Source organism: Centroberyx affinis, unplaced genomic scaffold (genome assembly GCF_046629955.1).
Source record: "Centroberyx affinis isolate AG114_WGS23_722 - 3 ecotype Tasmania unplaced genomic scaffold, CSIRO-AGI_Caff_v1 ptg007379l_1, whole genome shotgun sequence".
Lineage (NCBI taxonomy): Eukaryota > Metazoa > Chordata > Actinopteri > Beryciformes > Berycidae > Centroberyx > Centroberyx affinis.
The window spans coordinates 363292-502275 of record NW_027283722.1 but is presented as its reverse complement, the minus strand read 5'-3'; the positions used below and the strand labels follow the sequence as shown (position 1 = coordinate 502275).

At 41.2% G+C, this 138984-nt stretch overlaps 14 protein-coding genes and 1 non-coding gene across 29 annotated transcripts in view; 8 read left to right on the top strand and 7 right to left on the bottom strand.

Moving 5' to 3' along the window:
• Positions 1–3274, bottom strand: part of svopa (SV2 related protein a) — a 6160-nt gene extending 2886 nt beyond the window's left edge. Inside the window, exons 1-7 of the mRNA XM_071513651.1 lie at positions 3240–3274; positions 1850–2010; positions 1624–1709; positions 1408–1506; positions 839–910; positions 192–316; positions 50–113 (exon numbers count right to left, since the gene is read on the bottom strand). Coding sequence (XP_071369752.1) covers positions 50–113; positions 192–316; positions 839–910; positions 1408–1506; positions 1624–1709; positions 1850–2010; positions 3240–3274 — 642 coding nt within the window. The remainder of the gene's footprint in view (positions 1–49; positions 114–191; positions 317–838; positions 911–1407; positions 1507–1623; positions 1710–1849; positions 2011–3239) is intronic.
• A 1861-nt stretch (positions 3275–5135) lies between these two features.
• Positions 5136–12107, top strand: usp30 (ubiquitin specific peptidase 30). 2 transcript variants are annotated; one of them, XM_071513623.1, is made up of 13 exons: positions 5136–5221; positions 6762–6871; positions 6963–7136; positions 7242–7345; positions 7459–7557; positions 8387–8432; positions 8518–8612; positions 8694–8753; positions 8930–9016; positions 9223–9303; positions 9540–9762; positions 10536–10644; positions 10744–12107. In XM_071513623.1, exons 1-13 carry the CDS (start codon positions 5151–5153, stop codon positions 10994–10996), a joined length of 1512 nt encoding a protein of 503 aa, XP_071369724.1. In that variant the 5' UTR covers positions 5136–5150; the 3' UTR covers positions 10997–12107. The 2 variants fall into 2 exon arrangements, with proteins under 2 accessions (XP_071369724.1, XP_071369725.1); XM_071513624.1 differs by lacking the exon at positions 5136–5221 and adding an exon at positions 5455–5526.
• A 123-nt stretch (positions 12108–12230) lies between these two features.
• On the bottom strand, positions 12231–14658 carry alkbh2 (alkB homolog 2, alpha-ketoglutarate dependent dioxygenase). Its single transcript, XM_071513629.1, has 4 exons — positions 14497–14658; positions 13428–13729; positions 13150–13348; positions 12231–13067 (listed from the first exon to the last, which is right to left on the bottom strand). The coding sequence occupies exons 2-4, from the start codon at positions 13711–13713 to the stop codon at positions 12758–12760; spliced, it is 795 nt and encodes a 264-aa protein (XP_071369730.1). The 5' UTR covers positions 13714–13729; positions 14497–14658; the 3' UTR covers positions 12231–12757.
• Positions 14195–18145, top strand: unga (uracil DNA glycosylase a). Of its 4 annotated transcripts, none has more exons than XM_071513627.1 (7): positions 14195–14408; positions 14764–14968; positions 15058–15153; positions 15898–15995; positions 16219–16307; positions 16399–16577; positions 16659–18145. In XM_071513627.1, the coding sequence occupies exons 1-7, from the start codon at positions 14311–14313 to the stop codon at positions 16797–16799; spliced, it is 906 nt and encodes a 301-aa protein (XP_071369728.1). In that variant the 5' UTR covers positions 14195–14310; the 3' UTR covers positions 16800–18145. The 4 variants fall into 4 exon arrangements, with proteins under 4 accessions (XP_071369728.1, XP_071369729.1, XP_071369726.1 ...); XM_071513628.1 differs by having other exon boundaries at positions 14195–14412; positions 14768–14968; XM_071513625.1 differs by having other exon boundaries at positions 14195–14412; positions 14756–14968.
• Positions 18146–18410: 265 nt separating this feature from the next.
• pxmp2 (peroxisomal membrane protein 2) lies at positions 18411–22143 on the top strand. The gene is made up of 5 exons (XM_071513620.1): positions 18411–18619; positions 19115–19237; positions 21421–21583; positions 21789–21908; positions 22010–22143. The coding sequence occupies exons 1-5, from the start codon at positions 18510–18512 to the stop codon at positions 22076–22078; spliced, it is 585 nt and encodes a 194-aa protein (XP_071369721.1). The 5' UTR covers positions 18411–18509; the 3' UTR covers positions 22079–22143.
• isg15 (ISG15 ubiquitin like modifier) lies at positions 22129–24187 on the bottom strand. The gene is made up of 2 exons (XM_071513621.1): positions 23528–24187; positions 22129–23361 (listed from the first exon to the last, which is right to left on the bottom strand). Exon 2 carries the CDS (start codon positions 23344–23346, stop codon positions 22870–22872), a length of 477 nt encoding a protein of 158 aa, XP_071369722.1. The 5' UTR covers positions 23347–23361; positions 23528–24187; the 3' UTR covers positions 22129–22869.
• Positions 24188–24596: 409 nt separating this feature from the next.
• Positions 24597–27345, bottom strand: gatc (glutamyl-tRNA amidotransferase subunit C). The gene is made up of 5 exons (XM_071513618.1): positions 26966–27345; positions 26753–26803; positions 26451–26620; positions 25895–25998; positions 24597–24934 (listed from the first exon to the last, which is right to left on the bottom strand). Exons 1-5 carry the CDS (start codon positions 27164–27166, stop codon positions 24873–24875), a joined length of 588 nt encoding a protein of 195 aa, XP_071369719.1. The 5' UTR covers positions 27167–27345; the 3' UTR covers positions 24597–24872.
• A 478-nt stretch (positions 27346–27823) lies between these two features.
• Positions 27824–27896, top strand: trnak-uuu (transfer RNA lysine (anticodon UUU)). The gene has a single exon. It is a non-coding gene; the product is annotated as a tRNA-Lys (tRNA).
• Positions 27897–29887: 1991 nt separating this feature from the next.
• Positions 29888–58435, bottom strand: sgsm1a (small G protein signaling modulator 1a). Its single transcript, XM_071513599.1, has 25 exons — positions 58417–58435; positions 58243–58286; positions 51523–51598; positions 46281–46443; positions 45588–45740; positions 45425–45492; positions 44845–44990; positions 44032–44169; positions 42634–42758; positions 41872–41939; positions 41403–41566; positions 40772–40907; positions 39761–39890; positions 39160–39224; positions 38452–38597; positions 35286–35414; positions 35001–35183; positions 34744–34815; positions 33010–34440; positions 32794–32918; positions 32025–32107; positions 31763–31872; positions 31516–31612; positions 30882–31049; positions 29888–30289 (listed from the first exon to the last, which is right to left on the bottom strand). The coding sequence occupies exons 1-25, from the start codon at positions 58433–58435 to the stop codon at positions 30201–30203; spliced, it is 4128 nt and encodes a 1375-aa protein (XP_071369700.1). The 3' UTR covers positions 29888–30200.
• A 5207-nt stretch (positions 58436–63642) lies between these two features.
• slc6a4b (solute carrier family 6 member 4b) lies at positions 63643–71662 on the top strand. The gene is made up of 13 exons (XM_071513665.1): positions 63643–63865; positions 64851–64985; positions 65594–65813; positions 65954–66092; positions 66272–66406; positions 67164–67267; positions 68930–69057; positions 69162–69274; positions 69725–69856; positions 70176–70275; positions 70430–70530; positions 71216–71383; positions 71535–71662. The coding sequence occupies exons 1-13, from the start codon at positions 63643–63645 to the stop codon at positions 71613–71615; spliced, it is 1779 nt and encodes a 592-aa protein (XP_071369766.1). The 3' UTR covers positions 71616–71662.
• Positions 71663–78696: 7034 nt separating this feature from the next.
• ankrd13a (ankyrin repeat domain 13A) lies at positions 78697–86920 on the bottom strand. Of its 4 annotated transcripts, none has more exons than XM_071513642.1 (16): positions 86534–86920; positions 85832–85967; positions 85367–85491; positions 85220–85265; positions 84741–84884; positions 84460–84649; positions 82929–82995; positions 82737–82818; positions 82551–82612; positions 82328–82458; positions 82030–82187; positions 81808–81882; positions 81577–81618; positions 81293–81453; positions 81073–81134; positions 78697–80813 (listed from the first exon to the last, which is right to left on the bottom strand). In XM_071513642.1, the coding sequence occupies exons 1-16, from the start codon at positions 86633–86635 to the stop codon at positions 80615–80617; spliced, it is 1782 nt and encodes a 593-aa protein (XP_071369743.1). In that variant the 5' UTR covers positions 86636–86920; the 3' UTR covers positions 78697–80614. The 4 variants fall into 4 exon arrangements, with proteins under 4 accessions (XP_071369743.1, XP_071369741.1, XP_071369740.1 ...); XM_071513640.1 differs by having other exon boundaries at positions 81073–81137; positions 81577–81630; positions 86534–86918; XM_071513639.1 differs by having other exon boundaries at positions 81073–81137; positions 81577–81882; positions 86534–86916.
• Positions 86921–87521: 601 nt separating this feature from the next.
• git2a (G protein-coupled receptor kinase interacting ArfGAP 2a) lies at positions 87522–105224 on the top strand. Of its 8 annotated transcripts, none has more exons than XM_071513668.1 (20): positions 87522–88237; positions 91524–91657; positions 92103–92215; positions 92358–92463; positions 92578–92664; positions 92797–92927; positions 93043–93137; positions 93598–93643; positions 94143–94194; positions 94306–94378; positions 94562–94659; positions 94859–94970; positions 95081–95223; positions 95391–95540; positions 98093–98341; positions 101507–101589; positions 101773–101964; positions 102216–102350; positions 103133–103196; positions 103604–105224. In XM_071513668.1, the coding sequence occupies exons 1-20, from the start codon at positions 88186–88188 to the stop codon at positions 103814–103816; spliced, it is 2328 nt and encodes a 775-aa protein (XP_071369769.1). In that variant the 5' UTR covers positions 87522–88185; the 3' UTR covers positions 103817–105224. The 8 variants fall into 8 exon arrangements, with proteins under 8 accessions (XP_071369769.1, XP_071369771.1, XP_071369770.1 ...); XM_071513670.1 differs by lacking the exon at positions 102216–102350 and adding an exon at positions 99454–99543 and having other exon boundaries at positions 101779–101964; XM_071513669.1 differs by lacking the exon at positions 102216–102350 and adding an exon at positions 99454–99543.
• tchp (trichoplein, keratin filament binding) lies at positions 105220–109768 on the bottom strand. Its single transcript, XM_071513678.1, has 13 exons — positions 109635–109768; positions 109062–109258; positions 108390–108600; positions 108233–108289; positions 107812–107880; positions 107212–107385; positions 107013–107125; positions 106855–106921; positions 106582–106754; positions 106412–106493; positions 106115–106300; positions 105662–105805; positions 105220–105482 (listed from the first exon to the last, which is right to left on the bottom strand). The coding sequence occupies exons 2-13, from the start codon at positions 109250–109252 to the stop codon at positions 105450–105452; spliced, it is 1500 nt and encodes a 499-aa protein (XP_071369779.1). The 5' UTR covers positions 109253–109258; positions 109635–109768; the 3' UTR covers positions 105220–105449.
• Positions 109769–110351: 583 nt separating this feature from the next.
• Positions 110352–116362, top strand: gltpa (glycolipid transfer protein a). Its single transcript, XM_071513652.1, has 6 exons — positions 110352–110415; positions 111213–111342; positions 113304–113362; positions 113442–113575; positions 113683–113833; positions 114266–116362. The coding sequence occupies exons 2-6, from the start codon at positions 111240–111242 to the stop codon at positions 114446–114448; spliced, it is 630 nt and encodes a 209-aa protein (XP_071369753.1). The 5' UTR covers positions 110352–110415; positions 111213–111239; the 3' UTR covers positions 114449–116362.
• A 2059-nt stretch (positions 116363–118421) lies between these two features.
• Positions 118422–130487, top strand: trpv4 (transient receptor potential cation channel, subfamily V, member 4). Its single transcript, XM_071513617.1, has 16 exons — positions 118422–118460; positions 119025–119503; positions 120105–120280; positions 121136–121288; positions 122225–122365; positions 123862–124160; positions 124328–124507; positions 124618–124776; positions 125392–125484; positions 125621–125694; positions 126071–126236; positions 127110–127176; positions 127279–127583; positions 127755–127882; positions 128524–128645; positions 128788–130487. Exons 1-16 carry the CDS (start codon positions 118452–118454, stop codon positions 128886–128888), a joined length of 2652 nt encoding a protein of 883 aa, XP_071369718.1. The 5' UTR covers positions 118422–118451; the 3' UTR covers positions 128889–130487.
• Positions 130488–138984: the final 8497 nt, after the last annotated feature.

Here is a 138984-nt window from a genome sequence, read left to right as displayed (position 1 = left end):
GTGGCTGGAAGGATGACAGACAGGTGGCATTGTAAAGGCTCGTCCGTACCTCTATCAGCAAGATGCATGTGGCTCTGGACCTCATCGGCAGAAATTCAGCATACAGAGTCACCCTTGTAAGGAGAGACACGTCACGGTTAGTCCCAACTCACATCATTACATTTTCAGAGGGAGAAAAGGGGGGTGCTTACGACTGCGGGGCTCCTCCGATGCCGAAGCCCACCAGAGCGCGGAGGAAAAGGATCCAGCCGTATACGGGTGCAAAAGCACTCATGAGGCCGTAGAACATGGTCCACAGCACGCTCATCTTCAGGCCCTGCAGGCACAGACCGTCAAAACACAACAAGCTGCTAAATAAATCACTGTGATCGAATATTTCACTTCAGGAGAACATTTTCATTTTTCAGCACTTATAGCCCCTGTATGAGATTATGAACGATCCACCAGTAATGTCTCCCCTCCTGTATCTGTAGTGATCTTACTCACTCGCTTCTATTTTGAAACCCAAAAGCAAAGCTACAAACTACAGAGATATGTTATTTCATTACGTTTTGTGTTCTGAGTCAAAGTTTTCAATTACTTATTATGCCTTTTGCATTTATGTATTTAAAGAGTATGAAAAACAATCCTCAACACTGGAGGTGACTGCACATTACTGGGGCTAATTGTTTTACCAATTAATAAAAGTACTTATGTGTATTCATCATTTTTAATTAATCACTTTCCATAGTATGATCCCTGAGGGGCGTCACAGACAGTCAGTACATCATACCATGTGGTCTACTTCTACCCAATAGAAATCCTCTTCCTGTCAAACAGAAGCATTAGTAGAACTTACTGTCTTCCTGCCGTACTTGTCAGATATGTTTCCCCAAAGGGAAGAGCTGATCATCATTCCAATAAACACTGCCTGCAGTAACAAAAACATCAATGGGAATTAATGCCTGATAGTGTCACTGCAACTTTGCACCATGTTAAAGGTGCAATTCACTAAAAAACAAAGTTGTTATGTACATCATGTCATGCATATTTCCAAACTGTAAACTGTTCTGTACATCTTTTTTCTGAGAGAGTTACTGATAGTCACTGAGGGTGAAATGAGTGATATCTTTTGGCAGACAGTGAATGTTGTAGTTCCCATGTTTACATGTTGTTTATATTATAGTAGTAAAGTAAATATGGTCTTAATAGTCATTAATAGAAAAACATTGCATGAATATCTAATGAACTAAAGACCAGACAAAAGAAGGAATATTGTCAGGAAAAGTCAGGAGCCCCCCACATATTGTTGTCACTGTTCCAGACAAGCACTTATTTCAAAACAATTTCCAAGCACTTCATCAACATCTATCAGAACAACACAGCACTACAAACAGGAGCACTTTATGGACGTGAGGGAGCCATTACCGACGTAAGTAGTGCCACCTCCAGGCTTGGCAGTCTCCATTCACAGTGGAGCTGTGGGGCTAAGATGCTGAGGATCATCATCTCCATGGCATCAGCCATCTGAACAAACCACCATCAGGACAGAAAATGCATTAGTATTCACTGAAAGGAATGCACACACAGACACGGTGTCCCACAAATGGAATTGACATATTTTCACTAAAGAACGGCTCTCACCCAGGACAGACCAGTTAGGACGGAGAGTTTCCACTGAAATGTCCCAAAGCCTATGGCCTCTACAGCATCCTCCACCATGAATGTGTCTGCAGAATGAGAAATTTGAAAAGCTTGAAAGCCATGTGCAAGATATCATTTGATTAAAACTGTCCTGCATCAGGGATGGAGAACTGGGAGTATCGAGCTTGGATAGGGAAACAAAGAAGTTGTGTGAGGAAGAATGTACCATCAGTCGGATTAGCAAACTCCCGGGGAACTGGCGCTCCATCTGCGAGCGCCACAGACTCCAGATCCGTCTGCTCTGCGCCGACCCTGACGTCCCGTTCTCGAGTCTCACCGTCATCCTCAGAGCGTGCGCTCTCACCTGTGCGGCGGAACTTGACAACACTGACAAAAACAAAGACGCCCAGGAGGATTCAAAGGTCCAACCGTCTAACTGGTCAAAGAACTGCCAGAAGGTTCATACCAAGGCAAAGCTGAGTACAAATGAGAATCAGAGGCTGTTGCCTTGGTGATATGAGCTTTTTCTGGCTGTGCTGTATTTTGTGAACGGGTGGTGATATCCTCCTATGGGTGAATCATGTCAGGCCAATTGTTCTGCACACTGATCTTCACCCCTTGGCAAGCTTCTAAGGCTAAACACCCAAAGACATGCATGTTGTCTAAAAATGGAGGATATAATCTCCTCCCACTGGTAGATAATATAAGGATTGTTGAGGATGAACCACAGTGGAGGGAACTTGGAGACTGCCAGTGATGTCTTAATCACTGTAATTAAAGAAAGACTTGCCATGGGAAGTATCAATACTGAAGATCATCTTGTGAGATGTCTAAAAATATCTGTCTTGTACTGTAAGCTAATGTGATTGTCTCTGAAGGGAAATGCATAACTGAATATGTGAATATCCGGAAATATTGTAACAATCCCTTGTTTGTCCGGCCAATTGTTGTTTTTTACTAAATGAAATACATTTGGGAGTGGATTGCTACTTCCACATCTATACTTTCCATTATTTGATCAATACAACATTTAATTGGGAAATTCGATGTGTCATGTTCATGTTTCTTTTCTGTTGGAAAAAAACATTCCATCTGACACCCAGGCTAGACATGTCAGGGACAACCTTTAGCTTAGTGCATGCATGTATAGAGTAGGTTTGAAATAATCACGTTAGCAAGGTACTGGGTCAAAGCAGCCAGAGCAAATCCAAGGAAGATGGTAAACTTCCGCTTAGAAATCACAACAAACACCTACGTATTATAAATAAATAAGCAAAGAAACCCAAACTAGTCACCCCTCATTAAAATGCTACGACTGTAAACAAACTGCACAGTCAGTGCCTCAACGTGATAAGTTTTATTTATTTATTTTAAACTTGGAGCATTTTCAGATATTCTACCTGGATGGATCCTGCATGTTATTACATGAGTCTGCTGCTTTTAAGGAATGACAGGCTGCTCGCGGTCCAACGAGCTAATCAAACAACACAATGCGAAGAGGCTCTGTCTGTCTGTCTGTCTGTCTGTCAGAGGGCGACGCGTCGGGCTCGGCGAAACAAGGCTGTTGTGATGAATAAAAGCAAAAGGCGTGTGTCTGAGCAGCAGAGGTTACTCACGGCAGTTGTCTCAGTTGGAACAGATCATCGTCCATTTTGGTGTTTATCGGCTGACGCTCTGTTTTGCCTCATTGCCATTACATTATCACGAGAAGCAGCGATTTCAGCACCAGGGAGAGCGACCTGCTCCGGGTGTCAGCTGACAGCCAATGGGAGGCTTCGCTGCCCGAGTCACAGCACGGAGCGCGCGGATAGGATCTGGGACTGGGACTGCTGATCAGCCCCACACATGGCTTATTACCACCGACGAATAGCCACTCAAATGTTTTAGGCTTCATAAGTAATAAGATATTATGTGCAATAAGGTGGGCGCCCTTGTATCTAGGCCCAAATAACACAAATTTGGTCTGCTGCTTATTTCTACTCAGTGTTTCTACACCGCCTCCAAACAGGTTGGTAAGTATTCATCCACAGGGATATTCAATGAAATGTGAAGTGAAAATAAAGTTTAGGCATATTTAAAAAAATATATATAAAAATTTAAAGTTTTGGGGGAAAGGGTGTCGAATGTATTTTTCCTGGCATTAAGTCAGATAAGAACCAAATGAATCTGTTTAAAATAATGCAGTATAAATTATTATTTTTATTCTGTAATAACAATTCATATTCAACATTTAGGCTGGAATTTCAACTCTGATATGATTGATGATTTTTTTTCTCAAATTCTTTGCACAATATAGCCTATATACAAAAATATGTATTTTCATTATTTTTCATTATATTTATTTCTATATGAATGACAACAACTTATAACTTTGTGCTGATTTTTCCCAAAATAATTAACATTTTAATGAATAGGCAACTGTGAATCAAAGTGTGCAGTGTTGTTGGTAACCTGTGGTTTGGAATGATCTGAAAATGATCTCTGAACATGTTTTTAATTCCCCCAAAATATGTGAGATTGCAATGATTTTTTTTTTAAACAGTGAAAGGAAATAGGCTTCGTTTTACATTTTTATTTTGACATTTTGTTTTTATTTGTATTAAAATGTTTTTTACTGTTTCCCCCAGTCCATTAAATACTCTATAAAGTAGGACCATAATAAATTAAGCTGAGAACAAATGTTGTCTTTTCTTATGTCATATGTGCTGTGTTATTTCTTGTTTTTCAACTTTGCCTCTGGTTGTGGTAGAGTAAAATGAAATTTCAATTGGTAGTGGCATAAATTGGTGAGACTGTCGGAGGACTTGCATAGGAAGGCGTATTGTAGGCTCACAACTATAAGCAGCAAATCCAAGAGCAAATGTGGCGTCCAGAATGCCCTCAGCCCACAACGCCAGGGCGATATAATTATTTGGCACGGACCTTCTTCACAGCAAGAAGGGCCTGGGTTCGATTCCCGCCTGGGTCGCTGTTGGCACTGGGGGCATGTTCTCCCCATGCCTGTCGGTGCCCAGTGCTCAGGTGGGTTATCTCGTTAGGGGCCTTTCTGTGGGGAGTTTGCATGTTCTCCCCGTGCTCACATGGCAACCCACAAGTTACAAACCATTTGTGCGCACACTGGGTGGTATTAGGTTTGCCTCCAGTGTGTTATCTTTACTGACAATTGTAGATACCCTCAGCCATCCTAATTCCCTTTGTAAAGAACTACAGGTTCCTATTTCCTGAAGCCCCTGCTCCCAGTGCGGTGCAGCATGCAGACCGGCCCTGTACTGTCTCCTGTCTGCTCCAAAACGGAGAAAATACGCACATACTCTCTCTCATGGTGAGCGCATGGTTCCGTGTTAAGAAAAGCAGAGCGACCAGAACCAGAGGGCAGAGGGCAGAGGCGCGTTACTACAAGGGGGTTGATGTGCGTAACACACAAACATTTCGTGGTCGGACTGCAAACTGCGAACACCTCGGTACGCCTTTTTACGGGTCCGGTCTGAAATACAAAACAAAAGACGGAGTTCCGCAAAGACAACAGCATGTTGTGGTCCAGACCAGAAAGCTCTGATAAGCTTGTTGGGGAGTTCCTCGGCACTGGACCAGTAGTCAGGTAAAACCTCCCTCCTGGCAAACAACAAGAAAACGTTATTAAGCTTGTACTTGGAAAGGAGTGAAACGGATCACTACACTGTCGTACATTGAACCCAACGTGCGCAGACAAGAAAGATCCCGATATACACACAGACACGGAGCTCGGTTTACATTAGCAAAACTTGCTAACAACACTCCTTTGTTGAATTGAGAGATTTGAATGCGAGATCAAGATAGCAGCTTGGATACTTATATGTGGAGACAACATAGGGCGTTGGTCAGATTCGTGGGGGAAGCTTAACCTCTCCTGACCGATGTCGTCGGGTAAGTTAGCCATGACGCTAACGCTAGCTACTTTAACGGCAGCTAACACTTAGTTGCTAACGAATATAGACTGAGCTGGTTCATGACCAGGCGTTGGTTAAGTTGTAATAGTGTAACTACGTTGTTGGCTGTTTAATAGAAAATTCAATCTTGCTAACTTGGCCACCAGTAGACTGTAGGTTATGATGCAAGAGGCTTTGCCTGACCAGACGTCGCGTCAGCTCCTGTTTTTACCACAGATCAGTGGATTAATTGGATAATTGGATCATGAATCGTATCACTAATGTACTTAGCCCCGATACGAGCCCTTTTCTCTTTCTGTACTTTTATTGGGGAGGAAGAGAAAAGGTATCGGTTGTATGAGGTTTGCCCAAAGTCTAAAAATCAGTCTTCTAACCATTCCCATAGCATATCTTCCTGAGCCAGACATGACTGTGGAACAGTATTTGTCTCTTGATGAAATCAAAAGAATCTTGCCTTTCCAAGTTTTACCTTTTCGATCATAGAAACTACAGGTGAATGCCATCGTAAAAGGGCATTAACTGGAACCTCACGATAACTTATGTTCTGAGACATGATGAATACACAAAATCATTTTAGGACAGATATAGGCTACTAAATCATCATCAACGGGAATCTCATCTGTGATGTATAAGTGTGTATGTTCACTCAAGTTACCCTCCTTCCTTCCTATCCCTTCTAGCTTTTCTCTCTTTTCCTCCCGTCCATCCCTCTTCTGCTCCAAAGTACATCCTGATAGGAATCAAGTGGTACTAAGTAGTACTTAGTTGTATGGGGAGTCCATTTTAGAACAATCCCGAGTCAGTCTTTGAGTTTACTGAAGCACATGCTAGGAGGTGTAGCACAAATATCATTTCAGAAAATAACATTATGTCTTGATCTCACAGTGCAGCCTGTTTTCAAAGTCTGACCTGAATCGCTGCTGTCATCATGCAGACAGTGAGAGATGGTAAGAGATAGTAAAGTCATAGAACACTATAGGAAGAAAATGTGGCACAAATCCGCAGCCATTTTACTCAGGTGAATCAATCTCTTAACCTGATTTTGTGTTTATGTTACTGATTCACTTGGCTCTCTTGTGCCACAGGGTAGCTCACAGTTTAGGCCGTGTCAGTAGTAGATACGAGGAATTTCACATCTGCCTTGACAAATTGCTCATCTAGACCCACTGAGCTTGTGCCAAATATGCTCATTAACATTAACTGTCTTTTCAGAACCAAGATGATAAAAAACTGGGGTGTGATAGGTGGGATAGCTGCTGCCATTGCAGCTGGAGTTTACGTTCTGTGGGGCCCAATTACAGAGCGAAAGAAGAGGAAGAGAGGTAAGAATTGGTATAGCAAAATAATATCTTGATCATGTACAATACGTTGGCTACAATGCAGTCACTTACAAAGGCTCGTCTTTCCCTGCAGGTATGGTTCCAGGCCTGCTGAACCTGGGCAACACTTGCTTCCTGAACTCTTTGCTTCAGGGCCTGGCAGCATGTCCTTCCTTCATCAGGTGGCTGGAGACGTTTTCAAGTGCGTCTGAGGACCAGCCGGGCAAAGACAACCAGCTGTCCAGGACTCTCCTTCAGCTCCTCAAAGGTGTGTAAACACAGTCTTTTAATATGAGCCAGCAGAACTTAGTAGACAGCCAAAGTTCATCCCAGTTTTTGACATGTACACTACTGATATAAACGCTCTGCACAGCCCTGTCCAGTGACGACCCAGGGGAGGAGGATGTACTTGATGCTGGGTGCCTGCTGGACGTTCTCCGACTCTACCGGTGGCACATCAGCTCGTTTGAAGAGCAGGTAGGTCAATAAGGCTGTAGAATGGTATTTTTGGTCATGTCTTATAATGTGTAGTGCTGCATTTTATTCATGTCTGATCAGCTGTATATTTCTGTCGGTTTGCCCCTTCCAAGGATGCCCATGAACTTTTTCACGTCCTTACATCTTCTTTGGAGGAGGAGCGGGATCGTCAACCCAAAGTCACTCACTTGTTTGACATGCAGTCGCTCGAGGCAAGTTGCCCTCTCACCATTTTCATTATTTCTAAAGACCACGTACAAATCTGTCCTGAATACAGATGATTTAAGTTTGCTCTACACTACAGTTTTCTTGACATAAACATATAATCTGTAGGGAGCACAATACACACAGCAGCAGCCTGCACACAGCTGTACAATGTGTTGCTCAGTAGGTGTTGGATACTACTGTGCGCTTGTGCACTTTGTTCGCTGTAACAATTGGTGCAGGAAACTGACTCAAATTTGACAAATAGCATGTTCCTGATTTAATCTAAACATTCATTAGTCATTAGTAGTCAGTTGCCAAGTAAAACACATACAAAGAATGAGTCATCGGCCATACAGTATGTGCACTAATTAGAAAATGAGAGGGTGTACTTATGAGAAATGATTCATAGCTCATCTTTTATGAATAGACTGCAATGGGACAAAGGTTGAGGTTCGCTAATAGATAGATTCAGTAATATTAGACTTGCTAATCTAATTGGAAAAAAAAATTCAGTCCAATTATTTTTCCTTGCAAAGAAAAACAGTATGGAAATAAGTCATTACTGGATGTAATGTAGTCTCTCCAGTAAACGTTTAAAAGCTGTTTCTCTGAGAAGAGGTGGAGTGCAGAACATATTGGAGTGCACGTGGGTTCTGTAGAGAGATTTGTGCACTTGTTCATTTTCATCCAAATTCTGCTTTATGCTGTTTTGAAAATCTCTCTTCAGCATGTGAACCATGGTCAGTTTCCTACAAGTGTGAGTAATGAATACTATGGCCCTGCACTCGTGTTTATTCTGTGTGTGTGTGTGTGTTTTTTCTTTTTTTATTCCAGAGTCTCCCTGAACTAGATGATAAAACTATGACTTGCAGAAGTCGAGGTAAGGAGACAGAGAAGTAATTGTGCTGTGGAATATCACACCAGAGAGAAATACATTTCAGCAAGATGCATGTTTCTTTTTGCAGCCCCTCTTCATCCAATACCAAGTCCTTGGAAGTTTCAACATCCTTTTCACGGCCGGTTAACAAGCAACATGTCATGCAAGCGCTGTGAGCAACAAGTGAGTTTGTTTTGGCTAAGGAACTGAATAGTAAGTTAGTTTGTGTTGTCTTCTTGCCCTAACCTTTAAACCTTTTTGTAGAGTCCGGTGCGATATGACTCATTTGAGAGCCTCTCCCTGTCCATCCCTTCACCTCAGTGGGTAAGCAAGAACGCCAATACTGAGCAGTACAAATAATTAATAAAAGTAGTAAAGAAAAAGAGTAAAAAACATATTGTGGTGAAGTACAGTTATCATAGTATATCTACTTAATATGAACAGCTTTTAAATGTTTCTGTTGAACTTTATGTCATAGTCTAATGGGTATTTGTCCTTAGGGTCGGCCTGTCTCTCTAGATCAGTGTCTTCAGCATTTCATCTCCTCAGAAACCATTAAAGAAGTGGAGTGTGAAAACTGCACCAAGGTACGTCTCCTGCATTACCAGAATCTTGCCTTATAACAAATCGAGTGATCGCTTTGTAAAAAAAAAAAACCTAGACAAAACTAGTTGTAAGGTAACTTCAATCTCCAATCATATGCATTGGTATACATCAGAAGGGTCTGTGTTTATTTACAGAGATTGATTTTACTCATTTTGTTAAGTTTTTGTTTTGGACAATTTCTCCTCAGCTTCAACAAGGGTCCCTAGTGAGTGGGCCGGTCCTGGAAAGCCAGAGGACAACATTTATCAAACAGCTTAAACTGGGAAAGGTATTTATCTAAAAATGTTGTCCAGACCAAAACCAAAACTTCTCCTTATTCCTCAATAACCAATTTTCTAAAATTCTCAGTACTATTGTGTCCCTTCAATAGAAAAACCTGTTGGAAGTCTGAGGGTCGGACAAACAAACTACACACACCAAGAACTGAACATTTAGTTTGCGCCAGCTGTTGTCGTCATTATTTTTAGTCTGTGTGTCAGTCTGATGTCTGCCTCCCCCTTCTAGCTCCCCCAGTGCCTCTGCATCCATTTGCAGAGACTGACGTGGTCCAGCGAAGGAACCCCCATCAAGAGGCAGGAGCATGTGCAGTTCACAGAGTTCCTGTCCATGGACCGCTACAAGCACAACGCCACCATCCAGAGGATCCAGCGGATCAAGTGTGTTCCCAAGCCGCTGAAGGCAGAGGGCTCCGAGGAGGCCGGGGACAAGCCCACCCCCAACGGCACCGGTATGATGCATCTGCCAACACTGTCATATATCGTTTTGCTTTACAGTTACAGCTATTTTTATGTATTCATATATTTTATCCCTAAGTCTCTAGCCAGACTCTTCTCTTCTGTGGTTCCCCGGTGGTGGAACGAGTTGCCAAACTCCATTCGATCCGCAGAATCCCTCTCTATCCTTAAGAAAAGGCTAAAGACCCAGCTCTTTACCGAATACCTCCTTTCATAAAAAAAAAAATAAAAAAAATTTTGCACTCTATGCATTACCTCATAGCACTGCCTTGTAGCACTGCCTTGTAGCACTCCCTCGTAGCACCTATGTCCTGTTGGACCAGAACTTAGCTTGTTGCACTTCTCGTAGCACCTTTGTCCTGTTGGACCAGAACTTAGCTCTATAGCACTTACTCTCGTTGTTCTCTCCTATCTAGAAACTTGCTTGTGTTGTATGCAAATCTCATGTGTAAGTCGCTTTGGATAAAAGCGTCTGCCAAATGTGAAATTGTGAATTGTGAATTATCCATTTAGTTATTTATTCTGGGGCCTTCTAGTTTTTCTATTTTATTTCAATTTCAATCTATTCGTATCTCTTCTTTTATTCTCTTCTTGCGTGCGTGCGTTTTAATCTTTTATCAATCTCCTTTTCATCAGTGCACTTTTACTTATGATGTAAAGTGCATTGCGTTGTTTTTATGTACGAAATGTGCTATATATATAAAGTTATTATTACAACATGTAGTGTTTTCTACTACAGCATCAACATGTTGTGTTTTGTTGTCAGATGCGGAGCACCATAACAACAACAAACCTCTGTCTAATGGAACCTGCTCATCTGTGTTTCTCCACTCTCCTGGTGTGAGCCCCCAGTTCAGCCTCACATACGACTACAGGTAAACCGCCTTTAAACCAGCAGATCCTGAAGGTAGTACGCATACAGTATCAAGCTATTCAGTGTTTATGGGTTTATGTATGTCTTCTTTCCCCCCCAGTTCCTCAGAATATCTTTTCCAGCTCATGGCGGTGCTGGTCCACCATGGCGACATGCACTCAGGACATTTTGTCACGTACCGCCGCAGCCCTTCCTCGCCTCGCAGTTCCTCACCCTTCAGCTCCCAGTGGCTTTGGGTGTCAGACGACTCGGTGCGCAAAGCCAGCCTGCAGGAGGCACTGTCTTCCAACGCTTACCTGCTCTTCTACGAGAGAGTCCGGAGATTCAGCTCCGCCCGGCGGTCAGAGGAGTAGCCTTTTTCAGCCTAGAGCCTGACTATCCTCCCTCCTTCCCACTCATACTATCACAGTTTGTGTGCCAGTTACCACACGGTTACCAGCAGATGGATGGTGACTTTGTGACAATGAGACTGCCAAGAGGAGAGCCATTATAGAGACAGTCATCATAGAGACAATATTGCATCATGGTTTGTAGCAAGATGTTGAAGGTCAGCGTGTGATCCGTTCTGATGCTAATTTCATGAATGGATACTTTGCCTGTTGCTCAGATGTAGAGTAGGAGGCTCTTGATCCCAAAGATTGTGGACCTGCAGGACTTTAAGTCAAACATCTTTGATCATATAAGCTCATTTTATTTGACTGTTTCTACCATCTAGCATTTTGGATTCTACATTTCAGACAGAGACAGAGGTAGTTGATTGTGACTTCTTGGACTTGAGTTGTTTCAAGTTATTAAAAGTCAAATTAGATAATGGGTATCATTTTCCTCAAATCTTGTCCTCTATAATTTGCCTAATCATTCCCATACTACAGTATGTGTAAATTGTATTTGAAATAATGTCTCAATTGACATTGTTCATAAGCTGCTGAATTTGATATTTTTCTATGTTTCAAATAAATCGTATAATGTCATAACTTGCATAGCTGCACAGTTGAGGTCAAAGTGCCATTTTGTCTTTGATGCTTGAGATTTTTAACACATTACGCCATGTGCTGTAAACCTAATGTGAACATACATCAAGGACTGTTGTTTTACCCCAGAATGAGAATATGGATGCATTACAGCCATTTGGTACAATGACAATATTTACAATTACATTTCAACAAGGCAATTGAACCAGATTGTTAATATTGCCTAACTGCTGTTGTCGAGGACTCTAGCCTCTGAAGTTAAGAAAGCCAGAGTGTGACAGCAGGTGTCTTGGCATTGATGTTATCCTCAATGAGTTCTACTTCTGTGTAACAGATACTGCCATTTCACCTCTCAAGTCAAATTAGAATATGGCCTGGTGCAAACCCTTGTTAATGTTTGCTCATCAATTTGCACTAATGTATATTTATGTGAGATTGTGTGTATTTGTGTGCGACCTGTAAAGAAGGTGATTGTTTTCAGGTATAAAAAAAATAAAACATAAATGTGCACTTGTACTGTTTCATTTTTGTAAATCAAGGAATATTTGCTCAAGATGTGCACTTTATAAACCCATTATGTTGTCTCAGTTATTAGACACTTTATTATACACTTACTCAGAATTGCAGTGATTGCATTTCAGCCATGAATACATTGCATAAAGAGGGCATCAGTAAAGTTCTGTTTGAAAAACACAATATGACTTTATGACAGGGAAAAATCACTTTGAACTCCCACTTTCTGTTGGCACATTGCAACTGTTCCATTTGAGATCTACAGTGTGTCAGTTGTAGCAGCAGGTTGGACTGGTGGTTAGAGAGACCGTCCTTCAGCCGGAGGACTCAGGATCAAGCCTCTGTGTCGGCGAGCATCCACCCTGCTGAAGTGTCCTTGAGCAAGACACTGAGTCCCTCAGGCGTTTTGTTCTGTATCTGACCTTGCACTCTGTCCTCAGTGGAGGGTGGGGAGCAAAAGGAGAATTTCCCTAAAGATTAACAAACATTTCAGGAGCAAGGACAAATACACCAAACAAAAGGCTAAATGCACCCAAAGGAAAAGAATATTTGTTTGACTTTTTGTAATCCCTCTCAGCACCATCAGCATCATCATACTGCCCACCAGTCACATGGTGCCATGGCTAGCTCTCATCTCTTGCAGTCCAGTAGGATGCGTCTAAAGGTGAGGTTGATGCGAGGCAGGAGAACCCTCTTGCGAGCAGGCAGGCTGTGGTACCAGAAGGTGTTGGTGGGAGCGTTCATGAGGAGCAGGCTCCCATGAGCAAGCTCCAGCTTCACTGGTTCAATCTGTCGACAGCTCTGTTTTCCCCGGGCATCCCTGTGCCGGAAGACGAAGTCTCGCGCTGCCCCCAGAGAGAGAGAGGCGATGGGGCAGAGGGGATCCAGCTCCCTCTCATCGTCACGGTGCTCACCCATGTGATCCTGCCCATCTTTGTACCTGGTGGAGCCAAGAACAGGCTCAGCAGGGACGCGAATATCAAATCGTGAACTTTTCAAATTGGCGCTCAGTAATTCCTCACCTGTTAACCAAGACAAAGTTGAACGTCTGTCCTGTAGTCTTCGTAACAGCATCCCGGATATATTCCAAGGTTGGAGTCCATGGGCGGGCTAAATGTTTCACTCCAGAATAAGTGTATGTTAGTCCTGCATCTCCATACGTTGCCTGCTTTCTGGGTATACTGTACACCTTTCCAAATACCTGGACCTTTGCTTCTTCCCCTGGAACAAAAACAACAAAGACCATTCAACTACACAGCTATTTCTGGTCATGACTTTGCGGGAAGGGTCGATACAGTACCTGCTAAGTAAACCACCTCCTCCTCCAGCTGTTTAAAAAGGTGGTCTGCCTCCTCCTTGGAGAAGAGTAAAGCGTAGTCACAGTCCAGGCTTTCCGCCTCTATTTTCTGCCAGGGAACAGGGTCAGAGAACTCTGCAAAAGCTGCATCTTCATCTTCCTCAGCATCCTCCTTCATCCCCTCATCATTACACTGCTCCAGTTTGATTCTCTGACTTCCTCGTAGGTCATCATCGGTGGCCCCATCACTGCAGGAACGCTTCCGTCCCCCAGTTACAAACCTATCCATTACAGCAACCTGCTGTCTGTGATAGTTTCATCAAGTTTAATTTACAATTTAAGACACTGACAATACCAGACAGAATGAAACATATCACCAATTTTGAAACTGAAATAGATAGAAAAACCTTTCCACCTGTCAGAATCTTCTTAAACATAATTTTAAGAAATGATGTGTTGATGACTGAAATGCTAACGTTACTGTATTCAGGACCATTGAATCTATAGGCTATACCTGAAGACGCGCTTCAGGTATAGCCTTCAACAGAAGATCTAGACATGACAAGAAAATCCTCTCATAATAACGACAAAATATCTCATTATTATCAAAAAAGAGCCAACTTGGCGATTTTGTTCAAGATGCATGCAATACGATTCAGTACCACTTACTACCGTAGCCTGCGGAAAATCCCTCCTTGTGCAGCAGTCTGCCCTGAACAGCACCCGTCTCATTATCATAACCCTGCCTACGTCACACTGTTTTGGCGCGGAAGGAGGACGCATGTGAGGAAGTTTTCCAGGGGATTTCCGCACAAATATAGAACCTCCTTGACATTACCCAGCGAACTAGTTAACGTTAACTTAACGTGGTGGCAAGATTAGCAAGATGATTGGACAGAAAACTATCAATTCCTTCTTCTCGTCTGTCTCGAAAAAGAGAACTTCTCAGGACCTGAATGAAACCGAGGAGGATACCAAAGACGAGTCGGTGAGCGTCACTTTTGCCCCAAACTGGGTTTAAGTTTGCTAACTAGTTGCGAACAGTCGCCAGGTGTGTATCTGGTAAACTTACATTATATCCCCGTGGATATTTGGATATCACTCACTCTGATGTTGTTAATCTCCTGTCTGAAGTGTTGTCATCACTTCCCGACATTTTCAGCTCACAAGGCTGTGTTCACAAGCGTCACTGTTCGTGGCTTTTGTCAAAGGTGGTGCGCAGCCACCGCAGCACGACAATGTTTGTACTGTACGGCAGACGGTCTCTACAACTCATTGCACGGCCAGCCGCACAAGTTTCACCAATTTTGTGTTTTGCTCAATATACTAAGATTGGGAGGAAGAAGGGGAAGTCCCCAGCTGCAACCGAGGCAGAGCCGACCTCCCCTCCTCCTGCTCCTCTGACCCAGGAGCAACTGGACCGGATTGCCCAAAACAAGAAAGCAGCTCTTCAGAAACTCGCTTCCACTCAAACGCCAGATGGATTTGGGAAGAGCTGGAGCACGGGACTGTCCAAAGAGTTCGGAAAACCTTATTTTAAACAAGTGAGAGGGAAAACCGCCACGTTATCACGTTGCACATTGTGTCGCTCTGTTATTGTGAACGCTTTTTAACAAGTTCACCTCTCTCACAGTTGACGTCCTTCGTTGCTGAAGAGAGGAAACGCCACACTGTGTACCCACCAGCTGAGCACGTCTTCACCTGGACACAGATGTGTAACATCCGAGATGTAAGGTTAACAATACGGTCATACCTGTGACACCCAAATATAAAGCATAAAATACTAGTTAGCTGTCTGTATAAGCTTAATATGGCTTGGCATAACTTCCAAGGCAATTCGTTGCCTTGGAAGTTCTCTCACCCCCCCCCTCCCCCTTCACCACAAAGGCCATAAGTATCAATTTTCAGACAGTTTTTGCAATTTCCAATTTCGCAAACAGTACTCTTGACCAAAGCAAGCATTTATTGCAGATCTGCAAGGAGACAAATCAAATGAACCATTGAATCCTTGTTGTTTGTCTCAAGGTGTTACCATAAGGTATTCCCTTATATTCAGCGATACACACAACCTCCTCCTCCTTGGTGTAGCTTCCTGCATCTGCACTAAAAAGATAACCTTCCACATCCCAACAGGAGTTCATGAGGAAGATACATTGGAAAAATACAAAGTGCACAAATTTTATATAATGCTACAAAGAATGGAAAATCCATTATCAAATATTAACAGGCTGAAGTTCATTCCTTCAAGGAGTGACTGTAAATCAGTTTCCATAAACTGACAAAATCCAGTTGTGTCAAGCTATTCTCCCTTTTTGTGATACGATTACTGAAAGCCCAGTGCAAATATGTGGCTAGCACATAAATATCTGTTGAGTTCAAAATGGCGGTTAGATGTATTAGGTGAGCTTTGAGTTAGTTTGGCAGTAATTATCACCATTGCCTCATTAATAAGAGTGTCTGCCTCTAACTCCAGGTCAAAGTGGTGATTCTCGGCCAGGATCCGTATCATGGTCCCAACCAAGCCCATGGATTATGCTTCAGTGTGCAAAGACCAGTTCCACCTCCACCCAGGTAAACGTGGTAGCATCGCCTTGTTTAAATCCTTTTTAGCTGTGTTGACAAGATGTTCCAACACACAGTACACACAACTGAAGTTTTGTATTGCAGCATTCCTACATTGCACTGTGAACTGGTCAGTTTGGCTAAATAATTTTTTATTCCATGTTGGTTAGTATTAATAATTCTGTATGTTTTTTGATGTATTGATCAGATGCTTAAACCCTCTCATTCTCAGTTTGGTGAACATGTACAAGGAATTGGCCTCTGACATTGAAGGCTTTGAGCACCCTGGACACGGAGATCTGACTGGATGGGCTAAACAAGGTATTTATTTAAAAAAAAAAAGCAGTGTATTAAATATCTACACACCAAGATAGCTGTCTATCATCACTTGACCCGCCCCCCTCTCCATCAGGTGTGTTGTTGCTGAACGCTGTGCTGACTGTTCGGGCGCACCAGGCCAACTCCCACAAAGACAAAGGCTGGGAAACCTTCACTGACGCTGTGGTGCAGTGGCTCAGCTCCAACTCAGAGGGCCTCGTCTTCATGCTGTGGGGATCGTACGCTCAGAAGAAAGGAGCGGCTATTAATAGGGTAGGTGTACTCTCTGTTGTGTTAATACGCACACTACTGTACTGACGCCGACTAAAGCTTTTTTGTATTCTTGGACTGTAGAAACGTCACCACATCCTGCAGACTGTGCATCCGTCTCCTTTGTCGGCTCATCGTGGATTCTTCGGGTGCCGGCATTTCTCCAAGGCCAACGAGCTGCTGAAGAAATCTGGGAAGAAGCCTATAGACTGGAAAGCACTCTAAAACATCATACATGTGTCTGTACTGAACATGCGTGTTGATCAACTACAGACTAAGACCAATCCATAAGCTGATTTTCTATTTTGTTTCAACAAAACAATTGACAGTTTCCTTCATAAAAACATTGTTCATTTTGTTTGTGCTGTACACTGAAGTTCCAGCCATTTTCCCAAATTAACAGTTGTGATACGTCTTTATAGTATTTCATCGGCAACGCTACAGTTTAACATTGTTAATATGTTTGTGTATTCTGTTTTATAGCACATTAAAGTTTGCTTTTGTACTTTTTACTGAAACACTGGTTCCATAAAGTGAATGTACCTTATGTCTCTGGGTTTTGCCCAGCGCAGCAAATCTTAAAATATGCTTTCTTCTTCAGATGCCATCTTGGTTTTCCCTGCTCATAGAGCAGGAGCAGGTGCTGTCCATGCTCAGGAGCAGCATCTCAGGATCAGTTTGTGAATTGGAGTGTGTCCAACAACCCTGGAAGAATAAATCAAGGCAGTAGAAACTTAGCCTCTAATCTTCATGTGAAATTTGAGGTGATAAAAGGCACAAGGCTGAAGATCATTTAAAGCAAACTAATCAAATGGGGAAGATATCTAGGACTTGATAACAAAATTTGTAATCAATTGTGACCCAATGTTTATTTATGATCTGATCCCTAGTAGAAAATAATTCCTGCTTTTACTAACTCTGTGGTCTAATTGATGACCCTTTCAAACACTGTGTGCATCTTTCAGTGGATGAAAATCCAGTCACAGATGAGTGAAGTGGGACCCGGAGCCCAAAAGGCTATGAAATTGTTTTCACTCACCTGTTTAAGGGGAAAACTACCCAAACAGAATTGCCATTTCACTTTAATGATCTCAAGTCAGTCTAGGTTTCTGAACATGAGCATGTGTCTTTCAAAGCCAAAGACAAGTGTGGCAAGACTGTGATGTTGAGAGACATCACTGACAATAAATGGTAAACCAAATATGAAGAAACATTATCTCGGGTGATTTCTCTAGGCATATGGGCACATTTGCTGGTTTGCATCCGTTAACTCTGCTATGAGGTGAGTTCATTTTGATGTGAAAGCCCAAAACAATCTGATAAAGTAAATCTCCCATTCATTGTCAGTGGAATAGCTCCTGAGTTTTTTTCTCTTAATATCAGGGTAATCACCTAGGCTCTTGGTGATTTGTCTAGTTTTGGGACAGTTGTCATAGAGAGTCCATGGACATAATAGTATTAATTTTGTTACAGGGATTTTTGAGGCACAGACTAAAAAACACCACTGGTACAAGGACTTATGTGTCGCTTAGCAACCACGTTTAACTGTTCAAGAACTGAAAAACGTTTAACTCATTAAATGTCATTGTGATTAAAAATGAAATCTTTATTGAACATTTGCGTTCTCTTTTGTTATTTATTTTTTTAGTGTTGTGTTATGGTGATTTTAGAGCAGCCCAGAAGGTTCTAGTTAATTATGTTGTTATTAGCCAATAGTCCAAGGAGGTTAGTCATGTCTGCATTACTTTTCTAACAGAGCGGTTGGTTTGGACGTGATGAAGGCGTGACTGTAGTGCACGTAGTGACGTCAGGGGTCTGGTGAGCTGAAATAGTCAGGAAGACGTGGAGCTCCTTTGCTTTGCTTAGCTTCAACTTCGCTTCTGGTATTGTGTTAGTGGTAATGTTAGCGTTACTCGTCTAGTTAGAAAACTGACAATGCCTGTGGAGAGTTTGCCGATCCGAGATTCGTCCATCCATGTGCGGTTGCTGCAGCAGTATTTGGTTCTTTTGAAGAAATATCCCATTCTAACCAAGTCTGTAACGAGGTCAGTGTGGTCATTCATTCACTGACATGTTTGGTTTGTTAATGCCTTACAGACAGGTGTTTGTGTCCAACTGCCATGTTTGCTCAGTTTGATAGTTTGTAGAGACAAGTTTACTTGGACCAAAGGACAGGAAAATAGTCAAATCATTGCAATTAGACTATAAGCATCTTTGTCCACAGTTTGCCTTACCACATTTGATTTTATTCCAGTATTGCCATTTGTTGACAATTCCTACTTGCTTGTTGACTTAAAAGTGAAGCCTCTTGACCACTTTATTTGCACTCTGACCTCTTGGCTCATAGTCATCTGGTTTAAACCAATCAGCATCTGGCTTGGGAACCTCCCCTAATTACCTAACAACTTACAATAAACTTACCATGGCTATTTTTGGATAGATGTTGATGTTTATGATACCACTTTATTTCATAAGCATGACTTGTTATGAATCTACCTATTGTATCTTGATATAGATGTGTGTGTCTTTGACATTTTCAGCGCCATCCTCTCAGCTTTAGGAAATCTTCTGTCTCAGATTTTGGAGGCAAAACACAAGGCTAAAAATGGAGCTCCAGTCAAGGAGATTGACACAGCTGGAGCTACACGTTATGCTATTTATGGGTGAGCTGCATGTGCCGATTGTTCCTGAACACCAAATCACAGGAATTTATACAGAATGAAAACTTTGTAGGGGAGTTTGAACTGGCTATGATGCGTGAACCTGGACTCATCTACAAGAAGAAAATTAACGTAAGGGTGACTTCCAGTTAGACTACAATGTTGACCAATGTAAAATATTTCAACCATAGGGCTACATAATTATTATCATCAATTGCAAAGTTAAATATAGCTCCAAGCAGCCATAAGGTGTCCGGGAACGGCCTAGCCATTTAGTCATGAGGAAAATATGAGAAAAAAGGAGACAAATAAAATCTGTTAGGCCTAAATAATGTCTTTAAACTATTAGAGGAACATGCAGATCACACCAATAGGCTGCATTAGCATATCAGAATATGGTAGTCATGGCATGAAAGATTAGCATAGTAGTACGAGTAATCAGCAGGCATCATACAATGAACTATTAGTATATTACACATTAGCAGTAGAAAAAGATCATACTGTGAATACAGCAATCTAGAGCTATCAAATCATTACTAAATCCAATATGTATTGGATGCCTCATTGATGAACACATGCCTCAGTAATGTGTTCATCATAGCTGCATTTTGGCTGGTCCCCAACTGTTGCCACCCACTGGACGGCCCATCGCCCTGCCACTGAATGAAGGCCTGCTTGACAGTAAGGGCAGTGTAAAATATTATGGCTGGAATAATGACTTGAGTGTATCTACTAACTCGCTAGTGACTCCAGGAATAGTGCCCAACTCAGATGTGCACTAGACACAGATGATCCGTTCCACCATTTTATTACAGGTAGAGCATTTTCCTTAGCTTGGATTGGTTGGCTGGTAACAGAACAAAGAAGAACAAAAATCAATAGGATGTTCACAATTTGAATGTATTTTAAACAACATTAAATATTCCTTTTTTTTTTTTTTTTACAATGAATCATTAATTCTGCAGGATCCATATATACAGGCCTACCAATCTGAATGGCATGATCAAACGTTCTAATAAAACAAACAGTAACAATCATCAGAAATATATAGCCATTCTGTACATCAAGAAACAAACCATAAATTTACTAAACAGAAGTAATCATCCTTGAATGAGTAAACTGAACTTACTGATCATTCACAAAATCCAATCTAATAAGGAGGAACAATACACCAGCCTGCAGTCTGCCTCTTTGTCTGAAGAGTTTGCCGCAGGTGGACCTGATTGCATTTGTACATAATGAGGCTCTGCCTACCCAAACAGGAAGTGAAGAAGGCAAAGGCTGGGGTCTAGTGGGGATTTTTCACAGGCAGAGTTCAAGTAACTGTCATGAATTCAAAATTGAAGATAAAATTCTGAAAATCAAGACATTTATATACACAATTATTGCAATTTAAAAAAAATATTTTTTACAATTAGTCAAACTATTAAAGAAATATAGACATTTGACTTCCATTGTGTACATGACAGCCAAATTCAAAACTTTGTCAAAAAATATTTTTTTGAGATAAGATGAAACTGCATACAGGTCATCTACAATGTCTACTGAACATGTCATGTAGTTTTCATGAAGATTGGACTCATATCAAGCAAGAATGTAGCCTACATGTGTACAGTATTGTTTACATTAAGACATTTACATGCTCAGCTCAGCTCAGTGTCAGTTTTGCAGATATCAACAAGCCTTATAGATTGTTTTTCAATGAAAGCATGAAGATGCCTGTGGGCAATTTTGGTGAAATTTTAACATGCAGTTATTTAGTTTTACAGTTTTTGAAAATATCTGAGTGATGGACTTCATAATTTCCACATACTTGCAGTGTACAAAAGTTTCCTCTCCATTGAGCCAACAACCTCATGAGGTTTTAACATTTGAACTGTTGCTGTAGTGCCACCATTAGGCCAGTTTCCCTATTTCAGTATACCTAGTTTTAGACTATACTGTATTTCTCTGCAACCTTCTGCTGGCAGGCCTATGGGCCGCCTAACTACTGATCTTATAACATAGTTTGCCCTATTAAGATCTAGTCCTATATGTTTATCTTAAAGTTGACCCACCTGTGTCACCCTGCTGCTTACATTTGAATGAGTTGTAAATTGATCATTTCCCAATAAATTATCCCAATAATTTACTTGCTAATATTTGATACTTTTTGCTATTATATGAGTCATTGTTGCCTGTTTCAGATTGTTTATTACTGGACCAGTGAGCCACTACTTTTACCAGCTGATGGAGGTGTGGATGCCGAGCACAGACCCGTACTGTATCGTCAAACGTCTGCTGTTGGATCGGCTCGTCTTTGCCCCCGGCTTTCTGCTCATCTTCTACTTTGTTATGAACATTCTGGAGGTGAGTCATCATGGGTAATCATGTAATGTTTTTATATTAACCTATTGGATATTTACCAAATGTCATGGTCCATTGTCGTCATGTGTCATATGCAGTATTGAATATGTTATTCTTTAAGCTACTTCAAATATGGTCCTTCATATATCAGACAAAGGATGCTGTGCAAAGTTGTAAACTGTAAACATTTTCTGACATCTATTCTCAGGCTAAAGGGTGGCAAGACTTTGAAAAGAAAATGAGAAGTAGTTACTGGACTGCTTTGAAGATGAACTGGAAAGTTTGGACTCCCTTCCAGTTCATCAACATCAACTTTGTGCCTGTTCAGGTAAGCAGCGGCAGATTGTCATCAAGCAAAGGATGAGTCAGATCGAAACTATTTGGGAGTTTTCTTTTCCTGTGTCTTTTTCTGTCTGTTCATACTTTCAGTTCAGAGTGCTGTTTGCCAACATGGTTGCCTTGTTTTGGTACGCTTACCTTTCATCTGTGAGGAAATGAAGCTTCTCAAGGTTTCTCCCTGATCATGCATTTGGAGGAAAGACACGGCGGCTGGGGAATGCTTCTGAATGCCAGAGAATCGAGCCGGTACAACTACTCTACTCTTGGTTGTACGGTGGACCACAATTCACACACAGTAGCTCTTCTAATGAACTAACAATGAGTTTAAGTCATTGTAACATGTAATTGGCACTGCTGATGTTGATATTTTGAACACATGACTGTATTTGTAATAACTATTGTAAATGTAGTAGTTTATAATATTATGTAATTCATATTTTTCTTAGAGCAATGCCAAAGTCTTGTAAAATGTAACAGTTAACCTACAATTCTGTGAGTGAAACAGTCTATTTTTAATATCTGAATAGGAAATCCTAAAGGAAGCCTTTTTTGTTACCTCTTGTGGCCTCGCACCACACTGCCCTAATACAGGATATAGCTATGCAGGGCTAAATGTCACTAGTTTCTCAGGTCAAAAGAAAGAAAAGAAAGAGGTACAGAAAATGTTAGTTTTACATGTTTATTGTTTTTTTGTTTTTTTTACATAGCCTCTGTTAACAATGTAATATGACATGTTGTCTTTGATGTCGTTGTCAAAATAAAACTACACAAAACTATAACAAACATTTTCTTAAGATTAATAACAGGATTACAAATTCTGACAGGCTATGCAAACATTGCTTTTTCAAAATAATAATAATAAAATAAAAAAATGAACTAATATTTTGTCGTGATTAATTTAAGATAAATTAAATAATGCTTCATATGATCATGAAGGTTTGTGAGTGTCCTCAGCCTCCTCTCAGGCGGAGAGTCAGGTGGATGGTGCTTCCCGCTTGAACGCCGTAGTCCCACAGCTTGCCGGAGTCCATCTGCCTGCCTTGGTAGATCAGCCTCTGCTGGTCCGCCGGCACGCTGTCCCGCCGCTGAACCTTCAGCTTGAAGTCGTCCACGGTCTCAGCGGGTGTGATCTCGAATGTGCGCATCTGGCCCTTTTCGTTTTTCAGGAACACCTGGACTGTAGCCGGTGTCGCCGGCTCAGTTACCAGCACCATCACTTGAGATCCGTGTTTCAACCCGTAGTAGCTGACAGACCTTGAGTCGTCACTGAGGTCTATCTTCTGGCCGTTACCGTGTTTCAGCCTCTGCTTCTCCGGAGACACTTTGAAGATCTGGTGGACGAGGCTTTTCAGAGACGCCACTGTGGTGTCTGGCTGCACCTTCAGGGAATGGTGCTCCCCGTTCAGCATCGTGATGATTAACTCCATGATGAAAGTTATTGCCTGGAAGAGTATTACAACACAACTTTGTATGATTCAATGATGACTCATGATTAGGCCTACTTGATTTTTAGTAAACTTGCCTTAGACATATTCTATCATTTAAAACAAGTGACGACAGTGTATTTCTGTTGTTACAGCTTTGATACAGAAACTCACGGCCTCTTACCTTGTTCTTGAGAAATACAAAAACAGTTGATTCCTCTGATGAGCTTCAGCGACCCGACTGGAGACCCTTAGTACTCTTCCACCTCCAACAAAAGACGTCTGTAACTCTCTTGCAGCAAGTACAGCTGAAGTTTCAGCTGACTGGTGTTTATAGGCGCCAGCTGAGCGGGTCGCCCCGCCCCATTACGTTAAGATTCGTTTTCCCTTCCTAATAGTCTAATTTTCGGTTTCTATTCTCCAGTCATGAGTTCGCTGAAATGTATCATAATAAAGTTTGGGCTTTGCTCCAACTGGGCCTCAATGAGGACAGTTTATGAATTCACCAGCTTAAACCCTGTTTTATCACAGTGATCCGAGAAATAACTACCGTTATTAAGGTATAATAGGCCTTGTATTAACACCAATTTACCTGAAACACAGATGGCCTGAAGTATAAGGTTAGGATGTGTCCAGTTGACATAAGATAGGCTAAATCATTAGGTGAACAAATGATTTTAATCGTTTATTTGATTGGCAAACAACCACTTTCCCCCTTACGTGTAGCCTAGCATATTTTATGACTCTCATGACTTTTCAGAAATGTTCTCTAAAGTGTTTAACCTAAGTCAGTGTTATTAGCCTAAAGTGTTAGAAAATTGATGAAATAAGGCCACATGAAAATAGTGATCTAAATTATAAATACAAATTATAATCTCCCTTCAAGACACACATCCACAGGAAACAGACTGTACCAACATGCATTGCTCGAAACTGATACTGAAACTAAAGAATTTCTGAGGTATCAAAACTTTACTCTCAAAACAAACTAAACTGAAATAGAAACATGTAAAATAGAAAACCTATAAACTCATAACCATGAGCTATAAGATACATGATGTTCAGGTAGTTCTTTGGGGTGCCTGACCTGACCAGCAGCCTTTTGCTCTTGTTTATATATTTACAACCCTATCCCTATATATACAGTATATATAAAAAAAAGAATCTGCAGGACTGGCACCTCAGTTGAGCAAGTTGGAGAAGCATCTTTTTTACTACATGTGCACTTAAGATAGCTACTTTTTGTTTTAGCTTAATTAAAACAATATTGCAGCACATGACAACTGGACCTGCTATCTAGTGCTCATGAAATGAAACAATCAGAGCCACACTTCTGACAAATAATTTATTGAACACACCCCAAAAAAAAGGCTTGTCACCATCTGTGATTAGCTGATGGTTGCACAAAAGCAGTGAGGTGAACAAAGTCTGACATGACTGACAGATCTGGAACATATTTCTTGGAAGACGCATCGCAATGAAAACCTTGTCATAAATAAATATCAAGAACAAATTCAGAAAGCTACGGGTCAGAACTCTGAGTGTTTCAGCATGGCGGCCCTCTCCTCCCTCTTTGGAAGTGGAATGTTTCCTGTGGCAAGGAACAAAAAACTTTATTACTACACAATTGTAAAGGAAACAGGATAAGTTTGTGCAGTGCCATCTTTATTTTACCATTTTTAGCACATCCTAGGGCTGGGCGATATGGACCAAAAATCATATTTCGGTATTTTTAGGCTGAATGGCGATACACGATATATATCTCGGTATTTTCTACGAAGTAGGCTAAATGTTCAGTTGTAAGTCAAAGCCACATGTGAGATGTCACAAGCACTTTCATTAACACAAGACTGTGATCAAAATAAAATGCAAAGACAGGGTTTCCTTCCCTGTTTTAGAACAGTCTGGTAAGTTCAGAAAATTACATCACTTTATTGTAATGCAGCCTTTAAAACCAGAAAAAGACAACACTTATGCCATATCACGATATTACGATATCCAAAATCTAAGACGATATCTAGTCTCATATCACGATATCGATATAATATTGATATATCGCCCAGCCCTAGCACATCCACTGAATTGTGACAAAAGTTTGCCTCACTGCAACCTATGGTCAATTCAGAAGTCTGTCACTCTATATTTTTCAAAATATGCAAAATCAATTAATATCTATATCTCCACAAGTCTTCATTCATATGCTACCAAAATTGTCACAGACATTCTCTAGATGGTAGATATCAAGTGTTTCAAAGGGTGTTCAGATCGGTCAAATGGTGAGTCCGCAGTGACATTCAATATCTTGCTGTAATTTGTACTGTATGCACAACATTTTCTATTTCATCTAATTTTTAAACAAATTTCACCAAAATGTTTGACAATACACTCGAGAAAAGCAGGTTGATGTGTGATTTTTTTCAGAATTTCATCCCCAACAGTCAAAATGCTTAATGTTAGATCAATCTCATGGTGAAACACTGCCAGTAAGCCGACTATAACAATCATACCACAGAGAATTTATTCATCCCTGATGTTAAAGTGGTTTTCTTACCTGGTGGTGCCACAAAGTACTCCTCCACTGTGCTTTTGGAGAGCTGGAGCAGTTCTTCTGCACAGTCCCCCTCTGCCACAGCATCGTCCCTCAGGTACAGCACTCTGAATGTGCATGGATGAAACACCCATATTTGTGTTATTATATCATATTGGGGAAGCAGAAGTGCCAGAGAGATGGACAAGCACTGCTACAGATGCAATAAAAACTTCCCTCTTCTTCTGAGAGTGTATTCATTGTGTACCCATGACCTTATATCTATATATTAGCCAGTTTGGGGACTATGGGTGTTTAGTACAAGACTGTCACCCAGTATTATATGTTTTCTATACCATTTACTATTACTATTTGCAACTGTTAACACTCTCGTTCCTGAATTTTCTTCAACAATATCATCACTTGGCCATTGTGATAGGCACAAAAATAGGTGTTTGTAATTTAATTTCTTTGAAAATATCAAAGAATTTTAGACAATGCCAAATAAATGTGACTTAAACTTATGTTCACACACGTCACAAACACACATTTGTAATCACTGTGTCTATTTGTAGCATACCTGTCCTCCAGAACTGAATCCATTGGTTCAACCCCAGTTGTGTCAACAACATGAAGCTGATCTGCAAATCGTATGGCTTTCTCCAGAGAGGTCAGTCCCTGCCGGGTGCGGAAGTCAACCAGGGCCAGTCTCTCCAGTTTGTCCACCAGGTCAGCAGGGATCTGGGCAGGCTGTAAAACCAGTTCCGATGGTTATAATTAAAGTGTGACATGTCAGGAGGAAAACCGTGAAATACAGGATGATGAATTTCATGGCATGAGGTCCAGGGTTTGTTGACATTCATCCACTCGTGACGTCATTACCGGGGGAAGTTGGTCATCCGCTATTGGTTCCCATGTTGCAACCTTTGGTACCTAGAAACACACACCCAGTCATGAGGGGTATCACAATATCAAGATCCCGTATAGGCTACCTAGCTAATTTACTTATTTTAATAGCCTTCATGTATTGAATGACTGAACTGATTTGACAGAGTGTATCCCAGTACAAATAACTGACATTAACAGATATCTTACCTTGGGACTGTGTGTATGAGAGCTGTACAGACGCGTTACATTTCTAATGTAAGTCTGTATGCAATAGTCCCTTCTTATCTGGAAGCTCACCGAGTTTGTTACTGAAACTTCACCGGTTCTCAACTGGTGAAATGAAGACCTGATGACTTTCAATGGCACGCAGAGGCTTTTGCGTGCAGAAGTGAAGCCAAATATAAACATTTTCAGCGCTGTTGGCTAGCTAACTATCTTCGAGGTGTAACTAACGGGTGTAACATTTTCTATGGGTTGCATTAACTAACTCGCTATGTCAGAAAATATCTACTGCGGGCAAAAACAAAACAAAACACTGTAGTAGCTAACGACTTGCTGCAGCATTTCCTATGAAAGTCAATCAGAAGATTTCCGGGTTAAGCGAGAGGTTACACTTCTGCGCACTTCCTTCTTCGCTTAAATCCGGATCCTGTTAGGCAGCCCGGACTGCTTCGTCTTTGGCTGGGAGACAGTGAGATTGTCTCACGATTGGTCCAGTATCATTCATTCTGCGGGAGGGTTATTTGCTTTAGCCAAACAGCGTAAACTTTAACGCCATAGTAAGATCTTGATAGCGTTGTGAGACCTAGACCTATCTTCCACATTGTAAAAAAACAGTTTTGTTTATCGGGCGCCCCGGTTTGCGCATGCGTACTATGGCGATTTGCAATGAAAGCGGTATAAATCGCTGCTTTATCCCGCTTGCTGACTATTCATTGTGTCTCATCTTAGACAATTATAAACTGCTTCAGTCAACCAACAAGGTTTGCCATACTTACCAGGATGTGACCTATCCTGGTATATATAGCTCTTTGAATATAATCGGTAGGTCACTCGTTGTTCAGAGCCCGGATAGCTCAGTCGGTAGAGCATCAGACTTTTAATCTGAGGGTCCAGGGTTCAAGTCCCTGTTCGGGCGGAATTTTTTTTCTTTCTTTGTAGTAGTGGTAATAAATTATGTCGTGCACACGACAAATGAACTAAAATCAAGTAGGGCTTATGCATACAGTATGAACCATGGATTGCACTTAGCAGCTGTTGTGACACGAAGACACGCTGTGTGTTGGCTGGTAAACCGTGGATGACTACTGACCTTCCGTATAGAAATATGCTCCAAAGCTGCTGGGATGTTTTTTTTTAGCTAAATCATCTCCGCATGCGCCTAAAATTCTCAGAGCATCACTCAGGTCAAAGTTGATTTAATGTAGAAAAATGGACATTAGAACCTTTTTTGGAAAAATAAGAATGATTCCATTTTTATTTTTTTATTATGAAAAACATATACCATTTAATATATGTGAATTCTTAATATAGAATTTGATTGTTTTACAATACACATTTAGAACTGGGCACAAAATAACAAGAATATCAGCTTTACAAACAAAGCAGCATCTGAATGAGTAAATAAATAAATAAATAAATACATTGGTAAATAAAGTCATGTTACAATAAATTAAAATAGTTTTTCATTTTCTGATACAGCAGTTTGCATTCACAAAGAACCACCAATACTAAATGCAATTAATCTCATCACATTCATGAAACAACACTTTGAGAACTGAGTGAAGTTTTAGGCAAAGATTGACAAGCATGAGTGTTGGTCATTGAGACCAACGCTAGTATTAATTTAAGGGGATGACAGCATATATACTGTATGTCCTCACAACATCTCGCCAAGCTACTTCGATGAATGGGATACCCCGAAATCATGGGAGACAAAGGGGCAACGGCAACATGATTCCTTATTCTTGGTTAAATCATCTTAAATCAACAACATTTTGTGTTATGCTAAATGTGAATAGGCCCAAATTATGGCAAAAACATTTACACAGTTTGCCTCATGACATCAGGTCTAGCAAAAAACTTTCAGTCTTTGTCTGGCTGTAACCAGAGAACTAAACCATACTGTACTGCCTTTTTAGGCTACTTTCACACCAGCAAATCTGAATAACACATAGGTAGGAAACAACAGGATTTATCTGTTAATTTGGTCACTGTGACTAAAGATCATTACTGCCTTGTCCGGTCTTCCCCATCATACTCAAGCTCAAAATAACATTTGATTCAAAGAACGGAAGTCTAGGAAATGCTAAAAGACAATACAACCAAAAAAAAAAAAAAAAAAAAAAATCAAAATCAAGGTGACTAAACTACACAATTTACAAAATATACAATGGTTCACTGGATAATGAAAATATAACTAGGAGGACTATCAAATCATCAGGCTTGTTGCTTTGTGTACATCTCTTCCCAGAGATCTATACTTTAAGTCACTTGAATATCAGGTTATGTTTCTATGTGTAATAATATAATATATTCTTCATAATTTAAACTCTTTTTTTCTCTTTACAGTACAATTCACACACAACAAATAGAGAGAGAGACACATACATACTATTTGGTAGACAAGGCAGTTCATGGACAAAATGAAAACACTGTCTGATACTAAATCACTGGCATGGTGTTGAAACCTAAATTATTTTTAATGTTCAGCGCCAAACATCACTGGAGGTTGGATTATACTGAAGACGACGACCCACTGGCATTTTAATGCTCTGAAACGGCAACATGAAGGAATATAACGAGAACACTTCATTTGATTTTAGAATGATGAAAGTGTCTGATGAGCAGCAATTTAAAAGACGTCTGCAGTTCTTGTCTTTATCACCTAAATATAGGGAATAACCTGCTGATATTTTATATTTATCTTCTCGACTATACCTATTAAAATAATGAATATAGGCTATTATCACAATGCACTGTATTTTCTTCTCTCATAAATATAGTCTCTGGTTGAATTTCAAGTCAAGTGGCAATTTGGTTTGAAATGTGCAACTAAAACCAGCTTCATCTCTAAATATTAAGTCCAAATGCACTCAGATAAAGATTGACACTTAACAGATTCTCTGACAAAAATATTTGGAAATTAAAGAAAACATTCTTAATATTTCATCTCTTAACTTGAAATTACTGACAGAAGCATAATATTCTCATACACCAGTTGACAACACATACAACATAGTGGATACGGTGGATAAAGGCTCATAGCAGCAAACTGTGATTGTAAAGGCTGTGTGTGCGTCTGTGTGTGTGTGTGGGTGTGCGTCTGTGTGTGTGTGTGTGTATGTGAGCGCATGTGTCCTCTTATGTATTTACTCTTGTGCTGCTACAGCTATTCACACTTAAGTTGGACGGGAAGGAGAAGGAGAAACAAACACCGAGATCACTTGTTCTCTATGAGCATCTGCACCTTGCACACCAGATCTCTGGCCAGCGTCAGGATCTGCTTTATGTTGTGATGCTCAGCCATTTCTGAAACAAAAAAACACACACACTGAAGTTTCATCCATTACCATCACCAGTAAACAAAATGGCAAAATACGATGCATTAAACGTAATTATGCACAATTGTTAGAATTCCATTACTGATAATCCAATTAGAAGCATTTTAACTGCAAATTAGACTCTACAGGACAGACAATGCACACAAGGACATTTCATGTTCAGTTTTCAATAACTTTAGAATTGCTTCAATGTTATGGGTTAGTTTATTGAGTGAGTTTATTAATATAAAAAAAAAAATTCTAGTCCAAATGTCCCAAATTTCCCTTCCTAAAATAAAGGAAAAGGTTGGGTTAATAATCTTCTCCACCAAAACCAGAAAACTTAAAATGTAAAAATAAAAAACATTTAATTACAAAAAAAAAAAATCTTCTCCACCATTCCTGAATCTTCCACTCAGCATGGGTTATGTCCTATTTTATTAGCTACCAGCTGGGTTTTTGATCAATTAATAGCAATTAATAGCAATAGCAAATAACTAATAGCAATTAAAGATTTAGCATCATTCTCTTCACAGTCAAGCAATACACTCCAGTGCATTAAAATCAATGTGGTTTGTTACCATTGAAGAACTTAATGATGTCAGTGAAGTCCATGTTGTTCTCCAGGATGATGTCCCTGTAGATCTCCACCAGTGCCAGGGCGATGAAGAGCACAAAGTGACTGGAGGAGGCATACTTGGCTGCCCAGATGGTCTCCCAGACTGCAAACACATCGTCATACACCAGCTCTGGAGGACAAAGCACAAAGGAATAGGAGGAAAGGAGTCAGCCCACACAACTGACTGAGGCCGCGGTCAGGAGGCGAGTTTGTGTGAAGTTATCAGTCAGAGAGATAAAGAGAGGAAGCAGGTGTCAGCTGGATCAGACAGAAGGGATATACTGAGATAGTCGGGTGAGCAGGTGAAGAGAAAATGAGAATATACTGAGATCGCCAATGGCTAAATCTTCAGTATGCCCACAATTCATTACATCCATGCAATAGCAATTCATGACTATTTTTTCATCAGCAATTCCTGAGAAGGGTTTTCCAAAATGCCGCTGACCTCCATATCCCTCCCAAGCCTTATTAACTGCAGGCCTTGTTAGCAGGCTGTCAAGTGGTTTGGCATTTTATCAACAAGCAGGGCTTAGTGAAGACAGAATCTCCAATTCCTCTAATTGGCACAAACCCTTTTGCAGTAAGCACCACTGTACCTCGCTTGAAGTCTAAGAGGAACCAGCGGTAGCAGAAGTAGAAGTGGGTGTAGTCCCCGTTCTGGTGCATCAGCTCAAAGAGCTCAGAATCCAGGATCTGCAGAGAAAGGAGATTGTGGGAGACATGAGGGAAGAAATAATGAGATTGGTTGTGGGAGAAAAGACAGAAATGAGGTTAAGTGGGGAGTTTGTGGGGACTGAAAGGATTTATTTATAATGACTTTGACTTTGGAGGTGCATGTGTTACCTGGATGAGAGAGCGCATGTTGGCAAAATGAGTGTCCATAGCTCCTCCATGGGGAAAGTTTTGATTCATCCTCTTCATCAGTTCAGTGAAGCAGCTGAAGGCCATGGCCTCTAAGAGCAGAAAACAGAGAGAGGAAGGTGGAGGGACAAAGTAAGTGGACAAAGTCTATTCTGCTGTTCCATCAGCACGAATCTCAATGGTAAAAATATACCAAATGTCAAAGACGAGTGAATGTGAGAACTGACTCAGCGTGTTGACTCACCATCATCCAGGATGACTAGAAGTGGAGCCAGCAGGTCACACATGCCCTGTACATAACCGATTTCTAGGTGCCGCCAGATATAGCTGCAAATAGTACAACCGAGAATGTGAATATATCCACGCTCAATTTTTTTATCTGTCAATCTGAGCTGCAAACAACTGAGTCATAAACCATTGTCCATATTTAGAAGCATTTCTACATTTTTGCTCAGTATTAAAACAATTAATTATATTATATATAATTATATATTATATAATAATTCAAAAAGTAATTCATTATTGATCAAGACCACTACTTTTGAAGTGCAATTAATGTATTTTTACTTTTACTTTTTACATGATCAGTCTTCTAATAATATCCTCAGTATGGTGAAAATTTATTACTGATCAAAGGTCATTAGTGGAACATTTATTTGGTAATCACTCTCTGCCTTTGGGAACAAGAGATAAGCAGTGATAGGAAGTGATGCAGTCGTATTAAAAGGCAGAGAAACTTCCAGTCAGTGATCATCATAAGGCAAACAACCACCAGTGTAAACAAATATCAATTATGTTTGTTTGTTTTCCTCAAAAGACCCTATCCCCATATACGTCGCATCTACTTCTATGGGGATAGTAGCAGTTACTGATACTACTTACTATGATGTACACTATGAATTTATGTAATGAAAACTGAGGTTAGCCTTAAAAGATGGGTAAACTCTATTCTGTGAATAAAAAAATGGGTTTACCTGTCACTCCTTCCCTGGTGACAGGGTGTCAGCACTTACCTGCACATGATGTTGCGCAGTTTCTCCAGGTTGGCAGGAGTGAAGTACCAGTAGTTCCTGTCACAACGCTGAACATCCTTCTCAATGCGGTGCAGATTTAGTGTGTACATGTCCAAAAGCTCTTGCTGCAACACAGAAAAAACACAAGACACTCATCATACTGTAGAATTACTTGAGGATAAATCAACTGGAAATCTTAAAAAAAGGTGTGCATACAGAGTAGGTGCCCCCGCCGGACTCTGGAGAGGTGGCTTCGTTCTTGGTCTCTCCGGACACGGCCACACAGTCAAAATGAGGGTAGAGGCTCTCCATCTCCGGCTCCTCGGACAGGATGGACTCGGTGCCTTCTGGACTGGGCTTCCCCTGCTCCTCCTCCGTCCTGAGCTCCAGGTGGGGGACCGAGTCCTCGGAGGACGAGGATGCTTCACAAGGCCCCTTCCTGCTCCAAGGCACCATGGAAACTTTGGCTTTGGGGATCTCCTCCATCTCTATGGCTGAGGGAGACTCGTCAGATTCAGTCGTGACGTGAGCCTCGTCGTTCTGCGAGCCGCAGAAGGCTTCCATCGCTCTCGAGACCCGAGCTTCTGCTGAAAAAATTAGACTCTTCTCTACTGCGAGAGCCCTCGGATCTTTTAATATTTCTTCCTTCCCTTCAGCTGCTACTGTCTCCTCTGCTTTGCTAATCTGATCCTCCTTCACCAATAAAGCCTCTTTTGGTGTCTCACTTGCCTTTGTTTCTCCCGTATCCTCAAATTTCAAAATCTCTGCCTGACGTCTCTCAACTTCTCCCTCACTTTCTTCCTGTGGCTTTTCCACACTTGTTTCTACAGTTTTCTCTACCTTTGATGTCTCCTCATTACCCACCACTTCTACCTCTTTTTTAAGAGTTTGTTCAACATCTGTCTGTTCTCCTTTGGGTTCTGCAGCCACTGCTGATACAATTGCATTATCCTCTTGAGGCACTTCTTTCTCTGTTTTCCCTGACTCTAATTTGGATGTCTCACATTTGACCTCTTGTTCTGGAGCTTTAACTTCTTTAGTGTCTACCGACGCAATCGGCTCTCCATCTTCAACCTTGGTCCCCTCTGTTTCTGCCTTCTGTTCAACATCCTCAGGATTGACAGCAGCTTTGGACTCCACTGGTAAATCTACAGCACTGTCTTTTGCTTTAGGCAGATTCACGCCTCCGTTGGCCTTTACCTCACCTTCTTCATCTGGCTGGACTGTGTTATCGTCTCGCACCTCAGTCTTGGTGTCTTCTGTCTTTTTGGTCACTTCAGGTGTTTTCTCCCCCTCCTCCTCTTTGTCTTTCTTCACTAGTGCACCACTTTTGACCTGGCTGTCCATTTCCTCCTGCAGACCTAAGCTCTCTCCCGCTGCGTCCCGAGGAGGTTTGACGGGGCTCTGCGGTGCCGGAGGGGCAGCGGCGGCTCTGGCGGTTGCGTCAGGCGCGGGGCAGTCCTCTGTGCTGAGCGAGCCATCAGACAGGCCAGAGGTGACAGAGAAGTTGCGGGAGGAGGGATGGCCGGAGTCAGGAGAGCTTGTCCCATTCTGGAGTGCTCCGTTGGGCATCTTAGGCACCTGTTTGGCCTCTTCGTTCTTGGGCTCCGTCTCGATCTGGTCCACCTCCTCCACGGACTCAAACACCTGAAAGAACAAGCCAGAGGGAAGCAGGCTACTCCAGGGGAAGGGATGGGAGGATGTGAAGAACTAGCAGGAGAGAGAATGCAAGGGTGAGGAATATTGGTTCAAAAAGGTTGAGATCGTTACATGTATTACTTAGGACATACACTGAAAAATGTCTCAAAAATGTGATCAGCATTTTAGTGAGAGTAACAGACTCAGGAGTTGTACACTTGTTTTCAAAGAACATTAAAAACACTGAAATTTAACCTCATCTAATCTAAGTGTAGATTCAGTGCAGTGTGTACTGCAGTCAGGCTGTGATACCTGTGTGCTGCTGCTGGAGTCGCTCTGTAGACGAGCCAGACTCTGTCTGTCTGAGCTGCAGCTCTGGGAGGACTGGGATTGGGAAACAAAGACAATGAAACCAAGACATTACATGCAAAAAGTCTTCTGGTTCTAGTTACATTATCCATATCAACGGCTCATTGCAAAAATGAAATAAATAACAAACACAAAAACAACTGTCTCCTCTCCACAGTGTCGCTCTATAACTTGTGTGTATGAGTGTTACTGTGTGTCACCTCGTTGCTGACAGTGGAGTCGTGATGGATCATCTTCTGGGTGCTGCTGTCCACGCTGGCCCCGGAGGAACACTTGGCTAACGCTGCAGCGTGCTGCTCCTTCTCCCGCTGGCGGACGATCTCCTCACAGCCAAGCCACTCGCGCATGGTCTGCTGATAGCACACTCGGACCTGTTCGTCCACCTGGTGGCGAGGGGTTAGTGTTCAGGGGTCAAGGGTCAGGGGTCAGTTATTCTGCGGATAATGCTTTGAGAGCAAAGCCAGAATTAGTAGTAAATGACAAACCTCCTTCCTCTCCACTTCAGACATTCCAAACTGGTAATGGCCCAGGAGGAAAGGCCACACCTCCTTACGCAGCGAGGGCTCCACACCACCAAAGTAGACCAGACGCAGCAGCTCCTGCTCCTCGTAGGCCTGCAGAGAGACATCAAACACAGTATGGCATATTATAAAATACACACGTTAAAGAGCACATATACACACACAACAGGAAATGTTTAAGATAATCCTAATCAAGAAGAAAAGGGAAACAGAAAAGGCAGCCTTGATGAGAACAGCTGTTCACAGATACGATCCATGCTAGTGCACCTTAGTGTTGTACTGAAATTACATATTGAAAAAGACAATTCACCATTAGATAAAAGCAGCGGTTCTACCATGACATGCTCTGGCGAATAAAACCATCTTCTGTTTCAAATTTCTACTGGTTGACTCTATTGGGTGAATATATCTATAATTGTAGTATGGTGCTGAAACACTGTCACCCCACGACTTACTTTCTTTAGATTTTCATTCATTGGATTAAAAAGCCATTTTTTCCACTCTACATATTCAAGATAATCAGATCTGCTTCACAACAACAGGGTTTACTACAGCATGGCAGCATGTGGAGATAGGCATCATGGCACAATTTCCCCTCTAGCTTTCATTATGACAATGGAGGTAATAATTAGGGCATCAAAGTGGGTGGTAGATGGGAAAAGGCTACAGGGAGGGCTGAATGATAGTCTAAATTGGACTAGGATGAAAGTTCAGTGAAGTAAGTCGAGGACAGGGTGCGAATTGTAAAAAAAAAACAGAGGGGGAATGCATTTTTGCCGGATGATATTTTACACATGGAGGTGTGAAAATATATTGTATGATATATTTTATATAATATATATAATATGAAATGTGTAAGTGCAAACCCCTATCATACACGTATTATTGTTCCCCAAAGAATTCTATCCATATATGTCCATATATGTCATATATGAGACACACACACATACACACACACACACACACACGCCGTGGGAATGTGTGTACCTCCATGCAAGCATGTGTACACTTTCTGAGTCAGCTGAGGTGAGTGTGATATAGCTATGTGGCAAAGAGAAGGATAATATCAAAGAGATAATAACATTTTATTTTGTGCCTTAAACTTTTCAGCACACCGTAGCAGCCTATTAGGTCTCAACAGAGTTAAATATTTATAGATGTGTGCATTAACATCCTTTTTTTGCAAGCCTGATTTTATTGTAGTGGAGTAAATAGGTTTCCATATTGTCACCATATCATACAGTAATGTGGGAATAGGAATAATGCACATCAGATAATAAATTAGACCTACTGGTGTGATCAATTAGGCCATTATGGCTCACAATATACGCATAGCGGTGCGCGTAATGGCTGTGCGTAACGATGCAGTGGCTGCTTTGGCTTGAATCTACACAGTTTTATGCATCTGGCCCAGGTGATGCCAGCTGTGTGCTAGTCAGTGTGTGCTTGTGGACAGTTCAATGCTGACGAAAGGAAAAAACATTTCTCATGTACCGTCCTTTTAGCAAAACAATTAGCGTTATGACGGACCTCCTTTTCTTTTTATAATGCATGTATTTAATTCACTGACAGAATAAAACATGCCAGAGAGTGGGGGAAAGCGTGTCCCCACTTGCGATTACATTTCATGATCAGAAGTGGGGAAATCAGAAGCAGAGGGGGGGAAATCCCCCCCCACCCAGCAAATCGCACCCTGGCCGAGGACAGATAAGGAAGCAATTCCAACAGCACTAGAGAGGCCTGTCAAAACCTTCACTATAAATGCTTTAAAAGACAAAAGTTAAAGCAGTGGCTGCAGCTTGGGCTAATGTGGCCCTTGATAGTATATGAGATACCTACATCAAAGTTAGAGAGGCCAGCTCTTATCTTAGGAAATGGCTTGAGAGTCCCATGGCGTCTGATTGGTGTGGTTTTGTACGATTTTGTATGTGAAAGCAATTACCTATGAACTAGTCTAACAGATGAGTCTCAGTTAATTGGTAGGTGAAGGCCTCCTGTTCAGGCACAGCTACTCTTATACTATTTATCTATTTATCTATTTTGTCAGGATGTAAATCGAGTCTATCGCAAGGACGATGCACATGGCAACATAACCAAGTGCTGAAGGGTCTAGCAGAGGCAATTCAGAGCAAATGATTAGTAATTAATCTGTCAAGTGATAGGAAGGCAGATATTAAAGCTGGTTTCGTCTGTGAGGGAGTTGGGACAGGCGTATTATAGGCCAACTAAGGGTGGGCAGAGATTGGCTAATGGATTTGGAGGAAAGAGTTGATAATCCTTTAGGAAATACTGAACATTAACTTAAGGCCAGACTTTGTGTTGAGGTCTGAAGCCCAGTGGATTGTGGATTTTGTGAAGCTCACAGTGCCATGGGAGGACGGGGTAGATGAGGCCTAGGAAAAGAAAATGGCAGCGGAGTTGCCTGTAACATTGAAATTAGGTGGCTGGTGAATGATGCGGCCTGTCTGATGGTCCTGTAGATTTATAACAGTATAGCCTGATGTCTTCTAAGTCACCACTGGTGGATTAGTACATCATCCTTTTGACATATGAATTGGGCTTCTGTATGAACGCTCAACCTGGATTATGGCACAATGGATTTTAACATCACATCCTGTATATTGGTAAATATTTTCAAATAGATTTCCAAGCTACTGAAACAAGACAGACACAATCTGGCAGATACTGAAAAATGTGATGTAATGTTGAAAAAAAAAAAGACACCAGTATTCAGAGAAAAATGGGGTATGAAATAATATTTTTTTATTTCCAAACTGCCCCTTTTTTGAACTGACCTTTTTTCATGTTCAAGTCAAACTCTTCATGAATTCAGGATAATATAACTAATATTTACGGGACCAAATACATTCTAAATTAGGACTTTAAGATTGACAGGACATTAGTTATGCTTCATGCATATTGTTGTGTGGCGAATGGAGTGAGCCACATAATTAGAGGGGATAAATATGGATGAGAGAGATGAGCAACAGAGAGAGAGAGAGTGAGTGGGGATGGACATGCAGGCTTGTGTAGTCTGTGTGTGTGGTCAGTATATCATCAGGAGTTAATTTTCAGTGTGTGTTGCAGTGGTGCGACAATGACGTGTCGAGTGAGGAGCAGTGATGCTTACGCTACAGTCCTGGAGGAACGTCTGCCACACCTCGGCGGTGAGCCCTCTGTAGGCGTCACGCGGCACGTCAGGCTCCACAATGGTGTGATTGACCAGAGCAGAGAGGTGCGTGCGGACAGTGGACAGGTGACGGCAGTATGCCAGCCCTACATGACAATACAAGTCATTATTCAGCGCCTCTGCAGAATCTAATTATAGTTAAAATGAAGATATTCATCTAATAGTACACTACCCGTCAAAGGTTTGGACACACATTTTTCTTTATTTTTATTGTTTTCCACATTTTAGAATAAGAGTAAAGAGATCAAAACAATGAAATAACACAAATGGAATTATCCAGTGACCAAAAAAGTGTTAAATCAAAACTATGTTATATTTTAGATTCTTTAAAGTAGCCGCCCTTTGCCTTGATGGAAAGGCAAAGGCGTTGGAAAGAAATTCATTCATAGGAATCAGCTTCACTATTTATATTTGTCTAAGAAACAAATTTCAAGCATTTAAGCGTAAGCCTTTAGATCAAAATGGCTTTAAGATAATGAAAAACCTAGTACATTCTATCAGCGGTGTCCAAACTTTTGACTGGTAGTGTAAGTTGTCAATCAATCATATTTTCACAGTGATTTTGAATGAGAATAGATAAAATATTCAAGGCATTTCAATGCACACGATAAATAACAGGCAAAGAATAGGGGATTTGCAGTCACATACAGCCGTAGAACGCCCGAGAGATGATCTGATACTTCATGTTGTCGCACAGCATCTTCAATGGAGCCCTGCAGGGAGATACAGCACGTTCCTCTTTGTTTGTGTAGAGGCAGACACTTTGACATTATTATGCAACTACTCTGTCTGTTCTGTTTTCTTGCAGGAGCCTCATGAAATCTGCCACGTGAGCTATTCATACTGTCCTGAAACTGTGAGATATCTAATGTGTTTCAGGGGCCCCAACCTTTTAATATTCAAATGATTACCTGTGGTGCTGCTAACCCACCGGCTCGCCTTTATGCATCGTCTTCAACCAATTAATTTGCGTTGCTTATCATCTCATTTTCCCCAACACATTCTTCTCTCAGTTATGTAAATGTCACATGACTGTCTTCGGGGTAATTGCTAGTTTCTTGCGTCCTTTTACCGTCCCAGTCTCCTCTGCAGTGTTTAGAACTCCTGATGGGCGCCGGGGGACGGGTGTCTGCTGAGCGGCTGTGGCTCCGCAACCTCAGGCAAACAGTTCCCCTGTCACTATACAATGCCAGCAAAAGTAGCAACCAAATGTTAACTGAGCGTAGCCGGGGGAGTGTTTATCTCTCACCTCTCATGGTTGCACCCTTTGAGTGGCATCCCGTCAGAGAGGCTCCCCTGGGAGCAGGAGGAGCAGGAGGACTTCCTGAGCGTTGGGTGCCACATCGTAGCTCCCTGGTCCATCAAGTCTGGAGGATTCACTGTGGCATACATGCACATGCATACACACGCACACACGCACACACACACACACACCGTCACTGTCATCAGCACATTGCGCTTAAAGTATTAGGCCATTCAAGCGCTCAAGAACAATTGAATTTGCACTTAGATGATTTGACAGCAGCTGGAAACGTTGTGCATAAGCAGAATTACACTGATCAATTGTGATCTGTTAGTAGCACTTTAGAGTACAATTTGTTTGCACTGGATTTCTGGTAGAGAAAAGATAAAGCAGATAAACAAAACATTTGCGCAATCTGGAATTGGTGAACAACTCAACGATCTTGCTTCTTTTTAACATTACACCAATGTTTAGCCCAAATTCAAGAGAGATCAATTGATCAGGAGCCTTTCTCAGTTCAGCAGCCATATTCCTTCAACCAGTTGTCCACCATCGCCTGTTAAAAGGTTATTGCATTGTAATGCAGTAACAAAGGTGGGACATGGGGGGCTGCAGGGGGCGGGCGGGCCTTTAATAACGGGAAACATCAATAAACTTTGCCAGAGGCACAGAGGTCGGCCAGGAGGATATTAAATGCAGGGAATTAAAGCAAGACAAGCTGACAGATGGACAGACAAGCCGAGGTGTGACAGTGTTACAGCTGCTTCCTGAGAATGAGGGGGATTCTTCAGGACAGCTGCAGGACCGCTTGGGGACAACCAGCGCCCCTGCTCCTCTGGGTTGAAGGGACAAGGAGGAAGTCAGATGGGGAGGGTGGGTTACAGTCACTGTAACGAACAACAAGCAACATTTTCATGAAAAGGCAACACTTGGGCGAGGCCAATGGGTGCTGCACATTAACAGCTGCACAGACACTGTAGTGTTGACATGGTTCACTGGAGGGGAAACATCTCTCACCGAACTCTGACTGGCTGTTCGGGAAGAGGATGCGGAAGACGTAATCTGTGGCCTCATCCTCCTCTTTATCTGAGACCGAGTCTGAGGATCCAGATCCCTGAGGAACCCTCTTCCGCAGCTTAGGGAACACCTTGCCCTGTCATGAAAAAATAATTGTTATTAAACTAATGCCAGCAAGAGTCACTAAAGCACCAAAGCATTGCTAAGCCATCCATGTGATTTTAAGAGGCTGGGTGTTTGTATGCTGAAGCCTCTTAATAGTGGCTGAACATGCGTGGGTGGGTTTTCATTATTCAGTTTGTCCTGTAGATACTATGAATGCTATTCACAGTCTAACAAAGATATCCATTCACACAAAGGGACACGTATTGTACGGCGGTTGAAACAATGAGGGAACAGATATACTTTCGTCAGTATCGCTCCAACCGTTGATGCAAACAAGCAAAACGCATCAGAGGTCACAGCTTGCTATTTCCAAATTCAAATGTCTCTCTTATTGATTTTATTGATCAGGTCAGGCTGATTTGCTCCAAAGCATTTTAGTACTTATATTGTTTCCACTGGAAGAATGCCCACTACAAGTAATTTGTGTTCTGGGACTGACGCCAGAGAATGACCCCCCTGTGCTGACCTTTCCCCTCTGGGACCAGAGCGGAGGGTCCAGCTGGCCGTGGGGAAGGAGGCCGTTCTCCAGGCAGGACAGGAACTGGAGCAAGTGGCCACCTTTAGGGAAGCGGAGCGGAGGCCTCTGGATCCCGTCCTGACTCACCAGCACCACCGTTCCCCCGCTGTCCACTAGAGGAAGACAACATGCGGGATGAAGTCGAGATGAGTTCTGCTTTAAATGATTCATGATGACATTTTATTGGACAGCTGCGCAGCCACAGACAGCGATAATAAATAGTAAACATCGTAATATCAAACATAGCAATGAATTAAAGTTGAGTGCACACTGAGAAAGCAAATGGTAGTGACAAATAAATCTCACTGCATACGATCCAGCACTGGTTATTGTTCACTTGAGTTACAGAATGGTATACAGGTAGTTTAAAGACTAAACATTTATGGAAGCCAGAGTTATGCCTGCAGCCTGGACCCACCCTGTTGATGACAGTGCAAGTAAACAATCTCCTCCAGACGGATGGTCATGGCATAGTCCCAGTACACACTGAAAAAGATCCAATCAAATACACAGTCAGGGAGATAACAATCCAGACTCGCCTTGTCACATTGACAGGAACAACAAGTAACACTGCAACAACAACAACAAATCCATAGGGAATGTGTGCATCTTATTTGTGAGAGACAAAATCTGAAGGAACACTAATTTTATGGTTAATCAAGAAAATAGTCAAGTGTGTGCCCGTAGATAAGCAGACACGTTGCCTAATGGAGCAATCTATTTTTGGTGAGAGAAACCATGCACACGCACAGCAACATAATATGGTTTGTTAGTTTGAGTGATGCTTGACAGTGTCTCAGTCAATAAGCCATCTGGTGGCTGCTGGTGTGCTGAAAATAAGCCTCATCATAGCAGCAGCATTTACTCCAGGATACAGAGAGCCTGAGTCACACACACAAACACACTGCATTATTCAGTAATACCCATGTGTTACACAAACAGCAGAAAGGAGCAACAAAAGAAAAACATAGCGCACAGTATCTCCATGTCTTTGTTGAAATACGTTAATACCAGCAGACTTGAGGATTTCAAAGACACTGTAAACCTGTGTTTGGTATGGATTAATATGCACTAGTCGCATATCAAGTACATATATGGAAGGATTACTAATACTATCAAGCCCAGGCTTTGTCGACAGACACAACCAACATAATCCTATTGCAGCTGGGTAGTTCTGCACCTGCGCTCATAGTCCAAGTCTCCAACAGAGCCATTCATGAGTTGATTGGGCGTCCACTTCAGGGTCATGATGTCTGCTGTCTGGTGCAGAGAGAGGTAACCTGGGATGGCCTCCATGTCGTCCCTCTGAAACAACCAGGAGGACAGCTGTTTTCATTTGATGCAAAAACTTGGGATACTTCTGTATTAGATTAAAATAGATTGTTTTTACAGTGTGACTAAAAGACAAAACAGAAATACAGAGCATTGTGTAGCATTAGCATTGTATCCACACACAGGAGGATGCTATATATGCAGAAGCAGAAAAATAACAATCACCAGAAAAAAAGTATACTGGTAAAAAGATTAGGAGATTTCCCACATCTTAACACACACCACAAGTCTTTGCATTTCTCTTTTACAGCAGGCTGATGGATTATGGGACAAATGATTTCTAAGACTTGTTTCATTTGTACTGAGGGCTGCTAATAGATTTTTAGAAATACAACATTAGAGAAAATCAGAATAAGAGTGAATGAGGTCTTCTATGATTTTGTAAGCCATCCTGAACTTGCTACTGATTTGACTATTGAGAAAGCTTTGTTAGATGGTATTCCTGATTGTGATTGAGGCAGCTTTAACCAGCTATAACCAACCGTTTGCTTTTAGCTGCACAATGATGGCTTTGTACTATTCTGTACTGCAATGCAATGCAGACCCAGAATTAGAGCTGAAAGTATATCCTCTGCTGTGCTACAGCTTACTCATGAACGTTTCAGTTCAGAAGACGCTCTACATGAATCATATGTTACAAATGCAGCTACAGCTACAAATCCAGTTTTCATTTTTTTTACTTGCTTGAAAGATTCATCTGATTTTGATGGTAATATTGTGCTGTGGCATTACTACAGAATCACCTGTGATATGGAGAAACTGAATCCCCTCATATTCAAATGGTTTAATGGCAGCACACAATTCTAATAATCACAAAATGAACAGAAGTGGATTTCATTCAACCTCTCCAAATCATCACTCAAAATTATTCCTCACCTCCTTTGAGCTGCTTACATTAACAGATTTGCATGAAAGCTAGCCAAGGCCACTCATATAAATTCTGGACCTTTTGGTGGTATATGTCAAAGTGTGACATATTTACTCTGACATGCTGTACCCCTTCATGTTTCCTTAGTTAGTTAATAGTTAATCAATAGTCATTAGCGAATGCATCATCATTACCTCACAGTTTATATTCTCCGTGTTGTGAAGGGAGAAGAAACTGTAGATACACTGTCCTTACTTTCTCCATCTTGTGTTTTGCGTCAGAAACTTCATCTTAAATGCTAATGTTCTTTCTAGGGAGTGTCATTCTTCAACTATCATTAGCTGTAAAGTGTAGAGATGAGAGGAAGCAGACTGTTACCGGTTGTACGAGCACATTGTTTTTGCCGAACAGGAGGGTCGCCCTGTTGTTCTGATGCAGTGACTCCACATAGTCACGAGCTGAGGGGGAGGGGGAGGGGCGCTCGTCCATGCTGCTGCTGGAGTGCCTCTTCTGGATCTGGGAACACACACTAAATGAGCTCCAATCCTGTTGCCATATTTACCATTACCATGTATTCTTCCATGTTGTTCACACACCATGTTTGCGTCTATAACACGCTAAATTGATGACTATCTTTGCAGAATGAATTACAGCAGGCCAGTCAAATGATACAAGAGTATAGCCGTTTCCTTCGCTAAATCCTCTGCTTCAAATGGCATAACATAAGATAAAGATTTCATTCATTCAAGATAATTGGAACGTGTACTGAAGCCATTCCTACCCTGTTTCTGATGCCACAGACCATTATGCTTTCCCTTGGGCGTGCAAATATTCAGCGCTTCAAAAAGCACCACTCCACTGTAAATAGTGCTGTGCACTGCAAGATATCCTGACCTGCACTGGGTCACTGATAACTTGACGAGTGAACTGGAGTGAGGGTTTCAGATACACTCTGTCCTTTCCCTCGGGACACACTGTGCTTCAGTTAATGCGCTGATCTTAGCAGGTCCTCTAACCGGGCGAGAGAGGATCTAAGAGGGGAGCCTCCATGATCAATCTCACCACTGACACTCTGTTCGCCTGCTAGTGTTATCAGAATACTACATACTGCAGGCAGGTGAGATAAATAAAGGGGTTTATTACTGTGTTATTCTGCATGGCCACATCTTACTCATCATAACAGCTACTTACACACAGAGCGGGCCTCTTGGTGGGAGAGTCCTGTCTGCAGTGGCCACCATGGATGCGATGTCGCTGCACCAGCTCATCAGCCGAGGGGTCCGTCCAGAAATGATCAGCTGTCTTCATCTTGGTGTATTCCAGTGCACAAGGTCCAACTGCCACAATGAAGATGCACAATTACAGGGGGCAGATGCACACTGCAAGATTGTGTCAACCAATGTCCAGTATCAGCTAACTTTTCAACATCAGTGTGTCCTAGGAACCGCTGTGAGAACAATTAAATGTTAGACTTCCACCATGATCTTACATATTTGTGTACGATTTTCCAAATGAAGCTAAATTGATACTCTACTGGGATAAGCCCAAACATGATGTTAGAAGATCAGAGTGAAAATCCTGCAGCAAAGTTTTTGAGGTGGTTTCCTATCTACCTTGATGTGGAATATTTGGCTTTGATGATTAATTGATCAAAGAAATGTGTGTGCTGTCTAAAAACAAGTCAGGACCAGTCTAACATATCGCAAAATAAAACTTTTTTTAATCTCCACAACATACTAATACAAATGCTTACAGTGTCACAGATAATTACCTAACAAAGAGGCAAGGATCGGTCCATCCACAGGGTCCATTAGAACAGCCTCTTTCTCGTAGAATTTACTGGAACACAAACATGTAAGAGAAACTGAGTCAACATGGAGTTCCTTCTGATGTGAACAGTCATAGCCATGTCATTCTTCACCTTCTCAACTCACCTGCTGTTCTCCACCAGGTAAAGGACGATCTTGTCCAGGACCTTCTCAAACAGTGCCGTGCGGATCCACAAGTTCTTAACCGCCTGTGGGGCGAGGCTCGGCAGTCTCGGCAACTTGCGCAAGCTGTCTTGACTTTGCAAGCTTTGGGTTCGTCTGCAGCAGGAGAGGGCAAGAGTTAAAACATATAGGAAGTTTAAACAGAGTAAGTATAACATATTTAAAAAGGTCCTATTGACATTATGAACACTTTTTTTTTATTAATTTGACCTATATTTATAAAGGCAAGTCAATTAAGAACAAATTCTTACACCTAGTGTGTGGGATTTTAAAGCACCCCCTCCAGCTATTTTTCAAATAATGCATCTGTTAAAAATGTGCTTATATCAGTCCATCACAGCGAGGGCAGCACCCTACTTAACTTTCTATTGCATGTAGGTCTTTCCCCTGCATCCCCTTGCTAACAAGAAAAACTGCATCTGCATGAACCTGATGACATCAGTGATTCATGATTCATTACAGCTAATAAATATGGATTATTTTGAAGCCTTTTAAAATAAAAAATAGCCCTTTAAGTAAGAGAACAAGCATTTGTTTTCAACGCTGTTGCTCGGAGCCTTTGATGTGAGCTTTGATGTGTGCTGTGATGTGTGAGAACGAGCTGCGATGTGTGTATGTGGAAGCGGTGTGTCTCACTTGGTCTCAATGATCTGCTCCAGCTCCTGGGCCTTCCTGCACAGCTCCTCGGCCGGGGCGAAGCTCTTCCCCACCTTCATGAAGAGCGCCGCTATCTTGTTGCTACGCAGAAAGCCTGCGGCTCGCCGCTTCAGGCCGTGCAGAACACATGCCTCCACTGCAGCTGTGTGGAGACACACATGGTTGGAAACACGCAAACACACTTTAACAAAGTGAACTTCAATGATATAACAGTACAGTGCAACAATAATGAATGAACACAAGAAATGAACATGACAGCAAATAACCAAACCATGAAGAGAAATGAACAGCCTTATAGAGAACTTAGGTCTTGCACATTAGTAGTTTGAAGCAGTTTTTTTTAACTGTCAAATCTACACTTCCGGGTGTTACAACAACTTTCGGTCACCTGGAATCTGTTTTGCACATGGCTCAAAAACAATTGTGGCAACTGATAATGAAGTGTTATCCTATATATCACACCATGTAGACTTGCTTACATAGCATGGAAATAAGTCAAAGTGAGAGAACATTATTCCTCTGAGAGAATATATAACTCTGGCAGATTTACATTTTAGCTATATCATCAAGTCATTCTTCTACATTTTTGATTTTTTTTTTTTGATCTTTTACATTTTAGGAAAATTGCTTTGTTCTCACCCCCCCCCCCCCCAAGGTAAAGAATACTCCATAGTATGTGAAGAGACTTTCTCTTCAGCCTGCATTGAGAATTGTCTGAAATAAGCCAATTTGTTTTTTATTAATTTATGCCTTGACATAATCATCTTTGCATAAGCTAAGAGCTTATCCAATAAGCCGCAGCGCACACACTAGTAACAACATAAATGACGCGATGACACGCTTGCATAATCACTCTACTGTACAGAAAAGCAGACACCCCTCTTCTATCTAAGGCCTACGTGGCAGCGCCTTGAGCTGTGTTGACATTTGAGTTCTCTTTCAGGACTAATCCTGTGGCTCTGTTCACATGGGGTCAGGGGGAAGGCTGGGGTTGTCATGGAAACCCATGTTGATGGAGCGATCCAGCTCTGGGAGAGAGGAGAGGAAGGAGGGGCTGCGATTCATCAGCATCAACATCTCTCTCTCCTTCAGATACAGCTCCTCTCCTTCCCCCATGCTGTCTCTCTGTGCGTCTGTCTGAGTCAGTTTTCCACTCGTTCACTCCCTCTGAGTCTCTACGTCACTCTGTCGCTCTCTACCATTATCACCTTGTTAACAGGGTTTTACTTTTCACTTCCAAAACAAAAACGTCTTCAGAGCCGTCAGCTTGGAAAATTTCACGTTTCTGTATTTTGGAGACTATTCTGAAACGTGTCCTCAACATCCTCTCCATATCTCTGTTGATCTTTCCTTCTTTCTCTCTTCCTGCGTTTTCGCTCCTTATCTCTATGTGCCACTCTGTGTTTTTTCCTTGTCATTATGACAGCAAGAAGCTAAATGTCAGAACAAAGCATAACATTAAAAGGTCGCCCTATATAGCGCACCCTCCTTACTCTCTCATCATTTGTGCTAACTAGACTCAGATGGCAAAAGAGTCTCACAGTGCTGTGGGTGCAGACCTTTTAAATATGGGTAGCCACAGCAGAAGCTCAAACCTTTACAGCGTTAGTGCCATTGTCTTCCCACTGAGATACAGAAAACTATCATCAGTGGCAGCGTTAGTATTAATACTTTGTTTACCCCACACTTGGGAAATCTCTTTATCACTGTAGGTCACAAATAAATAAAAACATAAAGAGCACAGTGTAACAGACGGGTCAGGATCACATAGTATATTACACATATGAGAGCAGTAATTATCTTATGTCAACATTTTCTGTACATTTTCAGAGATAAATAATTTATCCATACAATTTTCCACAACAGCAATCATGAATAGCTGTTAAATGTGCTACACAGGAAATGAGTGTCTAAGTAAGACCGGTCCTCTCTCCAGTCACTCTTGGTAAAAAGGTAATAACAGCTACCAGAGTAAATTGCCTCTAATCAGCCTGTATCTGTGGCAACTGAGCACATTAAGAGACTCTTGGTGTCTGAGTTGTCAGTGACACAGACCTGAACGATACTTTATTCAGAGCAGTCCTCATCCACAGGCTCCAAAACAGGGTCTAAACACAGCAAAGCACACTATGGACCGTCGGTACATCAGTGTGAGCTGGCATCACAGCAATTAACACACATTTCTGCTCCATCAGTTCCTACACTGCTGGTGTTCACAAATCATCACAATGCTATCTGAAAAATTAAGAATTAAAAATTTAATGGACAGTTGCTAACCAAACCTTACTTTAAGATTAAATGTCATAATTTCAATTCATCAATAATATTAACTGGGATTTCCAAACTTCACATTTACAAGGCTAGCTTTTAGCTTGGTTGAATTACTTTTCATGATTCCAAAGCTCAAATCAACAATGCCGTTTTGACGCACATTGGTCAGACAGCGTACGCTTTGGTTGCCATTTAGATTCTACCTTGGCAACTCATAAAAGCAGCCACGATGGTAGAGGCTAATTACTCCCGCACACACACTTCACTTAACAAGAATATGAGAAATGACACAATGTTTCGGTCAAGCGACCTTCATCAGGTATCAGATCAGATCTTCATCAGATACCTGACGAAGGTTGCTTGACCGAAACGTTGTGTCATTTATCATATTCTTGTTAAGTGAAGTGTGCGGGAGTCTACTGATTTTTTTACTTTGTCCTGCTCCCCCGACGCACCTGCCGCATACGGTAGTGCAAAGATCACCTTTTTGTTTAACAGAGGCTAATTACTCCCTGGTGAGCTGGCCGAGCCACGCCTCTGCTCTGCGCCCATCCTCCACCCTGTGATCTCTGAATAGACGAGCGCTGAGGCAGACTATGAACCAATAAGAGCCACAACAAAGATCACAGGAGGAGAGTCAGGAGGAGAGCGCTGGCTGAAAAATAGTGAGTGGAGAAGGTCTTCCTGAACTGCTACATGTCTGCTGTGCTGTGCTGTGCTGTGTTGTGGGGGGGGGCACTCAGTTGACCAGCAGCTGTTAAAACCTCACATTTACAGGCTATAAGGATGGGATAATGGATGATGTCCGTACCGCAGGCCAGCAAAACTGATGACACCAACATGAAAGCGCTAATGGAAACACATACAGGAAAATACAATGCCTCCATACATAATACATGGCAACTTTGAGCAACATAAAAGAAAAAAGTAGAATTTACAACATACCATAATAAAAATCAATGCTATATGACAAATTCATTTCATAACCCTCCAAGAGCACACTGCAGTTTATTTCCCTATCTCAGTTTTATTTTTGCCATCCACTCCATTAATGGAAAATTAAAACTCTAAAAAAAAATAATTACACTACAGGGGAAAGCTGATCAATGAGTAGTTGGCTTGTGTCTAACATCATTTACTTTCCTCCTCTCTCAGCAGTATGAAAATCCACTGTGCTGGTCCAACAAAACACATTTTTATGGCCGCAAACTGATTTTGCAGGCCATTTAATATTTATTCCAGTAAAAAATTGGGGAACCATTTCAATCTTCTCCCTCTTTGCCTTGACCCAGATGCTGAATCTGAACCTTTCACTCCATTTTCACTTAAATCTTCACTATATTTTTCTTTTGACCGTATCAAGCTCATATGCTTGTGAAATTATGGTTTTATGAAAGAAAAAAGCTATGGGTCACTATGATTTTAGTGTTTGTCCTTCATCCCTGTTAAGAGGTAATGGTCTCTCTCTGGTACTTTGTTCTAATACACAACAAACATGCGTGTGTGTGTGTGTGTGTGTGGGTGTGTGTTGCGACTATCTTAACTGTTGGTCTGACTACTATTGGTGGATGTGTGACTTACAGTAATACAGATTTTAGGTTTAATGTCTCATTAGTTGATACGATGGTGCTATATTAGAGGTGTCACCCACCTCCACATCAAGTCAGTGCAATGTACTGTATCTGAGCGAGTGTGAAATTAAACCATATAGGGCAGACAGGCCTATAGAAATCTAATAGTGCAGACAGTCATTATATGCCATAATTTCTCATACATACAGTATATACCAGCGGTTAGATGCCCACTGCACTGTAGACGGTTGATTTACCAGCACGACTCTACATAGTAATGAGCTACTTAATTCTGTATCAAGGAAATGTCTCACAGATTTTCACATGTTTATGCAATAACAAGATTTTTCCTAGATTTATTCAGTGGCTTGCTTTTATCAAACCAACTCTAAACATGATTTGGGTCGCCTCGGGGACTCGGGTGCTTGACTATATGAAATCGCGCAACATTAACCATAACAGTTATTACACTGAGGTTAGCACCATTAAATCTTAGAAAGTCATAATCATCATGGGGATAAAACATTCAGTCAGTAAAAAACAGTCTTTCTCTGCACACAGTGCTTCCAAGTAATAAAAATGTCAAATTCTCTGCAGGCTGAAAATTTTGAGAGTCACGTTAACAACACTGAAATCCCCAAACATATCTCATTACTGATTACAGCCGCAGACCGGTATGTAGAGCGCCACTGAGCCAGACATCTGACTAGTGTGACTGCCTGCTGGTACCTGTATGTGGGCAGTGTGCTTTTCACACAAACCCTACTGCGCTCCATCAGCACCATTTGGAGGCACAAAGAAAAACATTTGGTGAAATACTAGCCTTTAAGTGGCCTTTATTATTACACACTGATTTTATACTTGGATAGGGATGTTGTGCCTCTTCATTATTACAGTAGCAGCTAAGATCCCACTGTTTGAGATAAACTCCCCCCCTATCACTGAAGAGGTTAAGTTGCACATGTATTCTACAGCTTGTTATTGGAAACAACCTAATGCCAAACTACATTTTCAACTTAAAAAACAAAGATATTCATCAGTTGAACTTCATCCGAAATCACGTCAGATAAGTACAGACAGCAGCATATGGTAATGAATTAAAGACAGTAACATATAGCCAAAGTGAGTAGCTAAAGGTAAAGATAAAAATTTCATAGTCATTGTCATACAATGAAATGTACAAGATCAGCATGAAATGAAAGGTAGGTAAAACACTAAAATGCAAATGAGATGATTCATAGGCCTTGAGGTACGTCAACTGTCCGATAAAAAAAAGAAAATCAAGCTCTATTCTGGGATGCAGATTTGTTCCAACTCAAAAGAGGTTTTAAAAGAGCAAAAATTGCATGTTTTAAATTGTATTGTGTTTGCTTACTTACCACAAAAGGAGACGATATGGCTGCTGTCTTCATGAACAAATTTCCTGGTGACAGCTTCCTCCATAATCTGCTTCACCTATGAATGACATGGCAGATGCTGGATGACTCATCCATTAATATGCTACAACTGGCATACAAACAATGCGTTAGGGTGTGTTGGTGAGAGTTTGAGTGAGTGGTAAAACATATTTCCAAAAATAACTAAGACCTAAGGCTTTATAAAACGAATGAATATCTTGTGTAAAAGGACAAAAGGTGCAGTCAGGGCTCTTAATGATGCTAACAGAGGGATAAGGGGCACGGGGGTACAGAGAAAAGTTTAGGGGAAGAAAGAAAGGTGGTCGTGAGTGGGAAGAGTGCATGTTAAGTTGGAGGATGAGTCACCAGCTCTCATCCCAAGTACCTCTACTGGGAAATGGAGGTGGAGGTGGATGGGTAAAGGGGGGGGAGGGGGGGTTCGTTCATCCCTCAGAGACCCCCTTTCTGAATGGCTTATCGCTCTCAAAGGGAGCAATTGATTCTGTTACGTCAAATGCTGATGAAATCCTACTCACGCACGCCCAACTTCTGGAAAAAAACAAACCGGAGGCAGTCGGCTGCGTTTGTTCACAAGGCAACGCTCATTAGGAACTCTTGGTTTTGTCGTCAGAGCGATGCACCCATCTCCTCGCTGACCTAACCACAGGGATGGAGAGCGACTACAGACCTATAGTTAGGATGACTGATAAATCAATCCCCCCGTGGCTATGGAGACATGTCGGTGTGTGGGCACCGCTCTGTAATCTGCATGGGGAATATAACATCAAGCTCCGGACGCAGCCACACAGATAGCTGTAATTTCCTGTTGTAATGAGTCTGTCCACAGCGGAGATATTACACTGCCTACAGAAAAGAGCAGTCCAGTCCAGCTTCTACAGAAATACACATCAGCACATGCTCCGGCCCAGATACATGTACCAAGAACACACACACACACACACACGCACACACGCACACACACACACACACACAGTCATACACTTCTATTAGGCATTGGATATTAGCGGCAGCAACCTGAAACACTCAGACCCCTGACTGACATTTTAAAGTGCCTCTCAGTGAGATCAAACCTATGGCCACCAATTGCATTTCTTGTCTATTTCTCTCTTCCCCAGACAATCAGTTACACACATAGACACACACTCACTGACACACATACTCACTGACACACACATGAATACACAGCTGTTCGCTCCACTGGTCGAGGTTCCCATTGCCCCGTCTTGACTTTTCTTCCAGTGTGCCTCTCGTCTTCCTGTCCACGCTCTGATTCAACAAGACAATCCTTCGGTTTCGTGAGCAAATCTCTTCATTGTGAGCGAGCTCACTGGTCATGAAGCAGTTGACTGTCCAACAATATAACTTTTCATCGGTTGATATTTACAGCTCACTCCATATATACGTTTTGGAACATTAACCTTTATTTTCAGGTGAGAAATTCCTCTTGGGCTCAACTTCATGGACTGCTGAAAAAGCTTTATAGGTGTTACGTGCTCTGTGTGCTTGGATCATAATGCCGGCAAGTCTTAAATTAAAGTGCATATAGGGTTCATTTCCATACATAAAACACCGTGACACACACACACTGGCAGTAGCACAGATAATGGAGATTTCAGATTTCATTGTTTGACATAAACAACTTGTTTTTTCTTCGATGTACTGAGAAATATCTGCCCACTGAGCGCTGATTACACTCTCAGAGTTACTCACTATTCATGCAAGATGAAACCTAAAATTGATTAATCCACATTTGTTAATCTCTCGCTCTCGAAAGAGAGGTTGACAAAATACTCAGAAAACGAATGTGCAGAACTGTGTACCCTTGAAACATTTACATAAAAAAACTGTTCACTAATTAGAAAGCAGTCATTATGCAGATTTGCCCTATTCGCATCAGTAGCATTGTTATCTTCAGCATCAACAGAAATGATTCATACTGCCAACACAACAGAAACAATGTCTGATCTGATGCATACCCAGTCTACTCATAATCATACTGGTAAAGCCTGCATACACACACACACACACACACACACAAACACACACTCAAGTACACACAAAATGCAGGGGAGTTGCTATTAATGCACTAGGTCTCTTTCTGAGTGCACATGACAGGATCCTCCACATAATAAAACATAGGTAAGGTTGATTGATTTGCGAACTGGAGGACACAGACTCCTCCTTGAGTTTTATTGGCTGTATTTTCTCATCAGTCTGGACTCCAGATCTCCAGATCCAGCCACTGTGGAATTTATACAGCGAGGTGTCTTACCAGACAACCTGCAGGTTTCTATGGAGACAGCATGTGTCACACAGTGTATCACTTCCACCTAAGAAGATGCGTCAACGACACTCATTCACCTCTAAAATAAACAGAGGCGACTGCAGCTTGCCGACTACAGTAACTAATAATAATATCCAGGCGTACTGTACCTTCGTCATCTAAAGGATTATCCAGGCACAGAGTTCTGTGATTAATTTAATATCATCAAAGCATAAATCTACCTAAAATTAAACATCAAGAGTAGCCAGATTTACTTTGACACTGCCATCACAAAATGTATAGTACAGAGTTTCCAATAGAAAGAATTTAAAGGTAAAATAACTGCGTTTTCCCAGACAAGAATCATTCTACCTCTCTGTTACAGCAGCAGAGCCTGCTGAAGCTCTTCTAACCCACAACTACAGCCTGGAGGGATTGGCTAGAGTGATAAAAGATCTTCAGAGTATTCCAATTAACTCCTGCAACAGCAGAGCCAAGAAATAAGAGCCAGAGAGAATACCCCATCCATTAACATCCATCCTTCATTATTCATCATCTCTGTGGTCACTGGCCAATGAGAGGAGCACGAAAATGAAAAAAAAAAAGAAAAGAGAAAAAGTAAAATCATCACAGTTATGTAATTTAAGCCACCCACACAGAACTATATACTTGAATCAGAATTATGAATTGTAACTATATATTTGAATTATATTTCTATAATTTGAATTATAATTGAATAATGGATGGTGGTCATTTTTCCATTATCTTAAGAGTCGTGAGTTTATATCTGATGAGGCTGATCAGCCACGAAATGGCAGTGAACGTAATTCTGCCACAAAGTCAATGCAACCAAAACACAACCTGAAATTATGTTACATCACTCATATTTCTATAATGGATCAGTGACATGAATGGTCGAGGTTAGCAAGAAGGCCGCTGTATATCTTATGTTTAGATTAAATGATGTAAACCGATATAAGCAGCTCCACAGTAAGGCCATCTAATTTGTGTGCCTTGAATAAAACAATGTGGAGGCAACTTTAACCTTCAAAGTGATGACAGTTTGTATATTTGAATGCAGTTTGATAATCATATATAACAATAAATCCCCATGTTATTACTTGAGCACAGACCATTATAGGCCATAGTGTGCATCAAAGTTCTCATTTTTGTAGTATTGCATTTCTCTGGACACAGGTAATCCCATCTCATTCAAACCAAACCTGATCATACATATATTCAATTAAAGAGGTCAAAAACAGCATATATTGGTATACTGACTCTGTGTAATAATCTGTATCAGTATCTATGACAACAATAACAACAGAGGGTTTCCCTGCTGCCGGTGCCTGCAGTGCAGTGTCATACATCTGTGCACTTGGCTCTAATTGATATCTAATCTGTATTCATGCTCTCTATCAATATGCTAACTGGAATCCAAAAAAAAAAATCTATTAAGCAGAAAACATAGAGAGAGGCTGCCCCAAGACTGGTGAATTATCATACTGACTGCTGCCTGAAACCTTATCCTGAGTAAGCAGCCAGCGTTAAAAAAAAGTGAGTGATAGAGAAAAGTAAATGAATGGTGCAGCTCTCAGTGGCCTGCATGTTTATAATGGTCTCTCTCTCTCTCTCTCTCTCTCCTTGAGCAAACACAGGTGTGTATTTGTGTGTGACGTGCACACGTGTGATACACAGGAAGAGAGAGGAAGGAGCACAATCAGAGAGAGAGAGAGAGAGAGAGAGAGAGAGAGAGAGAGAGAGAGAGAGAGAGAGAGAGAGAGAGAGAGAGAGAGAGAGAGAATCCATATCAAAGCTAAGGCTAATAAGGGGTCTCTTTCAAACCAACTTTGTGTCAGAAGATTATTCTACTGATCTCTGTCACATACGTCCTCCATTCAGTGGATCATGGCTCAGATCCAGGTATATTTGTGCAGCCTGGTGGCACATGACCAACTGGACAACGAGAATGTGAGAACTCGCAGCCAAGAAACACCATATGGCATAACCCACACAAAATGATAAGAAAGAAAGGGAAAAAAGCAAACAACAGCAAAAATCTTAGTATTACCTGTGCCATTTTTGCAAAATTCAGCCTGAAGCGTTTTAATTTTTGCTTAATGGGAATGGCTTAATCTGAAACACTATTTCAAACAAACCTAATCCAAAATGTTAGAATCACCATGTAGCTGCATTTGATTTTTGTTTATTCATCTGGACAAAAGACACTTTTCTACAGTGAATGATGTGCAGTGTGCTATACTAGAGTTAATTCCTTCCATGAAATGTCGTCTTTAAATGAACTTGTGTGTGCAGCTGCCACACTAGAGGTCAACAAGACTGTTTCGGTGGTCCATCTACACTCAACCTCAGCGTATTTTGCATGGCTTGCATTTGTGGTAAAGCAGTGATGTGGTGAGCCTGAAAAAGCTCCTGTGAGTGAATCCGAGTCAGGCCTTTGCAGCACGGAGGAGGCAGGAAGGGTCTGGTCTCCACTGATAAGACAGGACTCAGTGAAAATCAGACCATCGTCTCTACACTCCTCCTTCCACAAGGTCCCAGATGTGATTTTTATGTCTTTGTTTGTGTTGCATAACTTAAAGTCTTGCAGTTTATGAGATATTCAGAGACAGAACTACAGTCCGGGCCAGGACAGAAATCAATCAATTCTAAAGTGGTCTGTCCTGTGCCAGGAAAAGTGAATGAGTAACGCTCTGCTCCCTTAACAACTGCTGTTGAGACGCCTCTTGAGCAAGGCATCGCTCCAGTGGACTTTCTCATTGACCAACACCAACAACAGCAGAAGACTGCGGTTGTACTGGGAAGCTCCCAGGTGTCAAGGTGTGTAAATGTACGAATGTTAAGCGAGGTGTTGCTGATATTGAGAAAAACCCTTCCCTGAACAAATAGAGGTAAAACAAGAACCTCCACTGTAGCGACCACAAAGCACACACTGCTGTAGGACAATGGTGATACACAGGGCAGCGGGGTAAGACACATCAATCAGTTTGCAGAGATATCAGGCCAATATTTGCCTTATATTATATTATGTCCACTACATCGTCCACCTCTGATATAGTGGATATGAAAGATATGAAGCAGTTTGTCTAAACCTGAATTGGTTCTAATGTGATACTTTAATCAGATTCCACATATGAATGCCTGAATATGTGTCTGTTACTATGATTATCTTGGGTTTAAATGGAGAGTTTTAGTATCCTGTGGTCTAAATGCCATTTCAGAGGCTTTTCCTCTTTTTTTTTACCCTGACAAGAATAAAATTCTGTGGGATACTTTGTAATTTTGGGATGTTTTTGGCATGAAAATGATCATATTTAAAGACATTAAATATAGAAACAAAATATTGACCACTTCAATCCAAGAATATCACCATTGCAATTCAAAAATCGATATGAATTGAACCCTACAGGGCAGGTTTTATATGACATATAAGCAATCAATAATATTTCAGAGGCCTTATTTCAAGTCAGTAATTTGATATGCTTTTCGATGTTATCCTATCCTATTTAGCCCATATGTGGGAGCTAAGAACAGTTGGTCTGGGGTAATCTTTCTGTAAAGCAGAGCTCTGTAGAGATTCTTCAGGATAAATGGCTCTGAAAGAAACCCTTTTTGTAATCAGTCAGTTTGGCAGTCAGAAAGATTAAAAGGTGACAAGGGCTCCATTTGATCCCTGTTGACTCCTGATCTTCTGTTTTATTGTAGTAACTCTAATTATTCTGATGAGCAGCACTACTGTATTAGAAACCAGATATACTATAACTGCTCACATATTTGTCAACAGCTTTATATGAGATCGATGTGGATAAATCTCTCACACACACACACACACACACACACACACACACACACACACACACACACACACAGACATTATCTGTTCTTCCGAAACCACCAAATGGTTTGGCAGAAGGCTGATGGTTTGAAGAGGGGGGCCTGGCTACAGACAATCTGTTTCCAGCATACTGAGCTCTCCACCCCACCAATACCAACTCCTATAGGAGGAGCCCTACATTTCATTCAAACAGTTGCCCCTGAATATGAGATTTTTTTTTTTTTTTTGCAAACACACTTAATTGCAATTGATTGACTTCAATTAGTATAACAATAAAGACGATTTAGGCTAAAAGTTGTCTAACCCAAAAAGAGGTTCTGATACCCAGGGGCATCAAACCCCATCTGTTCTCAGTGTCATCATGAGGAAAAGAAAGCACACTTAACATGCAGTATGGACACAGTCACTGAACTATCCGACAAGTCAGTGTGACAAAAACATGGGAATCATCTGAGAGCGAAAGGTCTCCTTGTATGCAGGGGGGGACTATAAATCTTTATGCACTGGCAAACCAATATGTTTGTTTTTCCGATTCGGTAATTGCTGAGCTGAAAACACCCACCTCCTTCTTGACGGTGCGCAGCAGTCTCTGACGCGTCTCGGCTTCTAAAACACAGCAGAAACAGTCCCATACGGAGCATTTTACACATTACAGGAACTTACCATGCATCACATCCACAAATGTAATAAAAATTGGATTAAGATATTTTCATTATCTGATTTTTTTTTCTCCCACCTGCCATTATTGTTGCCATGGATTCAGTCTCCTGTCTGCCAGCTCTACCCCTCCCATCAGCTGAATGCTGCTGGTTGTACAGAGCGATGTGGCTCACCGCTCCTCCTCCTCACACACGCCTCTTATTACTTAAAGCGACACGCAAAACGGGGGAAGCCACTTCCCCGTAGTGTGGTTACTGGCTGGCCACTGGAAAAGCCCAGGCAATAATAGGATAGCTTAATATTCAAAGCCTTATGCTATTATTATTAGGCTATTTCACCAGCTAAATCACCATGATATCTAAATTAAAAATATAGAACTGACTGCGATTAACTTGAAATTAAACGACATTATTTATTATATATTATTTATTTTATTATTACACAATTTGGCTCAAGGCCTTACATATCCTAATCAGTTTGTTTGATTAAGGCTAGTGTTGAGAGAAGGTTAAATGATATCCTCGATAAATTACACTACGAAACAAACCACAATTAGGCTATGTAATCTAGGGTAGTGCTATCATCCGACAGGACTTCTTATAAAGGCACAACCATTAAAATACAAATAGACAATAATAAGAAACACATCCACGAACTGAAAAATAAACAGAGACATAACATAAACAGGTTCTCCCTGTTTCCTCCCTGTTACTACATTTCCCCAATCAAACAAACGTTTAATCTTCATGCCATCTTGTGGTCAATATATGAACAAACTGTTCGGCCGGCAAAATCTCATGATGCAGATACCTGCAAACGACACGGACTTCATAGATAATTCTGTCGACTGCAGCCAACAGCAGGTTGAGTCCAGAATTAACGTCGCATGAATGGGATTTGTGTGATTTGGTTAAATCATTCAGTAGCATCGTCTATTCATACATTGCGTTGCCTTTTGTCTGCATAATCTGTCTCCTGTTATGACAATCAGCCATTTTATCACGCTCTTGATGCCTGTAATCCAAGGCCAAATTTATGAAGATTCACATCCATTGGGGTATTTAGGTACTGTACTTTACTACAGTTTGGATGCACTTTACTCCACTGCTTCAAATAGGCTACGACCCTCCAGGCCATTTATTGAACACTTGCTATTGCTATTCGCATTGAAGAAAAACACTTTGTTTTCAAAACATAGGACATATAGGTCAAGTTTCAGGGCAAGCAATGAAAGTGAGCATAACAAGAGCACCAACCCCCTCTGTTTAACTTATAGGAGACCTAGGTAAACTGCTTCCATACATTAAAATATTGAACAAACTGAGTCAGTCTGAATACAGTCATTGGAAAGATTTACTACAATAAATTGATTTAAGTAAACTGTATAAATGTGCCAAATAACTTATTCTATGAAGCCATACATGGTCTATTAATTCCTCCAATTCACTTCAATAATTTTCACAAACAACTAAGAGCTAGTTCTCATATTGTCCAGAAGATGGCGACAGTGTCATTTATGGAGCTCAAGACTCCCAAAATAGGCAACATTGAGGAACAAATCTACTTTCAGGCACATATGGATTATGAATTTACTGTTTTTATTTAAATTAAAAAAATACATTTGTCTTGCCATCTCATAGTATTGTGCACACCTATTGGTCTATCAGTGACAACACTTTAAAACCAAACCATTTTGGGTCAAAATATGAAAACAAGGAGTAGGTAGACTTCAGCCCATTGGAGTGTGGAGGTTCCCCAGGCCATGACTGCAGTCCTGCCTGCAGGACAGAGCTGTCAGGTAGATCAGGTGGTGAAAGGATGGACTGGTAACACAGGATGACAGTAGTGGAAGGAGGATGAGAGGAGCAGTGCCAGGCGCCCTCAAGCTCCCTTCTTGGTTTCAACACCGTCGTCCACTAAATCCCCAGCTGCACCTCTCAAGATGTGCACGTCAGGTTGGATACATGAGTCCTATAATCACACTCTAATCTTCCATTTCTCTTCTGATGATCCGTGCCATTCTACTGCACTGATTTACTGCAGTACACTGGCACTTGAAATTTTAAATAACTCAGCCTCTGGGATATTCTCATTTCTGCAAAAGCAACTGGAAATGAAGAGTTGCACTCAATGTGTCCATGTCTGAGTCACTGCCACTTAGTACTGTTTCTCAAGCTCACCTCTTCTATTCTTCTATTCTTATGTGGAATAGAGAAAGCCCTCTTCATGGTAGCTGTGTCTCTTCTCTCTCTCTCTCTCTCTCTCTCTCTCTCTCTCTCTCTCTCTCTCTCTCTCTCTCTCTCTCTCTCTCTCTCTCTCTCTTCCTCACAAACATCCTCTTCAACCTGGGATTCCCTTCCTGGCATGACTCACACCTTGCTGTGGCTTTAGATAATGTAATAGTCAGCCTTGTTAAATGCCGTGCCAGGACTTCTGCCTGAGTACACATCCCACCAGCTTGCCTTGGCTTACTTGTCAAAGGGAAACCTACAGAATGTGTCATTATGTCAGCGTTTATTTGCCAAGGGTCAAATCAATAATCTGCACACATAGCCGTGGCTATGTCAAGTGATGCTCTCACCTGCCTCTAATTCACTGTGAGCCCAAGGTAACCAGGACCAGAAAATCCCCACTCAGGGAAATAAGACGCTGGTCATTTGTTTGAATCACAATGAGGCACATGAGAACATCATGAATAACAGAGGCTCTACTGAAGAGGAAAGGAACATTTATTTACATTTATTCTCAGGAGAAAATAGAGCGATATAAAAGAGGGGCAACAAACAAGGACGACAGAAAGATGGAAGAATATTGATAATTCTCATATTGACAATGAATGGCAACAGTTGTAAACAAAACCAAATCAAATCAACAGCAAGATTAGAAATAACAATGCTGTGTCATATCCATATCTGTTTGACTGTGGGTGTGGAGACTGTCAGCAGAATCTCTGGGCAGGGCCAACATGCACATGTCCATGTGTGATTAGAGTCGACATGCTCTAATAGGCAGCAGGGCATGTGATTGAAGGTCCTGTCAGTCTGATGTTCTTCTGCCCATGTGTGCCAATGCACATTGACAGGATTGTATGTTACAGAAGGCCAGTGCTGTATAGTTTGCTGCCGTGCTTCGGCCCTCAGGGGCCCCGGCCCTTGGCTGAGCAACCACTGGCTGATTGTTTACCCTTCTCTGTCCCAGCTCCGCCAGTGAGAAGGAAGCTTGAATCTGATGAGATCTGAACTGAAAAAAAAAAAAAAAACGTCTTCAAGTCATCTATCTATCTATCTATCTATCTATCTATCTATCTATGGTTCTGACACTGGGTTTGTGAGGAGACCTGCATATAAAGACACTGACCTGTTGCCATTCAGGTGCATAGGCCTATATGAGAACTTGCTCATTATTACTTTTCAAATAGAACTGGTATTCAACAACTTGTTTCAAGATTCAAGATTCAATAATTTATTTCCTTGTCAACAAAGTTGATAGGAATTTGCCTCAGTGCAACTCTTAAGATGATGGACCATACACATAAAAAACATAAAATACATAAAATACATGGAAAACAATGGAGAATAAAAAAAACAAAAACAATAAAAAGTCCTAAAACATAATAAAAACAGCTGTATTGCCACATGCCCGTGCACCGTTGCAGATCCTAAAGTGCTCTACCTCTATAAAGTGCTGATGTGTCAGTGTTCACATGCAGACAAACACAGCAATCAAATTAAGAAAAGTGGAAGGTCTTCTCACTGTTTCAATGCTACCAAGTGAAATGTATTGAAGTAATAGGTATGAAACAAAGGAGCTGCCTTTCACAGTTTTCCACCTTCAGTTGCCTGAGCCAGCCTGCAGGTCGTGACAATGCTGCAGAAAGGCCAGACAGTTTGGCTGCCATTCGGCTTTTAAGTGACAATTTCATGATGGTGCTGGATGTCTCATGCCCTATCTCATTGTCATATCCATTTCCCAAACTAACTTCATTTGATGCACTCTCCACTCATTGACCTGCGTGACTGCTGCTCTCCGAATATCTAGTTAGCAGCCTTTTCAAACTGGTCAGTGCTAAAAGCGGTGGATTTGATTACAAAGTCATTTTATTAAGTTTTCCTAATGAGTGCAGTTATGCCGCAGAGATTCTATTCAATGTCTTCACCAAACTATATTAACATAGGATCAGGAAGTCAACATAGCTCAAGATGCTATTTATAGCTGTCAAAATTTTGAAAGTTCAAATGAACTGCCTGCATGTTGGGTTGATCAGCATCATAACACATCCTGGATACCTGGAAATATGATGACTAGTTTTCCAGTCATTAAAAATATAAATGTAAAATGAGAAATTGTATAAAATGTCATGGAAAACTTCAGATAGTCCCTGAAAATAAGAGTGTTAGAGGCCAGTCTAACATTAAGAAGCTAGGTAGCATGTAGAAGCTGTTTTTTTTGACAAATTATATTATCCAAATAACCATTCTTTAGATGTTTTGTAATAGTATCACTAAATGCTAGCTTGAAAAGATCTTGGAAAATGATTTCCTATTGAAAAAGATTAAATTCAAATAAATCTGGTAAATGTCATAACTGTGTCAAGTATCAGTGTGATTTAATGGTTGGTTTCAGCAAACCGAAGGACTGTGAAAGCTTTGAGCAATTCATATGCATATTCATTGTCATTGAAGGATGATGATCATGAGCAGTGTTACAGTGCTGAGATACAAGTATTGAATCTTCATACAGGTCAAGCACTGTTTAAGTTCAACATTTACTTGCTTACATTTCATTTGCTGAATAACCTGTTGCCTAAATGTGAATTAAATTATATTTCAGTAATCCCCAGGGGGAAATCATTTTGCCACAAGCATACAATTTTAATAAATTTACAAATAAATGAAAGAAGAATAAACCGCCTTTAATAATCTGCAAAATATGTCAATCTAAACCAGATATAGCCTATAGGCTTTGTCCTGAGGTAGCCTAAATGCATTCAATACGCTATAAAAACAACTTGAGTACTAGAAAGTGGTCTCTATTATTGAGCAGCCATAACATCATCGATTTGGGGCATCTGTAAACCAGTTGTGCATTTAAGTTGAAAACCAGTCACTGCAAAACGCCCCTCAGAAGAGGACGCACTGATGTCTCTCTGAAGCCTCCACTAACAGGTACAATCCCCAAGTGTCCGCTGCATCGAGCCGGTGCCTCCTTCCCCAACTCCTCCCACTCGGACCTCTCATCGTTATAGGAGAAACCTCCTCTCCCTGTGAAGCTGCTACTTTGACTGACTTTTCAGAGTCCAGCCATGCCCCGACAGGACTCAGCGGTCATGGCGGGGAGTCTGACCGCCCACGGCTCCCCGAACCCCGGCTACAACACCAACGCTGTCCCGGTGCCGGTCATCACACAGACGGACTCCAGAGACAAATGGAGCAAAAAGATGGATTTTCTCTTATCTGTCATTGGCTTTGCGGTGGACCTGGGAAACGTTTGGAGGTTTCCGTACATATGTTATCAAAACGGTGGCGGTAAGAGTTTTGGAAATATTGAATTAGGCCATTTAACTTAGCCTACCTTTAATGAGTTGTAATTTATAAAACTGCTTAGACACAAGCTTTTATTAGATGTAGGCCTGCTAGGCATACAAATTGGGATATTGTAATAGACTCTTCAAATATAGGCTAAGTAACTTAGCCAATGAAATCTATATTTTGTGCTTTAAATGATCTTTATTACTAAATCAGAAAGTAGGCACAACCTACGCATCTGGCAGTGGAAACTGTCCATGGTGCTGAACTGCGCCTCTCAAACCCAAACACCGAGAGCCACTAAAAAGTTTTTATACTTTGCATACGATATGCATCTATTTTGTCTATTATTTGATCATTTTCGATTGGTATACACCGTACAGAAGTGTCGCAACTGCCTATCCAGCCAAGGTAGAAATAAATGTTCCCATACTTAATGAAAACCTATTCATTTGTATTTCACACACAAATGATTAAATTACTTAAAATATTGTGTTTAGAATTGGTCCTAGCTGTGTTTTCGTCACTTCTTTCACATAATACAGATTTTCTTTTCAGATTTTTGTCAGGGAAAAAAAGGCATGTCCAAAAATAGCCTACCTCTTATATTTGTTTGGGATTTTTACAGAGCCTTTATGTCATAAAAGCTTATGTCTTAACCATATTCATGGCTAAATTAATACAATTTTGATTCTTGTAAAGCCCCTACCTGAGCTGTGATCTGAAACATATTACATAATATAAACATGCAGGGCAGCATAATAAGATGATCTGACAAAGAAGACAGTGAGAAAGTTTGATTTAGTCTTGTGAGTCAAATTCCAACCAAGCCAAAAGTGTAAAAGTCTTTACCCTTAGCATGAGTTTCCTCAGTGTAACAGTCATTTTGCACGTGACAGTGCTACCAAGTCTGCATGACCTTATTGAAAAAGCCCTTTGTTTGACCTTGATGACATAATCTGTACCCCCATGCATCTCTGTGCAGGGGCTTTTCTTATTCCCTACATTTTGATGGCCATCTTTGGGGGCGTCCCGCTCTTCTACATGGAGCTGGCACTGGGACAGTTCCACAGGACTGGAGCCATTTCCATATGGAAACACATCTGTCCCATCTTCAAAGGTAAGGCCTCTCACCTTGCTGCTCAAACCCTAATCTGCCCGAATCTTCGCTCCTCAGTTGATTATAAAATTGTTACTTTGGTATTTGATGACAGTCAATCTAGTCACAACCCAAATTGATCATTATTAATTATTAGGATTATTTATCAGGGATTGTATCTTAATGAACGTTAAGAAGGTTATTTTCAAATTGCAATCTGTCGGGGATTAGACTACCAACCTGCTTATAATTGGTACCAATAATATAATTAATAGGGTTAACTAACCTGAATGTCCTCAGTTACTTTTGCAATACTTTGCCTTCAAATCAATCGAATATGGTGTTAAATCACGTTTTATTAAATTCACAGAGTGCAATTTAGATAGTGTTATAAGAATAATATATTCAACCATGATTAACTATTTCCACTTGTGTAAAATTAAGTTCATGTTTGTATTTTCATAATGAAAAAAGTCTGTCCAAGCATAATATGAGAATCACTTATGATCTTGTTCAGCAGTAATTCCATGTGATCACTGTTTTTTTTTCCAGTTACAGCAACAGACTGCAGATACTCACATGACTCTACTCTTTTCTACTCCTCACCCGTGTTTCTGCCCTGTTTTCAGGTATAGGATATGCCATTTGCATCATCGCTCTGTATGTGTCCTTCTACTACAACACCATCATCGCCTGGGCGCTCTTCTACTTCTACTCCTCTTTCTCCAGCATCTTGCCCTGGACCAACTGCGACAACGTGTGGAACACTCCCGACTGCACCAACTACTTTGGCAGGGACAACGTCACCTGGACAAATTCCTCCAGGTCTCCGGCAGAGGAATTTTACACGTAAGTGCATGTAAGTGTAAGTAAAAAAAAAAAAAAACACATAAAAATGACTTTAGAAAGATTGTAATCTAATGGTTTTGTATGAGGAATACTCTGTTATGTGATGAAAACTTCCTGATTCACGTGCTTTATCCCAACAGGAGGAATGTTCTTGAGATCCACAAGTCGTACGGGCTGCGTAACGTCGGAGGCGTTCGCTGGCAGCTGATGCTCTGCCTTTTTCTCATTTTCACCATAGTATACTTCAGCCTCTGGAAGGGGGTGAAAACTTCTGGGAAGGTAAACCACTGGCGATGCTTTACACCCATAATAATAGTTTTCGTCCCACATAACCAGGAGGATTATTGTATTTCATATTATCTTTACTTTCATCACAAAGCTATGATCTCCCGCCTGCCATCCCCCCTCTCTCTCTTATTCTCTTCCTCATTTTCTCTCTCTCTCTCTCTCTATGCCAGGTAGTGTGGGTGACCGCCACCTTGCCCTATGTAGTGCTGTTCATCCTGCTGATCCGTGGCGCCACTCTACCAGGTGCCTGGAGAGGTGTGGTGTTTTACCTCAAACCCCAGTGGGGGAAGCTCCTCGAGACCAGTGTGAGTTGAACAGAGTCGGTCTACGTCACACAAGGACGGGATATAACCGTCTCTTGGAGGAAAAATATGGCCAAGTTGTCTCATACGTTTGGTTCATTGAGAATTGTCCTGTTGAATTACGTTTCTGGAGGTCTATTAAACCGTCCGCAGCTTTCTACTCTGCTCGGTGCAGTTGTTTGCCGAACGTGTGTGAGTGCTTTGGTTCCAGGGAATATGGATGAGATGAAATGAGATGCATAAATAAGCCACAGACCAGGATAATAAGATGCATAATTGGTTTAGATTTTTTCCCCATTAACAAAGGCCTCCCTTTCTATCTCACTCACCGATATCCAATGCTCCCTCTTCTTTTTTCTGCCGAACACACGCTCCTCTTCAGATCTCTCTGTGTACAGCTGTGTGGCAGCTCGATTTCTATATGGCTATCACAGCACTTTCCAGCTCCACAAACGTTACTGGGGGCACAGACCACAATGAGCTACACCAATAATAAAATTACAATTTGACGATGCTCTTATTTATTTGTACTGGGCATTGTTGCTGAATCGTTGAAAAGAAACAGATTTTGTAGATTTGACTTGGAAGGAAATTGGTGTTTTTGTATAAGAAATTAGTGTTTTTCTATGCTATCATGCTTCCCTTTCAGTTCAAAACCCAGAATATCTCAAAACATGTACCAAAAGAGTGCCAGAGGCTGGTATTATGTGCAATAATGACACTGGCCAGATAGTATAATGAGCCTTTCTGTCTTCTGCAGGTGTGGGTAGATGCTGCGGCTCAGATATTCTTCTCTCTGGGGCCTGGGTTCGGCGTTCTCCTGGCCCTCTCCAGCTACAATCCTTTCACAAACAACTGCTATCGGTAAGAACTGAGCCTTCATGCCCAACCATAGGCATCTATGAAAAAATCAACCACAGTATGATGCATTGAATTATGTGAATCTTGTATATAAGCATAAATATAGGTAAATAAATAGGTAGAGGGTCTGAATGAATGGCTGAAACCTTTGTATAAATATTCATGGGTCCACTCCCCCATTCAAATCTAAGGCTTATACTGTATCTGTCACACTGATGACTCTATACATAGTAGGCTGTAGAAACTCCAATAGGAACAATGGGATTTACTGTAGATGTGTTGAATAAACAAGATAATATGGATGAGTCAGTGCTATTAGAGCAGGGAGTGGTGAATACTACATGGTGGACATGAATGCCAAGCAACGCAGAAGAAGAAATTAAATTTTAGACTCCCAGTATGACTAGTGGTGTTTGTGGTTAATGTAATTAGTAGAGCAGAGTGGCATGTGAGGAAATGACACACTGAGAAGTCAGTGAACACGCAGATCATGAATGAACCTGAGCCCTGATGTCCAGTGAAAACCTTGGAACTGTATTTTGACGGTTTGACAAACATATTTGACAAACATATTCAAAGAAACCATTTCAAAAATACATGTTCATCAATGCAAAAATACTGTTGTTTTTCAATATGTGTGACTTTAGGGTATATACACAGATTCCTTATGGATAAGTATTGTTCCATGTTTCACCAGTGTTTACAAACAGTACAAACAAATCATTTACAGTTTAAAGTATATTTAAAAATCATGTTTAGCTTTCACATACGTTCACATACTGTATAGTTATTACATCAGATTAATCATAAACACACTCAGTAGTGGAGCAACTGTGATCCAAATCCAAATGAGATATCCACCATCTGAAAAATATGACACCTACTCTGATAAAATGACTGTGGGTGTGAAAGCTAAACATATTATTGAATAAATTTCCAAAGTTATCAGCTATCTTGAGCTCTTTACTTCATAAAATGTAGAGACACAGAGGATGCAGTTATTTGTGTTGATTCAATTTTTGGCAGTGAACATCAGGTAACATTTAAAGGTCAAAATTGATATAGATGTTTCTGCATGAAACCCTTCATATTATGATTATAATTTGGGCATTTAATTTCTGTAAAACCTTTTAGAGATACAAGTTTTCATCCAATAAATGCATTCTACTAAAAAAAAACACTAAGATAAAACCCTGTGAGAATGAATGTTTACAGTGTGACACATTTCTATTGAGATTGTTTGTTTTATTAATCCAATGAACACAGCACACATCCTTCAGTGGAGTATACTTCATTAGTATTGTTGCAGGAAGTGTATGGTTGCTGTCCAGGATTATCCTCATGCCTCACACAGAAAATCAGGCTGAAGAGAGAATTCAAAGGAACTAATTAAGCAAAGGTCAGATGTGGTTCAGCGAGGTACTGACCGCCTTTCACAATAGCAAGACACAAGTAGCATTGCTAATAGAAATGAAAAATTACATTCAAAGACAGAATTGATTTTGGTGATAGATTTACCACTACCACTACTAGATTTAACACAAGCAATATGAATGAGTATTATTGGCTCCTGCAAATATCAGTTTTGTCTCTTTGTCAGAAATGATGATGACACCACCTTGGCTTGAACAAGGCTTATATTTACCTTTTTTTTTTCCTCAACAGTGATGCCATCGTGACGAGTTTAGTGAACTGTCTGACAAGCTTCGTGTCGGGGTTTGTAATCTTCACGGTGCTGGGCTACATGGCAGAGATGAGGAAGGTGGAAGTAGAGGATGTGGCCAGGGATAAAGGTGAGGATCTGAGTTTTAGAATTAAAATAATCAAATGGAAGGACTAAACAGCAGATCAAATATTCACCCCAGTCTCTTCATATTCAATCTTTTCATGTTTTCAGGACCGAGTCTCCTCTTCATCACGTACCCAGAAGCCATTGCCAACATGATGGGCTCAACCTTCTTTGCCATCATCTTTTTTGTGATGATGATCACCCTGGGTCTTGACAGCACGGTACGAACTTTGAAAGTTAAAATATATTTTATAACAATAAAAAATAATGTTAAAAAAAGGATGAAATAACAAAACTAAACACAACAGTTTACTCAAGCCCTTACATCGCAGATCAAGTTGAATAATCTTCTAGGCCTTGTAGATGTAGCATGAATAGAATATATAGACCATAAAAGTAGCTTGTTTGCTTATTTTCTAGCATTTATTACACTTACATTTCATTTCTATAAAACCTTTTAGTCTCATTTCTTTTCATTAACTCCAAATATGCAAATGGAGACCTACATGCAGAGCTGTTGTGATGTTAATTCTACTGAAATGTGCATATTTACCTGACATAAGCTATCCAAATTGGTTTAATGGCTTATTATAGATTAAAACATGTTTATTATATAGTATTTTAAATGAATGTGATTCTCCAACAATACATGTCGTTGCTGTGTGTCTCAGTTCGGTGGTCTGGAGGCGATCATCACTGCTGTGTTGGATGAATACCCAGATTATTTCTCTCACAGACGTGAACTTTTTGTTCTGGGCTTGGTAGTTGTCTGCTTTCTGGGCTCTCTAAGCACCCTCACAAATGTAAGTAACTGATATGTTTTTCAAATTTTAACAGCAATCAACTCCTTGTTAGTTGAAACGATCACCTTCAAGCACTTGGTGAGGCTATAGGTGGTTATATATAGATCCATAATACTGTCCATAATGTGTTATTTGTAAGGCAAGGCAAGGCAAGGCAAACTTTATTTATATAGCACATTTCATACACAATGTGCTTTGTAGTTTGTAGTTAACTTGCTAATTACAATCCTGAGATCTGCATTCTGTTGCTCTCATGGAGGAAAACCATGATGATGACTTGTGTTATTAACCTATTTTATATGTTATTGGCTATTGACAGGGTGGAGCCTATGTGGTGAAGCTGCTGGAGGAATTTGGAGTAGGATGCTCCATTATCGCTGTAGGTTTCCTCGAGGCCATTGCTGTTTCCTGGTTCTATGGTAAGGAAAAATTATTATCCAGTTTCTTTTATCTCTAATGTAAATTGATGTTCCTGAGAAAAAAGTAATGGCTGACCAACTTACAGAATTCAGAAAAACAAGTGAGATTATCTCATATGCCATTTGCTTTCAGTAACTTTGAAATCGCTTGCAGGTATCCAAAGATTTAGCAGTGACATTCAAGCCATGCTGGGCAACGCTCCTGGATTATTCTGGAAGGTGTGCTGGGTCGCCATCAGTCCAGCATTTCTTGCGGTAGGAGGCAAAAATTTAAACAATCAACCAATGAATCTAAACTTTTACATTTATATCATTTACTTAGATTGTACAACAATGTATTTATAACCTGTTTCCTTATGATACAAGTGAATTGGTTTACCGCATGTAGCCCTTTTGAAAAAGAAGATCAAATAAGCTACACTCATTCAAGTCATCTAGAGATCAATGGGCAGTACCAGGCCAGGCTAAATGACATGGGTGAATGCTCAGTGTAAGATCAAAAGACAGGACAAAGATGACTGGGCCAGCGGCCTTTGAAGGCTGTAGAGCCTTAACAGCTGACCTTCAGTGATACATTAAACCCTTCTCTTCATCAAATGCCTTATTCAAGTATTTCTCTGCAGTATGCGTAGTGCATAACACTTGTGTAAATGTCAGTTTCCTTCACCTACATACAGCAACCAAATATCTTGTCTGCCTTTTGCATCCATCTCTCTAGCTGTCCTCCTGTTGACATTTTGCAGTGTTATAACGTGATTTCCCTTATTATTTCTTCTATTCTGTATGTCAGTGTGGCTGATATTACCTTGCCTTATTGTTAGTAATTTCTTACATATAAAGATAAAATTGACATTCACCTATGGAAATGAAGGCAAAATACTAGGGGGAGATTTCAGAAATATATAGGGTTGCTTTCTCAGTTCTTCCTCTCCCTTCCCAGTATATCATAGTGAGCTCCCTGCTGAAAGCACCCCCCCTCACGCTGTTTGACTACAAGTATCCTGACTGGAGCATCACAGTGGGCTACATCATCGGCTTCTCATCCTTCATGTGGATCCCTATCTACATGGTCTACAAGCTGGTCTGGACCCCTGGATCTCTCAAACAGGTCAGTGGATCGTATGCTACAGCTCAGATGAGACAGAAAATTGTATGCAAAACAGTGAGAGATTCAGCAACATGTGATAAATCTCTTTCCTTCCACACCTCGTTCTGAATTACCCACTGCTCTCCTTCCCCGACCATCTTGTTTTCCTCAGCGTCTGGCGGTGTGTCTGAGACCAGAGAGGACCATGCCAGACATGCACACAGACAACCTCAATATGGCTCCCGTTCCATAAACACATAAAGAGAGGTGGGGATAAGAGGGAAAAGCACGCTGTTGGGGTACACACTCGTCCCCTGCTTGTAGATTCCCATTCAAACCATATTTTTAAATTACTGGTGACCAAATCTAAACGTATATTGCATTTTTGTTTGTCAGCCACATTGACTTTTACTCTAGATATTTGATTTTTCTCCACTGTCAACACTCTGTAAAATGGTAAAAGCTGCTAAATCTGTAATTCTAAGAGGAATAAAGACACACTGGTAGCAATACTCATAATTTAGCTGTACCTGGATGGCCTGTGTGTATCTATAGAAGCTCTACATCTGCAGGAGGACAGGTAGCTTTCAAATGCTGTCATTCTCAAATGTTTCATTTCTGTGGGTATGGGTAGCAATTACTTTAAATTAATTAGGCTACCTCTTCCCTAAATCAGCTGTGTTAATTTCACAAAAACATTATGCCAAGGAAAATAAATACATGTATACAAATCCAACCTATAATTTCCATTGCATGGGGATGTCCTAGATGAGTTCATATGCTATGCTATTGCAGATTTCTGTCATTACTTTCCTTCCTGTCTTTACTGTATACTATGTGTGAATTAAGGAAACGCAGATGGAATCACCAGTCACCTTTCAGAAATGCTCTGCATGCTCAGCTACAGCAGCAGTGGAAACAAAAGTGTTGCACTTAGAGCAAAAGTGAGATGAACACGTAAAATGGTTTCCTCATGAAAATAACGGCAGTGTTTGCATGTCATTTCATGTGATAAAAAAGTTTGTTCAGTGGGTTTTATGGATTGTCTATCAATTCAGTAGCCAACATACTGTACAGTATGCCAGCTAGTGTTTTTCACACCAAGTATTGCCAGCACCAATGTATTTTTGTGATAAGTTGAACAGGTATTGTGTGTGGTTTATGAATAGCTCATGTCTTGAATCTTGAACCTAGGTTTAAACAATTTTTTTTGTTGGACAGTATCTCTTAATGTGCAAGGCAAGGGATTACTAAATAAGGCAGTCAGTATATGGGACCAACCCAAAAATAATGTCCCTTTTTTACATTTTTGTTAAGGCTGTATTTCATATTTAGTTGTAATACAGTATTTGTATAGAAGTTTATACCAGCTGCTGAATACTCCTACAAAATAAAAAGTTATGTTTTTTTCCCCACAAGTGTTTGTAATGGAGCTAAGTGAGGCCTTCAGACAAAGAGTGTGTCCAGTTTATGTTTTCAGATAAATAACGTTTTCAAATCCTCTAAAGACATTAATTTGTTCTATGCATTCATAGCATAGAAAGTAGAGGTTGTGTACTTTCAGCTGATGTGTAACATTCATACTTCAAGCAATTTGGATTGGCTACACATCTGTAAGTATACTGGTTCTTCAAAATAGTTCAAAACTTTTGGATCTTTGTCTCATGTCTTCAGTTAACTTCAGCTAGCCTGTTTTGCCTTAATCTACCTAAATATTATATGTACAAGAATTGTAAATGTTGTATTGATATTGTGCCTCTCCAGACTAAGAAAAAGTTTTTCGCTCTCTGATCAAAGACTGTTCAAACTTATTTGCAGACATATAATATTACTTGTGTCTTAGTCACATATGTTAACTTAGCTAAATGCGCTCTATACCTTATTTATATTCAAGGAATAATGTGATGAGCAAGGTGATGATGGTTGTGTGATTTCAGTCCTCTTCAATCTGGTCTCTGTACTAGTAAGATGTGATAAAACTTTGTCTTACATTAGGCTACACAAGTTATAAGCTCTGACATTATTGATTATATAAACAATGTATTTCATCTTTGTGTTTGTGCTCCTTTCCATTCATAGAGGGTACTTATAGGTGCAAGTGTTTTTAAACAAACCAAAACATCAAACAGTATTTTAGGCAACAAAATTCCACTTTTTGTATTAAAACAGGTAGATTTATCTGAAACATAAATGTGTAGGAGATTTTTTTTAAATCTCCATATGATGATCATCTCATGTCATTGTCATGGCTGTTGCCGCTCACCTCAATTAGATATTCTAATTAACAGGCTAATTTGCAATATCCAGAATCCATCAACATACAAGGGAACAGAGCAGCTTCTACCTTCAAATGCTTTTAATAAAATGTTTTATTAAACAGAACCCACCCCCAACACACACACACACACACACACACACACACACACACATTCCCACCACCAACAGCCCTGTCCAAACCTTATTCAACCTATTCTTATTCCTGGTTAGCAGGGCCTGATAGCTTCAAGGACGACTGGTATGAGGATAAACAAAGAATATAAAGTGGAACATGCAATTCCCCATTTGGGCTCTAGTTAGGGGAAGCATAGATCAAAGCCCTTTGTTGCAGTAGAGGTGTCTCCAAAGCAGGCAAGCAGAAGAAACATATAAAAGGGGCGCTGCTAAATAGATGTTTTCTCTTCCATCTGAGATGAACAGCTTGACGAACATCCCTCTACAGTATATTGAGGAAACGCTGCATAGATATGTAGTGACTAATAGTAGCTAATAATGGGGAATAGGATAGAAGTAGAGCTACATAGAACACACCATTGAATTTCAGCTTTTAAAATGTTTAGCATTGATACATTTCATCTTGTATATGACTATTGACTCCATTTTAGCTCAGTCATCACCACTAACACAGTTCTGAACTACGCTAGATGTTCAGATACCTGGGGATATTTTGTAACAGTTGTGCATCAACATTCCATTCTAGAATGTGACTGTACTCTCTGAATTCCACTGTTCCGGAATCTGAACGTACAGAAAGGGCTCTTCATTCAGTTTCTTTCACCCTCTTATTCACATTCAGTTTCATGGGGGAGCTGGAGCCTAACTCTGATAGACAGACTCACATTCACATCCATGGGCAATTTAGAGTCTCCAAACCACCTGACTTACATGTGTTGGGAGCGTCTCAGGAAACCATAGCACCCAGAGGAGAACAGTGCCACTCATTCAAACCAACACTTTTTAATAAAAAATAATGTAACTGTTATTTAACTTTTGCTTTAAAAGCGATATTTTACTTTGGTACAATATTTTCTTTTTCCTGCACATTCACCTCAGCATGACTCCATGTGTAGTCCACCTCTGGCCTTATCTGTTCCAGGAGAGTGTATTCACCTGTCTGACTGTCTCCGTCAATTCCTGCAAAGAGGCAAAATTATTTCATGAAAAAGATGACAAGCAACATGGAAAATAACCTGCATTATCTTGGTCATCCTGCTTCAGCTTTAGCTTGGACATGTGTAGGAAGGAGGATATTTTGAGCTGAAGCAAGTGAACAACATCAGGTAACTGGAACAGTCAATATTGATGGATAACTGCTCATGAACCTGCACGGGGACATGCAATGCCAAATCTACAAATGTTATATCAAATAAAATTATTGCAATAGGATCAAGGCAATGGGACTGAAAGTGTTGTCATGGAAATAAGCACTGGTCTAACGAATGAGTCTTGGAAAGCTGACTTGTTACTAGTCATCATTTGACTGAATATTCAAGTGACATTTGTGTTAAACACTCCCACTCTCTGAGTCCACTGCACTTTACACAAATGAAACAATGATCATTTGAGTAACATTTTAGGATGTAATTTTAGGTTGTAGTTACTATATGATTACCATGTGCTGTTTATATATTCTGCTCTCGGATTATGTCGTGCTCCCTAACGTGATGCCATGACAAGGTTCAGCTACACTGAAGAATCAACTGGAACAGATGAAAAAGGTGAAAGTCACCGAATTGTACCCATAATGATTTTCAGACCAAGAGTATACATTTTCTTATTGAGAACATAATAAATCACAGTTCAACAATCCCCCACTCTGTCAGTGGAGTGACTCCCAGCAGTTTACTCTGATTTAATCAAAGATTATAATGTTGATTCTCTTATATCATCCTTCTTTTTGAGATATTTGCTAATATTAACAATTTAAAGATCATGAGAATTTGCGATTTCTTAAACTGAGAGCAATTTCCAGGTTTCTGCACACCATCAGTGTGCCATCCATAACTGCTTACTCAAGTCAGAACATCTGAAAATCAATCTGTTGACTTCATTCAATTGTCTTTAAATATCCAATCAAAACAGGCCTTCAGTGCAGGCTTTCATAATGAAATGCTTCCTTGTTATTGTGATGAATTTGTGCAAGAAGCCTCTAATTTCAATTTCAGGCCAATGTGAGTGACAATCCTTATGGATTATTAAGATTCTCTGGCATATTATTAAGAGCAGTAAGTGTTTGTAATGGTGTGCAGTGTGATGGTGTATAGATGATGAAGATAAAGGCCATATGCATCAGTCATGCACAGTAATGATGTAAGGATATAACCCCAAGGAGCTTGACCTTTATATCTATTCTTCATTGCTCTTTGACATTTCAGAAATGGAAAATGTGATGGGGGCCTCACACTTATTTGATGAACATACTTTACCAATAAGAAAAGAGATCTTATACCCGTTGTAGGTCTGCAACTGACCTGACAACACCTGAAGCTTTCCATACCTTCCTCTGGCACAGTCCAGGCTGCAGAGAGCAGGTGTGTCTGTCAAGGGAAGAGATCAGTACAATTTACTTTAAGAGCAGAAGTCGCCTACAATAATCAATCCGGATTAAATACAGTACTGTGCAAAAGTCTTAGGCACCCTAGATTTTTTTTATCTGAATTTTGTCTTAGATGTTTATTTATTAGTGTTCTGCATTAGTGTGTCAGTAGAATGCTCTTTATAGTAATTTCTTTTATATTTAGAAACTTTTCATTTCACTACTTTTGAAAGCATCTTCGCTTTACAGATTTATTTTTTTTTGCCTAATACTTTTGCACAGTATTGTATATAACTAGGAGACTTTTGACAATATTGCTACAAAAATTTGTTCTTTGACATTAACATAACGGCTTTAGGACCCAGGATCTCCCGGCGGAAGAAGCTGCGCCTCAGTCTCCATCATCATTCCTCTTCCAAGCTCCGCGATGATGCTCCATCTCATCCGAGAAAATATAATAGGCCTGTTGTGTTTTAGCATGTTAGTCAGCGGACAATTGGAGGACTCCAAATTGACCGAAAAATCATATGTTTTCTTGCAGAATCAGAATTTAGGTAAGACTTGATATATGTAAACAAGTGTAAAAGGCCTATGAAGGCTGTCAATACAAGGTGCGCCGGATGAGTGATGCTGAAATTAGCCTACAGGCAGGCAGGTTTGACATCAAAACAAAAACCCCTATTCAATGAAACGCAAATGCAGGACATTTTAAAACATCGTCAGATAATCACGAAAACAGCCACCTCTGCTATATGTGTCTGTTCATGTTAAGTTCGTTAATCGACCCTATCATGTTTGTTTGTCCGTGTGTTCCAGTCACCCTGGTGAGCGTCCTCACTGTGCTGCTGGTGGTGATGATTATAATGGCTGTCTGTGTCTACAAACCGCTGCCTCGGCGGTGAAGCTGTCCCGCCACCCAGAAGAGACAGGCAACAGAGACAGACCCTGACCCCCTGCTTCAGGACTGAGACTGGACCCCAGCTGCTCTCAGCTCAGTAGGCCTACGACAAAAAAGGGGGAGGAAAAAGCCAAGCTCATCTACTGCCACACTGAAGAGACACATCACCCAGACTGCACAATTAGGGACTATTTGTATTGGTTATAAAATCAGGTTATTTAAGAATTATTGTAGGCTATTTTGTGTGGATTCGTTATGATATCTAGATGGCATTCCCGATTTTTGAGTGCCTAGGCCTCAAAATCAGGACTTAAATGTTATGCAATAGGCCTAGTATCTTTATTTGTGATTTATCTTGAAAGCTGCATTTTTATATAAACTACCTCTTGTCTTTTAAGTATGTTTTTTTGTACAGTATGTGTTGAAACTGAGTATAACTCCTCATTATTGTTGTATGGTAAACATCATTATTAATTAGCATCAATACAAAATTTTAACATGAGCAATCCTTTGCTTGTCTTTGTTACTCATTTTGAAATAAGTATTATGAACGCACTGACATGGAATTTGAAATTAAGGCTGCCATCTACAGCAAGACTTTATCTCCAATGGATATTGTTGGGTCCAAGAAAGTAATAGCCTACTTTTTAATCCTGTTTACTAATCTACTTGTGACTTGTCGTTTTATCTAATATATTTTTTTTATTGATTTGATTATGTGACACATAAGGACAAATCTAAAGGGAATGTGTAAATAGGCCTGTTCAGTTTGCTTTTAGGGGCATTGTGTCTGTGGCTCCTTAGCCCTTTTGAAGGGAAAACTTGTCAATAAGCCTCAGGTCCATCAACACATATATTAAAAAGGCAAAAGTAGGATTACGAGGAGAGAGATCTCCTTCCCTTCATCTACAGCCATGGAAACAGTGGGCTCCTATGCCAGGTGAAAGTGGTGGAAAACAGGAGGAGGTCAATGACCCCTTTAACAAAGCAAACCAAATGTTGCCCTTTGTGTCCTTGCATGAATGTGAAAATCTGCTCAGCTCATCATCTATTTATTGAATCATGACTGTTAAAAGAATCTGTTGGCCTATGAGCAAAGAAACAACAAAATAATAAATACTTTATATAATTTCAGAGAGGGATTTTGGCTTGTGCAATATTTAGACATTTTTTTAATCCTATCATGAAAAATGACAGATCCCCATTCTGACTTTTAATGTACATGGAATAGGCTAACACAATATAGACTCCATTTTTAGAACTGATCCCTCCTACGTGGAACCAGTGTATATTTTGCACAATCCAATTGGATTACAGCATACTTTGATTATGTGCTATCCAGAGTGCAGATGTTAGGGTTGGAAAGACTAAGGGATATGACTATATTTAGCAGCTAACCAAACATAAAGTCCATTCACACACTGTAGATAAATGATCTTCTAAACCTTAACATGAATGAGTGAACACTTGACCTGGAAATGTAAAGGAACCTAATTGCTTTGGATATGAACAAATCTAGCTCATTAGATGTTAAGCATGTTATGATAGAAAAGCATAAGGTTGTTTCCATTTTATATCCGTTTCTGTATATAAAACACGTAAGCCAAGTCAAATTTAGTCCACATGGAAATAAAGTGCTTTTATTTAAGAAATAACATTTTGAAACAACCACATTTTCTTAAAAGTTTAACATGTTACAAAAAAAAACTTTTTCAGCTAGCAAACGGTGCATTTTAAACTGTTCCCCATTAATCTAACCATAGCTAGCCTTGGTAGACTGTTTTGCAGTTTGGCAATTTGATCATTATGATTAGTCGTTTTTGAGCTGAAGCCGCTGAAACCCAGACAAAGCAATGCAGAGAGACCTATGATGAGTGGTTGGTTATCAGTGAAATCAACTGTAGTGGTTAATGCATTTTATTCAGCATCACCCAATTAAATCTGAAACCCCTATCATCTTCTTTTGTAAGATAGGAAACTTCAAAATTTCTGTTTGACTTTAGAAATTTGGTCTGAATGGCACAGCACAGAATAGTCACCACCACTCTCCCCAACCAAACTTCATCAGAGAAAACAAACTGGGACCTGCATCAAAAACAATCCTTTATAGTGGGCATGCTTGATCTTTAACTCCATACTGTCTTTCATTCAGCTTAGAGGTCTATAGTTGTTTGTGGCTATAAAAGGCTGAAGGATTGCCCTTAGAAATCTGGTGATTTTGAGGTCTTGCTTGTGAAAAAACAAAATCTTACCACTGAATGGACCGGTTATAATAATCTATGCAACACTGGTTGTGTGACTGCTTCGAAACGGCATGACTGCTATATCCACAGGAAGGCAGAGTGGTTTCTGCTATTGCTTCTTTGAACTGAGGTGATAATGGTTGATGTTGCTCAGTGAGAGTTGACCCATTAAAAAAAATGGCATCCTCCCAAACCAAAAAAGCAGGGGACATGTTCAATAAAAATCAGGCTTCTGCCTAAGGAAAATTTAAGCCCTCATCTTTCTTGTGCAGCAAAGATTTCACCATGCATCTGATTTACATTTTCTCTCACAGTAACATGCTTTCATTACCCATCTGAATATTGTACATTCACAAAGTACAAGAAACTTGTTTTGCATTCACCTATGAACCTGCTAGCCGGTTTTGACTGAATGGAATCCAAAATAATGAAATAATATAGGTACAGCAGTAAGTGATATGCAAAGGGGTGATACCATTTTGCACAAAAGAAACATCACATAAATTACCAGGCTACCATTTTCAATGTTTTTACAATTAATTAAGAAACCTAATTCCAAAGTGAAGGGACTGTGGAAAAGTGGAACCCTGAGATATTCAATCATTCAGTGAGACCATGACCCTCTCCAAAGCGACTCTGTGGGAAAACTACATAGCAGTAGTCCTCAAATCTGGTCCTCAGGGTCCTGAGTACTGCTAGTTTTCTATTCTGCCAGGAAGTTTTCATCCAAGCTGTCTAATCAGGGACTGACTTAGACCTGGGACGACAGGTGAATGCAGTTAACTCTCTGGCAGAATAGAAAGCCAGCAGTACTATGGACCCCGAGGACCAGATTTGAGGGCCACCGCTACATAGAGTCACCTCCAGTAGTCTAAAACCTTTATGTTACAGAACCTCAATTACACGGATTTAACCCCACTCCTGTCAACGATATGATCAACACTGTTATGGGTTGCAGCTGTGACTCTCAACTGAACAAAAAAAAATAGAACCCATCCAAAATAATCCCAAAGAGTCCATGGATTAAGCTTGAGGATAGAGAAGTTTTTACGCATTATGTGGAGATACAAATATATAAAGGAGTATGTTCTTACCAAAAATAGCTTTTGGAAAATTGAATACCGACAGTTTGATATTGCCTGTGCAATCATGACCTGTTACAGAAGAAATCTGAGGTTGCATAGATGACTACAGTGGTTGGGAAGGTAAATTGAGGTGTGGTGGTTGCTGCTTCTGGATCTGGAAAAGTTGGATTACGGCGAGGCATGGCCTCAACTCCTTATTCCCTCGTATTCCTTTTACTTCTCTGTGAGTGATAGCTGCAATATCCTCTCTAGTTCTTCTTCCTCCTGCTTCCTTCTATTCTCCTCTTCCTCCTGAGCTCGTGCCGAGAGCTCCATGGCCAGGCGCAGGTCTGAGTCAGGACTAGAGGCTGAGACGGAGCTTGCAGGACTGGATGTGTCTCCATATTCCACTAGCACCCCCTCTGGGATACTCCTAGAATGACAGGGAAGAAATAGTTTCCAGCGGCTTCTCTGTGGCTTTTATATAGATACATACAATACATATACACAGTCACCTGAATCCCAGTAGATCTGCTAACTCACTGTTCACAGAGTTCATTACCTTCAACAGATTAGTGTGGGAAACTCTCTTGCACCCCTCCAACCCTCGCTCTCACTTGTAAAACAAGGACTTTTCTCTTCCTTTTACTGCATGTAATTGCTATGCCAACAGCTTTACCCCATGTTCCTACCTGTCACTCTGGCTACTGGGCATAGCATCAGCGAATTCCCCATTAGCATCATCCCAGGTCGTCTCCTGTAATGATACAAACAGGTAGATGACTTAAAAGAACAGAGGAGGAACGCCATGAACTGACAGGGATACTGCAACATCAAGCAGCTTGCTAAAAAAAGATCAGAACAGATTGTGTGTGCTGTGAGGGAACTGTCCTATAATTGTTGCCATCTGACCTGTCCTGGGACTCTGCTAGACTCCAGAAGACTCTGGTGGATGGCATACTGCAAAAGTTCCTCATCATTGTTGGATATGGGTGTGTGGCGGCTGCCGCCTCGATGGCGGTAGTGGACAGGCACCTCAAACACTGAAGGACACACCTGGAATGGAGGGGGTGCTGGATGGATGAAAACCAAAGGAACAGTAATTAGCAAGCACATAGGATTGTTTTGCAACATTACATGTACATGCAACTTCTATACTGATACATTCAGTGCTCAAAAACTGGCTGCATTCTTACCAGCAGCATTTCCATCATCTGTGGATGTTGGTGTGGCTGCGGGTGTGGCTGTAGGTGTGGCTGCAGGTGTGGCTGCGGGTGTGGCTGCGGGTGTGGCTGCAGGTGTGGCTGCGGGTGTGGCTGCGGGTGTGGCTGCGGGTGTGGCTGCAGGTGTGGCTGCGGGTGTGGCTGCAGGTGTGGCTGCGGGTGTGGCTGCGGGTGTGGCTGCGGGTGTGGCTGCGGGTGTGTTCACTTGCTCTTCTGTACTGCACTTGTTGACATTACCAAAGGTAATCCTGGCATTGAGCACATGAAACAGGGGAATCTCTGTGAGAGAAGAACAAATAATAGATTAGACTTTAAGACAGACTTCAAAGGGTGAATGAGGGTCTTGTATTACACCTTGAACATGTGGTCTGTGTAAAAAGTCCCGACTTCTTTTGTGACATTCCTGTTCTCAGGAATTCCACGCACCTATTTTAACAGGAAACCCAGGAGGAAACTTCAGGGTGACAAAGTCTCGCAGCCGCGCAAAATGGGAACTGGTCCGGGCCATGAGGTCAATAATGGGAGTGACCTGCTCCACCAGGGAGAGGGGGTGCTCCTCACTCATCCACAGTGTGCCCTTGAACCTGCGTACAACAAAGAAAAACAATACATTGCTCAAATGTGTACACACATAAATACAATTTCCCAATACTGATAATATATGAACCCTGGCACACAGCTATCAAAAATGAAGTATTATGAGGTTTAATGCAGTTTTTCTTACTTCTGTGTTCGAATGCTCAGCTCAATAGGTCGGCCAATGTCTCGATTCCCCAAGTCAAAGTCTGGATCAAAATATTCCTCTGGAGTGATGGCAGTGGGATTAGTGGCAGTTGCATACTCCAGAGTAAGGTCCTATCAAGACAACAAAGTCAAGCATTCATATCAAATCAACTGTCTGGTGAGACCAAAATGTCACTCATGTAGTTACTAACTGCATGTCTTACCCCCTGTGCACTGATGTGCTGCTCCACAGTCCCCAGAAGAGACTCGAGGACGTTCCTCTCACCTATGAACAAAAAGTCTAACTTCAGCACTGTCAACCAATCTCAGTCAATACAGATGTGCTACTCATTTGTGTGGGGGGGGGAAAGTACCAATTTTATCATGCATGAACAAAGTTTTACACATACTTTTTATCCTGGCCTTCTCCTCATCCGTAAGATGCTCTGTCCTTGTCCTGATTACCACATTCACATTGTTCACACTGAATACCTGAGAAAACAATCAGTATCTAACATCATACAATGTTAAAAATACATTGTAGTATTTTAAGTAGCAAATCTTGCTTGTTAAAACAAAAACATAATATAATTTGTATGAACCTTTGCTTCGAATCCATTGACAACTTCAGTTTTGTCAGTCCTCCAACCCCATATGCCAGACTTGTTCCTGTGAAAAACAGTAGTTGTGCTTTGTGAAAACAAAATCTTGCTTTTATGCTATGAGATCCTGATTTTGTTCATGAAAACAAAAACATACGTTTAAGCAATAATGCCTGAGAGTGGTGTTGTGGTGTTCGTAGGTCTGCTGAAAGTCTATAAATAGGTAAACTTTTCAAATACAATGTGAAAAACAAGATTAAATAAATCCTGGGGCCCATTCCTCATACATACATAACTCAGTTAGCTGAATAAGTTTGTTGATGTAAGCCTGGAATTTTCAGTTCCTGCCTGGAAGCAAGTTTAAAATTTAACTTGCTACCAGAGAGACAGCTCCTTAAACTCAAAACTGCAAAAACACAGCCTTAGTCAGTCAGTCGGCTGGATTATGACCAGGCCTTTTTAAGATTATCCCATCCATGAACTCATTTCTAGACATGGCTGCACTTTTCCTTAGAGAGGTGCCAATAGATCAAGGCACTATTATGATTAGACAAGCTTTTAGAAGAGAACATGTGCTGAGAGATCGCCAAGATTCGTTGGCGTTTGAAAGATACAGTCGAGCAGGGATTATTTACAGTTTACGAGTTTGAAGAACATATTTATATTTAATTTTGATTTGTTCCCACGTCCTCTTTGGACCAGTGCCACTGGCTCTGAGAATGAAGGCAAAACAAATCATAGGTTGTAGACTCATTACAGGGAAGGAAAATCTGTTTTATATCCTGCCTTTTTAATAATTTTCACAATAGTATTATAATTATAAATGGCCTACTTATGCTGTCTCATTTTAGAGGCTTTGGCAGTGTTGCATTCCACAGTTAAGATATGTTTTTAGATAAGATCTGTTCCTCATAGCTTTCAGTTATTAACTCTTGCTCAGGTGACGTAAAAAAGGTGCTTAGCCTTGATGCTGTGGCAGCCAACTGTATGATTATTGATCATGGTTTACACTCTGCCCTCATGCTCCATTTTTTTTCCAAAACGGAAGCACGCAATTATCCAAGTTAACTACAAGCAAGTTTTACAAATCAATCTGCAACCTACATTTGAGGAACAGAGTTAGCCGGATGCAGATTAGCAAGATAATTTGAAACAGCTGGTATCATATTAGCCTGGGTTAATTAAAAGACGTATGAGGAATGGGGTCCAGATCGACTTCTCCTCGCTATTAATATCCAGGGTAACACGTAATTGCTAGTTTGTAGGCCTACGCAACATTGACTCACTTTTTGAGAGCAAGTGTGCACCAAGCTTGTCTGACACGGACAGCTTTCAAATTAATGAGTCAATGGAAACACTGCATTCAGTGTTCTCAGTCTGGGAGACCTGATGGTAGGTGTGAAAACTTCCTGAGTGCTGTTAGCTATCCTGAAATGCTGCCACTGTGCAATTGGTTCCTGGCTAATCAGAAGAAGCAGTCAGAAGTACGTGTTGTTAGAAAGAGGTGAATAGAGAAAGATGGGACTCTTGCCTCTCAAAAGCAATATCCTTGGTGTCCAAGTAGGTGTTGACAATCGGAGTAGTCAACCTTTTGGCAACCTCTTGTTCAGCTGGCTGCATTGAATCTAGTGTGACATCCTCCATCTCCTGGGATATGTTGAAGCGTTCGGTGTCCACCACTTCCTCATCATGGTTCACCTCCATCAACTCTGTACATGTATCTATCAAAAAACATAAACAAAAAGTCAGCGACAAACTCCGTCATTTTACACAAACAGCTGTGAGAATGACATGAAGAGCTCCAATACGCACCGTCTCCTCTGAAGATGTAGCTTCGACGCCCTCGGATCCAGGTCATGTTCTCAAAGCCCAGGAGAGTGGCATCTACTCGCAGGCTGGCACCACTTTTCCAAATGCGACAAACATCACTTGGACAAACCCGGGATACAAGAGGGACTGTGAAGCAACGGCATATGAATGTCCCAAGAGGGAAAAAACAAATATCCGCACATGAAAAACTGAGTTTTTACTAAACCACAAACGATGTTTCACCTACAAGAGGCAGGTATGTAGTTTTTCCTGTATGACCTGACAAACACTCTTGGTAGGCGAAGATGATTTATTTGGTGTGGATAGCAAAGCATAGGGTACTGCATTACAAAACATATGTCAATACTTTTTTCTTCTGAGTATTGAATATGGTCACTAACATATTCCATATAAATGAGGCCACTAGTACACACTCATCACCTACTTTGCCTATCCATACAAAACAAAAAGATAGAGCTTACTCCAACTGGTGAACTCCCATTTCATTTCCATATAGAAATCTGGAGACTGGGGATGAAAAGGAAAACAGGGAAGTTAGTGTCTTGTACATGTTTTACAGGCACAGGCAGAGGTGGAAGACAAGACAGGGAGACTGTGTGAAGCAAAACCTCTCGGATCTTGGACAGCAGCTCTGGCACGCCTCCTAGTGCTGTAGAGGCTTTGAGGTAGTCTCTGCGCTGAAGCACCAGCTGAACCATCTCTGGGTCTCCGGTGCTGACCGCCTCCTGCAGTACTGCACACAGGCACAGACAAATGTAAACATACCACTAAACCTTTTAAGCTAACAGTATTTGTTCTCCCTAAATCGCAACCGTCCATTAGGAAACCTCAAAAACGACAGTACTACGCAACGAAAGCAATACTGTTTCACTGCAGTCGGAAGAGACAAGTGGATATGCATTTTTTACCAGAAATCCCATTTGGATGATGTGTAGGTTAATGTGAGAAGGGCTCTAAGTGATCACACAGCCCACAAAAACCACTAAAAGCATGTCATCTTGCAAGACAAGTACAGGAAACAGTAACACAATCATAGCATTCCTCGTCTGTCAGGGAGAAACTACACGCCTAACCTGTCCAATTGTTGCCATTTTCCTTAGTGACTTGGGCACCGTGTCTCAGAAGGACTCTCACTGACTCCAGGTGGCCGAGCGACACAGCCAGGTGGAGAGGCGTCCTCCCTCTGGGATCCACAGCCTCTATGTCATTCTGAGAAAAGCAAGGAGAAACTGATTTTTAGTGGTGAAATAGAATTTACCCACTTTTTAGGCTGACAACTCTTTAAGCCTTAGTATACATTATGCTATAGTAGTACTAACCTGATGTAAGTTATATGAAAATAGGGTATACTTATAAGAAATACAGTATACTTTTCTGAAAGTGTAATTTATTTTTGTATGCAGTGATGTTTTTTCCTTATGATAGTTTTTTCTCTCATCTTCCAGGGCTCCGTATTATGATTACCACCAGCTGGAAGTCTTCATACTTTTCACACCTTTTAATTTGGCACTACATGATTGAGAATGACAAACTGTTTACATCCAAGTACGCTGACATAATCGAGCATCATGTCTCGTCTACTTATGAGTCATACTCTGGAGGTTAACATTTTAAACACCATTTGTGTGTGTGCTACTACGAAGCATCTGTCAATCGCCTACACTAACTAGATGGAGACCAAAATATCTCTCGTATGCCGCTTGGCTTCATCTAGCTAGCTAGCTGACTCAAGTAGTACTGGATAGCTTAGCCACATATTTAATTTTTGTACGAACCTGTGGTACTTCGTCCTCCAATTTCCTGTAATCATTCTCCCACACTGAGGAATGCAATGGGAACTTCACCCTAAAATCTTCGCTAACGTTAGCCGTGGACATCTTCCTCTTTGTGGAGCCTCTCAGTATAACGTTAGCCAGCTTATAATTACAGCCATGTGAAAAACTGCGCTACACCCTAGTTGTGCCCAAACGTACGATGGATATAATTCATTCCCTCGTTATTTGACAATAATAATGCCCAAATGTGCTAGCCAACTTTTCCTCAAAGCTTCCCCAAAATAAAACTTTTGAACAAGGAAGTGTCCGGACCACACTATTACGATAGGGGAGTTTTGAGAACAAACAAAAATATACACAATGTAACTAAGACAGCTGACCGAGCCCTTTAAAAATGTAATTTTATTCACATGTGTAATAAAGGGTATTCTGTCGGTCAATAAATATAGCAGACACAGGATTTGTAAATAAAAAAATACTCCTTTAGAAAAAAAGAGTAGTCAGTTCCAGTGTAGACCTAACCATTCAACGTATATGGATGGGGGTCAATTTTAAGTGTAATACCTACAAAACCATATTTCCTGTATCAATAATATATTCATTATATGCATCTGATCTGTGAATAGATCATAATACAGTGTGATTTTGTCCTGTAAACATAAAAAAATTGACAAAAAGGATCCAATATTGACAATAAGTCGTTTCAGTTGTACCCATACGTCATCAGTCTGAATGAGCTCGGCGCTTGGCTGGTTGCGTTCCAGGAAGGGTGCAATAACGAAGCCCAGTGAAACTTTCCGTTAGCGTACTGTGAGCTAGATTTACATAAAGATAGTCGATAGTTTTGAAATATAAGTACTATTGCTGATATAATGGTGGTTTATTCTTTTAAAAAAAAAGAAGTAACGTTAAATCTGCTTTGTGCCTGTTGCTCTTCCGCGCTGACACAAAGTGTTGTTCAAACACAACCATAGCCCCGTTGACACATCCTTAGGGTGGGTTTGATTCAATGACCCAGTGGATTATTTGTTTTTGTTATTTTTACGTCGACAAATGGGGCAGTGGTATTGATGTGGCAATGGTATTATAAATATAAAGGGGTATTATAAAGCTATTTGGCTAATGACAATCCAATATACATAGTCTCATTTTGTAAGCATCAAACATATTCAGTCTGTCCGTGTTATGACGGGAGATGAATCGAACTCACCCTATACAATGTCCGTAAATGGGTTTCTGAATACCGCCCGTTGTGTAGAGCAGCAAGCCGCCGTTACAGTCGCAGCTGCCGCTGGGTATGCTCTTGCTCTGTGTAGCCCTGCTGCAGTCTACCAGAGTGAAGAGTAAACTGCTTAGGGGAGACAGACTAGTTAGCTTGTCAGGTGCTACTTGCTAAGTCAGCTAACTTGTTGGCAAGCAGCATTTGTACCATACTCCTGTTGGATATTAACGTTACAACGCTAACGTTAGCTATAACGACAAGGTTAACAATAGTTAACTTAAAGTAGCAGGTCGTTGTTTGGATTGGAAGTAATTAGCTAGCTCTAGCTAACGCGGAAGGCACCCCTACAGAGTAATCAATGATTAGCTGAATATACATACTATTCGATCCATTTCTGACCTTTTAATAGGCCTTTCTTCCTGAGCAAAGGATGTCTAAACGCCTACGAAATAGTGAGGTCTGTGCGGATTGCAGTGTTCCAGGTAAGTGTCGACTACAACTCCATCCACCCTGCAGTCTTTGCTCTTTTAGCCTTTTAGCCGTCATTTATCCACTACTGGTCCTAGCCTACTTAGCCAAACCATTGACTTTACACTTTCGGCTCAAATCAGATTATCAGTGCTGGCCGACGCTGCTCGCTTGGTACGTATTGATACAAGTTCTGTATTATTGTTTTGGCGTAAACGAAGAGAAGTTGTTCTTGGTGTTGTTGACAGGTAATGTTATAGCTGCCGGGATGAGAATGTAATCAGAGCGCAACCAGTTATCTTGCTTATAACTGTTTCCTTGCAGTTTGGCTTGCTTCAAATCAGACAGCATTTTTGATGATGGATCAGTACAGTTATACAGTTTTGCTGGCTCACGTATCATTGAGGATCTTTATCTGTCAAACCTCATTAAAGAAGAGCAGAATTTTCCCTGACCATATTGAAAATATATAATGAAAAAACATTCAAAAAAAAGAAGAAAAAAACTTGGATCAGCAGGATATGGCACTGTAAGTCTGAGATCTCCATCCTGTCTGTGAATTAGAACTGGGATGGGTGCATCTCTCCTCAAAAAAAAAAGTTGAGTTAGACTGATACAGTGGTACAGTAGGTAGTTTAAGTGTTTCCCTTCATGGTACTTTTTGTACACCGCACAATTATATTGGTAGTAACTGAAAGGCATAGCCCAAGTTTGTGGTGTCAAGCTTTCAAGGTACTTTCACAAACTCAATGCGAATGACTGAATCAACTTTGTTGATTTGAGGTAGAGATAGGGCTTTGGTTTGATATTATTTTTCTACTGATGCTGACTTTGACTTTGACATTTATTTAAAAAAATAGTCTTTGTGGTGTCTTTGAAGATGTATTGGTGAGAAGATGATTTAAACAATTCACATTTTATGCCTTCTAAAATCAGATTGGAATATCAGATCAGGCCAATCACAGTATCACAGGATGTGTAGTGATTGGCAGTGGATTGATTGGAGAGCCACGTCTCTAGATAGAACCCTAGAAACCACTTACTACTGGGTTCTATTATACACAAATTCACATCAGAGCAATAGAATTGGCATCTTCTGTCTGAACTAAGGCATGTTTGTCTTAAATAGCATTGGGGACAACAGAATGATGCAATTGAGCTCGGACAAAGACACATTTCAGTGAAAGCTGAGCAGTTCAAAGTTGCATTGTGTCTGAGGTTCTTTGCAAAACGTCCCTTTTATACAGAAATGACGTGATGTTTTGCAGCTAGCACAGGAAGCAAAACAGGATGCTGAATGAATTGAATGCATGCTTTGAATGCAGAGGAGATTTTTTTTTCTATTGTTGAGCTTTAGATGTGCCACATTTAACTCTTACTTCATAGCCTGTAATGCTCAGCAAAAATGGTTGAACAATTTAGATCATTATGTGTAAAAAAAACAATACAATAATATTTTTTACGCACAATAACAATCAAGCAATAAGATGACAACTATGCTAAATACATTTCAGTATCACCCTCAGCGCTGCCTTGTCTCTCTGATCGTTTCACTCAAATTAGTTAAGCCCCCAGGTCTCCTCACCAGCTGGCCTGGACTGCCCTTCCATTCCACTGTTGCCAGTTGTTGGGTGTGAATATTTTTAGAGTTTCTAGATCTGCTATTAATTTTAGCAGCACTTGTTGAGGAAAGGGTGAAGGAGGCATGTGGCCAGCTTGTCAGCACTCAGTTCTGAGTGGAGAGTTAGGAGCAGACTCTCAGAACCGGGCACCAGGTGCCAGAATCTGACCAGCAACCCCTGCAGCTGTTCCTCCCACACCTCAGCTGCCGCTAAGGAGGCTTCTCAAACCTCACTGTGTCAGCCACTCAGTCTGTTTATCTTCCATTCTGTTGGTTATCTGAGTCTCATGTGAATTTATTTGTGGTCTTACTCCCATCTTGGATGTTTGCTATCAGAAGAGTCTCTGTGTAGACTAATAGCATAACTCAGACCGTCATATTAAACAAAGTGTGTTAAAAAGGTCAAGGTTAAGTAAACATATTTGTGTATTTTGGTCACAGAGCCTATAACTACACTGTATCACAATCACAAGGGTAGGAAATACCTAAATATGCAGCACAAAAAACTTCTTGATAGCGTTCGTCTGTTATTTTTATGATGTTTTGAAAGAGGAAGCTGTTGAATTACTCAACAATAAGGTTTAGGTTCTTGGCGCCTTTAAACCCCCATATATAGAACTGTTTGTCTCTACTTCCCCTTGCCTTTACACGCTGCTTGACTTCACCACTAGTCCAAATCTAGAGAGCTGGGGTCAGAGAAAGACCTTAAAAGCTAACTATTATGCCTACTATTATTACTGCCCACAGAGGAGGGGTAGGCTTGCTACATATGGCATGAGTCTATATGTGTCCTGAAAGCTTCCTGTAGGCATGTTATGATAATAATAGGCTTAATAATGGTCTATATGATAATATAATAGGCTATGTGTGCCCAAGGCTGTGTTCACTGTTCATGTTACATTAACCCGAATACTGTTTCCTTTATCTGCAGTGATCTGAGCTGGGCACTTCAGGCAGAGAGGGTCTAAGGGCAAATCTGTGATAGATGTCCTCTATAAGTTTGTGAGGCCACAAGATTGAATTTGCTCGGGGTTGAGCTTGCAGCTGAGTAAAAAGAGAAGTGAGATGCTAAGGCCAGCATGTCAGAGATTTGAATAATGAGAATAATGAGTGTGTGAACAGAGGAGAAGCTGTGATGACTTGTGATACATTTCTAACTGATTTATGGACTCAAAGCTCAGGCTGTTTGCAGATGAAGCCAGAGTTTATCAAACCTGTGGGAGCCGGGTGGCATAGTACCCACCAAGCAATTTTACATTGATGAGCCGTTTAAAAGACTAGACATCTAGGCTAAAATGAGGCTGCATATGGTTTAAAAGTGAAAGTTAAGTAACATCTACATCTTAGACCACATTATCTGGGGTAAATGGCAAAAATAGAGCATTATATTGTACTTCTGGTGCATTTTTTTTTATATTTACGATATTTACAGCTCTTTATGCATTGTTAAAATTACATTACATTGCCAAAAAGATCCTGGGTGATATGAGAGCTAAAGCAGAGACATGATGTTGAATTGACGTCTAGTGCTCAGTGGGTTGTGTGCTAATTATCCTTTAAACTAGCCTACATCTCAAATCAGTTGTCTCTTTCTAAATGAACAAAATTAGCACTTGTGATTCAACAGTTAGATTGATGTGTCATGATTTTTCCTTTTGTTGTTGTCTCTTCCCTCTCAGAACCTCGCTGGGCCTCTGTGAACAGGGGCGTGTTGATTTGTGATGAGTGCTGTAGTGTTCATCGAAGTCTGGGCAGACACAGCTCCCAAGTCCGTCACCTGACACACACACCGTGGCCTCCTACACAGCTACAAGTAATAACCCCACACAGGACAAGTCTGTCCTTTCTGGTGGAAAGCTACAGTTCATTACATCTTCTGCTGTGTATTTATTATCTGTTTTTGTATTGCAAGACTGCTCAGAGGTAGAACCCACTCTGCTGGAATGTCTCGATTTTGAGATCAGATCTTTATCCTTGCACACAATCAAGTGCAGTCATAGTTCTGCCTTAGCTGTATCTTGTGAATCTGCAGGCCTTTATCTTTGCTCAGTAGACAACAGTGGTACATCAGAGCACACACTCTACTCGTTGTCTAAGCTAGGCTATTTTTACCCAACAACACTGACTCTTCAGAGGTCTATTGATTTGTCCCAATATAGAAAGTGTTTGTATTGGTAGGGGATCGTTCACAGCCAGTCAGCGGTCTGCAGTCTAAATCAGTGGGGCACATTTTAATGGTTTCTTTTTTTTTCACTCAGATGGTTCAGACGTTATACGGCAATGGTGCAAATTCAATATGGGAGCACTCTCTTCTGGACCCTGCGTCTGTGATGAGTGGAAAGCGCAAGGCCAACCCTCAGGACAAATTACAGTGAGTCATAATTGTTTGACTAGATGTTCATGTTAAATTGCTAAACAGAAAATTGATTGTTGAACATTTGATCTTAATATATGCCTTTGGCTCATTACTCTTCTTTCTGTTTGACCCTCTGTGTTCCATGCTGTCTCTAAAGTCCAAACAAAACAGAATTCATAAAGGCTAAATATCAAATGCTAGCATTTGTCCATCGCATGCCTTGCCGAGAGGATGACAGCTCGACAGCCAAGGATTTAAGCAAGGTGAGGAGAAACGGCTGCTCACTGACATTATGGGAAAACTGAAAGATGTTTTTGAGCAATGCTTTGTTTTAAATATGCAGTTTGTAGTAATTGTTGTTGATTTTTCTCTCCCAGCAACTTCACTCAAGTGTACGCACTGGGAATCTTGAGACTTGCCTGAGGTTGCTGTCCCTGGGAGCCCAAGCTAATTTTTTTCACCCCGTAAGATACACCCACTGTTTTTACAGTGTTTCGACACCCACTGTTTTTACAACCTGCATTTTTGTCTTTAGATTGACTCTTCTGTTGATTTTAGTTTTCATGTTTTGCTTTGTTTTTCAACCCCTCCTGAAGGAAAAGGGGAACACCCCGCTGCATGTGGCTGCAAAGGCAGGTCAGGTATCTCAGGCAGAGCTGCTGACTGTTTACGGGGCAGATCCTGGAGCTCCTGACAGCAGTGGCAAAACTCCCATTGACTATGCAAGGTTGGCTACCTGCAGTTTTTTTAAGTCTTAAATCAATCTAACATGAGATATTATGGTCCTGTAATTTCACCCATGAAGTTTTAAATAAAGCTTTTGTTAATGTGTGTCTTCTTAGGCAAGCTGGCCACCACGACCTGGCGGATAGACTGGTGGAGATTCAGTATGAACTAACTGATCGATTGGCATTCTATCTGTGTGGAAGAAAGCCAGGTATGCAAGGAGAGACATCAGCAATTCAAAGGACTCTGTGCTTAACATGAAATGGCCCAAACAAAATTTGCATGTAATTGTAAGTGTTTGTTTAGCCTGCTTGGAGTAATAGATGGTTGGGATGTTCCACAGACAGTTTTGCAGGAAGTATTCGAGAGTCAGTTTGGGATACTTCACTGTGATAGACAACTTAGCTGAAGGTATCTGAGCTGTCCTGATGTGGTAAACCCCACCCATCTGGTAATCCAAGCAGTAAAAACAATGCTAAGGCTTATTTCTGCATGATCTGCACATAATTTTACAAACCATAATACCTTCTTGATTCTTACATATAAAGCTCATGGTAGTTAATTTGCTTAATAACTGGTGATTATGTATCAAAATCATGCTGAATCAGAAGTGTTAATAATCATAATGATGTAGGTGTAGTCATCCATTGTATCCTCATCGTTCCTTTCAGATCATAAAAACGGCCAGCACTTCATTGTTCCACAAATGGCTGACAGGTAAGAAGGCACCTAGAGTAAGTCAACATGATCTAAGTCAGTGAACTGTCTTTTGAATGTGCTTTAGTGGATGATTTCAACTTGAACCGACCCCGACAACGCTGCAGTGAGGCTGTGCTGCAGTTGTTTATGGTTGTATTCTTGCTCTGAGGCCTGTTCTGACACGCTTTGGGCTCGCTGCAGCATCCATTATCTGTTTGAGAGGAAACAGACCCGCTGAAGTAGTTCGCATACCCCACCCAGCAGCTCTGTAATTGTTGCAAATGGTTAACATGTAATTTCAACCCTCTCTCAACTTTTAATAATTGTGCAATCAGAGCAGTGTATTATAGCAGAACTAGCATTGCTCTTCTTCAAATCAAATGAGACATTTTATCTTCTTTTATTGCTCTCTTTTGATGGATAAGGAACATGTAAGTATTAATCACAACAAAGTGTGCATTATATTGACCTCACTTTTCAGAAGCATATGCTTATGAGAGTTATTCTCTGTTTGTAGCAGTATAGATTTATCAGAACTGGCAAAGGCAGCAAAGAAGAAACTACAGTCTGTAAGTATCATTGCAGTGTTTGATTTAAAGCTTTGAATGTACTGAACTTGTTATGTTTTTTCCTCTGCTGACTCATGTCTGACCATGTCTGAATCATTGATTTTAATACAGCTCAGTAATCACTTATTTGAGGAGCTGGCCATGGATGTGTACGATGAGGTGGACAGAAGAGAGACGGATGCTGGTAATGCAGTTATCCAGTAAAATATGTGTTTTGTTATATGTTTCATGGTCTTGTGAGAACACATTTATAGTGGCCTCTCTTCATTGATACATTAAAGCTACCAGTGGTGTTGCAGCCATGTTACTCAGCCCAATGCTTATCTCTGAGACAATGTTGATCTTATTCATATCCTATTATTTGTAGTATGGTTAGCTACACAGAATCACAGCACCCTAGTGACGGAGACGACTGTGGTGCCTTTCCTTCCTGTGAATCCAGAGTATTCATCAACACGAAACCAGGCAAGTCAGCCATACAGAACCCGCTCTGGTCAAGGCTTGACTGTCAAACTGCATCAGCATTACTTCAGCTTTATTTTAAGAAAATTCTTCCCTTGTGTTTGTTTGTTTCCTATTTGGCACATATTCACTTTGAAGTTTGATCAGATACACCATGAGTTGAGGTGACTATTTATTTATTTGTTAATTTTGTCTAATTTAGGGACGCCAGAAACTTGCAAGATTCAATGCACATGAATTTGCGACTCTTGTGATTGACATACTAAGTGATGCTAAACGCAGACAGCAAGGGAATTCAATAGCCAGTCCCAAAGGTCAGTATCTAATTGTTACTTTATTCAAAGGGTTTATGAACACCGGAAATTTGCTGCTTGTCGATTTACTACTGAGATATGTATTCTACTCTGCATTTCCTTGATTCCAGATAATGTTGAACTTATCCTGAAAAGTGTGGGTGTCAGGCATGGAAGTGATTGCCAGGACAATGACCAGCCTGACTACGATAGCGTGGCTTCTGATGAAGATACAGATCAAGAACTGCCCTCAAGCAAAGGAGATAGGACCAAGGTAATGGGGCACCCTTTTTACAAATTAAGACCCACAAGTGCAAAGCCCTCAATGGCTGAAATGTCCCATCAAAACAGACATTTACTCACAGTCATAACAGTTATTGTGAATGTCTTCCACATGTCTTTACTGTTTTTATTTTTATTTTTTACTTCTCTTTCCAACAGAGCCTGGACTCTGACCTCTCAGATGGACCTATTACTATGCAGGAGTTCTTGGACGTGAAAAACGCACTCTCTGCCTCTGAAGCCAAGATCCAGCAGCTCATGAAAGTCAACAACAACCTGAGTGATGAGTTGAGGCTGATGCAGAAAAAGGTATCCCCTGCGCTCCACCAATAACATCGCTAACACCGGGGGCCGGACTGAGGGGGGGCCACAGCGGTCAGCAGAGCTCCTCTCCTGTCCGGTGTGATCGCCCTCTGGTGTGGAAGCCCAGCCTGTTATAATGAGGGCCGAGCTACCTGACTGGGAATGCTCTGTAAGGCAAGGCTGCTATGACACCCTGCTGGTCCACCCTCTGTTTTGGCCAGCATGTTTCATTTCAAAGCTTGAATGGTAGCTGGAGAAAGTTTTTTTTATTTTTGTATTTTTTTTTTTTTTTTTTTTGTGAAGAAGACATGCACTCTTGCTCCAGTTAATAATGAGAAACAATTTAATCTCCATTCTATGTAGAAAATAATTAGAGTAAAAGCCATGCTATCTCATGTTACTAACAAGCATGTTTTAATAATAAGCATGAAGTAACCTAACAGTGGTTTTCATCTCTACATAGTCTATAGTGACTAACACAAATTGTATGCGTGAACCTTTCTTCATCATTCACAGTTCACCACATAGAATGTCTTCGGAGGGTTTTCACCTTTCTTGAGGGTGTTAGAAAACGCAGTACATGGTTCTGTTGTTTGCCATGTATTTTAAAAGGTACTGTCACTCCAACTGTTAACTTAAACTACCGATTTAGAGAAGTTGACTTTCGAGTCTTCCCTCTTACTCATGAAAAAGCTGTTACATTTAAGTTTTTCTTTAAAGATTTTTAGGTTTGAAATTCTGCACAAATGTATGGATTATGCTTCAATTTAGCAACCTATAGCTTGCTAGATGGCAACTAGTTCAAATTCCCCTTTTTTTTTTGGGCCCCAGAGGTTGTCATCTGTTCGTCATCCATGCGATAAGCACCTTACAGCTACATGCTTTGTTAAATTGATGAGGTTCAAGTTTTGTTTTGATTTTTTTTTTTCCTGTGTTAAAATGGCTTTGATTTGGCTGTTTGGAAGCAATATGCAGATAATTTGTCTCTGTAAGACTATTGGTTGCATATGAGAGGTCTTTCTGGCACTCCTCTATAGTGGACATACAATACAGTATGTGATTTAGCTGTGTGGGGTGGCATTGTCTTAAGTTACAGTTGAATAGATTACTATCAAAGACCACATTCAACTGGACAGTATCTTGAAATCAAAAACAAGGGTGGGTCGGATGAAACAGAACACACTGCCAAGTGCACCATTGACTGTCATGAGATATTGTGAAGGACAGGTGTACACCATTCTGTAAATGCAATTCTCTTCCCTGCTTAAACTCAAGTCCATGAGCAGATTGTTCATTCAGTAATATTTCAAAGCACATTATTCAAAAACAGTTGGAGTCTGAATTATCAGCATATGATTAAGATAGTCATTTTCATCTGTTACTTAGGTAAAAAATAAAAAGTGTATTAAAATTATTTAAGTTATGCTTTTAAAGTGACACGATAACACTGGAGTCAATGAGGCTTTACCAAACCTTTACGTCAGTCAACCATTAAGGCAGAGGTTAGTGACCAAAGCATACTGGCAGCTGGAGAGTTTTACCTGCCCTCTTCCTGAACAGTATGCAAGACCCTTCGCTGTCTGTGCATTGGATTGCAACTAGTTGCATCAGATCAGGCCAGTCTTTCTTCACTCATACTGTTGTATCCCTATCAAAAACCTCTTGATTTTCTTTATTCCTGAATGGCTCTAATACTCTCATAATTCTCATGTGTCCGTCTTTCTGTAGCTACATCTTTGACTTACACCTGCACCTGTGTTGCTTACCTGTGCAACAACCTTTCGCTTGCTTACTTCTTGCTTCGCGTTTTTGAATTGAAGAGAAAATCCACCCTAAAATAGAATTCATATGTTATTCCTTCCTGTTATTTTTAGGCAGTTCAGTGGAGACTTTTTTTTTTTTTTTTTTTTTTTTACATTAACCTGTCTCTACTATAGCTAGTGAAGACTCTTGGTGGTGCCATCAAGAAACAACATCTGGAGCTGTTCCAGTAACAATCACAGGGAAACCAACTTTGTGGCCATGGTGGCAACACACAAGAAGATTTTTATGGGAATATGTACTTAACGTTTATAACTATTAATACTATGATAAAGTATATCTCATAAGCTCAAGCAAGCATTTGATAAGCCCAAAGCTATGAGCCATAAGTTGGTCTCCAATTCAATGTTGTTGAAGCAGCTTCAGGTTTTGTATCTTGGTGACATATAAGAGCCTTGGATCCCTAGTTTCCAACTTTGTGAGACTCCCATTGGTATCCACAAATATTGTTTAAACCGTCTGTATCATGGGAATAACATGAATTCTCAGGGTAGATTCTCACTTTAAGTTCTCTAATGTGTGATGCCCACATACACTTATTCAGGCCAGGTCACAGCATTGGCAGAATTCGTTTAGTATGCTGACAGCTGCAGACTGTCAAACCGTAATGTGAATATTTAGAGGAATCATGGGATGAAAGCTAAGATAGAATGATCAGAGAATAGAAATCAGAGCAGGAAACAAAGCTTGCTTTGCTGAGAGCACCTCTTAGTGTATTGCTGACCCGTCTCTTCCAGCTGCAATCTCTGCAAAGCGAGAACACCTCTCTCAGGCGGCAGGTCACAACCAATATCTATCAGATCCCCAGCGGTTCAGACTACCCCGACCCCTCCAGCCCCTCAGCCCTGAAACGCCGGCAGTCTGCGCGGGCCAGTCGGCCCATGTCTATGTATGAGACTGGCTCAGGCCTGAAGCCCTATCTCCCTAAGGGGGAAACTCCCTACCCAGAGGAGGGTATCCCCACCCTGCAACCCTTCCCACCTCATGTAAGTAAGACCTGCACCTTGCATTCCTTTGCCTTTTCTTCTCCACCTTTCCACTTCCAAGACTTTCCCTCATGTGTCTTCACCCTGTCTGCAAACCTTTCTTTCCTGTTTTTTTTTTTATTTCCTTAGTAATTTGCTACTGGGTAGCTCTTTTTCTGGTTCCTGAGACAGTCATCAGAAAGCGCAATGCCATTCATATAGACACACAGCTAGTCGCATCCCATCTTGTCCAATTTTAATACTTGGACTCTCATACGGCCATTCTCCATACATCTGGTGTTTCCTGGAGTGCTGCTTGTTTGTCGGACTGAATTTAGTTATATAATAAGGCTAATGAGGAGCTGCTGTTTTGAGCATGAGCTAATTATGATATACTTTGAAGGTTTGTACTGTATGTCATGTCGATAAAGCATTAAACCTTCCATACAAATACTCTGTGTTTTTGTACTGCATGACAAACTCACAAGATCATTTTATCCTCTCATCCCTTTGCATTCTCTCTTCAGTTCAAATAAAGGCACTTATGCTTAGGGTCCTGATTACATTTGGGTCTGTCAAACAAAATTTCAGTAAATTTCTATGGATGACTCCCAGGTTCTACAGTGACATTTTTTCCAGGAGCGTATGTGCTCAAAAAGGCAAAAGTTAATGAGTTCAGGGAATAAATGTGGGAGCATAATCTGAAAAAAACAGTTGAACGTGCCATCACTATATTCGATGCACATGTGCTTTTTAAGTTTTCTATGTAGCATGAATTTATATCTAGCACATACTAGTTAAATAATAGCACTGTAGAACCCTGGAGCTCCTTTATGGTTATTGCTCAGATTTTTATTCTTTTCAAATTCTTTCAAAATCAATTTTTAATATACCTAATTCAGCCATAGCAGTCATGCTTTAATAGATGGGCTGCTTGAGGACACTTGTGCCTAAGGACTTAACATTATCTAACTATCTCATTCATCACACATCAATTTTTCTTTTTGTTTTTTTAAGAAATCATTTTAGTGTTCACAGCACTGTTGTGAGCAGTGCCTCACTGTTCCTTGTGAGCACTTTGTCATCATTTTTTACTCTGTCTCCTTAAAATGTGATTTGAACCCTGTCTTTAGACGGAAAGGGGCGCTTTTGTGACCACCTCTTCATCCCTCCCCTCATTTCCATCCACCCTGTCTTGGTCGAAGGACGAAAGTGCTCAAAAGGTTAAGTACCTCCTCACTTGGTCCGCACCTCGTGAGGCGCAGCAAGTCCACTTGGGAGCCCTTTGCCTTTTCCTCCTCTCCCTCCTCTTCCTCCTCCTTCACCTTCCTCCCTCTGTCCCCCATACGCTGCTCCTTCCCCACCCTACTGCATGAGCCGACAACCCTCCACAGGCTGCCCTCACCACCCAATACCCGTCTTCATCAGCATCATCCTCATCGTGCCACTACACATGTAGAATTGTCTGCAAAAGTCGAGCAGAGAAGCGCACTTGTCAGGATGTGTCACCTGCTAATTTTAATGCTTATTTTCTTTCCCTCAGAAGCCTGTGTAATGGCTGATATGAAAACCTAACGTCTTTTGATCTTAAATTGGGTTTAGAAGGTTGTTAGGGGTGTTAAAGGGTTTGTTATGTTACATTTGTTACTTTAACATTTGTTAAAGGGTTTGTTACATTCTTATAATGCTAAACCAAACACCTGTCTGTCATAAGAATTTGGAATTTGTTTTTAAAATGTATTTTCTATACCTCGTTTGTTGAAATTTATCATGTTTTTCATATCAAAAGTTCTTGCGCCTATGTTACTCCCATTCCAATACTAAGAGAGAGCTTTTTCCCTGTCTCTAACCAACACTTCATTTTGCACAGTGAGCTTCAAACAGCATGCTCTCACTTCCTCCAGTAACAGCCAAACACTGCGGTCATCCAGGAGTCGCTCACCGTCTAAACAGATTGATCTCTAGTGACGGCAGGACAAAGACATATCAAAATGAGCCTATTTTCTGCCATGTATTGTTTGATGTGAGTTTGTGTGCAGCATTGCATCTTGTACTGCATACAAGAGGAGGATTTTGTTTGAACCCTTTTGGACTTATATTGAAAGGGTATGTACACTGCTGTTCGGTATGTGGCTTGAGTGCACTTCTTGTTTGTCTCTGCTTCCCCTTTAGAAACGCAACTCTGAGTCTGATAGTGTATCTGCATAAAGCTCTCAATATGCAGTGTAAATCTAATAAGATCACAGCGAGCCTCATCTAGTGTGAGGATTAGTCATTTCTATTTTGTGCAATACACTTAAATAGTTCCGTCGTCGCCCTGCTTGTCTCTTAGACTGGTGTGATTTAGGCTTATTCCTGAATTCATCTGAGCCCTGACTTACTATCCTCAAATTATGACTCTCATGGGTCTACTTCCCTTCAGTTCGGAGACAGAGTAAAGTCAATGCGTCATGGTTCTGATGTAATTCCAACTCATTTGTGTTCATGAATGTTTCTACCCAAGCGTTGCTGACTTTATTAATCCTGGCAGCATACAGTAAGCCTCAGAAATTGGATAAAGCTGCAGAGTTTGCTTATTTTGTTCAAATCCTGCTCACTGGTTGACAGTTGTGTTTATTGTCATCCATGAATCCGTCCGTCTTTCAGGAGTTCAAAGGGTTTCATACACAAAGCGACATAGTGTGCCGTTCAGTCTGTGATGGTCCCAGCCATTCTATTGATCCAGTATGATTTGTGTCCCATTATGTTCAAGCAGTTCAGGTCAATTTCAAACAAGTCCTCAGTAGTGATTATTGCATAGTGCCGGGTATAAACTACTTGAACCCTGGATAATCTCTCTTTACTAACACTGACAATCAAGTTTTAAAAGCTTCAAGTTGATTCTGTACTCTGGCTTCATGGCTTTATTGGCTTGTTTCATGCAAAGTCGTCTGCATTGCTTTTACTTGTTTATATTCAAATTTGTAAGTTTGTTGTTGGTAACACTGCAAACAGAAGGTGTACATTTACAATATATGTGTAACTGTTCCTTGTCACAGTGAACGTTTGCTTATTGCTATGAATGGACACTTTGCATTGAAATTGTGATTACAACATACTCTTATCTGTTTCCGGTTTGCATTGTCAATGCCATCAAACATTTTGAGATGCATTTTTATCAGGCTCTTTCTTCTCCTTTCCCTCTAGGCTTCGAAGTTCGAGAAGCAGAGCAGCATGCCCGACAGTGACTATGACAATACATTCAATGACTCGGAGATGGATGACTCAGGGTAAGGGCGTCCCCCAGAGTTAGGCTTTGTGACACTTGCCCAAGTGAAAAAAAAAGACATTCTCTTCTAAACTGTGCTTGCCTGACTCACAATTGGTTTTCAAGTCAAATTAAGTGCTATTTTGTCTTTAAAGTACAGTGGGCAAGGCGTAGAGACTAAAATCATGTGTATTTCCTTGTGCAGATTGAGCAGGAGAGGCAGGCTGAGGAGCAGTGGCTGGCTGGGGGAGGGCAGCTCCATCCCCGAGCTGGACGATCTGGAGCTGGAGTCAGACCCCACGCTTCCCAGCACAGAGGACGTCATCCGCAAGACCGAGCAGATCACCAAGAATATCCAAGAGCTTCTGCGGGCTGCTCAGGAGAACAAACACGACAGGTCAGCATCTACAGGGAGAAGGAACTTTCTCTATCAGTTCATCATCTTTTTTACTTTCACTTCCTTGCTTCTCATTTACACCCTTAGTTCCCCTTAATTTTGTCATTTTCCTCTGTTGTAATATTTAGCGGTGTTTATCTCCTATTATTTCCCCTTTGTTTCTGTTATCTTCACTCCTTCCCCCTCATTCTACTTCTACTCCGGTGTTATGTTGTTTTGGTGTTGTGGTCCCTGCCCCTCGCTCCTGTGAGCAGACCATGTGAGCGTGAAGGCGTGCGTCGGCTCAGGCACAGCCTGGGATGTTTCAGCACTCTGGTGCCTTGGGCTGAGAAGGCCTCCCCTCCCCTTCAGCCGCTCAGCCTCCGGTCCCCTGACCCTTCCTCCTGGTACTCTGGCCTCTGTCCCTGCCTCCCAGGCACAGTTTTTTTTCTCTCCCTCACACACACATTTTCTATCTCACCTTTCCTCTTCTGCCTCACCTACTGACAGCCTGGCTCTCTTTTTCTGTGACGTGCTGCCGAAGGCTTGCCCAAAAAGTGTTGTGTCTTAAAGCATCCAGTTTCATACTTACCTGCCCTTATTATCTTTATTTTTCACTGCAAACACTGTGACTTCAAATCTGCTGTGGTTAGTTGATTTGTAGAGTAGTATCTTGCTTTATAGTGTTTTTGATGTAGTTATAAGCCAAGTTGTTCAATGTTTGGTGTTTTTATAGCCATAATTTTTTAATAGAAAACATTAGTGTTATATAATAATAGTGCATTGTACTTTTGATTAACCTTAAATCCTGTAGTTTGCTAATATTAATAGTAGCACAGTTCTGTAGTCCTGAGGTTGGATTATGGCACTAACACTGGCAAGGTTTGGGGTTTGCTAAAAAATATGGTGCTGTAAGGTGCTTTGGATAAGTGTCTATCAAATAGCGCGTTAAGCTACTCAGTGTTAACCTGGAGCTGAAGTTAATAATGCATGGTGTGTTATGAGTTATAAATAATATATTATTTTGTGATTAACTTGCACGCAAAATATTTTTGGCTTGTTTAAAAAGGTGACTTTTTATATCCAAGCATAAACAATCAACTTTACATTTTATACAGAATGTTAAACGGAATCGGATGAAGATGACGTGAATATTTCAGCCTCACTGACACCTGTCTTCTCCCCACAGCTTCATACCCTGCTCAGAAAGAATACATGTGGCTGTAACAGAAATGGCCGCCCTCTTTCCCAAGGTAAAAAAGCTAGCTGGTACATTTTGTTGTAGTTTGTATTTTGAAGTTATTGAAATATTGCTTATCATAATGTTATAAATGACCAAATTTCAAGGTGTAAATAACTTTTGTTGTGCCAGTCCCAGGTTAACTTTTTTTTAATATATTTATCTACTCAGAGTGCACAGTCCACTCGTTTTAAATATATTTTCTTTAGTGTATTCATTTGGGAATTTGGAAGAGATTAGACAGTAGGGCAGACAAAGGAAAACAGATTCTGGCTGGATTCAGTCCTAGGCCAGCAGAGGTCCATGTGTTTCCAAAGTATTTGGGCTTATCCGCTACCGTATCTCTGGGCACAGAGCAGTTGACTTCTGAACAGACTTTTCCCATCAGTGTTCAAATGTTTTGTTGTCCTTCCTCTGCAGAAGCCGCGCTCAGAGACTGTGAGAGGCTCGCTGCGCCTGCTGACCTCCAGTGCCTACCGGCTGCAGAGTGAATGCAGGAAGGCCGTGCCCTCGGAGGGAGGCCCGGGGCCGGACATGCAGCTGGTCACCCAGCAGGTCATCCAATGTGCTTATGACATTGCCAAGGCAGCCAAGCAGCTTGTCACCATTACCACAAAGGAGAACACCAACTAACAGCACTTACACAAGGCTGCAAAAGCCAATAGCATCTCAGTTTTGTTCTTATATTTTTTAACAAATTTTCTGTCGTTTTTCGTATTTGTGGTATATGCATGAGTTCTTTTTTTAATTTAATAATGATATAAAAAATAACAAGTATTCACAATATTTGAAGCCAACATTGGACAAAGCCTGAATGTCATTTATGGGAAAGAGTCAGCGACATAACTTAGGGACACCTGGTTTGTTCTAACAATGCAATTTCTGTTGAGCAAAAGTAATACGTTTACAAAATCACATATAGACTACATGCAGTGGCTATCTGATCCTGGGAAATTTAATGATTTCTTGATTACTCTTTACTTTTTAGTCTCCCTTAGTTACCATTAATTTTTAATCAGTCCATAATGTAAATACCTTCCATTCAGAATGGAAGGAATTACCGTAAATACTCTGTGACTATGTGTACAGTATATCCATTAGATGATGTTGGTTAACATGATCAGTCCAAAGCCAGACATGGATGCTAGGAAAGCCATAAAAAAAGTAATGAATCCATTGTCATGAAATGCTAATGCCAACACCTTTGGAGCTAAAGCTGAAGCTTCCCCTCATTTATTGCACTGTGCAAACATTAGCATTCTGTAAAGATGAATCTTCAAAAGAATTTGACCGTTTAATTAACTTCCATTAAATGTGGGGAACTTCGTTGATGCACATTTTGTAGCCCTGCAATACCAATGTTTGTCGCATAGAAAAGCTATTTATATGGTTTGTCCCCTGTCCAAGTGTAATCCTGTCTGCAATGCACTTATTGCAGCTATTTATGTATGCCCATTTGTCAAGTCAGTGAATGCAAATAACACTTGTTCAGGGGCCAAATTATGTTCTTCACCAGCAAGATGTTCTTGTATTAAGTTATATTGATTTGGTGTGTTTCTAAGAGGCTAGACACTGCACTGTGTTATGCGGTCTTGTGTGCTATAGCAGTGTTGGTGATGTTGCAAGATATTTAGAGCTAATAATCATATGTCTGTCCGTGTGTTTTGTGCTCTGTTCTGTTGCTGCTAGATTTGTATTTAATGTGCAACGTATGGGATAGAACTATAGATGTCTCCTGTATAATTGTGCAACCCAAGGTTCATCCTCAACATGTGGTTCAGAGTTCATTGTCAAACTTGAAATCTGATCAAGGTAATGTCCCTCTCTGTACTTGAATGGAGTCCAGAGATGTATGTCATGCAGCTGTTATAGCTGCACTGGGGAAAAATAATTATTTTCTAAATAAACTTAATTTATAACTATAACCTGTTGTCGTAGTTTTCCATGTTTTGTATTTATCTGTCGTGTTTCATATTCACTGTATGGCCTTAATATAAAAAATGACTTGATTTGGACAGATTTATTAAAAACAGTCTACAAATAAAGCATACAAAAGATTACTGTCCTACAAAAGCTCTATGATTGCAAAACTTTACAATAGTGTTTTTCTAAATATGCAACAGCATTAAATTAGCAACATCAAGTTGGCTTACATATGGCCTCAGAACCTAATTGAATGATAAGCGTCTTTAAAAGACTTTAAAGCTAATTACATACAAAAATATACATCTGATGATTGTGCGTTGATTTCAGACTTGCAGAGTCCTCATGTCCAGGCTGATCGGGGTCTGCTGTGAATCTGAAAGGGAGACAGAACAAGCATGTGATATCTGAACATTAAAAAGAGAAAGTAAGGTGAAATCAAGCAGTATAATGTTTCCATAGATCACAGCCTGCCACACATTTACTAGCGTTTTGGGTCTTGGAATATAAACATTGACTCTCATCTCTCATTCATAGCTTGATTTTATCTTGTACCTTTTCCTGGTGGCCTTGCTTGGCCATTCTCTGTGTCTCCAGCCTCAGCTCCTCCTCCTGGAATCGAAGGGCCTCCCTCTCCTCCTCCTCCTCTTGCTCTATCCTGTGCTGCTCCTCCCACTTCTCTTGGTGCCGCTGCTCCACCTACAGTAAATATATGTAAACAACATCAGCTCTGTTTTATTTCGAAGATTGGAAAGTAAATACTAACGTGTCAAAAATGTTCTGTGGTTCTGGGGAGGTGCTGTGCTGTGGAGAGAGTTCGGGTGTGCCTGAGAATTTACTTCAATTAATAATTGATCAATGAATAATTTTTTAATTCAATGAAGAATTGATCAATGAATAATTTTGGTGCGTGAACATTCTTACTTTTGCCCATATGTGTTGCAGCAATACAAACATGGAGAACCACTCCAATACCTGACAAGATATGAGAAGTAGCCATGTGCCAACCTGAGCATTTATCTCTTGCATGCGAGCTGTTCTGTGGCCCTCCTCCTGCTCCCTCTCCTGCAGTCTGGCCTCCCTCTCCAGCTCCAGCTCCTGGATCAGCTCTTCCCGTCTCTTCAGGGACTCCTCCTGAGCCTCGCGGTTCTGCTGCATCTTAAGCTCCAGCTGCTGCTGTCTCCCCATAAGAACCTTTCAGAGGAACAGAGAGGAGTTCAGTCATATGTTTTGACTTACCTTCAAATCAGGTTTCAAGTATGTTTTTGTCAGCCCCAAAACCCTTGACTCCCGAGGCCACTTCACCTCATGCATGAGCCGCTCTCTGGCTTTCCTCTCCTTCTCCCACTCTGCCTCCCGTTTCTCCCATACGCGTTGGGCTTCTTCTCTGAATGGATAAGACACAATGGCTTGTATCTGAAGAGAAGCAGAGGTCCCTGCCTCAAAGTCAGACCTTACTGAATCCTGGGGCTTACCTGTATAGAATGTCAAACTCAGCCTCCCTCTCCCTCTCTAACTGAAGTTGCTCCTCAATCACAAGTTTCATCCAGGCAGCGTCAGCTACGGCTCTTTCCCTTCGCGCGCTCTCCGCTCTCCTGTCCTCCTGCTCTCCCTCCAGCATGGCTGCCAGGATCTTACGGTCGGCCTCCTGGTGGGGACAGAGGCATTCAAGAAAGGCGTCAAATCCAGAGAAGCTGGATCTCATAGTGAATAATACGCTGTAGTAACAACAGGTCAAGTGGACTCACCAGCTCCTCCTGCACTTGCTGGGCTCTCCTCTTCAGCTGAGCGCGGTACTGACGGATCAAGAAATGCCTGAAGGAACAACAGCTCAGTGAACATGTAGCCTTATGTGACGTATTTGTCTAATTTCTGAACAGTTACCCCCAGAGAGAGCTTCCCTTACCCCATCTCAGATTTCTTCCTCCTTTCCTCCACCTTTCTCCTCTCCTCTTCTATCCTCTCCAGCTCCCAGTGCTGGGCCAGCAGAGTCTCTTGCTCCTTCTTTAGACGATTGGCCTGAAACGGAGAGAAAAAACTGCGTCAACATCACATGTGCCATACCATTTTCCACAGCAGAAATAATTTGTCCAAGATCTGTATACCTCTTGTTCCCTCAGCTTCAGTTCTTCCATCTGTTGACAAAGTTCTTCTGCTCTCTTATGGTCCTCTTCTTTCTTCTTCTCCTGCGCCTGCTTCATCCTCTCCAGGGCGTCTTTTCGAGTCCTTTCGTACTCATTTTCAAAACGTCTCTCCTCTTCCCGCTCTGCCGCTTCATGCTGCATGTTTTGAGAGATGGGTTACTTCTGTGTCTAAACTGTCTCAATAATGTACCATGCTGTAAGGATTAATCTGAGCAGATTTCACCCTTGATACTGTGCTCACAGATTAAATTAGTACCTTTTAATTAAATATTAATTCATTACATAATGAATTACTTAAGTAAAAGAATGATACCAAAATGTTTTGACTTGTGTGTCCTAGGTGTCATTGCTGGCTTGATGAAGAGTTGACACTTTGGACTATTGCAGGGCTATAAGTTTTCCCCACAACTGGGTTTCAATAAAATTGAGTATATTAGCCCAAGTCAAAGGACAAAGGACCTACAGGTCAAAAATGCTGTTATTATCCTTAAAAAGTTATTCAACAACTATTATTAGCTGAACAGCTTTGACTGACAGGTAGCTATGATATGAATTTCCTACCTGTTTTTTCTCAGATATCTGCTCCTGCCATTGGCCGACAACATGATCTTTATGTAACGCTGACTCGACCTGTGGACAGAGTTGTGACACAGACGAGACAGAGATACTGATGAACCTGACCCAAGCGGAAGGGATACCAGAATATTTTATACTCTGAAGTCAATGCAGGACTCGGGTTAACAGAAAGTCATGGAATATCTGCATCACACGCCCTATTGGTTTCCAGATCAAGTGGACGTCTTGACAAAAAGTGTCTGTTTTCTCTACTTACGTACAGACTCTACAGACGTACCAGACAGTCACTAGATTCCGTCGCAGTTTGACATCTGAGGCCATTTATCTCTTCATCTCAACACTCAGACTTTGCAGTAAGAGGTCTGGCAACTCATTACATTTGCATTAATAGTTTACACTTAGCTACCTTTCGCAGCTCTGGGTTGTTTTTCTTCCAGTGCTCCTTCAGCAGCTCTTGTGCAAGCTAGGTGTATAACACAGAAACAACAAGCATTATACATTGGCAGCAGTGCACCATGATGCGTTATTGAAAAAGAAATATGCAAATAATTCAATGAAACTACCTTTTTCCTTCTCTCCTCTCTTGCTGAACGAAGCTCCTCAGTTTTCTGCACCAACTGACTCGCCAGGGTGCTGCTGTCAGGAAGCACGTCCCGGAGCTCAGCCTCCAACTGGTCCCGCTCCTCTTGAAGCATGGCCCTGAGCCGAGTCCTGCGCTGCTCCAGACTCACCCTCTTCTCCTCCTCCGCTCTCTGTTTATGGTACGCTGACATACTGACACAACAGAGGAAATGGACACTAACTGTCTTTCTCTGGGTTGTTTGGCTGCCACTTACTGCTGAAGCAACAGAACAACAGGGTGGGAGAAAGTACTACTAGATAATCTACGCCCAGTGTCTTTTTGAATGCAGGCAAAATTCACTCACAGAAATCTATGTAATGCTACACATATTTCTCAAGTTCTTTGTTAAATAATTTGGGTAAGTCAAGTCAGGTTCATTTATTGATATAGCTGTTCATCACAAGCATGTCTCAAAGGACTTTACAGAGAATGAGCCTACCTAGATCTAACTAATCAACAATCAATCACAACAAAATGATGTCATACATTGTGCAGCAAAATCAAACACAAGGAAGCAAAACAAAGCGCGAGACAGAATAGCATGTTGAAGAGACATAACAAGCCTATCCAACCTACATGCAGTACATAGACAGTCCAAGTCTGTCTGCATTACCTCTGCTGATGGGACTGATGGGAGCTCCACACGGACTGCTTGTGGCTGCGCACACTCTGTTCCCTGAAGTATTGTGAATGCAGCTCCCACTGCTGCCGACAACGGGCCTCCTGCTCCCGCTGCCGCGCCATCTGTCTGGCCAGGACACGGGACCGGCTGGGCCCGTGCGCGGAAACGGTTGGTAGAGCCATTGGTCTCTAGATTCACGGGGGCACACACACACACACACACACACACGACCTGGTCACGCAGTAAATAATGATAGGTCTACCTCCTCGCGACAGTTAAGGCAGCTAAGTTAACGCTGTCTAACATAGGCTACGTAAGCCAGGACGACGCTTGCCGTTCTCTCATACAAAAAAGAAACAAAATGCCATGTATCAGGGTAATGTTAACCCTTTATTATCTACCTGTTATCTAGCTTGATTACACACGCGTCGTTGTTGACCACGTAACGTTAGCTAAAGACAAACTGAGAGAGAAAAATCAAAACAATATTAGCCAGCAGTGTCAACGTTAGATCCTTCACTAGCCAGCAAATTACTTTTATTGCCCGAAATAGCAGCTACTTACCCTTGCAGTATTACTCTTTAATTGTAATGCGTTATCTTGAAGCTAGATAGAAACAGTCAAGGTTTTGTAGAAAATAAAACTCTCCTTCCTTTCGTATGCTAGTTATCCATAGTTACCACCCCACTTCCTAGTTACTCTAACGCTACGGGATAAGGTAAGGGTCAAATTGGCTAATGGCTGAAAACGCAAACTGTATAGCTTTCGTGCTCATGAACAATCTGACGATACTCAACACCTCTCGCGACACACTGCAGGGTCTGAGAGCGAGTCTAGTGAATAACTAAAATGGGATTACTGTCAACCTATCCCATTATAACCTGGTCATTACTCAAAAAATAAAATAAAAAATAGGCTATCTCACCCTCTAGGATGACACGTTATTTGATTTGTGAAGCTTTTGAGCCCCTTTCCAGCTCATTAAACGCAGAGACTATAAGAAGAATAAAAATAAAAATTAGAGCAATTGTTGCTGTTGTTAGATTCAGATCAGATTAGAACACTATGAGAAATTCCTCAAAATGCCAATAGTTGGCAGTAATGCAACACATTGCATTAAACCAAGAGGAAGACTGCTGTCAGCTGATCTGAGCACATTAGGCGTTGTTCCTGCCTGGACTTTTTCCTTTTTCCTAGCGCCTTTTACCCGGTGCATTTACCGGACCGGTAGCGATGACTCGGGTGGGCCCGATCTAACAGTAGCGGGATAAGAGTTTGACACTACAGCAAGTCGATCATACGACATATGAGACGTCGGCTGGATATTCGACTACCTGGCTTCAATGTAGGTGACATGGAACGCGGCCTGTGTGTGTGTGTGTGTGTGTGTGTGTGTCAGAGAGAGAGAGAGAGAGAGAGAGAGAGAGAGAGAGAGAGAGAGAGAGAGAGAGAGAGAGATTGTGTATGTGTATGCAAGAGAAAGAGAGAGGGGGGTGGGGTTGTGTGTGTATGTGTGTGAGAGAGAGAAAGAAAGAGAGAGAGACAGAGGCTGTGTGTGTGTGTGTGTGTGTGTGTGTGTGTGTGTGTGAGAGAGAGAAAGAGAGAGAGAGGTTGTGTGAGAGAGAGAGAGAGAAAGAGAGGGAGAGGTTGTGTGTGAGAGAGAGAGAGAAAGAGAAAGGTTGTGTGTGTGTGTGTGAGAGAGAGAGAGAGAGAAAGAGAGAGAAAGGTTGTGTGTGTGTGAGAGAAAGAGAGAGAAAGGTTGTGTGTGTGTGAGAAAGAGAGAGAAAGGTTGTGTGTGTGTGAGAGAGAGAGAAAGAGAGAGAAAGGTTGTGTGTGTGTGTGAGAGAGAGAGAAAGAGAGAGAAAGGTTGTGTGTGTGAGAGAGAGAGAAAGAGAGAGAAAGGTTGTGTGTGTGAGAGAGAGAGAGAAAGGGAGAGAAAGGTTGTGTGTGTGTGAGAGAGAGACAGAGAAAGGTTGTGTGTGTGTGTGTGTGTGTGTGAGAGAGAGAGAGAGAGAGAGAGAGAGAGAGATTGTGTGTGTGTGAGTGTGTGTGTGTGTGTGTGTTGGGGTGGGGTGGCGGAGTCCTTTCCTGCTGTCACTGTAAATCTGCGGCGGAGGTGACAGCCTGTTGCTAACGTTTCAGAGGTAAGAGCAGCGCCCGGACTCCACCATGGCTCTCCTGCTGGATCACCAGTTCAGACAGCTGCCGGCTGACAGGCAGGTGGAGACTCGGCCGTTTCTGGAGGCTGTGTCACACCTTCCACCGTTCTTTGGTGAGTGCTTTAGTTTCAACCAGTAGCAACAATGTAGGCACCTGTGGCATTACTTGATGAAGGAGTGATTTGTGCTTTCCCAGGCAGCTGTGAAGAAATAATGGTGAAAAACAAGTTACAGATCTTAATGATTGCAGAAAAGAGGGAATCTTCTATATAAAAATTGATGGTTTTAACAGGTTTATCATAACTATTCAGTTGCGAACTTGTGTCACAGTCCTACAGTTCAATACAGATAACTTGAGACTAGACTAGCTGATATTAAATAGGAGTAATTATTTGGATTTATAGATATAGTTAAAGTGCTGCTGACTTTGTTGAAAAGGCTAAACTGAGGCAGGATTTACATTTTTCACATGGGATTTGTTCAACTTTGATTAATAAACGCAAAACCAGTTGTGAGAGAAATTTGTCAAAACATCTCCGTCAAGCTCCACGGACACACATTGGTCTTTACAAATGATAATCTTTTTTGGATCGTATTTCTCTTCATCAAGCAGTCCACAATCCTTTAGCATGCATAATTTAATTCACTGCCCTGGATTTTAAGTTGTGAAAATTGATTAGTACGGTGTTGAGTTCCCCTTGCCCATTCACTGGTGGCACGGTGCACCAGGGCATCTTTGTGTGGCTTCATTCTGTATTAATATGCCAAAGGTCCTCTATTGAATTTGCCATGTGAAACCCTTGAGAGGACCCAAGTCTGATGTTGATATTAACCTCTTTCCTTCTCGTCACTATTGTGTTTCCTGACCCAGAAAACTTCTTGGCCAACTTTCCTACAGGCCTTTACCAACTCAAGAAACAAGACAGCCGCTGCTATTGTTTGTTAGCTGATTGTGGAATTGTCCTAGTAGGCATATTCTTGTCAATAGGTTATTTATTTTAAATTTATTTCAGTATTTATGTTTAATAGGTTTTACAGAGTTTTACTGTTGCATTCCATTGGGTTGTTGTGTGGCTTCTGTTTGCATTGCATTGTCTTTGCATTGCATTTGTAACAAGTCACTAAAAGCTTCATCCTACCAGTAAAACAAAAGAGACAGGAAGACAGAGAGAGAGACAGAGAGGCATATAAGGTGAGGATGTCTCCGAAACAAGATACGTTGCCATCGGTGCTGTGGCCATGCCATCACATCACATCAGCACAATAGACCGCACTTTGTCATGAGTGGTTTCCACTAACAACTTGGGCCTGAAAGCTGTCTGATCTGTCAGTGAGTCTACCGTGAGCCGTGTGTGGTCAGGACTCTGGATGTCTCACTGTTCACCGTCCCATCAGCAAATACTCTCAATACGCCTCTTGTAGCCTAATTAAAGGACACCTAATGATAATGCTGTGAAAGCATGACAGACAGACCCTATCCAGATGGATTTGCTTTACCAGTAGGCTACAGTGCGATTTAAGATCTCTTGATTCATGTTTAAGTTCGCTTTGGCCTAGTTTATCTGTCCAATATAGGGTTCACAAATAGCAAGCTATTATTGAAACATAGTAAAGATTTGTTTTAAGTTGGTATTCTCTGTATGTAATAGCTCTTTTGTCCATATTGCACTTGGTAGGAAAGCTCAAGCTACTGAAAATTTAATGCGTTCCAGTGGTGCTTTCAAAAAATCTGTCAGGGTCACTGACCAGTTTAATTATTTAGTATTTTTGTTGATTGTAAAGTTAACTGTGCGATCCAATCTAATAATTTCAACAAAATAAATCAGCCATGCTTATACAGTAGATGCTGCTCTAGTCACTTCTCTGTTGTCATGGTTACACTGACAACATGGTTACATACTTCTAGGTTCATTAGTAGAGGTTGGAGGTCAGCATGCAAAAGAGCTTTACAGCGCTCTAAAGAATGCTGATTTTCTGAGATGAATAGATTTTAGTATTAGTTTACAGTACTGTATGTACTTTTTTCACCTTTTAAATCCTCAGCTCAACATTGTGTTTAAACATTTCTCTTCAGACTGCCTTGGTTCAACAGTGTTTGCTCCAATCAAGGCTGACATATCTGGGAACATCACAGTAAGTAAAACCACTCTTACTTTACTCTTAAATTTCTCATCAGTTGTAATACATTAAATTGTATCGTTATCACCTCCAGAAAATCAGGGCAGTTTATGATAGCAACCCAGCCAGATTCAAGACACTAAACCAGATCCTGGAGGCAGAGAAGGAGATGCATGGGACAGAATGGCCCAAAGTTGGAGCAACCCTGGCTCTCATGTGGCTAAAAAGGTGAGAGAAACCTCATATATGTGGTTTTGTTAATTGTTGTGTGTGTGTTCATTTCAGTAAGGTGTGCAGCCATAACCGTTGTGCATTTCTTCATCTTCGTTAACCAGGGGTCTACGGTTTATCCAACTCTTACTTCAGAGTCTGGTGGACGGTGAGAGGGATGATAACAATCCAAACCTCATCCGGGTCAATGCCTCCAAAGCCTATGAGTTAGCGCTGAGGAGGTACCATGGCTGGCTGGTGCAGAAGCTCTTCCAGGTGAGGTGCAGCTCTCAGTTATGAGAGATACATATCTAGATACATGTCTTGGTATTAGGGATGGGACGATATATCGAAATTCAATGTATCGCGATACAAAAATGTGACAATACGTGGGGCAGAAAAATGAATCGTGACATTAGCTTCATTTTTATTCTACTGTAGTAATCACAAATGAGACGTCTTGCCCATCGCAATTTCACAAGCTCTCCATGGAAATTACATTATTTGCTCTTTGTAATGATATTTTTAAATATTTTACATTCTAGCAAGCCAGTGCTATTGCTAGAAAGATTTGTGGCTCAAATCGTACCATGAGATAAGCATATCGTCCCATCCCTAGTTGGTATTTTTTATTGTTACTTGTTGAGAAATGCACCACTAAGAACAAGTAATTGCATATAAATTTTAAATGTCTATTTGCCCTTGTAGGCAGCTCTTTACGCTGCTCCCTATAGGACAGAATTCCTGAAGGCCCTCTCCAAGGGTCGGGAGGTCAAGGAGGAGGAATGCTTTGAGAAAATCAGAAAATTCCTCGTCAACTTCACTGCTACGATCGATGCTATTTATGAGATGTACACTAAGCTGAACGCTGAGCTGGACTACACAGTGTGACCGCGGGACGCTCCTCATCCCTCCAGTGATGCACTTCGTTTACAAGATCATTTACACGCAGTCTAAATCTTGGCACGGTTACCTTCAGGTCACCTGCCAGTTTAATGTGGGGGTGTATCAATGATTCACTGTCGTTACACATCGAATGTGTGTGTTTTTACTCATCTGTGTGCCTTTGCTTGCTTTCTCATTATGCTGTTCCCTCAGACTATCACTGGATTCTGGGGCAGGTTTCCCAAATGTATTTGTTCTTCATTTTAAGAATCTTGTTTCTCTATAGGAAAAACATATTTTATCTTTAAAGGAAAAAATATTATCTAGTATTTGTTTTCATAATCATGAATACTGTCTCACTGATGTGTGGCAGTTGTACAAAGCATCAAAGGAATACTTTGGCAACAGATGTTTTGGGAAACCAGCACCAGGACTTTTACCAAAGTGACAGCTTTCTAAAAGTAAATGAGTAAATGAGTGAGGTGTTTACGAACAGTGCAATGTTGACAGTTGTTAATCGCTACGAAACTGAATATAATGCATTTAGAATTTTTTTCAACTTTATTATATTCGTTATTAAGTTATAGTGATCTTTTTCACTTCTAACATGCATTTAAGTATATTTATTGAAAGAAACTTCTTGAAGTCTGTCATATCTTAAATTCAAATTTTTAGTAGTTTGCCCATTCCTCTGACCTGTTTATAATGTTCTGTATGAGCAAGAGTGAGACTGTATTCATATTTATTTGTGATACTACAAAGAATAGGAAATTACATAAGTATTTATTGAGTGTAAACTCAAACTTTCAGATTTTTTTTTCTTAAATTTTATTTTGATTGAAATGGTAAACTGCCTTTTTAAAGAATGAAGCCAATTAGCTGATGGATGTTGGATATGCTTTTGAAAATTATGATGAGTGAAAGAGGTAAGTGGCGCCATGGTGCTTTAAAACAGTATAGTTCAAATTATTCAAATGGTCTCATTGAAATACAGAGCTATGGCTTATATTTTGAAGTCAAATGGCAAAAATAAAAAATACATTATTTACATGGTTTACAAATATTTGGGAGAAGAAGCCATATTTTTCCAGGGCACCAACCAAAAATTCATTTTTTTCTGAATAATGGATTTTATTTTTCACTTTTTTAATAAACTATTTTACTTCAAGGTATACAAACCATAGCCACAGTTTATCCATTATAATGACTTATTGATTTCTTCAGTCACATGTTGGATTGTTACTAGAATTGATTACTTTGATTACTGAGACAATTATTGAAAAACGCAAATATTTTAAAAGATGTACACTAATGTAACTGCCGTCTAATATCGCACACCTGTTTGTGCCTTAAGCTGGAGGTACGGAGCATACAAACATCCGTCTCCGCTTTTCTGCCTTTATGTATTTTTATATGCTTCCTTGATTTAACCAGGCAGGCCAATTAAGAACAAATTGTTAATTACAATGAAGGCCTGGTCTGCCTCTAGACTTAATGAGATCTAACTGAGTTTATACTTCCATGTTGTGCAGGACTTGCATATCTTTTAATATATTTTATTTCCAAAGCAATGCCTCATCACCACTAGATGATTTTCAGTCCACTATCCTCTCAGGTGCTTATATAACACTGAACACACATTCCTGAAAACCTCCTCACTGTCATGCGAAGGAAATATAAAGTGTTGCACTATTACTTCTTTGCCTTCTGTAAGGTTTTTGGACAGATGGGACATTTCAGATGCTAGTAGATGTTAAATGTGATGTTCTGGATAGTAGTGATGTTGATGGCCACTGGTCAGTGTTGTTTTGAGCACATGCATTGAAATGCTTTCTCTGAATGTCTTTTGTGGCTGAAATTATGTTGCAGTGTTAGTGTGTACAGTGCAAAATAACAAATCTTATATTTTCAACTTATGTAAACCATCATTTTCAATAAAAGATATTTACAACAATTCACTTGTTTAACTATTTAAAAAATGTAACTATACAGCCTATAACTAAACTGAAAAAAATGTTCTTTCTTTCTTTCTTTCGTTTTTCCACTAGAGGGAGCATTTGCTCTACCTTTAGTTGAATCAGATAGCCCAATTAAATGAAACTTGAAACTTGACAGACTTTATTATAGCCTAAGGTATAATATCATTCCACATAAGCCAATTATGCGTTTGATTGCAGGCTCTTACGATATGATGTGGCGGCTGGTCCAACTCCTGACTACATTAACTTAATTTGAGTCTTTAGTCCCCACCCCAAATTTTTGTAAAAGCCTCCGTTGTTTTAACACCGGCTGTGGGGCGGTGGGGCAGTAGAGCAGAGGTGCAGTTTTAGTTGAAGCAGTTGATGTCATCCGGCTGAAAGCTCGTTACACCTGAAGAGCCGCTCAACAGGCGGACAAAGTTTCATTTCAAGAAACGGCTCATCAAATCATCAACAACCTGAACTGTAGGCTATACTTCAGAAGAAGATCCACTGATTAGGTCAAGGTAAGGAGCAACTCTAATATTACTTCAACTGCCTCTGAACCCATTTGTGTAATGAAAGAGAGATGATTTTGACTGACTAGTATTTTAGAAATAAAGACAGGTTAATAAATAGTGACTCAATTCATCATGATTCCTTCTCTGCTGCAGTTTTTCTTGCAGAAACACCCGATTCATGTTTCACGGTTTTACTATTGCTTAATACTTACTTAATACTAATGATACTATTTAATACGGTAATATTATTTCATACTTTAATACTATTAGTTTCAAAAATTGGCATCGTTTATTAGAGTTCATCCAGTACACTCCTTTCATGGTATCTCTGTGGATGTTTATGTTAGCCACTGCTTGGGCAAAGCAGGCAAAATAACAGCCTATAGCTCCTTGCTGCCTGATTCATGTCAACTATGAATGAAGATCGCTGAAGATATTATTTTGACTATTCCAGTGGTGGAGGTGATTCTTGCTGACAGAGACTAGATCTATAAATTTACTTTAAAAAAAGTAGATGTTATTTTTTGCCTTACTCCCATTTCCAACAGCCGTTTGCTTGCAGGCAGACCCTCCAGGCAGACCCTGTCCTGGTCTGGATAATGTCACATCCACCAGGACTAAGGAGGAAGTCCCACAGCTGGTCTCTGAGGAGACATTAGAGTCAGTCATATCCAACAACATTCACAACTTTATCACCACTTTCGGACACAGTGGCTGGATGATAAGTGAGCTCAGGGTGTGGGTTTTCTATACTTCATGTCCTATGATCCTGCTCTATCGCTCTAATAGGTTTATGCACAGTGATTAAATATGGGTTCTCTCTGCCCCTAAACACCCCCGCTAAATGACTCACTCATTTCTTCTTGGTCTGTTATAATAGTTTATCAAGGGAAGCCTCTCTTTGTTCCACTGCCTTTCTACTATCAAATGTCCAGTGGAGTGTAAAGGCATGATAATCCCATGTGTGGGACAGGGTTATGAGTCATGCTCTTCCCCTTAGTTGGACCCCAGGTCTACTGTTTGCGTTGCTCCTTTACAGCACAGTCTGGCTTAGCTAAATTGTCAGTTTCATGAGCAGACTCAGGAAAGCACAACATCCGTCAGACTACAGCTCTTGAAGCACACATTTTAGGCCGGCATGTTGTGGCGTGAGGGGAATTGTAAGAGTATACAGCAGGTTTAAGTATCTGTAGGGTAAATTTTGCTGTAGAGTGTGTCTGGGCTGGATGTACAGGTGATGTGACTCTGTCCTGCTAGAGAAGACAAGGCCTCCTGTCTAATAAGCGGCAACACTCACAGCAATGTTATTGGTTTTGGCATCAGTCCTCTCCTAAGGTTTCCAGAGATGCCAGCCCCCAAAAGATAGAGCTCTTTCTGTCTTGTTCAGGACCTACAGAATCTGTCTGTACATCTGTGTCAGTTATTCATGTCATGGTAACTCCTTTTTGTTCCTACAGGACGCCCACATGCTTCAGCATCACTTCCAGTTTCCCCTGAAGAGGAATTTGGCACTTCAGTGTGATATAAGGGATGAATGAGGTACAGAGGGGTTAAATGTCATCAACTTTAAAATCTGCTTCAGACCCCAAATGGAAAATTTCCAAGGTCACTTCTGTCACTGCAGTCGTAAAGCGATATTTCACTTTGGTGGAATAGTTTCATTTTTTTGTCCACTTTGCTCTAATGGACGAGGTGAAGAGTCGGCCATCAATATTGGCTGTCATGTTGGCCAATATCTAGGAACCCATAATCTCATTTACCTCTGTTTTGAATATCTAGTCTAAAAATAATACTTATAACACTTATACTATACAAAGAAGGCAAAATGGCCCAAGATGATGTAGGGTCTTTTTTTTTCTAATTTTGCCTGTTTGCAATCAATATTGAGAGCAGAAAGAAATAACATTGTAGATCCTCAGGGCAGCTAATGTTGTAGGCTTTTTCTGAGTTATGGATTATGTACCAAGTCAAATCAGTCATTATATTTCACACTATCATTGATGTTAGATCAAATTTGATCGTTTTTTCCATTTGGCCAAGACTTCACCGATCACCCAAAGGGCATATGGCTCATTCAGTGTGTCTTGCTGTGGTGTTTTCCAGGGCCGTTCTGCTGCCACTCTTCTCAGAAGGTGCCATGTGGCCTTGACCAAGGCGGACACCCTTCTCTCGGTTCCTAGCAGAGCCGCCCTCTCTGTGGACTCAGGGGATGGAGGGGTCGTCCAGCCCGAGAACGACGCTGCCTTCGCTCTGTCTGAGTTTTCGGACCTGTTTGAGAGTGAGGATGGCTCGCCATCACCACAGGACACAGGCCAGGACACAGGCCAGGATGCAGGCCAGGATGCAGCCCAGGAGCAGGTTCAGCCCGGCCAGCCCGGGGACGGCAGGCAGAACCTGCGGATGAAGTTCCAGGGAGCGTTCAAGAAGGGCATCTCCAACCCTATGGACCTGCTGGAATCCTCCATATATGAGTCAACTGTGGTTCCAGGCCCCAAGAAAGCACCCATGGACTCGCTCTTCGACTACGGCACCTACAGGCACAACAACAACCAGAAGAGACGCAGGAAGAAGCTCCCGAGAGGGTGAGAAGGGGCCGCGCTGTTTCTGCACAACCAGTCAGTGTGGTATCAACTGATGTGTGCTTCCAGGATTTAGCAATTGTTTTCTTTCGGTTTGCTTTCCTGTATTAAAAGTAGTGAACATAGGTTGGAATTTTGCCAGGGACAAAATGTTGGCTTGGAAAAACCTAGTCATAAAAATGAAAACCTTCTATAACTGCCACTGTTTAGACAGAGGTGTGCCCCATGTGGAAGTATGCACACACACACATACACACACACACTGTGGGCCAAGCAGTTCTTCATTCAGTCCATTCATTGATGTAACAGAGAGCGTGTTGTTGATCCCTCCATAGCCGTTGAGGTAATATTTAGGCTGCAGCCTGTTCCTGGCTGCTCTACCTGTCCCATGCACAGAGAGGTCTATTTATTAGAGTGCTCAGGCCAAGGGTGTGGGTCATCACTTCACTTTTAGGTGGTTTGTCTGTTCTGTTCTGTAGTGGGATTCAATTCACAATGTATGTGATCTTTTCTGTTTGTTACTGAAGTGAAACAGGAATTCACAGATCACACAATCAGTTTGCATTGTACATGTGTGACATAATATGTTTCTGTGTCTAAGCAGTAAGACTGAGACGTCTTGTGATGACAGTCCAGGCTCAGACCCACCCAAGGTGCTGAAAACTTTCAACCGCTCGCTCCTCTTCGATTGCGTGTCACGTGCCGACCCAGAGGCCCTGGAGGGCCTGTTGGAGTACCTGCAAAGTCACGAAAAGAGGCTCACTGATGAAGAGTTCAAAGGTGAGACTGTAAAAGTAAAAGGTTGTCACCCACGCCAAATATCTGTCTGCTGTGTTTTTGCCTGTCAGCTTTCACAACTAAACACTGAAAAGGCACAGTGCAAGGGAACAAAAGGATATGTGTTTGGGTTATCATGAAGGAGAGGGGGGGCATTTTCAAGAAGTAGATGAAAATCTGACCATGACTTACTAAGTATCCTTGTTATGCTTGTGAACTGTAATAGCCACGCATTTCTCACTCTTTTTCACACACTCTTTTTTGTAGAATTTCTGTCTCAACTCTGCCCTTTCCTTTAAAATGGAAACTCTGCTCTATCCATTGGCTGCTTTACCTTTGACCTTTGAGTTTTCCCCTGCTGCTCCCTCTGCTGTTGTTGGCTCGGAGGACGTGAGAGGGAGAAGCTGCAGTGATGTCAGAGCCTTTGTCCTGCCAGGGGCCGGCCTAAGGACAGCTTCCTGTCTGTGGGGGGACGTCTGGGAAGTTCTGTGGGGCGTGTAACAGGGAGCAGAGAGAAATCACAGCAAACTGTCGTCTCTTCAGGAGAGAGGAGTTCAACAGGGCCTGAGAGACTATTTAAAAAACTGTCAGACTGAAAATACATAGTGAAGAATGGACTTACTTGACCCCTGTCATTAACAGTTTGTTCTTATAAACCCAAAACAATTAATTGTTTGCATGCAACAATGCTCAAACCCCCTCTATCTTCTCTTTTTATTTACTCCTTCCTCATACCGCTACAGGAACACAACAGGAAGAAACATTTCATATGATGCTCTAACAGGACTAAACAATTAAATCATAAATCCTCTCTAAATCCAAGAAACATTCCCTATTTCTATTCCATGTTTCTACCAGAGCCATCCACGGGTAAGACATGTCTGCCTAAAGCCCTGTTGAACCTTTACAGTGGTCAGAACGACACCATCCCACTCCTGGTGGACGTAGCAGAGAAGACTGGAAACCTCAGAGAGTTCATCAACACCCCCTTCAGAGACGTCTACTACAGAGGTATGGATACACAGCATCTAACGACAGCACTATTTTGTCAAGAATTAAGGGTCTAATTTGAGATTGTGATTTCAAACGTTTACCAGCATGTCTCACAGCTTTCATCTCCCACTGTGTTGAAACTGACAGATGGTTACGGTATGCTTGCCAGGCTGGGTTGAGGCTCAGGCCCCCTCAGTGAGCATACAGTATGGGGAAAATGAATGTATTTATGTATGTGTGCCGTGACTATTTACAGCTCTGAAAGTGAGAAGATCCAGGTCTCCTTTGTTTGCCTTTTATCCTATAGCTAATACTTGTGGGATAACAGTGAAGAGAGGCTTTTTCTCTGTTGTTTAAAAAAATGTGTCACAAGAAAACCTTGTACCTCCAAATTTGTTGTTACTGATCTTTTTTTGTCTCAATTGCCCATTCACTTGCCACTCAATGATCCCCACTCCGTATTTTTCAAAAGTGCATGGTAGTCAATGTGGAAATAAGTCTGCTTTTTTTTACTTTCTTTGGGAAACACAAGGGTTTTATCTGACAACAGTGTTTATGGGCGCTGGTTTTGTGAGTTCTAGACCCCACAAACTCAACCTGCACATAAATGTTGCCTTCATGGCTCTGAGTCAATAGTACAGTTTTTTTAAGACCTCCACCCTCAATCTCTTTATTGGTTCTGCCAAGACAAAATCAAGATTTTTTCTAATGTAACTGCTCTTTTTGCTTACAGAGTGCCTGTCAACACTGTGTAACCCCACACACCTCCTTGAAGTAATTTCCTTTTGGCTGGAAAACAAGTTGCATTAGAATTCTTCTCGACTGATATTTTTTTTAATAGAAGGCTGCACACAAGGCGGTATGGAAGACGGCATAGATTTCTTTGAAGATGAAGAATCAAAGGACCATTTTTGTGTATTTCTGTACTGACTGTGTGTTTTGTTGTGTTGTCAGGCCAGATGGCGCTCCACATTGCTATAGAGCGGCGCTGTAAGCAGTATGTGGAGCTGCTGGTGGAGAAGGGGGCTGATGTTCACGCCCAGGCGAGGGGACGCTTCTTCCAGCCCAGAGACGAGGGGGGCTACTTCTACTTTGGTAACGGCCTCTGGAAGCACATAAATCTAGCTCGCAAACAACAGAGGTCATTGTGCTTCTTGTGCTATTCTTGTGCTATTTATAGCAAACTTTATCCCCTAACCTTAGGTGATAAAACACTGCAGGCGGAGGTAGAGCTCAGGAGAACTCTTTTTCTGCCTCATAAGTTTGTAATGATGTAGTGTGTCTGTGGTTTCCCTGACTTTTCCGGTTGCTCATTCAATGTCCCAGTTGGCTCACTGTCTTTCTTATTCACAAGTGGTTATTCAATGTCGTTTATGACGCAAAATTGACATAAAAGTTTTGCGACATGAAAGTGGATTACAGTAGCAGCCAAGACGAAATGTTAATGCTTGCTACATTTTCCTGGCAAAGAAACCTCTTTTGCCATGGTGAAATGAAGTAACATTAGTCCCCACCCTTTCCCTTTTTATGTGGCAGGTTTGGGCTGGGCAAATGTAGTCAGGATACTGCAAAGGTCCAATGGTGAACTCCACCTAACACCCACAAGTTTTTTGAAGTATGACACGATAAACTGTCACCAGTAGTGGTCCAAAAAGAAAAGCATGATGTCATCCGTTCAGGAAGCGCATCTAGAGAAAGGTGTCTGTGTTCCACAGTTCAGGAAAAGTAAACATCCTCCGTCTTGGATGTGAAGGAGCCTCACTTTCACTGAACTCACAGAGGATAAATCAGAGCCTTTAACTGTAACTCTACACTGCCCTCTGCTGATGTGACAAGTCTGTCAACCCTCCACTACTCCATGGCACCCAGAAAAATTCATGTTTTTTATAGCAGTATGACCTTTTAACCTTCTGATGGTAATTATTGTATAGCCGATATATTTGATTTGAATACTACAGTCCAAAAAAAAAAAAATTTTAAAAAGAGAGACAGAAAGGTAGATGTTATTGACTCCATTTTTTTTTTTTTTACCAAACTCAATTTTACGAATTGTTATTATTTGATTACATTCATGCGTTATATTCCACACTCATCACAGAGGAGATGATTTCCATTTGCACTTAGCACGGTTGTCATTCCCAAATCCCAGCGTGTCCGGGCACAGTGTGAGTAATTTGCTGCGGAGCTTTGCAGTGAGGTGAACAGGAACCTGGCAGGGCTGATGGCTAATGGGATTTAGACTCACGCTAACGCTCTGCATGCACCCGTGCAAATCCATGAAGAGGAGCGTTTCTATGTGAGGTGACAAAGTAATCTGTCACCCATGGCAACGGCTCATTTTCAGCAGCTGCTTTTGGCACTCTGGCCCCATTGCGCCCCTCCCTCAAACAACTGCTAATTGTGCTCTTTTCATAGCAGGGATTAAGTCAAATCTTTGATCCATGTTTAGTATGCTTTGCAAAAACATACTGAAGCCTGCTGTAGTTCCTAATTAACCCTCTTGTTGATTTGCTTAATTTTAATCTGAAATACATTTCTTTGAATCTCCTGTGAATTTAAATAAAGTGAGTGCTTTCTATCTACTTGTCCAGGTGAGCTGCCTCTCTCACTGGCTGCATGCACCAACCAGCCTGACATGGTGCACTACCTGACCGAGAATCCACACAAGAAGGCAGACCTGCGGCGCCAGGACTCCCGTGGAAACACGGTGCTGCATGCCTTAGTGCACATTGCAGACAACACCCGGGACAACACCCGCTTCCTCACAAAGATGTACGACTTGCTGCTGATCAAGAGCGTCAAGCTCTACCCGGACTGCAACCTGGAGACTGTGCTCAACAACGATGGCATGTCGCCTCTCATGATGGCTGCCAAGCTGGGCAAGATAGGGGTAGGGATGATGATTACACTTCACTGTGTCGAGCAGCATGACAGTAATAGCTCAATAATAGAAATTTACATCAATACAGTAATAGAAGTTTACATAATCAGAATTCTACATGCCATAATATTACCGTGTCCAAGCGAAAGTTCAGTGAACTTCCCATATTCCTCCAGGTTTTTCAGCACATTATCCGACGTGAGATCAAAGACGACGAAGCCCGTCACCTGTCTCGTAAGTTTAAGGACTGGGCTTACGGTCCTGTGTACTCCTCCCTCTACGATCTGTCCTCCCTGGACACCTGTGGAGAGGAGACGTCTGTGCTGGAAATCCTCGTCTACAACAGCCGCAATGAGGTGAATCAGAGGGAGCAGGCCTGTGTGTGCCAAAATGAGGATTTTTGTTGGGGTTTTTTTGTTGTTTTTTTTACATTTTTAGAGTGTAATGTTTCTGTTCCTGTTGTCAGAATCGCCATGAGATGCTAGCAGTGGAGCCTATAAATGAGCTGTTGAGGGCCAAATGGCAGAAGTTTGCTGCTGTCACCTTCTACATCAGTGTGGTGTCCTACCTCATCACCATGATCACCTTCACTCTGGTGGCTTACTACCACCCAGCACAGGGAACAGTGGGTACACAACTACTGAAAATAAATAATATTTAACATAGTAGCTAAAATGCATAGGAACAGATCAATAGAACTGTAAGTGCAAGACACCACATGAAGATATTGTATTGTATAATCCCTTTACACTGTATGCAGGGAGGGAGGTTGATGGGGCATGTGGGGAAATGGCGCCTCTTTATTAGAATAAATTATAAAATGCCATTGGTAGGTCTAGATTTTAGGCATACTTGGGTGGGAAAGAACTATTTGCCTCTCCACCATCCAGTTTATGTAATTTGAATAATAATAACTCTGTATTTTATGTAGGCAGCATGTGCTATACATTAGGTAGCTTAATAAGCACATAAAATGATGTAGCATCTTGTACCAGTGTGTCAAATTTGTATTTTGCACCACGAGTGACCATTTATTGCACTGGATCAAGTTATTGACTCCCTGTCTGGTCTTATCAACTGATGTTTGTCCGTATGTTGTCCACATACAGTATATTATGTGTTTTATGTGTTTTTATTGCTAACCCTGTTTGCACACCAAATTTACCTCACACAAAAATATGTTTCAGATTGAATTGAAGTGAATGTCACCATTAAGGTTTTAACTCTTGTCCTCCATCAGCCTCCATACCCCTACACCACATCCACAGACTACCTGCGTATGGGGGGAGAGATTGTCACCCTGGCATCAGGAATCTTCTTCTTCCTCACCAACGTGAGTCAACAGGCTCTGTAGCCTCATTATGGTTTGATCATCAGTTGTTCGCTGTCGTCTCCCAATCTCTTGCATCAAACTCAAATCTTCAATGGCAGTGTTGCCATTATGGAAATGTCTCTCCTGCTCTTTGTAGATTAAGGACCTCTTCCTGAAGAAGTGCCCCGGGGTGAACTCTTTATTTATTGATGGATCCTTTCAACTGCTCTAGTAAGTCTCCATCCTCCACCCTTGCTCCCCCCCTCCTCACCTCTGCTGTAGCTCTCGCTGACTTTCACCCGAGGCAAATTTTGCATCCTCTTAATTGAGTCATCTAATTAATTCCACAACCTCCTCGCTGGCATGTTTTATAGTTTACATCTTTAATTAAACCCATGATCCAAACAAAGAGCAGAGGATGTTGAGCACCTCTCTGAACCGTGTTTATTTAAGTCATTAGCGCTGTGGCTGTGATGCCTACATTATGTTAAAATGGCACACCAAAGTGCCAAAATGCCAACATCACATCCTCCTGCCCTCATGTATTTCCTCAGTATCATGAACAGACATTACAGCTGTTTCCTAACCGTGTCTCTCTCCTCTCTAGCTTTATCTACTCTGTGCTGGTGATAGTCACAGCCGCTCTCTACCTGTCTGGCATCGAGGCCTATGTGTCTGTGATGGTGTTCGCTCTTGTCCTGGGATGGATGAATACGCTTTACTTCACCAGAGGCCTGAAGCTCACTGGCACCTACAGCATCATGATACAGAAGGTTAGATAACGGAGTAAAGACATAGAAAATGAAAGGAAGTGACAAACTTAAAGCATTATTCCACTTAGTTTTAATATGGGGGTTATTTGGCACTACTATGAAAACAACAATATAAACAAATCCCCAAGATCGAATGCAGCGGGTCGAGTTTGTAGCGTTCAAATTTTTACTTCCCATTCATTTGATTGAGGCCACGAAAATTGCCTGAAAACTGACATTGAACACGTTTGAGAACAGATTCAACAGCAGATCCCGCTTTTAAGACAACAACGCAGTCCTGGGTCCATCGTCATTTAAATTAAATGTTAAATGTGAGTTTTCATCCTATTTTTGTGGCCTCATTTAAATTCAATACTTTATTGCCATGTCAACACAGTTGATAGGAATTTGCCTCAGCTCTTAAGAACAGACACAAAAAAAAACACACATAGGTAAATAAAATATATAAAATAAGAACAGCAAAAACAGTTATCACATTTATACATTCAAACATACATAATATGATAAAGTCCTTAAGTGCTACATTCATTTTAAAGTGCTTGTTGCTTTGTGCTGCTACCTACCTACTTTTAAAGGGCATGTTGGCTAATGCTTGCTCTACTCCTACAAGTGCTTGTGCGTTGGAGTTCAAGTAACGAACAGCCTCAGGATATGTGGAATGGGAAGAATGAATGGGAAGAAAAATTCTGAACGCTACAAACTCGTCCCAGCTGCATCAGATCTTGGTGATTAGTTTATATTCTGGTTTTCATGGCGGTCAAGTGCCAAATAACCCGCATGTTAAAACTAAGTGGAGTGTTACTTTAAGCATTACCATTACCCAGTATCCCGCGGTGTTCAGAAATTAAATCTATCTCTTTCTTTTTTTCTCAGATTCTTTTCAAAGACCTCTTCAGATTTCTGCTAGTTTACGTGCTCTTCATGATTGGATATGCATCAGGTAGGCCTTACTTTACACATCTATCTCATCTCTATCTCTATCTCGCTATCTTATAGTTGCTCATAGATGCATAACCCCCCCTCCTATGTCTTCACCCCCCAGCCCTGGTGTCCCTGCTGACAGTGTGTCCAGCACCAGGTACAGAGTGTGAAGGGGGCTGCCCCACATACCCCGAGTGCAGGGACACCGACACCTTCAGTACCTTCCTGCTGGACCTGTTCAAGCTGACCATCGGGATGGGAGAGCTGGACATGATCCACAGCGCCCAGTATCCCGCGGTGTTTCTCATCCTGCTGGTCACCTACATCATCCTCACCTTTGTGCTGCTGCTCAACATGTTGATCGCACTGATGGGGGAGACGGTGGGACAGGTTTCGAAGGAGAGCAAGAAGATCTGGAAGCTTCAGGTGAGCATGGAGGAACTGTAAGAGTCAGATGTACCTATCATGGATTTTGAGAGGCTTCAAGTGAAGACCCAATCCTCACTGCTCGATCATGGACAGAGAAAATACAGCACAAAATATTATAAATACTCTCAATAGTCATGTTAAACTTGTTTTATTGACATGTAATCAAAGTGGGCAACGACCATCCTGGACATCGAGCGCTCCTTCCCAGTCTGCCTTCGCAAGTCTTTTCGAGTCGGGGAGATGGTGACTGTGGGGAAGAACTGGGATGGGACCCCCGACCGACGCTGGTGCTTCAGGTACGTTACATGACTGAGGAACAATAACGATTACGACACCGCCCCTACTTTTTATTACCGTGACGACCGTGACCGTGTCTGTCATCATTGACTGTCCTTATTTTCCCCAAAAGGGGGAGTGCTCTATTCAATGGTTATATTCATGTTGCTAACCGAGTTAAAGTGGATGCAGACCAGTAGCACTTTATTTGAGACTCATTTTACTTTATTTTAGATGCTGTTATTTGCATCTTTATTTGCGTTGTTAAAACTATCCTTACAATTTTTATAAGCTAAACCCGCATGTTATATATATTTTTTTAAGTCAAATATTTTACATATTTTATACAGTCTTACATTTAAATGTGTTTAAAAAAAGAGAAATGTCTTGTGATTGATATGATAAATACTTTTATTTATCTTATTATATATTATTATTATATTATATTATATATTATTTATTTTATTATAATTGCGTTTTTAAGGTTTTCATCTTATTAGTAATTATCGAGATAATATCGTATATCGGCATAATTTTGGTCAAGATAATAGTGTGATGTAATTTTCATATCGGCACAGGCCTATACATGACTCATTACTGTCAGTAGCACCTAAGGCACTGCAAGGAAATCTATCGATCCCCTGTTGTCATGTTGTGTCAGGGTGGACGAGGTCAACTGGTGCCACTGGAACCAGAACCTGGGGATAATCAATGAGGATCCGGGCAAGAATGAGACCTGCCAAGCCAACGGGGTGCAGCAGACTGTCAGAGGCCTGCGGAGGGGTGAGACTCTTACTGTGCTCTCATGAATAAATGCATCAGCAAACATATGTTCATGTGGACCACACACACACACACACACACGCACACGCACACACATATTCATACAGGTGATAAAGACTGTATTCCTTTCCTCCTCTTCCAGATCGCTGGTCCACAGTGGTCCCGCGGGCGGTGGAGCTGAGTAAGGGTCTGCGGCCTCGTGATCTGGTGTTGGAGATGGAGCCCCTGACGCCCAGACACTGACCCGAGGCCGTCCTTCACGGAGGAGACGGCAGAGGGCCATCAGGATCAGTGAGATCACACTACTGGGGACAATTTGGCCATCAAGTGTGCCAATTTGCACAGACCTCATTTGCCTTTTGTTCAGCAGAAGTATAATAAAATATTATAGCAGGACAGTCAGTATAACAGGATAGAGGATTGAGCGCACAGGGGAGAGAACACACTGGATGTACAACTTCTTGAAGAATCCCTCAATCCATCACCTGGAAGATAGTAAGCAGCGTCGAAAACATTTTGAAGAAAAAAGAAAGAAAGAAGAAAAAGGAAAGGTTAATGGCACAGTGAGCTGTTCATTTGTTTTAAGAGTCAGTTACTGGGTGTAGAGGGATCTTAATATGAAAGTATGTTGTACCTCTGCATTTCAGATATCAGCAGCTGATCACTCAGGGATTTAAGAGTGTCAAAATATTTCAGCAAAAGCATTGCCAGTCTTAATATAGTATTACAGAAAACAGAATCATGGGTGTTCTAACAGCTAGCATAAGCATAATTATCATTTCATTAGCACTGTAAACAAAAGCTTCGATAAAAAATGCCAACTGCAGATGTAATCGCAATGGGAGGTATTTCTTCAAGAAAGCATTGGCATTAATATTTTTATTTATAGCTTGAGTTTTAACTCAGCTAATATTTGCTTGCTTCTTTATTTAAGAGGTCCCTATATTCTGTGTCCATGAAGTTTAGATTCTATTGTATATGCTGATTTAATATTTAAACTGTGGGAATTCATAATTTAGACTGGGAATTCAGTGTGTAGGAACAGGACACATCTATTTTATACAATGTACTTTTTCTCCATTTTCCATATTTAAATCATGAAATTGTTTCATAGCTAAGAAAGTCTTGGGAATGGGCTTAACTGCCAGCGCAGGCAGCACGGCTTTCATTTGAACTGAGACAATGCACTATGCCAATTTCTGATGTGTGCATTATTATATGAATACAAGGACATTGTTCTGAACAAGATGGGCATGATGAGCAGGTTATAGTTGTCAAGAAAATATGCAAATGCAAGACAATAGCCATCCATGTTATGGTTTGTCTTTGAATTTCCAGTGTTATTGTTCCTTTGCAGCTGGGGTATTTGCATAATCAACTCTCAGGCCTTGCCATTATGTACTTCCCCCTATTTGCTGCAGTGTTTTCATTGCATTTGGCTCCTTGCCCTATCCAGCTTCTTGTTTATGCACATCTACTGTATGTGCGGATGTATGTGTGTTATTGTACTAGATGACACAGTTGAATGAGGAGTGGATAGACCATACAATTCATTTTCATCAGTTTAGCTTTGTTGAAGGTCAGAGATCATTGTTCACTGCAATTACATTGCTTTTTGTTAGTGTCATGTCTATGCATTTTTTATATTGTATGGAGTATATTGTTGCAGAATCCAATTAACACTGAATTTATTTTAAAAAGAAGGTAATACTCTTTCTTGCAATATGTGTTTCATTTTGCCAAAAAGGATATTGAAGTTCTGTGAAAAGACGTCACTGAGAAGTATGATTTTGTGAGAGAAAGTAAAATGATACCAACACAGTGGGCTTAGCAAAAATGTAAGTTGCAATTGGGAAAGTGCTGAAAAATACCCATTTATGATTTAAAAAAACAAAACAAAAATTTTGTTTCAACTGGAAAATGTCAAATTTTCTGTTAGTCTGACCAACATATTCTGTTGTACATTTGTATTCTAACAAGCAAGATGAAAATGGATTTAACCATGTTAGTATAAATATCCTCATGTGTGAATATTTGTTAATTTACTAGTGTGAGTTTAGTTGCCTCCATCTATAAATTACCATTTGCAGTTCCTCCTCTGGCCTGCTGATGGCAGCAGAGGTCTAAATTCCTCGGCTGTGTTGCATGCAGCGAGCCGAAGGAGAGAGGAAGATAAATGTTGTCAGCAGTGTTGCTATTCTTTCAGTTACTGTACAGCACAATCAGTTTTTTTTATTATAGCTGCAAATATGGCTTTGTCAGGGCTAAATGTTATTACTGTAATATGTCATATAATTTTTAGTATGCAGTGCAACTATGAAATATTTGATTTTATCCATGGTCTCCAGGTCTCACTGACCTTACTGTAACACCTGGTCAGTAATTATGGGCTTTTGTTTTCCTAATGAAACCACAAGCTGGCATCAATTTACAAAATACTTAGAGCACTTAACTGCCTTTCACCTTTTGTCATTACTTCTCACCTTTATTTTAACTCTTTAAAATGTTACAGCTCTGATTCTCAGTCATGATGACCAGAACCTCACCCCTCACCCCTCACCTCTCACCCACCCACCCACTCACTCTCATCCCCCCTCCTCCTCCTCCTCCTCCTCCTCCTCTTGCTCTCTCGGAGGCCAGCAGCGCTGAAGGACACAGGGAATCTCTCGCCACCTCAGAGAAGAGGCTAATCCTCTTTGCCCCAACTTTAACTGGGCCACTAATCCTCCAGGTTTATCTAAGCAGTGAGCACCTAGCGCTGCTGACAACTTGGCCTGCCCTCCTCCCTGCAGCCTCTTAAGTAGGGCAGGGCGAGGGCCTGCGAGTGTCACTGTCAGCAACTCTGGAACCGCACTCTTGCACAGGAAGTGTGAGCTGTTAACAAAATGGCTTTCTTGCTTGCAGCATGTGTGTGTTTCTGATGGATGTGTTTCAACAAACCAAACGACGGCCAAGTGGGATCATGTTGTAAGAACCATCATTTTGTAACCACACATACAGGAAAGTTGACTGTCTTTTGCCAAAGGTCTTAAGTAAACTAACTAGCTTAAACATTGGCAGCACAAATTGTTCAACTATTGTCCAGCCGGTTAAGCTTGAAGGTGTTTAGCCTGATGAGTCTCGAGCGGATGTTGGGTTGGACTTGGGCCAACTCATTCTTTATTCACTCAACAGCACTCCTGAGTGTCTGATGGCTTCAGTACAACATCCATCTTGTCTACCTGAGGTCCAGCAGCTTGACTTGGGGAATGAAGCATCTCAACATATTGGTTGCACTTCAAATGCACTCTCAGATCTAACACACAATATCTACACGCATTGATCATTTCACTAACTCAAATTGCAATATAAGTGGATTGGAAAAGTCTGTTTTTGTGTCATCATTGAGCCATCCTCCAAACAAATGATGATGAAACAAGAGTTGCCTCTCAGTGAGACCCCTAAAAGGCAACTCCTGAAACAGTTCCGTCTCTACTTTTCAGCATCTCTAAAAGGTTGATGCTCAAAAGTCAGTGCTAATTATTTCCTCCTTGAAATAATTCCTTAAATTCATTTTGTGACTACCAGTGAAATATTTCGCCCAGGTGTGACATTTCTAAATGGAATGAACAACCATTAGGAGCTTTGGGAGGCGAGGGTACAGTCGGGGACATATTGGTTACGGGGCTGGTGAGATGACCTTTCAGTTCATCTAAGATGAAACGAGGTAGCTGAACCTGAAATGATTCAGAGTGTCTAAACTGACAGGCGAGGGCAGGGCCACGGTGGAGCATCAGCCTGCTGCCCGGCTTCCATAGGCATCTCTCATGATTTATTGTGAAATTGCCAGGGACTCAATGTGGCGTGCAGGTGAATGAGTTTTGATAATAAGAGAAGCATTTCTGCTCCACGGAGCCCTTTTTCTGTCTGAGCGAGCGTGTATGAAATCAGTGTGCAGTCTCCCAGTTCCACACGCTCTGGTGGAGGCGGCTGGCTCATCAGTCTAGGGCTTATCAGATGTTTTAGGTGGGTGGAGAGGTTGGGAGTCAGGCAAGAAAGGAGAAACAGGCCTCAATATTGAGTTTTGTCATTAAACATTTACATTGGGTGCATGTTGTGGTCCTGCTCTGTAGCAATGTCTTGCCATTCTGTAAGTCTACCTTGTGTACTTGTAAGCGCAGGCCTACATTGTACTGGCCACGCTAAACACAATAATACATTTCCCAACTAAATTAGAACAAAAATGCGCATAAACAGCATAAATTTGGGGAAAATGGAAAAATTAGCTTCGTCAGTCCCTGCTTATGCCAATGCTCAATGCCCATGTGCAGTTTCAGATTGATTGGCCAACCCATTGAGGAGCAAAATGGATGCAGAAAGACAGACAGACAGACAGACAGACAGACAGACAAGAGTTTTCCTCATTTTATAGTAGGATTAGAATATAGCCATATTAGACAATAAAATGCAAAACTGTTACATTAATGTGGTTTGTGTGTTGCTCTTGTGCACTAGGTGACAAAGAGTGGCGGGTGAGAGATCAGCAGCTCTGTTTTGATTTGTTTTGATTTCTGACAAATCAGGGTTAAAAATGGGTAAACCATCACTTAGGGAAAACTGACTCCTTGTTTCCCTCTGTGCATGGCTTGAGCTTCCAGGCTTCACAGTAGGACACCTCCACTTGGCCACCTGGGTAAATTGGGTGTGAAGAGAGTTAATCCAAAGCTTGCCTTATCTCATCCTCTCTGTATCTAAGCCCATCTTTAAAAGTTCCCATGGATTCGCTACAAGGAGCTTCTCCAAAACCTCATCTAGGAAAAATATCATTCAGACAGTCCAGAGGGTATTGTTCCCTCTTTGCCTTTTCAAAGAAAATGAAACTTATACTATCTTTTGATCTTGTCCCGCAGAAAATTCTTGCTTCATGATGATCAAACAAATGGTTGTTTTCAAATGATAGTACAAAGATTTATCCTTCATAAATTGTGATGCTGTGTTGATACCACAAAGGCGACAAAGGTCAAGTGAAAAACAAGATTGCGGAGGCAAGCATATGGCTGTGATGTGCGGCGTGTCCCATGAGGCTTTCTGAATCCTAAGACTAATATGCTTACCTTCATTACAGCAGGGCCTGTTTCGGGGTCTAGAGTTTAAGAAGGTGTTTACATGTGTGAACAGCGAGAGAGTATAGCAACATAGAACAGGCATAGAAGTCATCCGCTTTATTTACTTATGTCAAACAATATTACATAAGAGAGGAGAGGTCAAATTAAAACCAACCATCTACATTAAAATAAAGGAATTTCAGTCCTGAGATTGACAAAAAGCAGGGAACAGACAAAATATCTACTATGGTAGTTGGGCTGGGAGGGGGAAGGGGGGGGGGGGGGCAGTGGCAGTTTCAGCAAATAGGAGATGGTGGTTGTGGGGAGATTAGGGGGAGATTGTAGAACTGGAGAGGGGTAGAAGGTAAGCAATCACTGGGATGCTTGGCTGTAGGCACATTCAAAAGTTGAAAACCCCACGACTAAAGGATTTTACAGCTTTTTTTATATTCAGACTTCTTATTTCGAAATCTAAGATTCATATATTATCATCATTTCCAAAAAAGCAAGGTATTCTTTACATTTTTTCATCCTGAGGAGACAAAATCATTTTTAAACATAAATACAACACTGCAGGGAGAACAATAAGAGAGATGCTTTATAGATTTCCCATTTCCATATATATTATTTTCTCAAGGTTGCGGCACCCTCAGACTTTGGCAGCGTTGGTGCATTTGAGATCATTCGGGAAACAGCCCTGTTTGTCCACAGGAACATTCTGAGAGCCACACAAACAGTAAAGGAAACAGGAACAAAAAGCAAAATCCCCAGACTTTTGTGTTTAGATTGGATACAGCAATATACCCACCACATAAAACAGATGAATATTTGGAGGCCGTGGGCTTTTTCAGCTGAACATACATCGCTGTGACGTTGAAGAAATATAACGGCGTAAGCTCCTGGAATTATGACCTGCTGCGCTGCATTTGTAGAAAAGGGCTGCGGGGCTGTGCCTTTGGAAAAAGGTCCCAAGCAGAACCTGATATATTTTTTGATCTGTGCTGAAGTTCACCTTGTGTCGTAATTAAATAATGCTAAAAAATAACATTTAAATCGCATGGTACTCACATGCCACCCATCCAGTTGTATACAGTACCACCAAAGAGATAGCAGTGTGCTCTTCCTCTGTGGCAAAACACAGCAAATCCTTTAATGATATTGTGCAATACAGCTATAAGGCTGGTGGGTCAACTATACAAGACTCCTCAGGATCATCTGAATTATTGATTAAAGTATTTTCTTGCTAGGTAGGAGCTAAATGGAGAGGGCTGCCCTCATGACTTTATCTTCTCCAGTCGGCAGTGGACGTTAAAGAGGGATGAGAGCCCCCGGGGGCCCAAGGGCAGCCAGGGGACATGACTGAGGTTGAGTGAAGCAGTGAAGAGGGGACAGCACCCCCCCCCCCCCCCGCCCCGCTCCCCCTTCCCCCCTGTCATCTGTAGGTTAGAGAAGCAGCGCCAAGACTCTACAGAGAGAGCAGCTGCCTTTATTTTTTCTATCCCTCTCTCCCCTCCCATCCCGGTGTTTTGAGAGTGAAAGAACTAACCCTGGTTTGAGCGCTCTGTCCCCTCTCCCTCCTGCTTAGCAGTGTTTAAGGTGCGTAATATGGGACTAGACCTTTGCACTGGGTAAAGGCCTTCATGGACTTATTGGGATTTACTAGGGGATCTTTACAACCGGTATAAGTCGATTCCCCTCCACTTTGCCCTCGGACCATCCTCATGCGAGTGCCCTTGAAAAGTCTTTAACATTTAGGGGTGGGTGGGGGGAGAGGAGGGGGTTAACAGTCGATCATCTCTGGCCACGGAGATATGTTGATATGTTAAAGATCTGAACGTCCTCATTCATGTGGTATTTGGATGTTGCAATGTATCAGTTCCTGGCCAGAATAACTCAAAACATTGGTACCGAGCGTTAAAAGCTTGATTACAAATGGAGGACTCGCTTACTACTGTTTACTGAAGTGAGGCACAATGGGGTCTCCCATAAGTCGTTTAATGAGAAAGAAGATGATATCTTCAGAGCTTGAGATTGAATGTGAATATGAGGCCACAGAGCCAAACGGGGGAAGTTGAAACCAGTACCAGGAACATGGCAATTATCCTGATTACTGATGCTTCGAGGCTTCTCTGACCCCAAAATCCCTCCCTGTATCTCTCTCACTCGTTTTTTTTTTTTTTTTTTGAGATCTGTCACATTGCACAGGGCCCCTCAGCCAGGCAGGGCGCAACCATGCATAATCCAACAGAAAACAAATCCCCTCGATCAAACATAGCCCAGCTTTTAAAGCAGGCCTCACAGCCCGGGCGCCATGGTGTGGTGCTGAGGCCCTCTGAGACGCTGTGGAGGCTGTGATTTAGCAACCCCCCCACCACCACCCCTACAAACCCCCCTATCCTCCCCTTCAACGCCAGCCAGTCCTAACCTTCAGTTTGTTTAAGCGCTGCTGAACCCTGTTGGCCCTGGACAAGGGGGTGGAGGGGGTTGGGGGGCTTAGATAATGACATGCCATATGCCACTCTGCCTCTGCAGCTGAGTGAGCCTCGCATGGATCGGCTCAGGCACAAATCTATTCGAAATTTAATTCTATTATCCTAATATGGGCTGAGCGTCCATTGTCCAAATCGGGAATTGCAGAATGGACCAGAGTTATAGGGGGTAGGATGCATCCCATCAATGGGAGCTTATTAATGTGTGCAAAGGACCAGGGGGACAGACAGTTTGGAGCCTGTACAGTATAAAATGTGACCGTAAAATAAAGAAGCTAAAAGTATCTAAATACCACCTTCCATTTAACATAACTGCATGGAAATTGATTTGAACATTTCTGCTAAAAAAAATGAGAAATTACACTTTTGTATTGTCTTTTCCCTGTTTCTTAAGGAGAGACAATTTGCTCTGTTGAACTCAAATCAAAATTGCCAGATTCCTCTCAGTACCAAATAGGAAATCCCTTGCTATTTGAAAAGGGGTTGATTTCAACCCTTTGAGTGAATGAATACTCTCCACTGGCAGTGTCCAGCAGTCAGGCGTCACCCAATATTCCCATTAGCGGAGAGGCCTGGTGCCTCAGACCGCCACTGGTGGGAAAGGCCAGACACCAGAAACTCCACTGCCTCAAGTGTCTCCTCTTCACTTCAACATCATGTGACAGGGTTTAATGCTTGGATGCAGAAGCCAAACGGAGGGGATTTAGAGACTGGATGTATCTGTAAATCTGTCAAAATATTTCTACAAGACAGAAAATATGCTGGAATCAGAACTGTGGCTGGGGTATTAAGCTGTTGAAACAACATGAAAAATTTTCACTGGAATGTTAAGGAGGCTTACTGTGCAAATTTCAGTTGAGGGGCTTGGTATTCTTTAGACTGAAATCTTTGTCAGGCTTCAAAGACAGTAGCATGTCTGCAAACACCACTTGCTCACAAATTTAAGGCTCATAGTTAAGATTAAGCAGGGTTATCTTAAGGGAAAAACAGGTCTATTTATGGAGTGCAAACAAAGAAACATTTACAGCTTCTCACTTCCTATGCGTCTAAAAACTAGGATTACAGTTGGGGTGTGTGTGTGTGTGTGTGGGAGGGGGGTCACATCGAACATTATGGGTGAATAAAGAATTAATTTTTTCAACAATGCCATATGTCCCTTTTCTTTGGATGGCCCAGGTGTAAACATTTAAAAGAGGATCAATTAAATGCAGGTTTTCTCGATGGCAGAGGTTTTATAGTCATAGTAAAGAATCTACATCACATATCCTTCCAACATGCCCTATATATCTCATGCTGAAACTAGGGCCCAATTTCCCACCGATTTCTAGAGGACATGTGTTTAAAATAATGACAGACTTCAAAGCCAAGACGTGGCTTCTGAATATATTCTTAAAGAAATTTATTTTACACCTCAAAACAAAAAAGGATAGGGATTAGGGATGTGGTACATTGGGAATGTATTCACAACTGTAGTTTACATTTTTTGGTGTAAGCTCAGAGAAAAATGTTAATACAGTCATAATAATTGCACTTCATAAATCTAGACTGATGCCAGTATTTCCCCACAACAAAGCTCCGGCTCTCTCTCCAGTTAATAAATTCAATTTACCATTGAAATTTGACTGACAAAAGAAATGCTAATTTAAGACCAGAGGACTGCTGCACTGATCCAATTTTTCTCTTTCACTTGAGTCCCACAAGGCATTAAACATCGCAGTAATTTAAGTGCAGTACATTCAAGGGAATCTCACAGTCATAATAAATATTTCACTGCTCTGAATCATCAAGTTAAGACTGGCCCTCGCTAAATGCATCTCAACCATGGGCTGAAATGGACAAGGAAAAGCAGTGAACCTCATCTCATCTCCTTGACGCGAGAGGACAGGGCATGATTGTTTTCATTTTGTTTTTGTTTGCAGGATTAGGGGTGTATAGGGCCCCCAAACTAGGACGTCCATTTGTTCCCACCTCTCGCTGTCATTATGTTATCACTTGACAGTAGAAAGGGATGTAGCACTGTAACCACAATTAGAAAGAGTCATGTGAGAACTAGATCTCTACTCTAGCTCGGGAGAATATCTAAAGCCTCCAATAAAACAGAGCAAATCGAGTCTGCGTTTCGGGTTTCAAGACAGGATTTCCTGTACATTAGTCAGATATGATGTTCATGGGACTGGTGAATCAGTTTTTTTTTCAGTCTTGGTGGTAGAAATTTTGTAATGACACACTTAAAAAGTCTGAGGATTTTGAAAAATACAAACTAAAATACACACACGCGCATGCACTCACGCGCAGCCACATACACACACAAACATACACATAAGGTTATGAAGATAACCTCCCAATCACATTCTTCATTGTAACATTTCTTTTCTTGTTTTTTTTTGTGACATTTTCTTTTAAATAAGTGTTTCAAGATTTATTGTAGATTCCAGTGTTGGTTAGGAAAAAGAGCTCTCCAACCGGGTTCTTACAGAACCAAAGCAGCGACTATGTCTTACACCAGGACATAAGAAACTGCACATCAGCTTGAGGAGGAATAATTAAATCATAAAAACAAAAATGGAAAAATAAAAAAAGCATTTGAGACACTTTTCCCCATAGCAGCCAATGCATATAATATACCTACAAATATATAAAACAACAAAAAATAGGTTCAAGTTTTTCAAGTTTCTTAAATATATCATATCCAAACTACCCAATTCCAAACTTCAAAGTTAACAAGATTCCAAGCAGTGCAATTTATGTATCAATTATAACAGCAAT

Bases quoted from the DNA above. Each gene is read 5' to 3' on its own strand.
- usp30 (XM_071513623.1), top strand. From the start codon at position 5,151: ATGTTGTGGTCCAGACCAGAAAGCTCTGATAAGCTTGTTGGGGAGTTC. The intron at 7,137-7,241 runs GTGTGTAAACAC...CGCTCTGCACAG, and splicing joins TCTCCTTCAGCTCCTCAAAG to CCCTGTCCAGTGACGACCCA. The intron at 9,017-9,222 runs GTACGTCTCCTG...ATTTCTCCTCAG, and splicing joins AGTGTGAAAACTGCACCAAG to CTTCAACAAGGGTCCCTAGT.
- alkbh2 (XM_071513629.1), bottom strand. From the start codon at position 13,713: ATGGATAGGTTTGTAACTGGGGGACGGAAGCGTTCCTGCAGTGATGGG. The intron at 13,349-13,427 runs GTACTGTATCGA...TTTTTGTTCCAG, and splicing joins GGAGGTGGTTTACTTAGCAG to GGGAAGAAGCAAAGGTCCAG. The intron at 13,068-13,149 runs GTGAGGAATTAC...TGGCTCCACCAG, and splicing joins AACTTTGTCTTGGTTAACAG to GTACAAAGATGGGCAGGATC.
- unga (XM_071513625.1), top strand. From the start codon at position 14,311: ATGATTGGACAGAAAACTATCAATTCCTTCTTCTCGTCTGTCTCGAAA. The intron at 14,969-15,057 runs GTGAGAGGGAAA...CCTCTCTCACAG, and splicing joins GAAAACCTTATTTTAAACAA to TTGACGTCCTTCGTTGCTGA. The intron at 15,154-15,897 runs GTAAGGTTAACA...CTCTAACTCCAG, and splicing joins AGATGTGTAACATCCGAGAT to GTCAAAGTGGTGATTCTCGG.
- pxmp2 (XM_071513620.1), top strand. From the start codon at position 18,510: ATGCCTGTGGAGAGTTTGCCGATCCGAGATTCGTCCATCCATGTGCGG. The intron at 19,238-21,420 runs GTGAGCTGCATG...TGCCTGTTTCAG, and splicing joins ACACGTTATGCTATTTATGG to ATTGTTTATTACTGGACCAG. The intron at 21,909-22,009 runs GTAAGCAGCGGC...TCATACTTTCAG, and splicing joins TCAACTTTGTGCCTGTTCAG to TTCAGAGTGCTGTTTGCCAA.
- isg15 (XM_071513621.1), bottom strand. From the start codon at position 23,346: ATGGAGTTAATCATCACGATGCTGAACGGGGAGCACCATTCCCTGAAG.
- gatc (XM_071513618.1), bottom strand. From the start codon at position 27,166: ATGTTTATATTTGGCTTCACTTCTGCACGCAAAAGCCTCTGCGTGCCA. The intron at 26,621-26,752 runs GTAATGACGTCA...CTGGTTTTACAG, and splicing joins CGGATGACCAACTTCCCCCG to CCTGCCCAGATCCCTGCTGA. The intron at 25,999-26,450 runs GTATGCTACAAA...ATGCACATTCAG, and splicing joins GATTCAGTTCTGGAGGACAG to AGTGCTGTACCTGAGGGACG.
- sgsm1a (XM_071513599.1), bottom strand. The intron at 46,444-51,522 runs GTAAGTAAGCAA...GTCTCCACACAG, and splicing joins CCATATCGTCTCCTTTTGTG to CTGCAGTGGAGGCATGTGTT. The intron at 34,816-35,000 runs GTGACACACAGT...TCCCAATCCCAG, and splicing joins ACTCCACTGTCAGCAACGAG to TCCTCCCAGAGCTGCAGCTC.
- slc6a4b (XM_071513665.1), top strand. From the start codon at position 63,643: ATGCCCCGACAGGACTCAGCGGTCATGGCGGGGAGTCTGACCGCCCAC. The intron at 64,986-65,593 runs GTAAGGCCTCTC...CCCTGTTTTCAG, and splicing joins CATCTGTCCCATCTTCAAAG to GTATAGGATATGCCATTTGC. The intron at 71,384-71,534 runs GTCAGTGGATCG...TGTTTTCCTCAG, and splicing joins CCCCTGGATCTCTCAAACAG to CGTCTGGCGGTGTGTCTGAG.
- ankrd13a (XM_071513639.1), bottom strand. From the start codon at position 86,635: ATGTCCACGGCTAACGTTAGCGAAGATTTTAGGGTGAAGTTCCCATTG. The intron at 85,968-86,533 runs GTTCGTACAAAA...TGCTTTTCTCAG, and splicing joins TGGAGGACGAAGTACCACAG to AATGACATAGAGGCTGTGGA. The intron at 81,454-81,576 runs GTAAGAATGCAG...TCATCCATCCAG, and splicing joins AGATGATGGAAATGCTGCTG to CACCCCCTCCATTCCAGGTG.
- git2a (XM_071513668.1), top strand. From the start codon at position 88,186: ATGTCTAAACGCCTACGAAATAGTGAGGTCTGTGCGGATTGCAGTGTT. The intron at 91,658-92,102 runs GTAATAACCCCA...TTTTTCACTCAG, and splicing joins GGCCTCCTACACAGCTACAA to ATGGTTCAGACGTTATACGG. The intron at 98,342-101,506 runs GTAAGTAAGACC...CTTTCCCTCTAG, and splicing joins TGCAACCCTTCCCACCTCAT to GCTTCGAAGTTCGAGAAGCA.
- tchp (XM_071513678.1), bottom strand. From the start codon at position 109,252: ATGGCTCTACCAACCGTTTCCGCGCACGGGCCCAGCCGGTCCCGTGTC. The intron at 107,126-107,211 runs GTATACAGATCT...TCTCCGTTTCAG, and splicing joins TGAAGCTGAGGGAACAAGAG to GCCAATCGTCTAAAGAAGGA. The intron at 106,755-106,854 runs GTGAGTCCACTT...TGTCCCCACCAG, and splicing joins AGCAAGTGCAGGAGGAGCTG to GAGGCCGACCGTAAGATCCT.
- gltpa (XM_071513652.1), top strand. From the start codon at position 111,240: ATGGCTCTCCTGCTGGATCACCAGTTCAGACAGCTGCCGGCTGACAGG. The intron at 111,343-113,303 runs GTGAGTGCTTTA...ATTTCTCTTCAG, and splicing joins ACACCTTCCACCGTTCTTTG to ACTGCCTTGGTTCAACAGTG. The intron at 113,363-113,441 runs GTAAGTAAAACC...TATCACCTCCAG, and splicing joins ACATATCTGGGAACATCACA to AAAATCAGGGCAGTTTATGA.
- trpv4 (XM_071513617.1), top strand. The intron at 124,161-124,327 runs GTAGGGATGATG...ATATTCCTCCAG, and splicing joins CCAAGCTGGGCAAGATAGGG to GTTTTTCAGCACATTATCCG. The intron at 127,883-128,523 runs GTACGTTACATG...ATGTTGTGTCAG, and splicing joins GACCGACGCTGGTGCTTCAG to GGTGGACGAGGTCAACTGGT.